Here is a 144179-nt window from a genome sequence, read left to right as displayed (position 1 = left end):
TAAAGTATAATATAACAAATGTTAAAATGACTGCAACAACTAAGTTGAACCTTCCCAAAACAACCCATGGATCATTCTATAGGGCACAAAGGTAAATTACAAGTATATGTCTGTTGCTGTGACATGTTACTGTTTGCATCAGAAGCTCAAAGACAAGGGTTGGTGAGGACTGAGAAAGAACACTGGCAGTGGTTCTGATCTTTAAGTTCATAGGGACACAGGATTTACATGCATGAGGAGAACCTATGCTGAGTAATCAGGAAGGATAGCTCTTCAGGTGAAACATAGATGAGATGCAGAGAGTATATCAACAGGTGCATATGCTGAAGAACTGTTTCAGGAGTTTCAGGTTTTCTTTGAAAATAGAATAGTACAGAGATGGGTTCAGTCATTGGAGTTGTGAGGAAGTTGGTGTTCTGAATTTTCTTTGGAGATTTCTCAGTTGCAACAAGTGGTGTAGCCTGCTCTGGGAGAGTGGAGAGAACAAGCCTGTGTAGTTAGGGAGTCTGGCCCAGAGTACAGAAGATGGTAACAACTGCCATTGGTGTTACCCATAAAACACCATTTGATGGGAAAAGATAAAAGACTTTTCTGAATTATGAGCAGAAGTGATCATTATCAAATTCAGTATTCCTATTAATTAATAATTTTCAATCATAACACTTCAGTTACTTTTTTGTTCCAGAGATTCTTGAGATGTTTTTTCCATGACGAGACTTGGTTGATTAGAGGTTGTTGAAGAAGCTTAAAAAAAAAAAAAAAAAAAAAAAAAAGAGAGAGAAAGACATATTTTAAGAGTAAAGTTGACCAAATGATAAAATGTCAACTATTAAAATGACAAATACTACTTAGTGGTGCTTTTCCAAAAGGCCCAAGATAACAACGTAGAAATCTCTGGTGCTGTAAAACTTCATGTGACAAATAAAATGCATCTGTTCACAGTGGCATGATATATTACTGTAGGTTGCAAAGGCCCAAGACCAAAGGGAGGAGATTAAGAAAGCACACTGGCACTGGCCTTGATCCTCAGGAGGTTCTTAGGGGTGACAGATTTCAGAGCAATCCACAGAATCTCTGGTCCACAATATGAATGGGTAGTTAACTAAGCACAAAAACTAGAAGGCAAAGGATGCTGAGCTTAGTGAGGGGTGCTGGAAGCAGAAGCACAACCTAAAGTCTGCTCAGGATCTCATTGGTAAGGAAAGTATAGAGACAGCTTCACTAGCAGGGCCCGTGGAAAACTCAATGTAGTTAACTGTACTCGAGAATTGTATGCTACTCAAAGCGAACTAGCTCACTCATCAATTTTAAGAGAGTAATACAACTGAGTAATTATGGAGTTGACTCCAATGATCAACAGATTATGTAACATGGTTTATATCACCATTACATGTAATATACCATGTAATGGCTAAAGACCAGACTGACTTGCATTATAAACAACAGATATCATCACCAAATTGAGTATGCCTACAAATTTCTGTTTTGTAATCATCATACTTAAAATAAAAATTTGGCTCCAGGTTTCCCCAGAATGCCTATAGCTCTGCAGCTGTCTTTCGGTCTGTAACAAAACTTAAGAAGTAGAATAGCTGCTTATTCTGCTCTCGTATGAGTTGCCCAGGCAAGCTTTGAACTAATGATCCTCCTGCCTCAGCCCCTAGAGAAATGATTACAGGTGCACTATTTTTCTTTATTGAGAGAATTTGAGGTGACTATCATATATGATGTGTACACAAAATCTTTCTGCTACAAGCAGCCACCAGCAGTCCTGAGCAGAGAGAGCAAAGTCACTAATGTCTAGCCTCTGAGGTAGAAAGCCACACTTCGTCAGTGAACTGTATTAGGAGCTTCTTAATGACTCTTTTGTAAAAAAATTAAACATAAATAAATAAAATTAAAAAGGCATTCCCAAGTCCAGTTTGTGTTGCCCTTTTACTCAGTGGAACATGGTCAAATTCCCCATGGCCAGCCCCTTAAAAAAAGCTGAATGGCCACTGAGTCCATGTCAGAGACAGCCCCTGCTTCCCCCCTTACTAGTATACCCACATGGAGAGTGAGCTGCCTGTGGGCTACCTCAGAGCACGGGTTCTAGGTCTTCTCTAAGCATGGTCCTTGGGTAGAACATCAGTCTCTGCAGGGCCCCTGGGCCCAGAATTTTTCTCTCTGTTGCTCTCCTTGTGAAATACCTGTACTCTCCAGGTGTTTCTTTCTCTCTTTTCTTCCAAAAGATTACGTTCTGCCCAAAGATTCTCTATGAGTCTTGGCTTCTGCTTTGATACCCTGCTGGGTAGTCTTTCAGAGGCACTCTGTGGTAGGTTCCTGCCCTGTTCCCTATCTTCTCCTGCTTCTGATGTCTGTCCTATTTACTCTTCTGAACAGAATTCATCATCTTCCCTAGGGTCTTCCTTATTGATTAGCTTCTTTAAGACCATAGATTTTAGTATGTTTATCCTACATTATATGGCTAATATCTACTTATATTTGAGTATAAGTGGCTTATACACCTTTCCTGTGTGTGGGGGGGGGGGTAAGCCTTGCTGGGCCCTAAAGGAAGACTATGCAGCCAGTCCTAATGAGACCTCATAGGCTAGGGTCAGATATTAGGGTAGAAGGAGCTCTCTTCTCAGTGTAGTATGGGAGGGGCATTTCAGAAGAAGGTGGGAGGTTGGGACTTTGAGCAGATGAAGGAGGGTCCTCCAGCAGGGATAAAAAGTGAATGAATTGTAATATATAATAAAAAAAAAACTGAATGGGAAGCAAGTGTGATTGTGGTGTATTATGGAAAATTACCAAACAATGAAAATATTATGTTCGGGGATAAAATAACATTGCCTGCCTTATTTCATCTTTTCTTCTTTGCTCTATCTTTTCAAACTGCTTTTTGTGTACTAGTACTATTTAAAGAGCTCATCTTTTCCACTTCCTTATAAGACTGGTTCAACTCCCCTTTACTTTTCTCTTGTTCCCTCTTTTCTTTTTCACACTCATTGTCCACTCTTTTCAGCCTCATATTCCTTTCATTATTTCCTTTTTTATAGAACTCATTTTGCTCTTTTCTGGCTTTTATTATAATTTGGAATTACTGACCCTTCTTTGGTTCACATACCATTTTATCTTGTTCTCCTTCTTTCTCTACCCTATTTCATACCTTTTGACTTTCAACAAACCCTCTCTTCTCCAGCTACATGCACACCCTCTATTTTCCTTAATTTCTCCTTCTCTTTTTCCATTTTTACTTCCTCCCTGTCTTCATTACCCACCTTTAAACAAACTCCTTACTTTGAACTTGCTCTATCCTCACTATCCCTATCAGTTTGGGATAACTATGGCATTCAGCTTTTTGAGTTGAGCAGCTACTGTGTTCTCACTCTTAATATATGGATGCTCATTGTTGGATGTTGAAGTTCTTATTGTGGAGTGAATCCATCCATCCATCCATTCATCCATCCATCTATCTATCTCTATCTATTTGTCTGTCTCTCATTCTAGCTCTATTTATTTATCTGTTTATCTATCTTCTATTGGTTATGTACTTTTAGTTACTCTTTTATCAGGCTATTCAACATGCTTTCCTATTACTTACAAAATGTCAAATGGGATATCCATTTATCTTTCTATCTATCTCTCTATATCTATCTATCTATCTATCTATCTATCTATCTATCTATCTATCTATCTATCCCTGTCCTTTATTGATTCTGTTCCTTTATTTACCCTTTCATCAGGCTATTCAACATGCTTTCCTACCACTTCCAAAATGTCAAACAGCTGATGAAACAACAAGAACTTAAACAAAAATCAGATCCTAATAAAAAGTATGGAAAATTTAAATGGAACTTAGAGAGAAAACAAGGGGAAGTAAATAAAAGGGATGAGAGGAATAAGGGGACAGAGAATAGGAAAGAAGTGCAGGGAAGGAGTGACACAATGAAACAGATGAGAAAACGGGAAAGATAGTAGGGAAAAAGTGAAGGTAGAAACAAAATGTTAAAATTATTAAGTCTGGGTGAAAGAGTAAACTTTAAAAAGAGTGTGAGAGTAAGAGAGAGGGCTGTTAGAAGAGCAGGGGTAGAAGAAAGGTAAAAATGCAGATAATGGGAAATTAAGATTACAAAGAATTTAGGCAAATATAAAAAAAAGATGAATGAATATGTGGTAGCTAGATAGGAAAGTGGGAACAAAGAGAAAAAAGAAAAACAAACAAAATAAAACAGAAATGATGAAGGGACAATAGTAAAAGCTTTTTGGAAAGGAAGTGATAAATGGCCAGGTGTGGTGGTTCATGCTTCTAAACCCAGCACTCTGGATGCAGAGGGGGAGGCTGGCCTGGTCTACACAATGAGGTTTAGGCCACCCAAGGCTACATAATCATACCATGCCACAAAAATAGATGATAAACGACAGTTGAGAGATAAATTACAGGAGAGAGGAGGGGCAGGAAGAAACAGAGCTACATTCTGAGCCCATACAGTTTCTTGTTTTAATAGTGACTTCATTTCACTATGAACACGACTGTTCTTGTGTTTCTTATTCGTTATTCCCTCTCAGTGTGACATTTCTTGGTCTAACTTTATTTCTTACATGTGGTATGAAAGTGGGGGATCCTTCTGCTTCAGACCCCTCTGTTCTGGTACCACGGGTATGCATCATCACGCATCATGTTGGGCAATTGTCGCTTTTCCTGCATTATCGCTACCAATACTCTGTTTTCTAGTGGTCCCACCAATCTATTCCAATGATAACTTCTTTCAAGACTCCTCTTGCCTCCTCTTTTCCTCCTTCTTTTATTCCTAATCCATAATCTGGGTGGTTTTAGCTGTTTGTTTCATATGTCTCTCCTTCAATATCTCTTTTTATCCTCATTTCCAAACTCTTCTCACTTTCTCATTTCTATTTGTTTTCTAGTCCCTTTATTCTCTGTCTCTTTTTTAAGATTTATTTATAATTTATAGAGCATTCTGTCTGCATGTGTGCTGTCATGCCAGACGAGAGCAACATTATAGATGGTTATGAGCCACCATGTGTTTGCTGGGAATTGAATGCAGGACCTTTGGAAGAGCAGCCAGTGCTCTTAACCTCTTAGGCATCCCTCCAGCCCCCCACCCCTTTAATCTCTTATTACTTCCTACTGTTTTTTTCTGAACTTGTCACTTCTCAAATTTTTCCCCTTTACCAGGTCTTCATTCCTTCCCAACTTAACTTTTTTTTTTTTTTTCCCATCTCCCCTCTCCCATTTCTCCTCATTTGAGAAAGGGCCTCCTGGAGTCAAGGCTAACCTCAAACTGCATAGCTAAGACCTTGAAATCCTGATTTTCCTTTTTCATCTCCTGAGTGCTGGCATTATAGATGTGTATCACCATGTCTAGCTTGATGATGAGAATTGAAACCAAGGCTTTGTGCAAATGAGGCAAGTACTCTACGAACTGAGCTACATCTATAACCCAAATTTCTCTTCCTCCACTTTCTCTCTTCCTTTTTGCACTTTTCTACTGGTCTGTTCCCATATCTATCATTAGTTGACTTGCATTCCTGGTTGACAGCTGTCTCTTCAGTTTTTAATCATGTGCCTTTTCTCTATCCCCACCCACCTCAATCTGTACTTCAAAATTTGGTTCTGCACTGCATAATTGTCTTTAATTTCTTATTGGCTTTCCCCTCTTACATACCCTGTCTTAGTATCTGTGCCTTACTGTCTCATTTTAAGTTTCTCCCTCCTTTTAGACCTTTTTTCATTCTTACTCTCTTGCTGTCCCTAGTTCATCTATCTATATTTCTCTAATATTTTGCTGACATCTTTAATATGCACAGCTGTTTTATCTTGTTCTCTACAATTTTGCTTTTCTTACTAATCCTGTCTTTTCAACCTTCTTTGTTTTATACACAAATTCTTTTTTAAATATTACTCTTTCCACAGACTTGCAACTTTAAACATCTTTTCTTCATTGTTTTTTTTTAAACTCTCACTTCACCTCATCCTATTTCACATTGTGCTTGCATATCTACTTTTCTCCCTCTATCTCTTCCTTCCTTCTATTTCCTTCTTTTACCTCTTCCTTCAATATTCTGTTTCTCTTCTTTTGGCATAATTTCCATTTTCCTTTTTTTTAAAAAAAAAAAAAAAAGATAAGGTATATATAGACCAGGCTAGCTTCAATCTCATAGATATCCTGTCTCTACTTCCAGAGTGTTGGGAATAAAGGTATGCACTATTATGCCTTGTTTTTATTTGGCATACTTGAAAAAAAAAACTATCATTTGACACATTTTCCTTTGAAATCTCTGTATCTGGATCATATGTATGTCTTTATATTGTATTTCTCATGTTGTATGTCTTCATGTTTCATTACTTTTAAGGCCAAATCTATGTGTCTGTCTGCCTACTTATCTACCCACCTACTTAACCTGATTTTCTATACTCTGTATATGTATCCCTTGAGTGCTTTTTCCTTCTCTTCCTTTTCCCACCCTTTCTCTTTTAATTCGTTACATTTTATTGCATTTTGCACACTTCAAACTTCTTGAGAAAGGAGTCCACCCTCTTCCTCTCCTGCTTTCGTTTTTATAGTAGCATTTTGCTATTGACCTATAATGAGATTTTTTTTCTGGTTCTCTAGCATTTCCTCCCTTCCTTCCTGTGTTTCTCCCTTTCTGTAGCTCCAGGCTGTGTTTGACCTCTATATGTAAACTAGGCTAGCCTGAGACTTGATGTGATCTTCTTGCCTCTGCCTAGAGTGCTATTCTTTCTTCTCAAATGCTATCATCTCTTAGTATTTTATAATCAGCCATTTTCCCTCCATCTTTCTTCAGCCATTTCTCTTAAATAGATTTTATTGGCCCTTCCTTTACAATACTTTCCATTTTTTTCTTTCAAATTTTCGATGCAGATACAGATATCTCATCTTAAAACTTTTCTGTTTTTGATCTTTCTCTTTTCTGCCTTTCTTTTTTCTCATTATCATGTTTGAATAATTTATTTTTCTTTAAAATTTTTATTTTTATTAATTATAGTTCACTTCCTATCCCCCTGTAGCTCCCTCCTTCTTCCCCTCCCAATCCCACTCTCTTTTCCTCTTCTCGACCCATGCCCCTCCCCAAGTCCACTGATAGGGGAGGTCTTCCTCTCCTTCCTTCTGATCATAGTCTGTTAGGTCTCATCAGTAGTGGCTGCATTGTCTTCCCCTGTGGCCTGGTAAGACTGCTCCCCCCGCAGGGGGAGGTGATCAAAGAGCAGACCAATCAGTTCATGTCAGAAACAGTCCCTGTTTCCATTACTATGGAACCCACTTGGACACTGAACTGCTGTGGGCTACCCCTGTATAGGGGTTCTAGGTTATCTCTATGAATGGTCCTTGTTTGGAGTATCAGTCTCAGAAAAGACACCTGGGCCCAGATTTTTTGGGTCTGTTGTTCTCCTTGTGGAGCTCTTGTCCTCTCCAGGTCTTACTATTTCCCACTTATTTCATAAGTTTCCCTGCACTCTGCCCAAAGTTTGGCTAAAAGTCTCAGCATCTGCTTTGATACCCTGCATGGTAGAGCCTTTCAGAGGCCCTCTGTGGTAGGCTCCTGTCCTGTTCCCTGTTTTCTCCCTCTTCTGATGTCCATCCTCTTTGCCTTTCTGAATGGGGATTGAGCATCTTAGCCTGAGTCCTCCTTCTTGAGTAGTTTTGTTAGGTGTACAGATCTTAGTATGTTTATCCTATAGTATATGTCTAATATCCACTTATGAGTGATCACATACCTTGTGTGTCTTTCTGCTTCTGGGATACCTCACTCAGGATGATCTTTTCTAGTTCCCACCATTTACCTGCAAATTTCATGATTTCCTTGTTTTTATTGCTGAGTGATTGAATACTTTATTCTTATCAACTCTCACTCTTTTGTATGCTTCTGCCTCTTGTCCTGCCTTTTTTATCTTGTCTTAGATTCCTTCTTTTATTATTTCTCTGTTTCTGTTGAAGATGGTTTTCATTTCTCTTTCTCATCTTTTTCCAACTGTCATTTACTATTGAATTTTTATTATTTTCTTTTCAAAAATATATTCTGTCTCCTTTATTTTTGTATCTATACTCACTTTCTCTCTTCTCTAGCTGCCATCAAGTCATGTATCTTAATTATGTATCTTAGTCTACGTACTAGTTATTTTGGTTGAATTTGTCCATGCAAACCTCTGTTTTTCTCTGCTATCTTGTTTTATTTATTCATTTTTGGTATGTATTCTGTGTGTTTACATAGGTTTGTGTATGCATGTGTGGGTATATGCACTCTGACCCAGGCATACAGAGGCCAGAGAAGGACATTGGATGTCCTTTCTTATCATTTCAGCTTACTCCCTTGGGACAAGGTCTCTCATGAACTTATGTGGTGCTAGGGATTTTAATACAGGGTCTAATGTTTGGGAGGGAATCACTGTTGTCCACTGAGTCATCTCCCCAGTTTCCTTACTATTGCTTACATCCCGCCCTTCTAAATCCCTGTCTCTTATTCTCATTCTTCTTTTTAAGTTTTACTCTTTCCTATAGATTTATCACTATTAGCTTTATTTTACTCCTTCCTTCGCATGTTTCTGTCCTTTCACACTCCCTTTCATTGCTTCCCTCATCCTGCCTGTCTTCTTTTCTTCCTTGATCCATTTTGTCCTTCTCTCCCCTTCCTTCCCATTTTTCCTGTCATTCTTACATTTCTTTTCCACTTGACTTAAGAAAATACATTTTATTCTTGGCATCTGTGTCACTGTAACTCATTTTATGACTTTTAAATTTCAATAAATTTATTTGTCTACTTACTTACCCACTTATACTTTTATCTAGTCCCTATTTGTCTACCTGCCAGTCTATAATCAAAAATAACTTACATGTCTCCACCCTACCTAGCTGTTACTATATTTTTGTTACTCATTTTATTTTTCAGAAATTTTCTAGTGATTTATACCAGGCTTCCCTGGAACTGGTGGTCTTGCTACTTCCTGAGTTCTGGACACACAGGTATGTGCCACCATGCCTGAGTCTATGTTTTATGTGTCTTACTGCTTTATCCCTACATTCCTTCCTATCCATCTAGCCATCATCATTAATCTGCATTTACTTTCCTCTACTTTTACTATCTCTCTTGTTGCCTCATTGATCTCATATATATAACCTCTGTTTTCCAAATCCTCCTCTCTCTCCTCCCTTCTCTTCTCTGCTTGATCACTCTCCATTCTCTTCTGTTTTTCCTCCTCAGTTCACTTCATCCCTTATTCCTTCCTTTCCATGTCTTGCTTTCTACCGTTTTTACTACTCTACCCACAGTTCCCACTCTCTCACTTTCTCCCTTCATTTATTTGTTTTCACTCAATTCTTCACCTTACATTAATTTTATCTTTCTCTTCCTTCTCCTTCTGAAACTCATACTGATTCCCCATTTTATTCTGGTTTCTCTATAAACACTATTTCTTTTTTTTTTTTTTAGTTTTTATTTATTACAGTTTATTCACTTTATATCCCCTCTGTAGCTCCTTCCCTCTTCCCCTCCCAATCTAACTTTCCCTCCCCCTTCTCCACACATGCCCTTCCCCAAGTCCACTGATAGGGGAGGACTCCCTCTCCTTCCTTCTGATCCTAGTCTATCAGGTCTCATCAGGAGTGGATGCATTGTTTTCCTCTGTGGCCTGGTACGGCTGTTCCCCCGTCAGGGGGAAGGTGATCAAAGAGCAGACCAATCAGTTCATGTCAGAGACAGTCCCTGTTCCCACTTGGACACTAAACTGCCATGGGCTACCTCTGTGCAGGGGTTCTAGGTTGTCTCTATGAATGGTCCTTAGTTGGAGTATCAGTCTCATAAAAGATTCCTGTGCCCACATTTTTTTGGTTCTGTTGTTCTCCTTGTGGAGCTCCTGTCCTCTCCAGGTCTTACTATTTCCCACTTATTTCATAAGCTTCCCTGCTCTCTGCCCAAAGGTTGGCCATAAGTCTCAGCATCTGCATTGATAGTCTGCAGGGCAGAGCCTTTCAGAAAACCTGTCAGAAGAAAAAGTGGGGAAGAGCCTTGAACTCATTGGCACAGGAGACAACTTCCTGAACAGAACATCAACAGCACAGGCTCTAAGAGCAACAATCAATAAATGGGACATCATGAAAAGCTTCTGTAAAGCAAAGGACACTGTCATCAGAACAAAACAACTGCCTACAGATTGGGAAAGGATCTTCTCCAACCCTATATCTGACAGAGGGCTAATATCCTCAATATATAAAGAACTCAAGAAGATAAACAGCAACAAATCAAGTAAACACTATTTCTATCTTGTTACCTTCACACATTCAACTCTGTGAGCTTCTAATCTAGTCTAATCTATCTATCTATCTATCTATCTATCTATCTATCTATCTATCTATTGTTTAACTAATTTGTTTTTGAGACAGAGTCTCACTATGTATCCCTGGCTGGCCTGAACTTGTTATATAGATCAGGATGTCCTAGAATTCAGAGGTATCAGATCTGTTTCCTCAGTAATGGGATTAACACATGCACCACTACACCTTGGCTATTTTTTTTTATTCCCTATCATTCTCTCTAGCTAAGCATGGCCTTGAACCCATACCAATCCTGAGTTAACCGACAGAAGCTGAGGTCACAGATGTGAGACTACATGCCCATTTTAAAATTTATTTTCTTATGGGAACTACCTTTTATACTTCTTTTCTTTTGTTATAGACATCATTGCAAAAGTAAAGTCACATAGGTTCTGACTCTGTAATCCAGGCTGGCCTCAAATTGTTTTGTTATCTATTTACCTTTGAAAAAGTTTCTAATTTTTCCTTTTCTTCTACTTTTTACTGTGTTCTTGTGAAAAACCAGTGAATTTCCTGTTTTTTTCCCATTTATTCTCATTTCCATCCTGTCTAGATGTCACTGATTAACCCTGCACATGTTTGTGTTATTTAGATAATCCTCTTTCATATAGGTCTTTGTAATTCCCTACTATCTACAATTTTATTTTTCTTGTAGCCAAGCCTTTCCAAACTTTATTTCCTACTCACACATTTTAAAATTTGGCTGTTTTCTTTTTTCTTTTTTAATTTGCATTGCATTTCATGCTTTTTCCTGCTTTACTCATCACAGCAAAGGATTGGAATCAACTTAACTGTACAACAACAAATGAATGAATAATGAAAATTTGTCACAGTAAATACATACATTTGTATACAAGAATATTGTTCAACTGTATATAAAAGAGGAGTTACAAAATTTGCAGAAAAAAGGATTAGATTTATGATGTATGATATTAAGCAAGGATAATTGGCTATTATCTACACTTATCACTTCAAACTTTTCTCATCCTCCCTTCTTCCATCCTTTATTACTTTTTTCTTGTCTTTTCTCACATCACTTCATTCTTTTATCTTGTCTGTTTCCTTTCTCTCTTCTTGCACTCCATCTTTTATATTTCTCTCATTTTTTTGAAGTTCCTTTAAATTATTTTCTTTCATTTTTTTGGTGACTTTTATTGAATCCCTTTTCCATGATATATTAGACTTTGAGTAGACATATCTCTTAAATTCTGATTTATGACTCATTGTTTCCCCACTTGCCTGTCCATCTTGTCATATATAGTTTTCCTTTTTCCTGACTCTTCAAATCACTTCTGAATTGACACAATTATATTGCCTCTTTTCTCCTATACTTATATTCTCTATCAAACTATTCTTTACTCAAGCATCCTTCTAAATCTTATTTTCTTTTTACTTTTTATTCCACCTGTCTGTCATCTACTCATCCATCCTAGCTGCTCTCTTCTACCTAAATGTATTCTATTTATGTAGGCATGGGCTCTTTACTTAGCTTTACCCCCATCTTGCACTTTTAAAGTCCTTTTGGGCTCTTTCATTCAGATATTTTTCCTCTTTCCTAGTTTTTGATCCCCCCATAATCTGATCCCTTAAAAATATTCTTGTCTTCCCTCACCTCTTCTTTCTGTTTCCTGCCTTCCTCCTTTGCCTTCCCTCTTAGACTCTTATCTAGAGACTTATATGACTTCTTAAGTCCTCAAACCAAGGTCCTCCAAGGAAAGATGATTTCCTTGGCAAATCCTGATTTGGCTCTCTTTACAGATGTGAGTTCATTCTTAAACATGGGCCTACAGAAAAAGATTTGCTATAGTAATCCTATTGACACCCTTGAAAAGAAAGCCCTCCCTCCAGAGACCACGGTTCAACTGGTACAATTAATAGCCTTAATCAGAGCCTTAAAGTGAAGCAAAAACAAAAGTCACCATCTACACTGATTCTAAGTTATTCCCTTTTGGTTCTCCATGACAATACAGTTTTACAAAAGGATTTCATTTCTTTGTGTCTAGAGACGACAATCTTTGAAAAAACTAAAACAAAGTAATGAGTCCTTCAACAAAACATAATGAAACTGACTGAAGAAGTTAGCCTCTCTTGGACCTCTCTCTACCCATTGTCTCTGGTCCAATAAGAAACTACCCCATGGCTCTGCTGTCAGTCCCTATCAGATGTTATGTGGGAGACCTTTTGTGCTTAATGAGTTGTTAACAACTAAAAACCAAGTAATTATTCAACTACTTTAGTTTATTTTCAAGAATCTCTTCACAGATGCTCAAACACTGCCCTTACTGTCAAGAAGATGGGCCCTCTTCAACCTTCAGGGATACAGTGATGATTTCATCAGTATTTAATGGGTTCTCATTCCTAAAACCCATCTGGGAGGGACAGTATGTCAAATTGTTCTACTCTTTCTGAAGTAAAAGATCCTCAGATTTTCTTCTGAATTCCCATAGCTTCCTTACACCTTGGACTCTGGATCCTATCCATGGGCATTCCAACCCCAGAAGACCCTTACTCTTGTGAATACATAGCTTACAAAAGGCCTAAGGTATCCTAAAGTAAACTGATATTATGTGAATACCTCCAATTTCCTTCCATAAGTACTGACTGTTGTCCCTCTAGCCCTTAAAGTTTCTTTGTTCATTTGTTTCCTCCATTCTTGGGATCTGGCCCCCTCTCTTTTAAAATATGCCCCCTTTGAAATACCCTTAAAACTAGATTGCAACTTGAAACCATAGCCTTCCTTTTCCTGGGTGATATCCTTTGGCCACTCTAAAAATGGATTAAAACTGGGGAAATGATAAACACCTTCCTGGATGCACAGGAGCTTTGGATTGTCCCTTGTCTGAAGCCTCTTCTAATGTTCATTCCTTTCTAAAGCAGTTTCTTCCATAAAACAACTTTCTAAGTGTGACCAACCCTCCAACTCTCCAAGCACTTCCTTGGAACCATCTACAAAGTGTTGATACTCAAAGTCCTTAGAGTTTCTTTGTCCTCCTAGTTTTACCACATTTGAACTCCAATTACATATTCATTATCTCCCTCAAGTTTTACAATCTATTTGGCCTCTACCACCCAGGCCATTAAAGCTCCACAGTAAAGCCTTAATTCAGTGACTTATGTGGTCCTTTAAACTTGGAGGGCCTTAGACTTTGTCACTTCTGAGTATACTTTGTGTTGTGATTGAGATCCATCAGACCCAAGAGAGTTTTGTCCATATAAGTTGAAATAGGCCTTCTACCTTTCACCATAGATTATTCATCAGAAAGACCTCTAAATAGGAACCCTGACAGCTGTCAATTTTCAATACCCTTTCTCAGCCTTAAGTAGCTCTAACTATTTTGGCCCCAGTTCCACCTACACACACCAAAGGCAGTTAGGGCCACCTGTTCTGATGGGGGATTGAAGCAGGAGACACTTAAGCACTTGGCCCCAGTAAGACCCTGGCTCCAACTTCCTCAACAGAATTTCCTGACACCAGTCCCAGCTGCCTAATGTGAAGTCTTATGACCTTCAGATAATTATTTAATTATGAAGCTCTGGGGCCAGGAAAGTAATATACCATCATATGCACCAGAAGACAAGTCACCTTTTAACTCTCTACCCACAATTTTCCAATTTTCCTCTTTGTTCTGTAAACATTTAATAGCACACAGCCACTTAATAGTGTCCTCTCTTGGAACTCCTCATGCATTAAGAATTTCTCTTTTTAACAAATGGCACTAGTTTGGGCACTCAAATTGAGTATAAGGGCTTCCTTCTTTATTGTCCACAAGCCAGGATCCTTAGGTCACAGAAACTTCTAACTATAATCACTAAAGCTTACTGCCTGCTGACATAACTACCTCATTACTTCTATCCTTTATCAGGGTTAGCCTCTAAAACTCTTCCCTTTCTCCAATTCTGTTTTATATACTATTTTACTACACTCTAATTTTCCCTTTTTCTTCCCATCTTTTACCTACTTGCTTACCTTCCTGCTAAACTCTGTCTGTCTGCATATCTTTCTATCCCTCTATCTCTTCATCTCTCCATCTATCTATCTATCTATCTATCTATCTATCTATCTATCTATCTATCTAGATATCTAGATATCTAGATATGTTAGCTATCATGTATCTAACTACTATCAATGAACAATTTTTGGGTTTTTCCTCTTTTTTTTTTCCTGACTCCTACTTGTAAGATTTGACCCCTACAGTAAAAATTACCCTTGTGTTACCAGTCCTTACATTTCAGCCTTACATTCCCTGTCCTTCAAACCTTTACTGATTCATCCTTTATACACTTTCCTTTTTATCATTTTTTCATTTATTTAAACTTTTTCAATTCTTTTTATATTGCTTATATTTCAACACATTTTCTTTTCTTTCTTTTTTTTTTTTTTGTATTTTTGTCCTGTCTTCACAACTAACATAGCATTTTTAACACCAGTATTATCAATGGTACAGTATAAAAATATGGGGAATAGTTAAGAAGGGCAATGGAAGGAGCCCTGTACTTTCATCCATCTGGATTTATCTCAACTCACTTGATGTGATAAGACTTTCAATACAATTCACTGGAGACAGAAAGCACATCTTGAAACTATACTTATTTCCTAAAATTATCACTTATTTTACTAAACCAGTTGCTCTCTTTTTCCCCTTCCTCTCCTCCTTTTCCCATACCAGTATTTTCTTTCACTGTTTTTTCCACTTAAAGTTCTAACTACTAGTATGTCTATTAAAGTAACCAGTTGTCTTCAGAACTGTCAAACATCTTTATGGTGTTTTATAGGCTTTTAAAAAGTAGCTTTCTCCTATTCGTTACCAACTGAGAATGAGCCTGTTTAAAAAGTCTTCCTACCTAAACTTCAGAAGTCCCTCCCTTCTTCTATTCTCCCTTTTCATATTTCTGTAACTCTTATTTTCCTTTTTGGCCTGCTTACAGGCTTCCTTTCTTTTCTGCCTCCTTCCCTGAATTTATTTACCTCCCCAACCCCTTTCCTCTGTCCCTATCTACAATTTTCTTTTCCTGCCTCTTTTTCTGACATGGTTTGTTTATGTTTTCTATTTTCCTCCAGTACTAGAGTCTCTGCATACCCTGGCTTTCGAAGCTCTGGGAGGAAATGCAGCATCTGAGCTTATATCCTTGAGCCCTGATTTTCTCCTTTAACATCTGTCTTCACATCTACATTTCTCCCCACACACATTTGTAGCAAGCACTATTTTACCTTGTTCTAATTCCTTACTTCTCTCCATACTAGCTAACAACCATGGTGATCAAATTCACTTCTGGCTCCTAGCTTTTCCCCTTGCCCATTGGTGCCTTTCCATAGTAAACCCAGTTTGGACAAAAAACAAACAAACAAACGAACAAACAAACAAAACCAGCTTGCATTATAGTTCAAGCCCCACTTTTGACTCCACTCAATGCCCAGCCTAATGTTCCATTTTTCAGGGGATATCCTAGCAACCTTGCTTGTGTTCAGCAAAAGTCTTTAGGTCACTTTGAAGAGATCCTCCCTAGGATTCAAACCTTTCCTCTGAAATTTCCTCCAGAATTTTGCATCTGCCAAGTGCTACCCTCCTCATTGACTAAGTTTCCAAGTAGCCTGAGATCTGTTCAGAGCCTGGCTCCCTTTTCTTGCCATCATCCTGAGAACATGTCATAACTTCTGTCTGGCTCTTGTGTTTGAAATCTCCTTCCTTACAATTTTTCCTGGCTTCTGTTTTTCATTTCTTTTACAGACATCTGTCCTAGGATTACAAGTGTGTGCCACTGCTCCAGGTTTCCTTTAAAGTCTTTTAGTGGCTTTTCAAAACATCTCCTACCATACTGTATTTGCTCTCACTAGTTCCACACCCTTGTTCTTCATTTTGTCTATTTACTTTTTTTTTCCTATTGCTCCATTCCCTGTAAGTTTCAATTTTTTCTCTATCTTTGTTCATTTTGCTTTTTAAAAGTTTTTCTTTCTTCCATCCTTCTCTTCTCTAGACTTTTCCTCATCTCCTCTATTTCCCCTTCCATCTCCTTTTATGAGCCAATATTTTATTAGTTCCTCCTCTTAAACTTTTCTCTCTTCTTCTTTTGCTTCTGATTGTTTTCTCTTTTCCTGTTATGCTCTTTTGTTTCCTAAAATTCAGACCTATTAATCTGTCTACATATCATGTTTTAGTCTTTTAAAAGCTGATACCCTTTCCCCAATAAGACTTGAATTTCTTACTGGCTCCTCCTTTTCACAGATCTCACACTTTTGTTGTTGTTCCTACTTTTTTAAAACTCATTTTCCTTCTTTCTTCCCCTTGTAATTCCTTTTCTTTAATTTCTTTCAGCTTTCTTTGCTTTTTCTTCTTTCTTATCCTTGCTAATTTCCCTTGCTTCTGTACTTTCTCCCTCCCTTTCCTCTTTTTCTCCATTTTCATTTCTTCCTCTTTGTTTCTCCCACGCCTTTACTTCCCTTTCTTTCTCCCCTTTCTTTGTCCTCCTTCCACCTCTCCCCTCTCCCATCTTTGCCTTCCTTCCTCCCATTTTTACTACTTCCTCTCCCCATCTTATTCTTTCCTCCTCCCACCTTTTCATCCTCCTCCTCCCATCTTTGTCCACTCCTCGCGTCTTTACCCTCTTCCCATCTTTTCTTTTCCTTCCTCCTGTCTTTCTCCTCCCTCCCTTCCATTTGTCCCACATTTACCCTTTTCCTGTGCCTATCTTTACCCATTCCTCTTCTCTTTTCCCTCTTGTTACCCTCTTCCTAGCTTTCCCTTCTTTATAATCCTTCCTCCTTTTTCTTCCTCTCTTCTTCCTTTAATTCAATCTTGTCCCTGTATCTACCCTCTTTTCCTTTCTGTTTTATCTTCTTTCCTTCTTTTCCCTTCCTCCTCCCACTTTTATCTTCTCTAAATCTCCTTTCTCTTTCCTTTCTTTTTTCTTTTTGCCTTCCTTTTATCCTCCTTCCTGCCTCTCTCCCTCCTCTTTCCCTACCTCATTTTCTTTTTCTTCCTATTTCAGACAGCATCTTTTGTAATTTATCTCAAGCTTCTTCACCGGTAGGATAACAAGTACGCTGTCTCCTCTCCTTAGCCCCTTTTAAGGATTATTGTCTCCCTTTCTCTCAGGCTCTTTTCCCTTTTGAAATTTACAGGGCCCATTTTCCTCACCTTGCCCTTTTCCTTCTTACTTAAACAACAAACAAAAACAACAACAACAAAACACTGCTTCACTTCCCAAACTTTGTAGGTTTGAAGTCTCTTGAATAAACCCTGCAAACCTTCCCTGAGTGTATTGAAATTTACTAATTATTTCAACCCCCCTCTCTCACAATCACAATCCATTTGCTCTTTTCTTACTAGCTCTTCCTTGTCTGGCTCCCTTTCTTCATCCTCTACCTCCTCCTGCCTTTTTTTTGTCTTCATCTCTCCCCACTCCCACAATCAATTGGGGGATTCTTCTAATTTTTTTCTCACTCCTTGTCTTCATTATTTATTGTATCAACTTTGTCTGCCAGATGCTTTTTCATGTTTTTTTTTTTGTCCTTTTCCTATTCCTTGCTTTGTACATTTTAATTCTCTCTCGATCTTTATATTTATCCCTTTGTCTAATTTCTGTGAATATTTTTGTCTTACTGGCTAGTTTTTTTAACTTTTCACTTGTTAATGTTCTCTTAATGCCTGCTTCAACTTAGTTCTCTCATTTGCTTTCCTGCATTTCTTCCCTGTGTGTACATGCTATCTCCTCTTACTGGCTTTTGTTAAACTTTATGTGTACCTATTTGTAAACCATTTGTGTGTGTGCATATGCTTTCTTTAAGTGGATCTAGAGCTGAGAACTGCCTCACATAGTACCTGGCACAGGCATTGTGGGATCTTAGTACCTTCTTTTCTGAGGGCCATTTTAAAAAAAAGCAAAACAAAACAAAAAAAATGTGAGCATAGATGTGTTTATAAAGACATATTTAACATATCACTGTTTAGCTTCCACTAATCTTTGTCTTTTATTTTCTCTCCTCTCTCTCTCTCACCTGATTCAGAATGTCTTTTTCTTTCAGGGAAACTTGCTTCCAGCTTTTCTTCTTTAGTATCTTTCTTTTGCAGTTTTTCTAAACGGTAGGTGATCCTTTTCTGTAGCATTACCTGTTTCTATAAAATATTAAAAATATATTAAATATGTTCCAAATTTAAATAAAAACTCATCAGGAAAATTCCAATATCACACATATTATTTCAAATGCGATGATGTAGACCTTTGTTCCTATCTGGAGTTATCTAAATTTATAATGAATTTGAAGAAAAGTATTAAGCAGTAGGTTTCCTTTGTGATTCAGCATGAAATTGTGTGTACATGTGCCTGTGCACAAGCTCTTTGGTAACTGGAAGTTAAAGCTAGGGTCTTGTATATGCTAGGCCATACTTTTACTCCTTAGGTCAAGCATATTTTCAGAACTCAATATAATTTAATTTTCTGGGTACGCGTTTTTGAATTACAGATTTGGGCCAAATGGGTCTCTTCATCAATAACTCTCTTCTGAAAATTCATTCTTTAAAATATAAAGATATGGCAAAAGACTTTCTTGAAACAGCCCAAGTTGAGCAAAAGCTGACTACCTTTCTGTTAACTTCGTCTCTGATTTTCCGACGATGTTCATCAATTCTTCTTTCTTTCTTAGCTTCTGCCCCAATCTTTGTCAGAAGTGTCATCTCCTTTAACTGAAATTCCTAAGGGACATGCCATTACAGTTGTCAGCATATATTTAATTTTAAATGTATTTTTTTCTTTCTTCAAACAATATACAAGTTAGATCAAATCAATGGCTTCACATCATTTGGGTTAAAGATAAAGCAAATCTTGCATTGGGTTTTGAATGTGATTATCTGACATTCATTGGCAATGTCTTAGTGGATACAGTGGAATTAAAAATGTCATGAACATGACTCTAAAAGAGAATCTCAAAAGATATTGGCAAAGGCTGTGTTTTGAATTCAGGGAGAATATTACATGTAATCTGATATTCATAAAGGTATTCGGACAGAGAAGCTAAAGATACAGCCATGTCAGAACTCATGCAGAGATAAAAGGACAAGTATAGCATGAGTTCTCTTCTAATTTCACATATGTTCTGGAGCTTGAACTCAGGTCATCAGGCTTGCATAGGAAATGCCTTTACACACAAATCCATCTGACTGACTTGGGCTTCTTCTCTAAATTGAAATGACTACACATGAGATGGTGAACCTGTTAAACCTGTTTACAAATAAAACCACCATACAAGTTTTCCATGCAAAATTTATTGATCCTCACCTCTTCAACTTGTGAGCGTAGATTCAGAACTTTCCTAACATTATCCCAATGTTCTCTGTCTTCTTCCTTCAACTGTAGTGTATTCCGTCTTCCCGAGGTGTTTTCAATTTTGTCTAATTCTTTTTTAATCATGTGTAAATGTCTAAGTAAAAGTGAATTAAAGGCATGTCATTTGGATATTTCCTTCAGGATACTTGCCACTCTGCAACTCTGGTTTATCCACATGCATTCTGGTATAGCATGAGATGAATGCATGGACTTTGTAAGTGAGAAAATGAACAACAGGCTTTGAATTAGGATAGTGTTCGGTTTTTTTTTGTTTTGTTTTTTGTTTTGTTTTGTTTTGTTTTGTTTTTTTACCTCTATAGTTTTGCCCTTTACCTTCTAAGGCCAAGGCTTGATCTCTAAATGGTAATGTGTGCTTAGTAGCTGAAGGAAGAGAGTGGAAGGTAGAGGAAAGTCATGCTTACATTAGCATCCAATAAAGTAGTTGTAATTTGTTCACTATGGCTTTAAAATAAGGTAAACTGATGTTTAAAATGTGTTGAAACACTCTCTCTTCCTCTGGTATCAGAGACCTGGCTTTCACAAGATCACTGATTAATATTTTGGACTTCTATAACACTTTGACTTACCTCGTGGATTCCTGGTGGTTCCAATTTCTCAGGTAGAAACTTACCTTCCTCTTCCCAGCATTGTTATCAAGGCTCTCATTCCCTGTGCCTCTTGATGTACAGACTCACACATACATATGTGTGTAAAATCACGTGTATAGTTGTTTTGCCTGCATGTAAGTCTGTGCCCTGTATGCATGCAGTGTCTCTGGAGGCCAGAAGAAAATTGTAGTTACAGATGGTTATGAACCACCATGTGGATACTGGGAATCAGACCCTAGTCCACTGGAAGAGTAGACAGTACTCATAGCTACTGAGCTGTCTCTTTAGCCTGCCTTGATATACTCTTAGTTCTCCATGTTGAAAACTCTGAAAGACTTAAAACTACCTAGCACTTTCATTCATGCTCATGTTTTTGCTGTTGTGGATGTCTATAACGTGTCCATGAAATATACATAAACTCTGACTCTACCTGAGTCTTATTAATCGAGCTTGATGTGGGCTAGGTTTTTTCCCTTTTAACAGCCACTGCTGAAATCCAGCAATGGCAGCATCGTCGTCACGGGCTTGTCTCTTTTCATTCACTTTTTTAACCTGATTTTCTATAATTTTCTGCAAGAAAAAAATTATTGGATGTTATAAACGTGCCAGAAATAAACATATCTATCCTTTGATATATTTTCTTAAAATTTAAGCTTAAGTAAATGTCCTAAGCTTTAGAAACTGTTATTTCTACTAATATGATTTTAGGTCTTGTGAGGCCCATTCCCACAAGTAAACTTTATATATATAAAAGTCAAATGAGAACTCTGTGTCTTACAATTTTCTTTATATAGACTGCATTCCTGCAATATTTTAAGGAAATATTGTGCAAAGAGCATAGCTTTCAGAGAATTTTCTTATGAGTCCCAAATAAAACAGACTTATGTGTTTAACTTACTTTGTCTCTTACATATTTTCGTTCAAAGTCAATTTTTAAAGCTGTGAGATATTGTCTGTATTTATTCAGCTCTCTTAAGGAACATACAACCTATGAATTTACAAATGAAAAACATTAGTATAAAATTTAAAAAATTACATAATATTTAGAGGAAAGAAAAAGAACATTCATTCTAGTAACAGATTTATAATCAAATGTAATAATGCATTTTGTAGCAATTTTGTAGTCAGAATCTCTACAAAGCTGAACCACCAGAATATTTCTAAATATTTCACTAAGAGTTCCGGTTTAAAATTACTTCTAGAGACACAAGGAAAATAAATGTGTCAATATGTTTACACACCAAAAATGTTTTGTTAATTATTTTTTCTATCATTCAATAATTGTGAAATAGAAAGTTTTTAACAAAGAAAAGACACCTGATATTATATAGACTTCTGTGATATGTTAGTTGTCAACTAGAAGTTAGCATGGGAATCAAAGCACCTAGCAAGTGTTTACATTTTTGCAAATCAGAAGTAGCCCTTAATGTACTTTATTATTGCCTGTGATGTATCCTCCTTTTCTTAGTTTTTTGATAATGTCTTTTCGTTTGAAGTATGCTTTTAAGTGTGGATCATGAAGACTTTTGTAGGTGGTTTCCATGAGTTTACAGTACGGGTCATTAAGGTTAAAATCAAAAGAAGGCTGGAAAAGCTGCAACAAACAAACAAAAACAGATTTGAAATGATTGCAAATGCAAAATTCATGAAATCACACTTTAAAACATTATTTTATTGAAATAATTAAAATGTTCACTTAGAACAAAATATATACGCAGAAACTGAAGTGAGAAAATATATTGGGTTGATCTGGGTAAATACATTCCCTTTCAAATTTCCATTTCTTTTCCCAGTCTAAATTTTACATTGAAGGTGGCACATGGAATACTATTTATGAACTCTATGCCTGATCTACTTACAACCTCAAACTCAGTCTAGTTCCTGTAGACACAGGTTAGGAGAGACTGGCAGAAGAGAGAGGAGAGAACATAGTAGGTTTCAGAGCCAGGCAGACCAAGGCACAGAAGCAGAAATCAACATGCCATATATGAGTAGGCCAGAAACATACCAATTGGTCAAGTTGACACTGTGGTTGGAGAAAGTCTAGACAGAGTGACTGCAGCTCTTTTGGGGGCTTTCTGTCATTAAAGTGAGTTTAAGGGCATAAAAAATAGCAGCTCATTTAATTACATTTGTGTGAAACTGAAGGTGCAGTCATAGCAAAATGTTTCAAATTTAACAGCTACAAAGTGTAAAGCAAACCATTTAAACACTGTTCAAACATAGTTTACCGTTTCACATAAATTTGTTGTGTAGAATATATTAGTACTTCCTGGGATAATGGGCAGTTTGGCCCCAAGGGGTAAATCCAACAGACGAGATGGTCCAATCTTTGGAATGGTAGGTCTCTCTTTCATCTGTGGGAAAGAAAATGGAAATTGTTATCTTTTCAGCTAGGAAGTGTTCATTTAGTTTACATCAGTTGCCTCACACTTCAACCTGATAGTATAGCTCAAGTTGCTAGGCACCCGGGTGAAAGGGCCACACACTTCAACCGGATAGCACAACCCAGTTGCTAGGCACCTGGGTGGAAGGAAGTGCCTGGACGTGAACAAAGACCTTACCTCCACACTTCCTAAGCCACCACCCTAATTCTGGGTCCTGCTCAAGACCCTGTATCAGCAAGTGACACATTGAATTACATATTGCACTGGTCAGAAGATGACCATAGCAAGAATAAGAATCTGCCCTGTTCCAGTCCCTCAGCACAGACTCTATCCCATGATTCCACCTGCTGGCCTGAAACCTGCCCTGGGCAGGAAAGAAGGGACCACCACTCACAGTAATACATGAGTTTTGGTCTGTTTTTTGGTTGCCGGAAGCCCCCTTGGCTACAGCAGCTTCAGCAACCTTTAAACAGTTGCTTAGGTACAAGTCCATGTCTACCCGTCAGCCCCCAAGAGCTGGGGGCTGGGGTAGTGGACTGTCTCCTAAACTCCCTTCCTGCGATCGTCTCCTCCAGTGTCCTGAACAAGACTGACCTAACGTTCTAGACCTTGGGTAACAGGGCCGAAAGGAAGCTCACATCACAATGCTCCTTTGCTTGCGTCTTCAGTAGGCGCCTCAAGGCCACGCCCAATGGGTGTCGCTTCCAAGACACGTCACACCAGCAGAGGTAGTCCCAAGAGAGTTTCCATTATAGATGTGGCTCTAACAGAAGTAGCTCTAATGGATGCTGCTTCAAACATTGTTAGTTTCTAAAGACATTGCAAAGATGTAGCCTTAACAGACACAGCCCCAACAGGCATTCGTGAAGTGTCCCAATAGACATTGTTCCAACAGATATCACCCCAGGACGTCATCCCGGTGGTTGTCACATTGATAGATGTCATCCTTGGTGGTGGTGGTGGTTAGACAAGGGCCCAGTTCCACTCTAGGAGCTCATGTGTATCACCCAAACCTAGTAGCTTGAATAATTTGAGTAGGGAAAGAAGTCGGAAAGGTCCTTAAAGAGTTCCACTGGTGTGGGTGGGTAGGTAGGTGAGAAATGGAGTTCCACAGGTCTCTGAAGTGAATGCCCCTCACCAAAGGCACCAAAGCTATCATTTATTTTTTTTTTTTTTTCAATGCAGTTTATTCAGGAACATTGAACAATCCTCGGACCCCGGGGAAAGCCAGCCCACAGATTAAATAGCCTCTGGGTAGCCAACCCAGGCGTGCCACGGGGGCAATGCAGATAGGTCCACATACATGGAAGCAAGCCAGATCCTCGGCCTTAGCCAAATGTGGAGTTGTTCCTGACAGAGAGCACTCACCATCGGGAAGGTGGAGGGCGGAAACAAGCTCCATCTTTAAGGCATAGCATTCTGCAGCTCTCTACAGTTCCCCCTTTTTGTTTTAGACGCATCAGGCAAGAGTAGAGGTCTGATCTCTGATATTAGAAATAAATTGGGACTTTGTACAGATGTTCATTTAGGTGTCATCCACCCAAAGAGCATCGGACCCGTCCGATACCTTTTTCTCAGAGGCGGGACCTGGGGCATCAACCCGCATGCAATCAGACATGCTCTTCTCTGGGTCCAAAGCGGCTGACCCTGAGTGCAGTGCTTAGCCTCGCATCCTGAGCGTATCATTTTAGCTTTTTATGGTATCCAACCATGCGTGGGGAGAATGCCTTGCTTCAATGGCTGTAAAGGCCTGAATGATCATGGCTGCATCACACTGTTGTGAGACTCTAATCTTGCATATATACCACAGGCAAACCAAGGAGACCAACACCAGAAGGCCTGCTAACACTCCCATGCCCGCCCATTCCTTCAGATGATTCATGGCTGCAGCAATCCATGTTGATAATCCTGTGGCTAGTCCTGCGTCCACTCCGGTAGAATTTACTGTGACAATGGCCACTCTCAGCTGCTCCATCGTAGTATCGAATTCTCCAGTCCAATTACCTAAAATATAGCTCGACAATTGTTTAGACAGATTTGCAGCGCAGGAAAAATTCTCATGTTGTATGCTAGTGACACAAAGTCCAGCATACTTTCATTGACAGCCAGGTTGAGCGATTTGCCATAGGGTATCAATTTGCTCCAGCAAGAGGTCAATCCTCTGATTGAACACCATCAAGCTTCCTTTTAGTTGAGCATTAATTCCTTTATGTACAACTAAGGCATGAGCTACATTGGCTAAATGATTATTCAGGGTCTGAGCAGTCTGCCCAGTATGACTCATGGCTAATGCCCTGGTGGTAGCTCCAACAGCCGTCAATGAGATGGTAGTAACAATGGTGGCTGTAGTTCCAAGATCCCTTTTCTGTCTGAAGAGAGTCATAGCGTGCATTCCTGAACAATTGTGTACTTTTTATTAGGATCATATTCCTAGCTTCCTCTGTCTGTCCCTTACTCCTAGGTATGTGAATATCCAGTCTTATTTGGGACACAAGTTTTGTTAAAACAGACATGTCAGACTAAGAGGTATATGCATCAATTTATTGAACTGTTCTACATGTCAGCCAAGATGAAAGAACCAGTTGTGGGACAAATTCACAAACCTACCAGGAGCATGGTCCAACAGTAGTTGGAAAAATGAAACTATTGGACTGGGGTGTTTAACATATTACAGGAAAAGATAAATAAATTATTGACATTGAACTTACATCAAAACAACAGAAAGGACAAATCTTGGAATAAGTTAGTCCATAAGGAGAACTTTTTGGAGCTAGGATTTCACTCTGTAGCCTAGATTAGCCTTAAAATCACAGATCCTGCTGTCTTATCCTCCCTGAAGGATTGGATTGTAGACACACAACACATTGTTCAGGTTGTTTGTTGTATTTTTTAAAGACTTTGGTCACACTAGGCAAATTCTGCAGCACTGAGCTATCAGGGATACAAGGCACGTACCTCAACACAGTAAAGGCAATATACAGCAAGCCTATAGCCAACATCCAACTAAACAGAGAGAAACTTAAAGCAATCCCACTGAAATCATGGACAAGGCAAAGGTGCACACTCTCTCCATATCTCTTCAACATAGTTCTGGAAGTCCTTGCTAGAGCAATAAGACAGTTGAAGGAGATCAAGGGGATACAAATCGGAAAGGAAGAAGTCAAATTATCACTATTTGCAGATGATATGATAGTATAACTGAGTGACCCCAAAAATTCTACCAGGGAACTCCTACAGCTGATGAACACCTTCAGCAAAGTGGCTGCATACAAAATTAACAAAAAAATCAGTAGCCTTCCTGTATACAAAAGATAAAAAGGCTGAGAAAGAAATTAAGGAAATAATCCCTCCCCCCTCACAATAGCCACAAAGGACATAAAGTACCTTGGTGTGACCCTAAACAAGCAAGTCAATGACTTGTATGAAAAAAATTTCCAGTCTCTGAAGAAAGAATTAGAAGAAGATATGAGAAGATGGAAAGATCTCTCATGCTCATGGCTTGGCAGGATTAACATAGTAAAAATGGCCATCTTACCAAAAGCAATCTACAGATTTATCACCGACCAGCAGTGACACATGGACACCTCCTGAGTGAATGCTGAGGAGAGAGGGACAAGGTGACAAGAAGAGGAACACCAAGTCTATGCTTTGATCAAGGTGTCGGTTTAATGGACATCAGGTTAACACTTAATTAGGCAGATAAGTACTAGCAGTTTCTCAAGTAGGAGCTTTACTTGGCCAAAACATAGGAGAGCTCACTCAAAGTTACACAGATTCTGCTGTCTGGTTACCATGGTAGCAAGGAATTTACTACCTAGTTCTCACAGTCTGAACCTTCTGCTGTGATAATAACTAGGGCCGAAAGGCCGAGTTCTACTACACAGAGGCACATTCCAATTTGCCAATAACGCCAAATGGGCTGCCACACAGATTCAATGCAATTTCCATCAAATTACCAACACAATTCTTTACAAACCTTGAAAGAAAAATTCTCAACTTCATATGGAATAACAAGAAACCCAGAATTGCTAAAACAATCCTCTACAATAAAATATCATCTGAAGGTATCTCCATCCCTGATCTCAAGCTGTACTATAGAGCAACAGTAATAAAAACTGCATGGTACTGGCATAGAAACAGAATGTTGGATCAATGGAACTGAATAGAAGACCCAGAAATAAACCCACACACTTAAAGACACCTGATTTTTGACAAAGATGCCAAAACTATATAATGGAAAAAAGATAGTATCTTCAACAAATGGTGGTGCTCTAACTGGATGTCTACATGTAGAAAAATGCAAATAGATCCATACTTATCACCCTGCAGAAATCTAAAGTCCAAGTGTATCAAAGACCTCAACATAAAACCGGACACTTTAAATCGGTTAGAAGAAAAAGTGGGGAAGAGCCTTGAACTCATTGATACAGGAGACAACTTCCTGAACAGAACACCAACAGCACAGGCTCTAAGACCAACAATCAATAAATGAGACCTCATGAAAATGAAAAGCTTCTGTAAAGCAAAGGACACTGTCATCAAAACCAAACGACTGGGACAGATTGGGAAAGAATCTTCACCAACCCTTTATCCGACAGAGGGCTAATATCCAGTATATATAAAGAACTAAAGAAGTTGAAAAGCAACAAATCAAGTATTACAATTAAAAAAAATGGGGAATAGACCTAAGCAGAGAATTCTTGATAGAGGAATGTAAAATGGCAGGGAAACACTTAAAGAAATGCACAACGTCATTAGCTATTAGGGAAATGCAAATCAAAATGACCCTGAGATTTCACCTTATGCCCATCAGAATGGCCAAGATCAAAAACTCAGCTGACAACACATGCTGGAGAGGTTGTGGAGAAAGGGGAACCCTCCTCCATTGCTGGTGGGAATGTAAACTTGTACAACCACTCTGGAAATCAATCTGGCAGCTTTCTCAGACAACTACAAATAGTGCTTCCTCAAGTTCCAGCTATAACACTCCTAGGCATAGATCCAAAAGAGGCTCAAGTACACAATACGGACATTTGTTCATTCATGTTTGTAGCAACTTTATTTGTAATAGCCAGAAGCTGGAAACAACCCAGATGCCTCTCAACTGAGGAATGGATGCAGAAATTGTGGTACATGTACACATTGGAATACTACTCAGCAATGAAAAACAAGGAAATTATGAAATTTGTAGGTAAATGGTGGGAAGTGGAAGGGATCATCCTGACTGAGCCATCCCAGAAGCAGAAAGACACACACGGTATATACTTACTCACATAGACATATAATATAGGATAAACCTATTAAAATATGTACACCTAAAGAAACTAATCAAGAGGGAGGACACTGGTCTAAATGCTTAATCCCCATACAGAAAGGCAAAGAAGATGGATGTCAAAAGTAGGAGAAAACAGGGAACGAGTTAGGAGCCTGCCACAGAGGGACTCTGAAAGGCTCTTCCCTGCAGACTCTCAAAGCAGATGCTGAGACTTATGGCCAACCCTTGGGCAGATTGCAGGGAATCTTATGAAAGAAGTGGGAAATAGTAAGATCTGAAGAGGACAGGAACTCCACAAGGAGAGTAACAGAAAAAAATTATCTGAGCACAGGTGTCTTTCCTGAGATTGATACTCCAACCAAGTACCATGCATGGAGATATCCTAGAACCTCTGCACAGATGTAGCCCATGGAAGTTCAGTGTCCAAGTGGGTTCCATAGTAATGCTAACAGGAACTGTCTCTGACATGAACTGATTGGCCTGCTTTTTTATCACCTCCCCCTGAGAAGGGAGCAGCCTTACCAGGCCACAGAGGAAGATAATGCAGCCAATCCTGATGAGACCTAGGATCAGAAGAAAGGAAAAGAAGACCTCCCCTATTAGTGGACTTGGGGAAGGGCAAGGGTAGAGATGGGGGAGGAAGGGAGGGTTTGGGAGGGGAAGAAGGTGGGAGCTATACGGAGGATGCAAAGTGATTAAAGTGCAATTATTAAAAAAATATATAAATAAAAAGGAAATAAAAGAAAAAAACTAGAAGGAGGAACCGCCAGGAAGGTTGAAAGGGGAAAAAAAAAGGAGGTAAGGGAAAGAGGATAAGCAAAATAATAGAGGTGAATATGATCAAAGTACAACGTATGCATACGTGAAAATATAATTGAATATCATCATATTATTAAAATACATTATTAAAAATTTCAGGTAAAAAATACAGGCCAGAGAATTATTTTGCATTAAATATTCTTTTTCTAACTTTGTGTGTGCAGAGAAGAGATGGTTAAAATACTGATAAAAGTTTCAAGCAAAAACAGCAGGTAACCAAGAATAGTGGAGCAGAGGTCTCTGAGGTTGATTAAACATTGACTTGGGATCATGTTCTACAGTTCAGTCATCCATATCTGTACCTGGAAATTTATATACCCAAATATTAAGACTATGCATTAAAAGTTAATGAATATTTGAGAGCCAAGAGAGAAATGAGCATTTCAGAATTGAGAAGGTTTTGCATCTGGTTCAATTATCTTAGGACAAAGAAAATTTCATTCATGTCTAAGCCCATAAAATTCCCCATATTTGGGACTGAAAAACAATATGCCTATCAATATACTCCCCAGCTTGAAGACTTCATCTAATCAGTTGGAAAATAATGATAAGTAAAATATGCTCCCAGGTTTATGCTTAAGTTTTTAAGCTACAGGCTTCAATTCTAATACAAAAGTACCATCAAGGGAAGAGTCCTTTGGTATAAATGAGAATATTGTGTCAAAGAGTTGCAAGTCCTTCTTTGGGAAAAGTCTTTTGACGTGATATTGAAATAAAATGAGTGAAATCTCAGGAGCTTGCAATCCACTGATAAATGCTTTTGAGAGAAAAAAACATCAGAACTATTGTAGAACCTTAAGTTTGTGAGTTTAAATGCATAATTCAGGCAAAGTAAGTTGATAAAACTGACACGTTTACATCTCTGTAGTCATGATGAGTTAATAAAAAAGATGTTAGAATTGTAAAGACTGCCAAACGGACTCAAGTGTCATTTTCTGCCCAGATTATTTCCTTGCATTCGTATTTTAAAGAAATGGTAGGTCAGTGTGACTGCTAATGTAAACTATCTTGATACATTTATACTGAGTCATAGAGCTAATGAAATACTCTCCAGCAAGGCAGAAGGTTAGACTGCATGAATAAGGACTATTCAATTCCACTGGGCTGGGACAAATTAACCTTATTTTACAAATGCACTTTACAGACTTCTCTGAAGAGCCAAGTCACAGAAGAGCAGCCAGGTCTCACTGGCTATTCATTTCATTTCCCCAGCGCTTCTCACATCCATCTGTAGTGGTTTTACAATAAGTTGTCCAGCTTTGTCCATTGTGATTTGTTGTGTCTTTTTCTTTATTGCTGTGAATGAGTCTGTGAAACAATAATTTTCACTTATGATGTTCTTTTCAGAGATTTCATGTTTTGTACTGTTGTAGATATATGGAACATTTGGAATTCTTCAAGAGACTGTGTTTTTACAAAAATCATTTCTAAGTGTTCGATTCAATATCTGGGTAAATACTGATTGGTCATTTCTCATGGTTGAGGAATTATTTTAATTTGGAAGTTCATCTTCAGTTGAATCTTGATTTAACTCATCCTTTATAACCCAGGGTTCATTTTGACAGCATATTCATGCGCCTTGTCAACAATTCCTGCACATTTCAGCTCACTGAAGAGATTATTATGCAGATCCCCTGACTTAACTGTTTCTAGTGGACAATTAAAAACAAAGCTTCCTTACCAGGAAAGCAACTTTGAATTCTCATGTCATGATGAAGTTCTTTATGGTTTCCACATTTTTAGAGTATGTGACTATATACAGAATGAGTAATCTGAGAGAAAATTTCTCTACTTTTTCTTTTAAGATGTTTGTCAAGATTAGGAGCTAAAATACCAATATTTTTGTCCATCACAGATTTTGTCGGGTGAGATGTGATTCTGTTTAAGTAAGTCTCATAGTTTTTTTATATCTTTGCTTCAGGCACATTGTAATTTAACTAGTTTGGCCAAAACATGGCCACATTTCCTGTAAAAATGTGGTATGCAACAGAATATTTTTTTTCCAGGTGAAAACCTTTTCTTTTTAAAGCTTTTCCAAACTTTGCACATTTTCAACAACTTCTAAAACTAATTTCATACATGGCGATTCTTTCTTCGCAGGAATTATATATTCCTTTCATTGTTAAAAATCCTATAATGTGATTTTTTGAAATGTATTCTTCCAAGTCTGGACAGGTGGCTAATTATTTTAAGGAGTTCTTTGTTCTTTCAGAGGACCTGAATTTGGTTCCCAGTACCCATGCTCATTGGCCAAAAACCAGCTGTAACTCTACCTCCAGGAGATCTGACACCTCTCCTGGCCTCTGTAGGTACTCACTCATGCATGGAAGACAGACACACATAAATTAAATAATCATCTTTTTAAAAAAAAACTTATGAAAAAAACATATTCTCAGAATGAATTTAACTTTTTGTTTTGCGTTGTTGAGATATGTTTTCACTCTGAAGCCCAGCCTGGTCTAGAAGTCACTCTTTAGCTCAGGCTTATATGAAACTCATGTAATGATATTGTTCATATTGTGAGTATGAACCCTGAAATTATGAATTTTGCAGGTAAATGGACAAAGTTAGAAGAACCCATCTTGAATGAGGTAACTCAGACAAAAAAGGCAAATATTGCATTTTTTTTAAATATTAGTATAGGTGGATGTTAGATTTTAAGCCTTCAGTAGGTGTACTACAATCTATATAACCAGAGGTTAGGTATTCAAGAAGGGACTTGGAGAGGGGAGAATTCTCCCAAGAAAAAGGAAATAGAATTTATAGTTATGGAGGGACTGGGGGTGGGGACTGGAAAAGGTGGATTAAATGGGGAAAGTTAAGGGCAAGAGAAGTAAGAGAAGGGATATGGGGAGGAGTATGTAACAATAAAGGACATGTGAAGGGTCATATAAAAGCCAACAATCATAGAAACATCCCAAAATATATACATATCTGAGAAACATCTAACTGAAGTCACCACTTAAAGTGGGAGACAGTGCCCCAGACAGACATCCTTCACCATCATGTGAAAACTCCAGTGCCAGGAATTGGTCAAAGGAGCTCTATGGAAATCCTCAAACATTTCAGGTTATTGTCAAGGCTATTGGTTGCTCTCTACAAACTGATCTTGATAAGATATAACAAGCAACATTTATGAATATGAATATAGAGAAGTTGAACTAGTTCCACACTAGAGCCTTCACCTCTCCTGACTGGCACTCATGGAACTGAAAGGTCCTCTGTATGTTACCAGTCGAGAAAGTGAAACATCAACTTAGCTAAAAACCCTGTGATCTACAATGGTGACCTGCCTGCATGATATGGTGGTGTAATAGGAGCACAAATGTTAGATGAATAACCAACCATTATCTTATAGGATTGAAGGGCACTCTGTGAGACAGAACCTATGTCTAAAATGTTGTTATGGTGGCCAAAAACCTGACATTAGGTAGACCATGGGAGAAGGGGAAAGCCAAATACCATTGTTCTGCTAGGGGAATATAACAAACAAAAACAAAAGGTGTCCTAAGGACATTTTGCAGTACTCATAGATCAGTGCTTTGTTTATCCGTCATCAGAGAAACTTCCTCTCTCAGTAGATGGGAACAAATATAGAGACCCACAACTGAATAATATGCAAACAGCAAGAGATTTTGAAGCACGCTGTAGGTGCTATTTTTTCTATGATTATAATTTATTTTATTTTATTAATTATGCTTTATTTACTTTGTATCCCCCCATAAGCCCCTCCCTCATCCCCTCCCGATCCCACCCTCCCTCCCCCTTCTTCACGAATGCCCCTCCCCAAGTCCACTGATAGGGGAGGTCCCCCTCTCCTTCCTTCTGATCATAGGTGCTATTTTTTTTAAAAAAAATACTTTCTTTTTTATTTTCATTTTACTTTTTAGTGCTTCTTCTTCTTCTTCTTCTTCTTCTTCTTCTTCTTCTTCTTCTTCTTCTTCTTCTTCTTCTTCTTCTTCTTTTCATACTTATCCTTCTGGCTTGAACTCACAGTGATCTGCCTGCCTCTGCTTCCCTCAGTGCTGGGATTAAAGACTTGTGCCACCATGCCCGTCTATGTAGGTCCTATTTTTAATCTCATTTGGGGTTCCTTATGTCTCTAACTCGTAAACACTTGGCCCTAGGTAGGAGAGAAAGAAGGCTAGAAAGGAGACAAGGAGGAGTTCTCTTTAACTTCTTCTGGCTGTTGAGGGTCATAAGGCTCTTTGGGAAAATAACAGTCTTGTCTTCAGGATGTCCAGCAGTCCAGCAGTCCAGCGGTCCAGCAAACCAGCAAACAACAAAACCACCAGCAGCCTTGTTTCCTCTGAGAGAGTCCCTTGAAGCTTCCTCTCTTAGAGCATTCCTTGAGTTATTTTTCTTTGTCTGTCTGTCTGTCTCTGTCTCTGTCTTTCTCTGAGTTTTCACAATTCCACTAATGGTAGCTGGCAAAGACCACACTCTCTGAGCTGTATGAGTCTGTTATCAGCTGTGGACAAACTAAAAGCAACTCCATATCCCACTCTTAGGAATAAAATAAAATCCTATTTCCAAAATATAACTGAGTTATTAAAGAAACGAAATATTCCACTACAGAACTCAGTTCCAAATGGTATGTCTTCATCAAACCCTGCCTCCCACTGCTCAGGGAGCTATGTAGAAGAGGAGGGGGAAAGACTGTAAGAGCCAGAGGGGATGTATGTCTCTAAGGAAGTACTGTCTTATAGACACAATACCACTGATGCACACATGAAATCACAGAGTGTGTGGCAACATGCACAGGGTCTACACAAGTCAAATCTTGATGGGTTCCCAGTGCTGAGAGGAGGAAGTAGACACAGGTTCCCGCCTCCAATCGAACCCCACTTGAAAAGGACAAATTAGTTTTCTCCAAGGCTGTCCCACTGGGTATATAAACCATACTTAAGTGTAGGCCCAGCAGTAAATGACCAAAACAAAATGAACTTATTGGTACTTTGTAGACTTTTTGCCTCGTATGGCTTTATTTAGGCCTTTTTCCCCCCATCTTATTGGTCTTTTGATTTTATATTGTGATTTTTGATTGTGAGTATGTTTACTTTTTTTTTAAATAAAATATAATAAAACAAAAACTATCACATCAAAGTTGGATAAAGCAAATCAACAAAAGGAAAAGAGCCCCAAAGGATCGACTGTTTTTAATGTATGATTTATTTATTTTTTTTTAGGGTGCTAGAGCTTTCTGGTGTTCTATTAAGTTACTAGTATGAAATGTCTCCAGTTTTTTAATGTACACATTTAATGCTGTGACCTTTTCTCTTACAACCACATTCTTTGTGTGTCAGAAGTTTGGAGATACTGTCTATTCATTTCGTTCAATTCTAGAAGGTCTTTAATTTCTTTGATTGTGTCTTGACGCATTTTCTTTCAGTAGTCTGTTGTTCAGTTTCTATAAATTTGTAAGCATTCTGTTGTTGTTCATATCCAGCTTTAATCCATGGTGATCTGATAGGATGAATGAAATTATTTCAATTTTCTTTTTTATTTTAATTTTTTATATTAATTACAGTTTATTCCCTTTGTATCCCAGCTGTGGCCCCCTTTCATTCCCTTTCACATATACCCCTCCCTCATATCCTCCCATGCCCCTCTCGAAGTCCACTGATAAGGGAGGTCCTTCTCTCCTTCCATCTAACCCCAACCTATCAGGTCTCATCAGGACTGGCTGCATTGTCTTCCTCTGTGGCCTGGTAAGGCTGCTCACCCAAAAGAGGGAGGTGATCAAGGAGCCAGCCACTGAGTTCATGTCAGAGACAGTCTCTGTTCCTCTTACTATGGAACCCACTTGGAGACTGAGCTGCCATGGGCTACATCTGAGCAGGAGTTCTAGGTTATCTCAATGAAGGGTCCTTGTTTGGAGTATCAGTCTCAGAAAAGACCCCTGTGCACAGAATTTTTGGTTCTGTTGCTCTCCTTGTGGAACTCCTGTCCCTTCCAGGTCTTTCTATTTTCAATCTGTTAAGACTTGCTTTGTGTGGTCAATTTTGGAGGATGTTTCATGATGTGCTGAGAAAAAAAGGTATATTCTTTTCTGTTTGGTTGGAATGTTCTGAGATATCTGTTAGGTCCATTTGATTTGTAATGTCAGTCAGTCAGCTGCAATATAACACTGGTTTTTGTCTGTTTGAACTGTGCATTGGCAAGAATGGGGTACTAAAGTCTTCTATAATCAGCGTATAATATGTAATTTAAGCTTTAGTGGTATTTCTTTTGCAAATTTGTGTCATTGTGTTTGGGGCATAGGCATTAAGAATTAAAGTGTCCTCTTGGTGGGTTTTTCTTTTGATGAGTATATAGTGTCCTTCTCTAACTCTTCTGATTAGTTTTGGTATGAAGTCTATTTTCTCAGATACTAAAATAGCTTCACCAGCTTGCTTCTCATATCCATTTAATTGGAATATCCTTTTCATCATTTTCTTTCTTTCTTTTTCTTTTTTATTTATATTTTTATTGATTATAATTTATTCACTTTGTTTCTCACCTGTAGCTCCCTTCCTCCTCCCTTCCCAATCCCACCCTCTCTCCCTCTTCTCCACTCATGGCCCTCCCCCAGTTCACTGATAGATGATGTTTTCTCCCATTTTCTCTGATCCTAGTCTGTTAGGTCTCATCAGGAGTGGATGCATTATCTTCCTCTGTGGCCTGGTAAGGCTGCTCCCCCCCTCAGGGGTAGGTGATCAAAGAGCAGGCCAATCAGTTCATGTCAGAGACAGTCTCTATCCCCATTACTGTTGAACCCACTTGGTCACTGAACTGCCATGTGCTACATATGTACACGAGTTCTAGGTTATCTCAAAGAATGGTCCTTGGTTAGAGTATCAGTCTCAGAAAAGACCCCTTTGCCCAAATTTTTGGTTCTCTTGCTCTCCTCTCCTCTCCAGGTCTTACCTACTTCTATCATAAGATTCCCTGCGTTCTGCCTAAAGTTTGGATTTAAGTCTCAGCATAAATATAGTCCATTAAAGTGAAAGCACAAGTTTTCTATATGATTTAGTATATGAAAAGTTTATAGCTTATAAAAGTCTAAGGCTATACTATAGATTAATAATAATAATAAGTCTAAGGCTATACTATAGATTAATAATAATACCATTTTTAAAAAGCAAGACCAAGCATGTCTTAACCTTTTGATAGTAAAAATATAGCACAATGACCAAGTTTTAACACAACTACCTCTAAAATTAATAGATCTTAATTTAGAATACTGGTAAAAAAAACCTACGTAGTAACCCCTGAGTTATGAGTTTTAAAACCAACAATATAGTAGAAGAGTATACAGCAATTTTAAAATTACATTTGTATTTATTATAGCAAACCCATTAGCTAGAAAGCCTAGTGGTGAATCTGAATCATAAGCAGCATATGGCAGGAGAAATAGCATTTATTAATTTAGGAATTGATACAGATATAGGCAGTTAGACATACATTTTAAATTAACTTAATTTGAGTAGACATTTATAACCTTGAAATTTTCTAAAAACTCATACCAATTTAAAATGAGGCTTGTTGGCTTCCTAGTTTAAAAGGAGATAAACTGAGAATTAGTTATGATTAAGGAAGTCTTATAAGTGTAAATGAATGAGAAAATTATATAACTCGTTAGATAAGAATTTAAAATGCATATATATATATATATATATAAGCAGGGTGTACAGAAACAGGAAGAAAAAGATTTTTTTAAAGCTTGCAGGTAGGGCCAGTCAGCCCAGCTCCCCTCCCCTGCCCTGCGAGGTGGTCTAGCTGCCCTGACGATTCGGGGAGGGGAGGGCTGGACCCAAAGGCGGCCAAGCAGCTGTGCTGGACTTCTGCTCTGCCACCAACTGCACTCGGAAGAGCACGAAGTCCAACCTGGCCTTCTTCAGGTTCCCGCGGGACCCGGCCAGATGCCAGAAGTAGGTTGAGAATTGTAGGAGAGCAGACTTAAAAGATAAAACACCTCTTGCATCAGTTCTAGAACTAGCAGTGGTGGTGTCTGAGGTCTGAGTAGGTTCAGGAGACCATTGCCCCCAGGGACAATGGTGCTCCATGTAAATTGACTAACTCCATGTTTTCCTCCACTTTTGAAAGTCATTTAAGGTTCTTAAATTATCTTTTCTTTTTTTTTTTTAATTTTTCATCAATTACACTTTATTCATTCTGCATCCCCCATTAGCCCCTCCCTCCTCCCCTCCCGATCCCACCCTCCCTCCCCCCTCTGCATTCATGCCACTCCCCAAGTCCACCGACAGGGGAGGTCCTCCTCTCCCCTCTGATCTCAGTCCACCAGTTCACACCAAACGTGGCTGCACCGTCCTCCACTATGGCCTGGCAAGGCTGCTCCCCCCCAGGGGGAGGCAATCAAAGAGCAGGTCAATCAGATTATGTCAGAGGCAATCCCTCTTCACATCACCATGCAACCCACCTGGAGACTGAGCCGCCATGGGCTACATCTGTGCAGGGGTTCTAGGTTATCTCCATGAATAGTCCGTGGTTGGAGCACGAGTCTCTGGGAAGTTCCCTGTCTCCAAATTCTCTTGCTCTGCTGCTCTCCCTGTGGAGGCCCTGCCCTCTCCAGCTCTTACTACCTACCAGTTCTTACATAAAATTCAATTCACTCTGCCCAACAGTTGCCCATCAGGCTCAGCATCCGCTTCGATAGTCTGCAGGGCAGAGGCCCCCAGAGGCCCCCTGTGGGAGGTTCCGTTAAGGCTTCTCATAATATTTCCTATAAGTCCACACCTGTTTGTTTATATCCCCCATTTTTATTCATTGTTAGCCAGATAGAGCCAAGTAATTGTGGTAATGATACTTGCTTTTTTGCCCAATGCTGGAATGCTAGTGAATTTAGGTATGCCCTGGTTACTCGCATGCCTCGCTGGGTGCCTGTGCCCGTTGATGCCCCTCACACTATGACTCTCTTCAGACAGAAAAGGGATCTTGGAATTACAGCCACCATTGTTACTGCCATCTCATTGGCGGCTGTTGGAGCTACCACCGCGGCATTAGCCATGAGTCATACTATGCAGACTGCTCAGACCCTAAATAATCTTTTAGCCAATGTAGTTCATGCTTTAGATGTACAAAAAGGAATTAATGCTCAACTAAAAGGAGACTTGATGGTGTTCAATCAGAGGATTTACCTCATGCAGGAGCAAATTGATACCCTATGGCAAATCGCTCAACTTGGCTGTCAATGGAAGTATGCTGGACTTTGTATCACTAGCATACAATATGAGAATTTTTCCTGTGCTGCAAATATGTCTAAACAATTGTCTAGCTATATTTTAGGTAATTGGACTGAAGAATTCGATACTATGATGGAGTAGCTGAGAGTGGCCATTGTTACGGCAAATTCTACCAGAGTGGACACAGGACTAGCCACAGGATTATCATCATGGATTGCTGCAGCCATGAATCATCTGAAGGAATGGGCGGGCATGGGAGCATTAGCAGGCCTTCTGGTGTTGGTCTCCTTGGTTTGCCTGTGGTGTATATGCAAGATTAGAGTCTCACAACAGTGTAATGCAGCCATGATCATTCAGGCCTTTACAGCCATTGAAGCAGGACAGTCTCCCCAAGCATGGTTGGCGACCATAAAAAGCTAAAATGTTACGTTCAAGATGCGAGGCTAAGCACTGCACTCAGGGTCAGCCGCTTTCGACCCAGAGAAGAGCATGTCTGATTGCATGCGGGTTGATGCCCCAGGTCCTGCCTCTGAGAAAAAGGTATCGGACGGGTCTAATGCTCTTTGGGTGGATGACACCTAAATGAACATTGGTACAAAGTCCCAATTTATTTCTAATATCAGAGATCAGACCTCTACTCTTGCCTGATGCGTCTAAAACAAAAAGGGGGAACTGTAGAGAGCTGCGTAATGCCGCGCCTTAAAATGGAGCTGGTTTCTGCCTTCCACCTTCCCGATGGTGAGTGCTCTCTGTCACAAACAACTCCATATTTGGCTAAGGCTGAGGATCTGGCTTGCTTCCCTGTATGTGGACCTATGTGCATTATCCACGAGGCACACTGGGGTTGGCTACCCAGAGGCTATTTTAAGCTGTGGGCTGGCTTTCCCCAGGGTCAGAAGATTGTTCAAGGTTCCTGAATAAACTGCATTGAGAAGAAGAAGAAGAAAAAAAAAAAAAGATCAGAAAGAAGGAGAGGAGGACCTCCCCTATCAGTAGACTTGGAGAGAGGCATGCATGCAGAAAGGGGGGGAGGGTGGGACTGGGAGGGGAGGAGGGAGGGGCTTATGGGGGGATACAAAAGGAATAAAGTGTAATTAATAAAAGTTAAATAAAAAATTAAAAAAATAAGAAAAAAAAACAAAAAAACACCAGAACAAAACAACAACAACAAAAAAAACAAACACAAAACAACACGTGACCAACTAAATAAGCATTATCGACTATGTGCCAAACACATTGAGACCTCTATGATCTGTAAAACTAATTCTTTTTTTAATCTTTTTTTTATTTTTTTATATATTTTTTTTATTTTTTTCCCATCAATTACACTTTATTCATTCCCCCCATAAGCCCCTCCCTCCTCCCCTCCCAATCCCACCCTCTCTCCTCCCTCTGCTTGCATGCCACTCCCCAAGTCCACTAATAGGGGAGGTTCTCCTCTCCTTTCTGATCTTAGTCTGTCAGTTCACATCAAAAGTGGCTGCATTGTCCTCTACTATGGCCTGGTAAGGCTGCTCCCCCCCAGAGGGAGGTGATCAAAGAGCAGGCCAATCAGATTATGTCAGAGGCAGTCCCTCTTCACATTATTATGTAACCCAATTGGACTCTGAACTGCCCTGGGCTACATCTGTGCAGGGGTTCTGGGTTATCTCCATGAATAGTCCTTGGCTGGAATATGAGTCTCTGGGAAGTTCCCTGTGTTCAAATTTTCTTGTTCTGTTGCTCTCCTTGCCATACCACTACTGGGCATATATCCAAAAGAGGCTCAAGTACACAAAAAGGACATTTGCTCAACCATGTTTGTAGCAGCTTTATTTGTAATAGCCAGAAGCTGGAAACAACCCAGATGCCCCTCAACTGAAGAATGGATGCAGAAATTGTGGTACATCTACACAATGGAATATTACTCAGCAATGAAAAATAAGGAAATCATGAAATTTGCAGGTAAATGGTGGGATCTGGAAAGGATCATCCTGAGTGAGTTGTCCCAGAAGCAAAAAGACACACATGGTATATACTCACTCATATAGACATACAACATAGGACAAACCCACTAAAACCTGTGCATCTAAAGAAACTAAGCAAGAGAGAGGACCCTAACTAAAATGTCCAATCCCCATCCGGAAAGGCAAAAAGGATGGACATCAGAAGAAGAAGAAAACAGGAAACAACCTAGGAACCTACCACAGAGGGCCTCTGAAAGCCTCTGCCCTTCAGACTATCAAAGCAGATGCTGAGCCTGATGGGCAACTGTTGGGCAGAGTGAATGGAATTGTAAAACTAATTCTTATCAGACAGTTCTTTGAGATAATGCAAAACCAACAATATTTACTCTTACCAGTCATTTGAACAATCCACATAGCAGATACAGAAAACGAATAAAAGAATTGAGTGAAGGGCTGGAGAGATGGCTCAGAGGTTAAGAGCATCGGCTATACATCCAAAGGTCCTGAGTTCAATTCCCAGCAACCACATGGTAGCTCTTAGCCATCTATAATGAGATTTGGTGTCCTCTTCTGGCCTGCAGGCCTACATGCAGGCAGAATACTGTATAAATAATAAATTAAAAAAAAAAAAAGGAATTGAGTGAAGATGAAATCAGGTCACTGGAACAAAGACAGGAAACTAACAGGAATGCTCAGAGACCCAGTGCAGAAGGGGGGAACCAGCAGGATGTTAACCCTTAAAGAAAAGGAGAACAAAGAGTACCTCAAACCATTATTTGAGATTCTCATGGTAAAGCAGAACATACACTTGGATGGGCATAAGGCCATTGAGATCCCAGAAAGCCTCTTTGTTCCAGATAACTTCCAGACACTCGTGGAGTGCTGCATCAGTTCAGAAGAAGAGGTCCTAAGGAAGTGAGAGACTCACACTTCTTTCCAATTATCACAGATGATGTGTTAGACATAGCAGGAGAAGAGCACCTGCCCGTGCTAGTGAGGTTTGTTGATGAAGCACATAACTTGAAAGAAGAGGTTGTGGGTTTCCTGCCATATGAAGCTGATGCAGAGATCTCTTCTGTGAAATTTCACACTACAATAACAGAAATCGGGATTGAGTATGGAGTATTGTTGTGGTCAAGCTTACATTGTGTCCAGTGGATTTTCTGCCAAAATGAAAGTTGTTGCTTTAAGTCTTTTAGAAAAATATCCCCAGGCTGTCTACACACTCTGCTCCTCCTGTGCCTTAAATGTGTGGTTGGTAAAGTCTGTCCCAGTTGTTGGGTGTGTCTGTGGCTCTAGGAATGATTGAGGAAGTCTGTTCTTTTTTCCATTGGTCACCACAGCTGCTTTTAGATTTTGACAATGTAATTTCTGTTCTTTTCCAGAACAGTGAAGAATGGGGTAAAGAACTGAAGGAAATTTGCCATTCCCACTGGACAGGCAGGCACAATGCATTTGAGATTTTAGTGGATCTCCTACAAGCACTTGTTTTATGTTTAGATGGTATAAATAGTGACAGAAATATTAGGTGGAATAACTGTATAGCTGAATGAGCATTTGTAATCTGTAGTGCAGTGACAGATTTTGATTTGATTTGTTACCATTGTTGTTCTTAAAATATGTTATCTTTTACAAGGGCCTTTGGGAAGAATCTCCAGGGACAAACCTCTGACATATTTTTTGCAGCCAGCAGCTTAACTGCAGTACTGCATTCACTTAATGAGGTGATGGAAAATATTGAAGTTTATCATGAGTTTGAGCTTGAGGAAGCCACAGATTTAGTTGGCATTGGGAGTACCAAAATGCTTGTGTGCTAGTGGCATTCTGGAATTGTTTTCAGTTAAAAGTCATTTTAGATTTAACATTATCATTGTGGATCCAGTTATCAGTTACTAAGTTATCCAGCCTTTGGAAAATGAATTTTGTGAGAGAACTATATTTTATAATGTGTTACAATGAAGTACACTATTGATCTTTGACTTGTAGGAGTTATAGGTGGAAAATATGTGGTAGCAGCACTTGGAAGTCAGGGGTATGAGAATCACAAGTTTTAGGCCAGCCTGGGCCACATAGTGAGATCCGGTCTCAAAAAAAAAAAAAAAAAAAAAAAAAAAAGATTGAGGACTGTGGTGGAGCTCTTGCCTAGAACATACAAGCCCTAGGCTCATGCCTCAGTACAGCAAAGCAAAAGACAAAATCCAGCTGCGTAATGGACAGTCACAGGAATTACGAGAAGTTTGTGAGCTCAGCAACCAACATTCATGTAGATTCTGAAAGGATGGAAGAACCTCAAAGGAACAAGTTATGGCACTGTTCTCCACATTTGGTTGTCACTGTTTACACTTCTTTGTTGAGCCCACATTTTCACAGGCTTTTTTGCAGGTAAACTCACTTCTGCTTCATGGGGAAGACAGACCCAGAGGCTATCTGTACAGGCAGTGGAATTATCTGTTTTCTTGTGCCTTTTTACATGATTATGTCTACTGCCTCATCTTGATTTATAAGCAAAACCTACAAAAATAAATGTTTTGTGGTTTATCTAAAAATAATACAGAAAACTGTTATTATTTTTGGTGAATGACATCAATTTTGTGTAGTTTATTTTAATCTTAAAAAAAAAAAAGCTTGGAAGTAGCACCTGAGGTCAGAAATATTGAGAGCCAGTGTTTGAATGTGCATGGCTTAGAGTTTTGCAGGAGCAGGGGAGGGGCAAGTGCATGGAGTGGCTTTTCTATTTAAAAATCAACATGGCGCTCACCATGTGCTGTGTGTGGCTGTGACAGCATAGTGAAACCAGGTGCTTGCGGGTAGTTAGGGCTGTCATGGCCCGGTTTTAAGCCTACCTTATCAATGGAGTTGGAGAGGGCCTTGGGAGGAAATGAGGAAGGGAGGGTAGAAGTGGGAGGGAGTGAGGAAGGGGGTACAGTTGGGATACAAAGTGAATAAACTATAATTAATATAAAAAATAAAATTAAATAACCCCCCCTCCAAAAAAAACCCTCTGTGTGTGCATAGCATGGATGCTTGCTCATGACATAGATGTCTGCACAACTGAAAATCCTTGTCTGTAAGCCAGCCTTGAGTGTCAGGCATCCCTCAGGAAATTCAAAATATCACCCATGGAGCCTGAGGCAGTGTTGCAATCTAACATATTTTGTGTGTGCACAGGGTATCCAGTAATTGCTTACCTACAAGCGAGCTGTGTGTGTCTGAAGTGGCACGTTTTTAGTTTTGCCAAGCCTATTTTGGTGCCATGTGAGTCCCCAGGGCTTAGTGCATTTTCTAGGAAGCAAGTCCAAGCTGCAGCTACCACAGGCAGCCACCGTGGGCAGTGGGACAGATGTGCTGTGCATGGTAAAGTCAGAGCAGCTGAAAGGAAGTAAAGATTTTCAGGCAAAGGTGGTTAGGGATAGATAGAGCAGAAAAAAAAATCTGTTTTAGGCATTCATAGTCCTATTAAGATTAAAGGGGTCCGAAAGGGGTCTTGGCAAAATCAGGAGAGACCCTCCCTGGCCAAAAGCACCAATGCTGGACCAAATTGATGATGAGGAGCACAGCAGATTTTATATGAAAGAGGTTTATTAGATGGAGATGAAGAGAGAAAGAGAAGGATAGAGAGAGACATGATAGGGGGAAGAGAAGGAGGTGCCCGGACAGAGAAAGGGGAGAGGACAAGAGAGACACAAAGTAGTGGGTTGATCCTTTTAAGGAGCAAAGTAACCACACCTGCCAGGTGTTGCCACCTGGCCGACAACACATGATGATATCATAGGTTGCTAGGCAACTCAGAAGCAGGTGCCTAAATCTAACTCTATTGATACTGAGAAATACCAATGACCAATGATTGCTGAGTCTTGTTTTTGTTTTTGGCTGTGGTAGTGGTGGTGGTAGAATGTTTGTGTGTTTCCTTTGTTTTGGTTTTGCTGGTGTGTGATTTTTTTATTCCCTGTGTTTTCATGGTTGGAATTAAGATCTGTAGGTTGGAGCTTTCTTTCTAGCACCTTCTGCAGGGCTGGATTTGTAGATAAATATTGCTTAAATTTGTTTTTATCTTGGAAAATCTTATTTTCTCATAAATGGAGACTGAAAAATTTTCAGTGTGTAGGATCCAGGATGGTCAGTGCTAAACAGAGAAACTCTGTCTCAAAAAACAAAAAACCAAAAAAGAAAGAAAGAAAGAAAGAAAGAAAGAAAGAAAGAAAGAAAGAAAGAAAGAAAGAAAGAAATTTTCTGGTCTTTTGACCTGAGTTCTTCGTTGATTCCCGTTATTCTTAGATTTGGTCTTTCCATAGTGTCCCAGATTTCTGGATGTTTTATGGCAGGATTTATTTTGATTTAGTATTTTCCTTTACCCACGTATCAATTTCTTTTGTCATGTCTTCAACATCTGAGAGTTTCTCTTCCATCTCTTGCATTCTTTTGGTGAAACTTGTCTTTGTAGTTCCTGTTTGAATTCCTAAATTTTTCATTTCCATATTTCCTCAATTTTTGGTTTTCTTTATTGATTTATTTCCATTTTCAGGTCTTAGACAGTTTTATTCATTTGCTCCTACTTTTCGTATTTTCCTAGTTTTCTTTAAGGGATTAATTCCTTTCCTCTTTTAGGAAGACTATCATCTTCATAAAGGCTGTTTTAATTCCTTTTACCTGACTTTCAGTTGTGTAAGAATATTTAGTGCCTACTGGGCTCCAGTGGAGACATATTATCCTGGTCTTTATTGATTGTTTTTTTTTTTTTTTTTTTTGTCCTGACATTAAGCACCTGGTATTGGAATGATTACACATTTAGGTGCTGATATCTGGCTATGTCTTTGTTGGATGGGTGTTTTGTTCCTGGTTTCTGTTTCCTTTCTCAATTTTAGGAGAGTGTGATGGTTGTGTGTGGCCTGGTGGAAAATTTTCTGTGGGCCAGTTTCTCTTATCTGTTTAGCTGGTGTGTTCCCAGGAAATGTCTGCTGCTTTGTAGGCTGGGATGCTGAGGCTAGTGGAAGGAAGTTTGGAGAAGATCTTTGTGATTCATTGGGAATGGAGTCAGAGAAGAAAGAAAGACCACAGAAGGTGTTCTGCGTCCCAGATGGGGATGAGACTAGAGGAGGATAAAGAGAGGTGACTATGTGCACTTAGCCTACCAGCTTCTTTTAAAGATGTGTGTATGTGTGTGTGTGTGTGTGTGTGTGTCAGGTACGGCCTTGGTTTTTATTTTATATTCTGTTTTTGTCTGTGAGAGAGAGAGACAGACAGAGACAGGGGAGAGTGAGCAGTCACCATTATTGAAGGTAAGAAAGCAAAGGTAAGTGTTAAGAATCATATTTCACCTGCTTACAATATATAAGGAATGAAACATCTTGCTAATTATGAATCTGAAATAGTAACAGCTTTCCTGTGAAAAATAAATTGGCTTTAATAGTTGTGAATTTAGTCCCTTTGACCTGTGGGATGGATCCAAGATGGTTTTCTGAGGCTTATGAGAATTTGTAAGTTTACAAAGAAATAGAAATTTTAGTTAGGTCAGTATTACCATTGTCTGCAACCTGTAATCAATTCTGGTCTAAAAGCATGAACTACTAGGGAAAAAGAGTATTGAAACATGTTTTCAGGAAACCCAGGTTCTGGTGGCTCCACCTCTGGTGGTCCCTAGAATGATGGAGGCAAAGGGGCATGAGGGGGTTCAGAGAGGGGTTCGGGATTCCTGTGGTCACCTGGGCACAGGGGTCTTTTCTGAGTCTGATACTCCACCAAGGACCATGTATGGATATAACCTAGAACCTCTGCTCGGATGAAGCCTGTGGTAGCTCAGTAACCAATTGGTTTCCCATAGTAAGGGGAACAGAGACTACTTCTGACAGGAACATAATGGCAGGCTCTTTGACCTCCCCACCCCCCCAAGGGAGGAGCAGTTCTTCTAGGCCACAGAGGAGGACTTTGCAGCCAGTCCTGAAGATACCTGATAAAACAGGATCAGATGAAAGGGGAGGAGGCCCTCCCCAATCATGGACTTGGAAAGGGGCAGGGAGGAGATGAGGGAGGGAGGGAGCATTCGGGAGGGAAAGAGGGAGTGGGATACATCAGTGATACAAAGTTAACAAACTGTAACTAATATTAAAAAATAAAAATTAATAAAAAATAAAAATAAAAGAATTAAAATAAAAGAAAACTTCTCAACTTCATATGGAATAACAAGAAACCCAGAATCCCTACAAAGTTCTATACAATAAAATGTCTTCTTGGAGGTGTCTTTATCCCTGATCTCAAGCTCTACTATAGAGCAACAGTAATAAAAACTGCATGGTATTGGCGTATAAACCGGCTGGTGGATCAATGGAATTGAATAGAAGACCCAGAAAAACACACACACACTTATGGACACCTGATTTTTGACAAAGATGCCAAAACCATTCAATGGATTAAAAAAAAGATAACATCTTCAACAAGTGGTACTTGTCTAACTGGATACCTCCATGTAGAAAATGCAAATAGATCCATACTTATCATCTGGCACAATACTAAAGTCCAAGTAGATCAAAGACCTCAACATATAAAAAGACACGCTAAACCTGTTAGAAGAAAAAGTGAGGAAGAGCCTAGAACTCATTGGCACAGGAGATTACTTCTGAACAGAACACCAACAGCACAGGCTCTAAGAGCAACAATCAATAAATGAGACCTCATGAAACTGAAAAGCTTCTGTAAAGCAAAGGACTCTGTCATCAGAACAAAACAACAGCCTACGGATTGGGAAATGATCTTCACCAATCCTATATCTGACAGAGGGCTAATATACAGAGTACATAAAGAACTAAAGAAGTTAAAATGTGAAAAATCAAGTAATCCAATTTAAAAAATGGGGTACAGAGCTAAACAGAATTCTCAATAGCGGAGAAACACTTAAAGAAATGCTCAACATCCTTACTCATCAGTGACATGCAAATCAAAATGACCCTGAGATTTCACCAAATACTTATCAGAATGACTAAGATCAAGAACTCAAGTGACAATTCATGCTGGACAGGATTTGGACAGAGAGGAACCCTTCTCCATTACTGGTGGGAATGTACACTCATACAACCACTTTGGAAATCAATCTGGCAATTTCTCAGACAATCTGGAATAGTGCCAACTCTATATACAGCTATGCCACTCCTAGGCTTTTTTCCAAAAGATGCTCAAGTATACAACAAGGACATTTGCTCAACCATGTTTGTAGTAGCTTTATTCGTAATAGCCAAAACCTGGAAACAACCCAGATGTCCGTCAATTGAGGAATGGATTCAGAAACTGTGGTACATTTACACAATGGAATCCTACTCAGCAATTAAAAACAAGGAAATCATGAAATTCCCATGCAAATGGTGAGACTAGAAATGATCTCCTGAGTGAGCTATCTGAGAATCAGAAAGACACAGATGGTCTATACTCACTTATAAGTGAATATTAGACTTATAATATAGGATAATAATACTAAAATCTGTACACCTAAAGAAGGTAAGCAAGAAAGAGGACCCTGGGTAGATGCTCAATCTTCATTCAGAAAGGCAAATGGGATAGACATCAGAAGAATGTGAAAACAAAGAACAAGACAGGAGCCTACCACATAGGACCTCTGAAACACTATATGCAGCAGGGTACTAAAGCAGATGCTAAGACTCATAGCCAAACTTAGGGCAGAATACAGGGAATCTTATGAAAGAAGGGGGAAATAGAAAGACCTGGAAGGGTCTGAAGCTCTACAGGGAGAACTACAGAGCCAAAAAATCTGGGCCTAGGGGTCTTTTCTGAGACTGATACTCCAACCAAGGACCATTCATGGAGATAACATACAACCTCCACACAGAGGTATCCCATGGCAGCTCAGTCTCCTAATGGGCTGCCTTGTAAGGGGGACAGGGGTTGTCTTTGACATTACCTCAGTGGCTGGCTCTTTGATCATCTCTCCTTGAGGGGAAACAGCCTTACCAGGCCAGAGAGGAAGACTATGAAAGACAGTCCTGATTAGGCATGATAGGCTAGGGTCAGATGGAAGGAGAAGAGGTCCTCCACTATCAGTGGCCTTGGTAAGGGGCATGGCAGGAGATGGGAGAGGGAAGGAAGGAGGGAAAGAATGACTGTAGGGCTACAGCTGGGATAAAAAGTGAATAAATTGTAATAAATTAAACAAATAAATAAAAAAAGAAGTAGGCTTCTCACTGTAGAAAGAATGGGTTTGATAAGGAGTGAAAATATCTTGCTAATTTTGGGGCATATTTAAAGTGGCAATCCAGCTCTGTAAGAGAGATTTTGTCCAATGTCCATGGATGCCATCCTATCTTCCCTACTGCCTGCCTGAGCCCTTTTAAATCTGCAACTTGGTATGTAAAATAGAGTGGTGGCCTAACTGGGAATGCTTGGCATTCCTGAAACTCTGGATCCTAATTGGTGTCATAAGTAAAAGATGCAAAGTTCACCAGGGTTTTAATTTGAGGGCTTTGTTTGTTTTGTTTTGTTTTTGCAACAGCATCATGGAGATTGCAAAGCTGTTGGGTGATAGAGGGTGGGAGCTGAGAGTCCATGGAGTTTCTTGGCTTCTCTTAATTTTTTGTAGGGCTTCAGAAGGGTAAGGCTTTATTGCCTAGGAGAAGGAGAAGCAGGAACCACTCTCTCCACTTTGGGAGGGCTAGGGGAGGGTGAAGGTGACCAGTTATCTACTTTTATCATGGAGTTCATTGAACAGCTAGGTTGTTAGGTTAGGGGAAGAGGTGTGGGGAGGCCAATGGTTTGAGGCCCTCCCAGAAGTTATAAGGGGTTAAGGGTTAAGTTATACTGGGTACATGTTTTTCATTTCTCTTATGAATTTGGTGAGGCCTTCAATATCCGAGGTAGGGCAGCCTTTAGGGCTCTGATTCTCAGACTCAGATGGCTGGGAAGAAGTGGTAGTTTGTGATGTGGTTGTTGGCTTCCAAACAAAAACAGAGAAACCCCAAGATCAAGGTTTTCCTTTCTCTCAGGAATGGCTAGAGCACTTTAGGCAGAGACCCGTGCAATAGGCCAGGGTGTGGCAAGAGTTTCCCACTGAGTATTACAATTAAAATAAAATTACTGATGTCAGAGAGCAATGGAAGCTCAGGTGTTCCAAAGCCAATAATGATACCGAAGTGTTTTATTTCCTTGGTTATGCTGCTGTGCTAAGCATGGCAGAGGATACAGATGGACACCTTAAACAGGCTAGAAGAGAGATCTGGTGAGGGTCCGGGCCAGGAGAGTGCTTCCCTGGTACTCAGTGTGCTCATGATACTTGGCCAGGCTACAACCAACCTATCCAGCAGCCACTCCCCTGGAGCCCTCCCTCCCCTAGAATCAATGACAATTCTCAGGCAGCCAAGGTGGAAAGGTGATAGTATCATAAAGCACCTTTATTTCCTGAGAAATTAGGGATTTACAAACCTTGGGCAATAGGAGGGGTTTCAAGAGTGAATGTCACAGGGGTATAGTGCTACTGTACCTCATTTACATGCAGTAGCATGGTCCTATCACAAGAAGGAGAACACAGTATTTAATTATCCTATGGATGGGCGGAAATCTCCAGGTACAATTGAATGTCATTTGCTTAAAACTAAGATCTCCTTAGCATAAGAGTGAGGTATTTCCTTAAATCCCCAGGTGCATGCTGAGTAGGCTTCTTTCATGAAAGGGTTGGATCTTCCCTGATGGCTATATAATGCTCCTTTCAGGTTTTAGGGTTCAGGTAGTACCTTGCTGATAAAAGGAGTGCACCATTATAGACCAAGTTCAGAGACTATGCAGAAAGGTCAGACTTGGATCTTAACCAGCAGAGTCCCACAGGAAGGATCTGGAAGGAGTTGGGAGTGGGCAAACTGTGATAAAAATATATTGTCTGAAAATTTTTAATAAAATATTTTACAATAATTTCTTCTACCATGTTAAAAGATAATTTGTAAAGTTGTGATGAATTTAAGATTCTTCATTGGTCTATAAAATGCCTTTAAATGTATTTCCACATCACTAATTTCTAACATTAATATAGAGTTAAACACATATTCGCAACTGATTTCTGGCTATTTCTTCATCACACACATGAATTTTAGCTATGATTCCAGAAAGGAACTGTGACCACTACAGTTTTCAAATATTCTGTTTTCTCTTGTTATCTAAATTGTGAGGGCAGGTCTGAACAACTAATACAATAATTGCATTATCATGTGCATACAAGTATTCTACACATTATATGATCATATATTCATCTTTGCAGATTTCTGCCATAATCTTATTTATTGAATTTATTTGAAAGAAACGTACTTCTTTTTAATTACATTTTTGTTTTTTATATATGTATTATAGTTTATTCATTTTGTAACCCAGCTGTAGCCCTCTCCCTCATTCCCTCCCTATCCCACCCTCCCTCCTTCATCTCCACCCATGTCCCTCTTCAAGTCCACTGATAGAGGAGGTCCTCCTCCCCTTCCCTCTGACCCTAGCTTATCAGGTCTGATCAGGACTGTTTGCATTCTCCTCTTTTGTGGCCTGGCATGGCTGCTCCCCCTTTCAGGGGAGGTGATCAAATAGCCAGCCACTGAGTTCATGTCAGAGACAGTCCCTGTTCCCCTTACTAGGGTAATACACTTGGATACTGAGTTGCTATATGGGCTACATCTGAGCACAGGTTATCCATGAATGGTCCTGGTTGTAGAGTCTCAGAAAAGGCACCTGTGCCCAGTTTTTTTTTCTTTTTGGTTATGTTGCTTTCCTGTGGAGTTCCTGTCCTCTCAAAGTCTTACTATCTCTCCATTCTTTCTTAAAAATGGCTGCACTCTGACCAAAGTTTGGTTATGAGTCTCAGCACCTGCTTTGATACACTGCTGGGTAGAGTCTTTCAGAGGACCTCTGTGGTAGGCTCCTGTCCGGTTTCCTGTTTTTACCTTCTTTCAATGTCCATCCCGTTTGTCTTTCTGAGGGAGGATTGATCATCTTACCCAGGATCCTCCTTCTTGCTTAGCTTCTTTAGGTGTACAGATATATTTTTAAATGACACTGAAGTTTTAACTTACACCCATCAGAATGGCCAAGATCAAAGGGTCAAGTTTCATACATGCTGGAGAAGATGTAAAGAAAGGGGAACCCTACTCCATTGCTGGTGGGAATGTAATCTTGTACAACCACGTGGGAAATCAATCTGGTGCTTTCTCAGACAATTAAGAATAGTGCTACCTCTGGATCCAGCTATACCACTCCTAGGCATATATCCAAAATATGCTCAAATACTCAACAAGGATATTTGTTCAACCATATTCATAGCAGCTTTATTCATAATATCCAGAACCTGGAAACAACCCAGATGCCCCATAACTGAGGGATGGATACAGAAATTGTGCTATATTTACACAATGGAATACTACTCAGCAATTAAAAACAAGGAAATCATGAAGTATGAAGGCAAACGGTGGGAACTAGAAAAGCTCATCCTGAGTGAAGTATCCCAGAAGCAGAAAGACACACATGGTATATACTCACTTATAAATGCTAACTACTTCTTATACATGCTAACCTACTTCTGGGTACATGTTATCCTTTTGTTTCAGTGTCGAGAAAATTATTTAATGAAGAATAAATGTTCTGAAACTTCATGGCCCATGATGATGGCATGTGATCAAAATTATGGGCAGCCTTTACATGTATTTCGGGAGCAGTGTTTGGATATTTCTTAACTATTCCTTTGATTCTGGAGGGAAACATACCAAATATGGAGCCTCAAAACAAAAGAGAAAGTTTAGATGATATTGTTAAATTTTCACCATTATTATCTATATGATAAAAAAGTTAAAAGTTAAAAAATGTGTCCTTGGGATCTGTTATGCCCAGTTCGTAAGTCCCCCAAAGACCACCAGGAATTGACTCTGCTGCAAATATATGAGGGTTATTGTACACTGCTTGAGCCACAGGTTTCAAAAACTTTCTGCAGAAGAAGGAAAAGAATGTAGTCCTTTGTTCTAGGGGAACAAGGTTTTTAGAGGGGAAAAAGTTGGCAGGGAATTACATGATTACATGCCTTGGCATTGCATGATTGGGTAAGGGGACTAGACTTTTGAAATGATTGTTTGACTTTAGGCGCCAAGACCATAAAGTCTTCTGGCCTGGTCATTTGGGCTATTTTCCTAGCAACTGTATCTCTAGTGAGCAGGAAAAAATGCAGTAACGCTGGTTCCATCCCACCACTTACTACACAGGTGGCTGGACATGTCTCCACCTGGCTAGTCTATAGTCAGGCTTGTGCTTTAAACTTTAAACCAATACCCAAAATTCTTTTGTCTCTCATTCTCCTTTCCCATGATCATTTGAAGATCCAATCTTTGGTCTTCCAGATATGGCCCCTGGTATCCTCCAGATTTACCTTTCCACAATGGGATCTGAGTACCACTAACTGTATTGCTCTCAGACATTCCTTCAGGAAAGCCATCAAACGATTTAAAATACAAGACCCAAAGGTAAAAATCAAAATGAGTATGGGTGGATATAAGGGTAGTAAACCAAGGAGAACTGCTAAACTAGGATTTAAACTCTTCTCTGGAATCTTTTCTCTTTAACATCTCTCCAGGATTTTTGACATTCTTGCTAAGGATTCCTAATCATTCCTGGCTGGTTTACATAAAAACATTTCTCTCTAAGGAATGCACATAACCCATCCTGCTGTAAAAACAATAGATCTAAGCCCCTTTTATTTTGCAACACTATTTATACCAGGGAATCATCATACTTTTCTAAATGGGTGATTGAGTTCTCAAGGCATTGAATATCTTTATCAATATCTGCCTTTAAGTTGTTATAATTCTGGCTTTGTTCATCCATTGCTACAACACCAGTTCCTACTCCAGCTAAGCGGGTCCCCAAGCTAATGTCAGGGAAACAGCTTTGACTAGCATTTTAGCCTGATAGGTGGGATTATGGATTGAGTATCTCTTCTTCTGAAACTGTTTCAGTACTGACAACAGGACTGTTGGCATGAGGGGCTAAGAAGGCTGAAATGCCATCCAAAAGCTGGGCAATGGGGCAGTCCTCAGAATCATCTCGTTAGTTGATCAATCTGAAGAGGCAGGGAGCAATCATATCAGCTTCCAGCAAGTCCAGATTTCAGCTTAGAGTCCATAGTTGAATCCTGAATAGAGTCAACCAGGTGAAAATCTGCTGAGACAAATTCAAAGTAGAGACAGAAGTTAAAATTTGTCTATTAAGTGGGAAAAGTGAGGAATTCCAAATCCAAGTGAAAAACTCATCTGGGGTTTGTTTGAACTATGCCAGATCCATGTCTCATGACTTTTTGATTTCCTGAAAATCATGAATTTTTAGTTTACAAAAGGAAATATGTTTTAAAAAATCTCAGAAAAGTAACATATCAACAAATCTAATATAAACAACATTCTGAGAGTATCAGGTAAAACTGCATCCAACTGAATGAGTATCAGTTCTTCTTAGCTGTTTGTTTTATAAGCTTTATAAACAATTTAAGTGTGTTCATGTTCTGAAACAATAACACTTTTCCTGTGGGCACAGCTGTTGGTAATCAGCCACAAATGGAACTCAGCCACTTTTTGTACACTCAGCATCTACTTTTAGCCGCCATCTCCATGCCACACTGGAAAGTTAAGCAGAAATACATTAATGGCTTTAGTGCTAAACCTGGGTGCTTGGACTTTCCTTAAGAAAGCAACTAGAAGAAATAGGTTTAAGATATTCCTAAATCCTGTATCAAAGTCTACCTCAGAAATGGCAGATATTAAAATAGCATAGTAAAAGCTGTGGCTTTTGGGTCAGATATACACATTGGACAAAGGATTTTAGCATTATGAGAAGCAACATTAAGTCTATTTACAGAAGACAATCAAAAGGAAATTAAAATCTCAGGCTTGTAACTGAATAATAAGCAGTCATTGCTCCATCAGCTTATCAGAACTCTACCAATCAATGTCAAAACTCAGAACTTCTGAAATCTTGTACAACATAAGCACAACAATAGCAGAGAGGGGTGAAATCTAAAATATCTTCCGTTTTCAATATGCCTTAAATCACTTTCCTATATCATTAAAACTCGCATTCACATACTTTAAAACACCTACTTAGACCCTCCGATCTTTCTTGCTTTTATCAACCTGAAACATTTTCCCAGATCCTCAAACAATACTCTCTAGATTCTCACAACTTAAACTCCTATATCCTCTGATCCTATATAAACTCCAGCCATTCACCATAAGACACAGGCAACTAACATGAAGCCTGTGAGCAAGGCAAGCAGGTTTGTCTTTGTAAATAAGAGATCTAATACCTACTAGTTATAACTAGCTAATGAATTGACCAATGAACTAACAGTGGATCTAATTGCCTGCTCTTTAGCTGCAAAGCTACCATTAGCTTAGCTTAGCCATCAATGTGATCAGAGACCTGAGAAGGATAAATTATGAGCTAAATAAATGTACCAATTCATATGCCAGTCAAACTGACAGAAATGACTGGTCAGTCCGTCTCCTAGGAAGTGTCCCTGTTTCCTGTGGTTTCACGGCATCATGAGTAGAGACAGTCCAGTCATCAGGCTCAGAAAATGAGAAACTATTTCTGTGGAAAAAAGAACTTGAGAGAATGGCCTCACCTCACCTTCAGCAATATAAAACAATTACTTTCCAAGTGTCCACAGCATTGTACACAGTTTAGGCTGGGCCCTAGCAGTGGGACAGTTGGGATACTGTTGCCAAGTGGTTTGCATACCACAATCCACAGTTGTGTTGTGCCCAAATATTCTCAGAGACCTTGGGAGCTAATGCCAGGATTTGGGACTCTGTCATAATAAGCTTAAACATTTTAAAATGCCATATTCATCAGATTTCTGACAAGTTTGAAATCCAGCATATGAGTTACTCTTTGTCTCTATCATCTTCTCTAAACTGCATCCTATAAAATAGAATGCTATAATCTCTAATTCTGCCACATTCATTAGATGCGTGTTTTAAGACTATACCTATTGCTGATCTACACAGGCAAACTTCATAGTTACGCATCCTGGGCTTAACCTTAAAAACCTAAACAAAGGGACTAGGTAAAGCTCAATCTTGTAACCAACTGCAGTCCTCAGCATAAATTTATTTATTTATTTATTTATTTAGAAACTTTGTTTATTATTTATTTATTTATTTATTTTATTGTTAGTTACATTTTATTATCTCTGTATCCCAGCTGTATCCCGCTCCTTCATTCCCTCCCAAACCCATCCTCCTTCCCTCATCTTCTCCCTGCCCCTTTCCAAGTCCATGATTGGGGAGGATCTCTTCCCCTTTCATCTGACCCTGGTTTATCAGGTATCATCAGGACTGGCTGCAAAGTCCTCCTCTGTGGCCTAGCAGGACTGCTCTTCCCTTGGGAGATGGGAGGTCAAAGAGCCTGCCATTGAGTTCCTGTCAGAAATAGTCCCTGTTCCCCTTACTATGGGAAACCAATTGGTTACTGAGCTACCATGGGCTACAACAGAGCAGAGGTTCTAGGTTATATACATACATGGTCCTTGGTGTAGTGTCAGTCTCAGAAAAGACCCCTGTGCCCAGATATATTTGGTCCTTGTGGAGCTCCTATCCTTTCCACATCATACTAACTCCCCTTTCTTTCATATAATTTCCTGTACTCTGCCGAGGTTTGGTTATGAGTCTTAGTATCTGCTTTAAAACTCTAGGTATAGCCTTTCAGAGGCCCTCTGTGGTAGGCTCCTGTCCTGTTACTTGTTTTCTCCTATGCCCAATGCATATCCCATTTGTCTTTCTAAGTAAGGATTGATCATCTTATCCTGGGTACTCTTTCTTCTTTATCTTCTTTAGGTGTATAGATTTCATTATGTTTATCCTATCTTATAGGTCTATATAAGTGAGTGTATACCATGTGTGTCTTTCTCCTTCTGTGATACTTCACTCAGAATGATCTTTTCTAGATTCCACCATTTGCCTGCAAATTTCATGATTCCCTCGTTTTTGATTGCTGAGTAGTATTCCATTGCATAAAAATATCACAATTTCTGTATCCATTGCTATGTTGATGGACATCTGGGATGTTTCCAGGCTCTGGCTATTACAAATAAATCTGCTACAAACATGGTTGAGCAAATGTCCTTATTGTGTACTTGAGCAAATTTTGGGTACATGCCTAGCAGTGATATAGCTGGATCTTGAAGAAGCACTATTCCTAATTGTCTGAGAAAGCGCCAGATTGACTTACAAAGTAGTTGTACCAGTTTACATTCTCACCAGCAATGGAGGAGGGTTCCCCTTACTCCACAACCTCTCCAGCATGTGTTGTCACTTGAGGTATTCATCTCAGCAATTCTAATGGGTGTAAGGTGAAATCTCAGGGTCATTTTGATTTGCATATCCTTGATGACTGAGGATGTTGAGCATGTCTTTAAGTGTTTCTCTGCCATTCTATATTTCTCTACGGAGAATTCTGTTTAGCTCCGTACCACATTTTTTAATTGGATTACTTGATTTATTGATTTTAACTTCTTTAGTTCTTTATAAATGCTGGTTATCAGCCTTCTGTCAGACATAGGGTTGGTGAAGATCCTTTCCCAGTCTGTAGGCTGTCATTTTCTTCTGATGACAGTGTCCTTTGCTTTACAGAAGCTTTTCAGTTTCGTGAGGTCCCAAGTATTGATTGTTGCTCTTAGAGCATGTGCTGTTGGTGTTCTGTTCAGGAAGTTGTCTCCTGTGCCAATGAGTTCTAGGGTCTTCCCCAATTTTTCTACTAATCAATTTAGAGTATCTGGTTTTAAGTTGAGGATTTTTGATCCACTTGGACTTTAGTTTTGTGCAGGGTGATAAATATGGATCTATTTTCATTTTTCTGCATGTAGACATCCAGTTGGACCAACACCATTTGTTGAAGATGCTGTCTTATTTCCATTGAATGATTTTGGCTTCTTTGACGAAAATAAAGTGTTCATGGGTGTATGGATTTATTTCTGGGTCTACTATTCAGTTCCATTGATCCTCCTTTCTGTTTCTATGCCAATACTATGCAGTTTTTGTTATTATTGCTCTGTAGTACAGCTTGAGATTGGGGATGGAGATACCTCTAGATGATCTGTTGTTTTACAGGATCGTTTTGAAGATTCTGGGTTTTTTGTTTCTCCATAGGAAGGTGTGTATCTTTCTTTCCAGGTATGCAAAGAACTGAGTTGGTATTTTGATGGGAATTGCATTGAATCTGTATAATGATTTTGGCAGGATGGCCATTTTCACAATGTTAATCCTACCAATCTATGAGCACAGGAGATCTTTCCATCTTCTGATATCTTCTTCAATTTCTTTCTTCAGAGACTTAAAGATTTTTTCAATCAGGTCTTTCACTTGCTTGGTTAGAGTCATCCCAAGGTACTTTATGTCATTAATGGCAATTGTGAAGGATGTTGTTTCCCTGATTTCTTTCTAGGCACTTTTTTCTTGGGTATACAGGAGGGCTTCTGATTTTTTTGAGTTGATTTTGTATCCTGCCACTTTGCTGAATGTGTTTATCAGCTGGAGGAGTTCTCTGGTTGAATTTTTGGGGTCGCTCATGTAGACTACCATGTCATCTGTTAATAGTGAAACTTTGACCTCTTCCTTTCCAATTTATATCCCGTTGATCTCCTTTAGTTTTCTTATTGCTTTAGCTAGGACTTCAAGTACTATGTTGAAGAGATATGGAGAGAGTGTCCCTGATTTCAGTGGGATTGCTTTAAGTTTCTCTCCATTGAGTTTGATGTTGGCTATAGGCTTGCTGTATATTGTCTTTGCTGTGTTTAGGTATGTGCCTTGTATCCTTGCTCTCTCCAAGACGTTAAACATGAATGGGTGTTTGATTTTGTCAAATGTTTTTCAGCATCTAAGGAGATGATCATGTGGTTTTTCTCCTTCAGTTTGTTTATGTGGCGGATTACATTCACAGATTTCCATATTTTGAGCCACCCTTGCATGCCTGGGATGAAGCCTACTTGATCATGGTGGATGATATCTTTGATTTGTTCTTGGATTCGGTTTGCAAGTATTTTATTGAGTATTTTTGCATCAATGTTCATAAGAGAGATAGGTCTGAAGTTCCCTTTTTTGGTCGGTCTTTGTGTGGTTTAGGTATCAAGGTAACTGTGGCTTCATAGTTTGTGTTTGGTAATGTTCCTTTTCTATTTTGTGGAATAGTTTGGAGAGAATTGGAGTTAGCACTTCTTTGAAAGTCTGGTAGAATTCTGCACTGAAACTGTCTGGCCCAGTTTTTTGAAGGGAGACTGTTGATGACTGCTTCTATTTCCTTGGGGGATAAAGAACTATTCAATCTTTCTACCTGATCTTGACTTAATTTTGGTAGATGGAATTTATCAAGAAAATTGTCCATTTCTTTTAGATTTTCAAATTCCATGGCATATAGGCTTTTGTAGTATAACCTAATTATTGTTTGGATTTCCTCACTGTCAGTAGTTATGTCCCCCTTTTCATTTCTGATTTTGCTAATTTGAATACTTTCTCTCTGCTTTTTAGTTAGTTTGGCTAAAGGTTTGTCTATCTTGTTGATTTTCTCAAGGAACCAGCTCTTGGTTTCATTGATAGTTTGAACAGTTTTATTTGTTTCTAATTGATTGATATTACCCTGAGTTTGATTATTTCCAGCAGTCTGCTCCTCTTGGGTGTATTTGCTTCATTTTTTTTGTAGGCCTTTCAGTTAGGCCATTAAGTTTCTTGTATTAGATGTCACAATTTTTTTCTTGAAGGCACTAGTGCTATGAATTTTTCTCTGAGCACTGCTTTCATTTGTCCCATAAATTAGGGTATGTTGTACCTTCATTTTCATTGAATTCTAGGAAGTCTTTGATTTCTTTCTTTATTTCTTTCTTAACCCAGCTGTTATTGAGCAGCATGTTTTTCAGTTTCCATGTGCTTGTAGTCTCCTTTTTAATTCTATTGTTGATGAGATCCATCTTTAGTCCATGGTGGTTAGATAGAATACAGGGGATTATTTCAATCTTCTTGTATCTCTTGAGGCTTGCTTTGTGACCAACTATATGGTCTATTTTGCAGAAGGCTCTATGAGGTGCTGAAAAAAGGTATACTCTTTTGAGTTTGGTTGGAAAGTTCTGGAGACATCTATTAGGTCCATTTGATTTAGGACCTCTGTAAGTGCCTTTATTTCCTTATTAGGCTTCTGTCTAGATGATCTGTCCCTTGGTGAAAGTGGGGTGTTAAAGTTTCCCACTATTAAAGTGTTGAGATCCATGTGTGCTTTAAGTTTTAATAATGTTTCATTTATGAATGTAGGTGCTCTTGTATTTGGGCCATAGATGTTCAAAATTGTGATGTCCTCTTGGTGGATTTTTCCTTTGATGAGAATGTAGTGTCCCTCCTTGTCTTTTTTGATTAATTTTGGTTGAAAGTCTATTTTATTAGATATTAGGATACCTACCCATGCTTGTTTTCTGGGTCCATTTGCTTGAAAGACATTTTTTCTAGCTGTTTACTCTGAGGTAGTGTTTATCTTTGTTGCAGAGGTGCGTTTCTTGGATGCAGCAGAATGTTGGATCCTGTTTCCGCATGCATTCTGTTAGTCTGCGTCTTTTTATTGGAGAGTTGGGCCCATTAATGTTGATTGATAATAATAACTGATGAACATTAGCTCCTTTTATATTGGAGTTGGTGGTCTTACTGTGTTTCATTGCTTGTTTTCTTTTTATTTTGTTGTGATATTATCTGTGTGCTATGTTTTCTTGGGTGAAGTTGTTTTCATTGAATTGGAGTTTTCCTTCTAGTATCTTCTGCAGGGCTGGTTTGCTATGTAGATATTGCATAAATTTAGTTTTGTCATGGAATGTTTTGTTTTCCCCATCTAAGTTGATTGAAAGCTTTGCAGGGTATAATAGTCTGGGTTGGCATCTGTGGTCTCTTAGAGTCTGCATGACACCTCCCCAGGCCCTTCTGGCTTTCATAGTTTTTAAAGAGAAGTCTGGTGTGATTCTGATAAATCTTTTTCTTTCCTCCCCCAAAGGGTTGGAAAATTGTTCCAAGTTCTTTGTTAGAGTGCCTAAGGTCATTATTTAAATGCCTGATAAACTTTAAAATATTTAATAGCTTTAAACATTTAAACAGTCTCCAAAATCTGACTTTGCAATATCAAAATAAAGTACAGATATATTTAAATAGCGTTCATGTGGCTTGCCATGCCATGTGATTTGACTCTGCCATCTTGAAATTGACATGTGGTATGGGGCAAAACAAAGGAAAAACAAAGCATAACCATACTTTTAAAAGTCAAAACCACATTTTAAAGCCAAATTTTACCAGTGGAAACAATTCAATCTCTAAAATCAATACCAACTTAAAATGAGATTTGTCTTCTTCGTCTAAAAGGAAATAGGATGATAAACAAAATTCATTATGGCTAAGAGGTTCTGTAAAAATTGTTTTTCCTTTGTTTTGCCCCATACCACATGTCAATTTCAAGATGGCAGAGTCAAATCACATGGCATGGCAAGCCACATGAACGCTATTTAAATATATCTGTGCTTTTATAGATCTTATAAACACAGAGGCACATATATATGTTCTAAACAAGAGTTTGCATTTAACCTTTATACATATCCAATAACTCTTTTTCTATAACCAAGAATTTCAGAGCATATTAAGCATTTAAGATTAGGCAAAAACAAACATATAATGGTCATACATACATTTAAACATACAGACAAAATTTCTTACTCAATCGATTTATAATTTCAAGCACATTGTTCTTACACAGTGGTAGCTGCTAGCTGGCCAGGAGCAGTCCCAGACAATTTCTTCCTGTCTTCACCCTAACATTCTTTCCCATCCCAGATCACACACAGGTTGGCTATTGGCGGAAGTGGGGAAATAGGAGCATCCCAAAGGTGGAGGGGTTCGGGGAAAAAAGGGAAAGTGAATCCAAAAGCTAAATTCACAGACACCCACCATGGTTTCCTGGCTATGGAAGCCAAAACTCAAAAGCGGCCCGCCATGGTTTCCCTGCCACGGAAGCCTAAACAACCCACTGCTTCTGCCATCATGGGCAGCTGCCTAACCCTAACCTTAACTGCAGCCAGAGCCAATTCTGACCCAGTGGGACACAGGGAGGGGAAGGGTGAAAACAGACAGACAAATGCTGACGGAAGTAGGTTCCTTCAACGGGAAAGGCACAACATCTGACAAGAAGAGGTTTCTTCAGATTCCTGCTTTTGTTTCCCTGCCACAAAAGCTCCAGTGCAGTGGGTGGTTCTGGACCACCTCCCAACAGCAGTACTCTAATTGTCAAAAAATTGATGAAGCCAGGATAGTCCCCATGACTCCATGGCTGTGATTCCTAGAAGTGGACGGCATCCACTCCTAGCCACGTCTTGCTATTTGTACAAATACCTTGAGGCTTTTCAGAGAGTAAATACAAACAGACAATGCACAAAGTCCCGCCACAACACTTAGACAAGACACTTACCCCAATAAGACTCTCTGGGTAAGGGTCCTAGAGTCTTGAGGATCTCGGATGAGCCCCCAAATGTTATGCCCAGTTTGTGAGACCACCAAAGACACGAGGAATCAACTCTGGTACAAATACCTGATGGTTTATTATATAGGTGTTCGAGCCATGGGTCACAAAAACTTTCTGCAGAAGCAGGAAAGAAATGTGGCTCCACGGTCTAGGGGGACAAGGTTTTTAAAGGGAAAAAACAAGAGCAAGAAGTTACATGCCTTGGTGTTATATGATTGGGTAAGGGAACTAGATTTTTGAAGTGATTGTTTTACTTTAGGCACCAAGATCACAAATTATTCTGGTCTGGCCATCTGGACCGGTTTCCTAGCAACTGTGTCTCTAGTGAGCAGGAAAAGAATGGAGTAAAGCTGCTTAACGCCCCCCCCCCCCCACACACACAGGCGGCTGGACATGTCTCCACCTGACAAGCCTTCGGTCATGCTTGTGCTTTAAGCTTTAAACCAACACCCAAAATTCTTTTGTCTTTCAGATCCATATCCTGCAAAATATTGCATACAGAGTTGAAATTTAACAACCTTATTGACCACTGCTTTGTCACCTGATGATGTTTGAGTAGTTAAAAAAAAATCTCATCTAAAGGTATGTTGGCCACAGGTAGTTCCTGAGGCAGAGATAAGATTTTATCCACACCTAATTGACTAGGATCAGAAGGAAGGAAAACAGTCCTCCCCTATCAGTGGACTTGGGGAGGAGCATGCATGCAAAGGGTGGAGCAAGGGAGGGATTGGGACCAGAGGAGGGAGAGAACCACAGGGGGGATACAAAGTGAATAAAGTGTAATTAATAAAGAAAAAAAAAACATCATAACCAAGAAAAAAATATTTTATCCACAATCTTTCTTTTTCATCTCATATGGTGCTTAATCCACAGATAGTTGTTTCTGCTTCAGAAGTATTTTATGAACTGATGAAAATTTATATTCACACAAGGAAGAATAATCTTCACAGTATGTGGTCAGTGTTTTCGGTACCTGAAAACTACCTAACAGGGGATCAAACCATTTTTCAACAGCGCCCAATAGCTTCTTTTGGTTTATTATATCACCATTTACATTTTGACATGTACCATCTGTGTGACTAGAGAAACTAAAATCTCAACTATTTCTGAGATTTTTCTTCCTAGATAGTTAAACAATGTCTTGGAGATTGATTGGCTTGCTAGGTTAACTTTTAATCTGTATCATAGTTTTTGTTCTCTTCTTTGAGGACAAAGCATTTTGATAATTAGAATTTGAAAGCTAGCTGTACCATATGTAGCTTTAACATCTATGGGACTCTTGTAATTTGAAACATCTATTGATCCTTAAAAAACATTTATATAAAGTTGCTGTCATTTCTTTCAGTGATATTTTAGAAATGTTTATGATGCAAGAATCTTTTTTTGTCACATGTAACTTTGTAAATTGGAGAATGTATTTTTATTTCACCTTGGTCTTCCAAGGTTGCTAATTCCAAAGGTACATCTTTTTCTAATGAACTTTTGCTGTCTTTGTCACTTGCTTTGTTTTTGATTTATAATCTCATTCTAGTAAAATGTTATCTGTCATGCCAGACATACCTGATGAAAAATGGGATACCTCATTATCATGTCCTTACTCATCATTTCCAGGTAAACTCCCTTTGTCCTTGATTTTATTTTCTGAAAACCCTGGCTCCTGTGTGTCTTTCCTTTTTATGCTGGTTTTTGAGAGGTCATTTTGACACCTTCTTCGTTATCCACAATATTTGAATTTTCCTTGATATTTTCATTCTCTTTCATGTTACCTGCCATTTCTCTAGTTAATCCATATGTAAAGACATTGACTTACTTACTTTGCTATTGATATGAAGAGACACCATGACCAAGGAAACATATGAAAGGAAACATGGCAGCCAGCAGGCATGTGGTTGAGCAGTAGCTGAGTATTAACTCAGAGGAGGAGAAAGAAAAAGAAAGGCTGAGAGATTAAGAGAGAGAGACAGAGAAAGGGAAAGAGAGAGAGAGGAGAGACAGGGTTTGGCCTAGGCTTTTGAAACCTCAAAGCCCAACTCCAGTGATACACCTCCTCCAGCAAAACCACAGCTTCTCTGACAAGGCAACACCTCAATCTTTCTTTCCAAAGCACTTACACCAACTAGATGTATGAGCTTATGGGAGCCATTCTCATTCAAACTGCTATAGATAGTTATTTTGGGCTTCATAATATTATTTAAATATTGTTTTATTTTATATGTACACATGTTTTACCTGCACTTCAGATCTTTATGTCACTTGTGTGCATGATGCCTATGGAAGCCAGAAGAGGGCTCCAGATCCTCTGGAACTCTTGTTATGGTGGCTGTGAGCTTCCAAGTGGGTGGTAGGCCCTCTGGAAGAGCAACCAGTGCTCTGAACCACTGAGCAATCTCTCCATTCCCTTTATTGCTGGGTTTTGTTTACGCATCCATTCTGTTAATCTGTGTCTTTTTATTGGAGAGTTGAGTCCATTGATGTTGAGAGAGATTAATGACCAGTGGCTGTTAGATCCCTTGATTTTGATGTTGGCTATGGTCATCAGGTTGTGTGCTTGGTTGCTTTTTGTTTTACTGAAGTGAGGTTATTTATTTCCTGTGTTTTCTTGAAAGTAGCTAGCTTTCTTGGGTTGTATTTTCCCTTCCAGTGTCTTCTGTAATGCTGGATTTGTTTGTAGGTATTGTTGAAATTTGTTTTTGTCATTGAATATCTTGTTTTCTCCGTCTATGAGGACTGAGAGTTTTGCTGGGTATAGTAGCCTGGGCTGACATCTGTGTTCTCTTAGGGTCTGCATGATATCCATCCAGGTCCTTCTGGCTTTCATAGTCTCTGTTGAAAAGTCAGGTGTGATTCTAATGGGTTTGCCATTATATGTTACTTGGCCTTTTTCCCTTGCAGCTTTTAGTATTTTTTCTTTGTTCTGTATACTTACTGTTTTGATTATTATGTGGCGGGAGGATTTTCTTTTCTGGTCTAATTTGTTGGGTGTTCTGTAGGCCTCATGTATTCTAATTGGTCTCTCCTTTAACTTGGGGAAATTTTCTTCAATGATTTTGTTGAAAATATTTTCTGGGCCTTGGAGAAGGGAGTCTTCTTTTTCCTCTATACCTATTATTCTTAGCTTTTGTCTTTTCATATTGTCTTGCATTTCTTGGACGGTCTGTGTCAGGAATTTTTCAGATTTAACATTTTCTTTGACAGATACATCGATTTCTTCCATTGTATCTTCTACACCTGAGATTCTTTCTTCCATCTCTTGTAGTCTGTTGGTTATGCTTACCTCTGTAGTTCCTGTTTTCTTCCCTAGATTCTTCCTTTCCATTATTTCTTCCATTTGTGTTTTCTTTAATTTTTCCAATTCTATCTTCAGGTCTTGAGTTGTTTTGTTTACTTCCTTCACCTGTCTGATTGTATTTTCCTGTTTTTCTTTTAGTTCCTTCAACTCTGTTTCTTTCATTTCACTCAGTGTTTTAAGCATTTCCTTTCTAAAGGCCATAAACTGTTTGGCTGCAGCTTCCTCTATTTCTTTACAAATGGCAATATTCTGTTTGAGTTTATCTTCCTGTATGTCTTTACGAATCTTATTTGTTTCCTCTGTTATCATCTTCATGAGCATACTTGATAGGTCATCTTCTTGGATTTCAGTTATGGTGGGGTGTCCAGGGCTACTTGCCCCTGGGTAACTGGGTTCTGGAGATACCATATTGCTCTGCCTTTTGTTGCTTGAGCTTTTACGCTGGCCTCTACCCATTGTGCTATCTTAGGTGTTTGGGGTTATTTTCTGGTGGTTCCTGGGGATCCTGTAGTGTAGAGAATCCCCTTTGCAGAAAGCTGGTTTTTCCTGAAGGATGTCTTCTCAGATTTTGGGTATAGTCCCTGGATGGCTGGTGTTTTTTCAGGAGTTGCTCACCTCAGGGATATAGACCTGAGTGGTAACTGTGGTCTTTGTTAGTCGAGAGGGTTCTCCTCTCACCCAGGGAAGTCCTGAGGGCAGCTGCCCTGTTTCTGGGTTTCTTGTTGTAAATTTAATGATCAGCTCCTGTGACCCAGTTGGACATCAGGCACGCATCAACTGTTTGTGCCTGTGTCTGGAGCACAGCTGAGTGCTGGCGCCTCGGCCCCACTAGTCTGCTAGACTTTTTCTAGGGAAGGATTGGGTGATTTAGGTCAGTACAGTTTCCTTCCTTCCCTGTGGATTCTCTGGAGACACGGACTCCCAGTGTCTTTTTTTTGCCCTGGTGCACACTGCTCAGTGTCTGCCAGCTGGCTGGCCGCAGAAACTGCCTGTGCCTGGAGCACAGCTGTGTGATGGTGGCTCAGTCTCTGCCATCTGTCTGGTGCACAGAAACTGCCTGTGTCTGCCTTTGCGGCCTTTGGGAACCTGGGTGCCTCCCTAAGCTGAGTAATTTTCCGGGGACCTTTTCAGGTTGGGGGTGTTGGCTGAGTGCTCTGAGATCAGACCATCCGTTTCCCTCCCTGTGTGTTTGCACCGGACAGTGAAACTCATTCGCTGGTGCCCAGGTGCCCACAGTTCTATCTCAGGCGGCGAGTCAAGCGCGCAGGCAGGCAGGGCTCAGTGCCAGAACCTGGGTCCCTGGCTCTGGCTCTGGGCTGGCTCCTGGGGTGCCCGTGGACCCCGAGTCTTTTCCAGGGGATGTCTGGGTGACCTAATGCCGGTCCCAGTCGTTTCCTGTACCCTGGGGTTATGTCTCGATTGAAAATTGCAGTCTCTGATAGTGTGGTGCACACGGTTCAGTCTGGGATCGTGACCAGAGACACTGGCTTGTGGCTCTGGGCTGGGGCTGGCGGCCGGCAGCCAAGCATCTGGCGGAACCGGGATCTCTTCCGTGGTTTAGCCGGGTGAGTTAAAAGCTCATTGAATCCCCCACTGTGGGGTATCCTCTCACCTGGGAAACACAATGACTGTGTTTTATGGCCAGTTCTGATTACTGGTCACTGTGTTGATCCTGCTGCTGCTGCTCAGAATGAGAGTCCTCCCGGCGCCGCCATCTTGCCCATCCTCCTCAGCTAGCTCTCCATTCCCTTTATAATACTATTAATAGTTATGTCTGCTAGGAATGGTGAAGATCTTCTTTAATCCACCCACTGAGTAGGCAGAATATTCCTTTGAATTTGAGGCCAGCATGATTTACACAGAGTTACATACAAGTCAGCTGGACTGAGATCGTGTCTCAAAAAACAAAACAAGCCCCCAAACCAAAACCAAACCAAACCAAACCAAACCAAATTAAACTGCCAAACCAAACAAATACCTTATAGCAGCATATACTGTTTTACAGATGTTGCATAATTTTCTTTTTTCATTTAGTTATTTATTTATTCATTTATTCATTTTACAGACTGTTCACAGTACCCTCCCTCATCTCCTTCCTGTTCTACCCTCACACTGCCCTTCCCTATTTCCCCTCTGCTTCAACTCAGAGAAGGTGAGACCCCCCAAGGGTACCAACCCATTCTGACACCTCAATTTGTAGCAGTACTAAGTGCTTTCTCTCCCACTGAGGCAAGACAAGGCAGCCCAGCTAAGGGAAAGGGATCCAAAGGCAGGCAACAGACTCAGAGAGCCCCTGTTCTAATTGTTAGGGAAGCAACAGACTCAGAGAGCCCCTGTTCTAATTGTTAGGGAGGCTACATTAAGATCAAGCTGCACATCTGCTACATATATGTAGAGGAGCTAGGTCAAACCCATACATACTCATTGATTGGTGGTTTAAGCTTTGTGAGCCCCCATGTGTCCAGGTTAGTTTACTCTGTAGATCTTCTTCTGGTGTCCTTGACCCCTCCTGTTCCCTCAAACCTTTTGTCCACCCTTCCACAAGACTCCCTGAGCTCTGCCTATTGTTTGGCTGTGGGTCTCTGCATCTGTTTTCATCATCTTCTAAATGAGGACAGTTATGCTGGGCTACTGTGTGCAAGCATAGCACAGTGTCATTCATAGTATCAAGTGTTGGCTCTCTCCCATGGGATGGATCTCAAATTGGGGCAGTCTTTGGTTGGCCATTCTCTCAAGCTTTGCTCCATCTTTTCCCTACCCTTCTTGTAGGCACGAAAAATTTTGGCTGTCCTCTCCCTCCACTAGAAGTCCAGATTAGCTATAGGAGGTGGCCACCGCTGGCTTTACATCCCCTGCTGCTAGGAGTCTCAGCTAGAGCCATCTCCTTAGACTCCTCCTCAGTGTTTCTCATATCCCAGAAATTCCCACACTGATTTACATTCTTGTTTCCAGCCCTCTCCCCCCATACTCTCTTCACATCTGATTCCCACTCATGCTGGCCTCCCCACTCCTCTCGCACCCATTTTCCTCCCTCCATCCACTCTGGATGTGAATGTCTATTTTATTCCCTTCTGAATGTGCCTTAAGCATCCTCCCTGTGTCCTTCGTGTTACTTAGCTTCTTTAGCTCTGGAGAGAGTAACATAGTTTTCCTTTATGGCTAATATCCACTTTAAGTGAGTATGTACCATATGTTTCTTTCTGAGTCTATTACCTCACTCAGAAAGATCTTTCCTAGTTATACTCATTTGCCTCTAGATTTTATGATGTCCTTGTTTTTAATATCTGAGTAGTGTCTCACTGTTGAAAAATGTACCTTGTAAAAAATATCTATTCTTCGGTTGAGGGACGTCTAGGTTGTTTTCAGTTTCTGCTTATTATGAATAAAGCTATGAACATAGTTGAGCAAGTGTCCTTGTGGTATAGTGGAGCGTCATTTGGGTATATGCCCAGTAGTGGCAGAGCTGGGTACTGAGGTAGAACTATTTTTATTTTTCTGAGAAATTTGCCAGATTGATTTCCAAAGAGTTTGTACAAGTTTACACTCCAAACAACAACAGAGGAGGGTTCCCCTTTCTCCACATTCTCTCCAGCATGTTCTGTTACTTGAATTTTTGATCTTAGCTATTCTGATAGGTGTAAGATGAAATCACAGAGTCATTTTGATTTGCAGTTTCCTGATGACTAATGATGTTGAACATTTATTTGTTTCACAGCATTAGAGATGCCTCTTTTGAAAATTCTCCGTTTAGCTTTCTGTCATATTTTTCAATTGGGTTATTTGTTTTGGTGGTTTTTAATTTCTTGAGTACTTTATTTATATTTTGGATATTAAACCTCTGCTGGATGTATGGTTGAAGAAGATCTTTTATCATTCTGTAGGTTGGCATTTTGTTCCATTGACAGTGTCTTTTGCCTTACAAAATGTTATCAGTTTCATGAGATCCCACTTATTTATTTTTGATCTAAGTGCCTGAGCTGTTGATGTTCTGTTCAGGAAGTTGTCTCTTGTGCCAATGAGTTCAAGGTTCTTCCCCACTTTCTCTTCTATTAGATTTAGTGTACCTGGCATTATGTTGAGGTTCATGATCCACTTGGACTTGAGTTTTGTGCAGGGTGATAAATATGGATCTATTTGCATTCTTCTATATGCAGACATCCAGTTGGACCAGTACCATTTGTTGAAGATGCTTGGTGTAACTCTAACCAAGCAAATGAAAGACTTGTATGACAAAAAACTTCAAGTCTCTGAAGGAAGAAATTGAAGATTTCAGAAGATAGATTTCTCATGGTCACGAACCCTTAGGATTAACAGAATAAAAATGTCCATCTTACCAAAAGAAATCTAGAGATTCAATGCAATCCACATCAAAATTCCAACACAATTACTTACAGAACTTGAAAGAGGAATCTTCAACCTCATATGGAAAAAAATCTCAGAATAACTAAAACAATTCTGTACATTACAAGAACTTCAGGAAGCATCATCATCCCTCATTTCAAATTATACTAAAGAGAAATAGTAATAAAGACCTCATGGGGTTGGCATAAAAAAAGACTAGTGGATCAATGGAATCAAACAGAAGACTCAGAAATAAACCCACACAACTACAGACACTACGTTTTTGACAAAGAAGCCAAAGCCATACAATGAAAAAAAGATAGCATATTTTCATTATTCTCTTTATATTTCATGCTCTTTTAGGGGTATTTTCCGAGTGTATATTATGTTTTCCAGGCTTAGGGTTAGAGGAATTTTCTGGATAAAAACATGGGCTTCTCAGTAGGCTTCTGCTTATCATTACTGAGGTTTTACATGTCAGGGTTTAGACTTCTAGGATGGTGTTATTGACATCTAGAATACTTCTAGAATACCCTCTAGGATACCAGAGTCCTGGAAGAAATAGATGAATCTTAAAAGCTGAGATAGCATTTATAACTCAGGCAGCAGTCATGTGGACAACACTGTTACTTATATCATTTTTTCTGAATATGATTAGGTCCAGATATTGCTATAGCTTTTTAAATTTCAGAAAAAGTCACTTTGTCAACTGGATATCTGTTGATGGAAGAGAAAACAGTTCTTTAGCATTTGAGAGAATGTTAGTGTCACCTTTTCCAAATCCTCTATCAGGCATTTGCAAAATTTATAGCCATGCCCATGAATCTTCTGATATACCTTTAGCTATAGAATTTTCAGGAGTACTTGGTGAAGTATGAACCTGTGAACAGCTCAATAGTCACATCTTCTAAAAATAAAGACACATACACAGAAGCCTGTGGTAAGGATTTTTTTAGTGGGATTTCAGAAGTAAATGACATAGCCATTTGAAGAGATGAGTCTTCTCTAAGTAGACTGAGGTGCATATCTACAATTTCTACACTAATGAAAGAAAGCTACTCTTTCAAGGAACACACGTCTCTTTAGTAAACATCTTTGTGCACTTTGGCCTAGAGATGGCTCGGTGGTTGTGAACACGCGCTGCTCTTCTGGGTCCCAGCACACACAACCATCTGTAATTACAGGTACCAGGTCTCTTCTGGCCTCCTCAAGCATCAGATGTACATGCGGTACACAAATGTATATTCATGCAACACAGTCACACACATAAAATAATGTTTTTTAAATACCATATTGTTATATAAGAAGCTGGCAAAGCTCTTGGTTGCCCATATTACATACTTTCTACACACTCCTATGTAGCAGCAAACTTCACGTTTTGAAATAGGTGTTAGGTGTTTATCAACCAGTTTTCAAATTTGCAACTTCTCTTTCACTTCAGTTCTATTTGCCAGATGAATAGAATACATATGAGAGAACTTTGAAAGTATTGTCTTCTGAAGTGGACAGAGGCAATGCAGCCATGCATGATGGCGAGATATGGCCATCATCACTGATGATGTAAAGCCAATTTCTGATGAAGTTTTCATCTTGTAGAGAGGTGTAAGATGCTGTTGATTCCACTCACTTTAATGACTGTGTCTGCTAACCACAAACCTCTCCTAAAAGAAAATAATACATATCACCCCAAACTGTTTTGAGATCAAGTAGTATTGACCCGTAGATGAGGCAGAGATTCATATTCATCTAATGTTTTTCATAAATTAAATGGGCAGTGTTTTCTGTCTGCAGTACCTACAAAGGCCAGAAGAGGGCATCAGATCCCATGGGTCTGGATAGTTGTGAGACTGTGGTGCCTGGTCTTCTGTGAGAACAAAGGGTCTTAACCTCTGATTCAACTCTCAAAGCCCTAATAATCGTTTTTGTTTGTTTGTTTGTTTGTTATTATTTTATTTCTTAAACATAAATTTTTATTCCTTGTAAAATCTGCTTAGTTGCTTATACCTGACTTAGACCCAGTTATAAGAGGTATTGAGGTCTTTCTTGACTTGTGATCCACCATGCAAAAGAATTATTCACTACAACACAAATCTTTTATCTGATAATTATGGCTGGATTAAGACAGTAGCACCCTGATTCAGTCATTGAAACTTTGAACTGATAACTGTAGTAGCTACTTTTCTCATGAGTATAACAAAATACCTCACAAAACTTATGGAATAAAGGGTTTGTTTTGGCTTACCATTCTAACGGATAAAGTTCATCATGGCAGAACAATAGGAGGTGTGTGATCACAGTGCATTCATAGTCAGGAAGCACAGGCTGTTGATTGCCCATGCACATCCAAATGTCTTTCTTTTTTCATGCCCTCTGAGACCCAACCTATGGAATGGTGGCTCCCAAAGTTGTGGTGGATCTTCCCACTTTAGTTAAGATAGTGTAGACAACCTCTCACAGACATGACCAGAATATTGTTTCCAATGTAAATCTAGATCTTGTCCAGTTGACAACCAATAAAAACCATCATCATAATGGTTAATATTTTTGTGTTAGAAGTAACAAACACTTCTAATTTGTTAATACTGACTATATAATATTACACCTATGTTTTACTATTTCCTTATTATTCACTACAGGATGAGATGTACATAGATATTTGAATGATAGACTAAGCAAAGGATTTTCCTCTGATAGTGTGTTCTGTAAAGGAGATATTTTCTGCAGTGGTGTTAATCTCTGTGATAACTAGAAAGTTAATATATTTTCTTATCATTTGACAGATTAGAAATGCAGTGGGCAAGTGAGAGATGGGGCCAGCTATCCTGCATCCCAGGTGCTGTAGCCATTCAAATGCCATCTAAGGGGAGGGGTCAGCCATCCTATGAGGGGTGGGACCAGTTCTCCTGGCATGGACATTAACAGGGTTTTAGGCAACAGCCCTAACCCCAGGCATCCCCATGAGCTTCAGTGGTAACAGGGGCTGCAAACATGAACAGGGATCCTGGCTGTATTAGGACCACTGACCTGCCCTGACCACGAGTCTCAGTCTGAGGACATCATTGAGATGTGGTCCAGACTACATATGCTGCCATGGATCTCAGGCTTCATCGTAGTGTGGGCCAGCAGAATGGACTACTGACACCAAAATGTTATCTGGTGGAACACAGTGGTTCTTCAGGGAGCTCGAATCCAGAAAGTGAACCTTTCCTTATCTTGGGCCCAGAGGCAAGAGAATCCCTTGGCTAGGCAGTAGGTTTTGGAGGATGAGTCTACATCTGAATAAGCCTCAGGTTTGTTATACACTATCTCTCTGACCCTGTCCATCACGTTTCTTGGTTGTTATGGGACCTGCTCATCTGGGGCTGTGGGCCTGGGCAGTGGCTGCTTGGTTGTCTTCCAGCTATCCCAGGAACATGGGGTCTATGTTTTTCATTTTGACTGAAATTGCAGATGTCTTAATGTAGACATGAGTGTTCCTTAAAAGACATTTTTTTAAAGGCTAAAATGTTTGTATTTAATTTAACCTCCATTTTTCAAAAATTGCATTTGTGTGTGTTTGTGTGTATGCGTATGTGTGTACACGCTACAGTGCATGTCAGAAGACCATGTTGAGAGTTAGTGCCTTTTCTTAGGTTGTCAGGCTTGGTAACAAGTCTGGAGTCATCTCAATGACCATTATCCTCAATTCCTGAAATACTACTTTGCCTGTGTAAACAGATGTTGGAGGTAGTTGATACTTTTATGTAAGATCAGCATGTATGTTTGTCAGTGATCCAAAACCTCTTGCAATTCTGGGGGTTGGGCAATAGATGACATCAGTATGATTTAGTGGTCTTATCTTAGGGTACCAATTATGTTTATGTTCAACAGTTATAGGTTTTTTTCCCCTATTCTTTCCGCTATATGTATAAACCAGTGGTTCAGTTCCTCATGCTGTGGTGACTCTTGGTCATAAATTTTTGTTGCTACTTCTTAACTGTAATTTTTCTACTGTTATGAATTGGAATGCAAATATCCTATACACTACCTGTGAAAGGGTTGAGACCCATGAGTGGTAGACAGTCTTGGTGATGCAGCAGATGGCTCCTATGATTTCATGGATGCTTTTGTATGAGACTGCCTGAACTTTCAGTGTTGGCTTATGTATTAGTGTTTCATTGCATGAAATATAGAGTCCTGAACTGACTGAGAAGATGACAGAGCCAGAAGCCATTGGGTATCAATAATTTCACTTTTTTTTTTTATTTTGTGATGATTTGGTATAATATGCAGGTCAGAGAAGCCACATCCCATGTAATTGTATCAAATATTATACTTCTCATTTCTACAGAAGTTATTGGGAAAAGGTGAGTACAAGCTAAATCAAACCTAAATATGTACTGCTAATCATTAATATATTTTAAACAAAGTTAAAATAATCATGGTGTACAGAAAGAATATAGGTGTCTTAGGGTTACAACTGCTGTGATGAAACACCATGACCAAAGCAACTTGGGGAGGAAAGAGTTTATTTGGTTTATACTTCTACATTACTGCATATCATGGAAAGAAGTCAGGGCAGAAACTCAAACAGGGTAGGAACCTGGAGGCAGGGGTTGATGCAGAGGACATGGAGGAGTGCTGCTAACTGTCTTGCTCCTCATGGCTTGTTCAATCTGCTTTCTTACTGAACCCAGACCACCATTCCAGAGTTGACACCACACACAATAAACTGGACCCTCCTCCATCAATAACTAATGAAGAAAATGACCACAGGCTTGCCTGAAGCCTGATATAAAGGAGGCATTTTTTTAATTGAGGCTCTCTCCTCTCTGATGACTGTAGCTGGTGTCTGGTTGACATAAAAACATCCAGCACAGTAGGAAAATATTTCTTTAGAGCATCAGGTTAAAGCTTGATTTTTCTCCAGGGCTATGACTTACTTTTGGATAAATCTCCCTTTGATTCAAAAGTACTTGGAAACTTTCTTTCATCACTGATTACTGGGGGTACACAACTTTAAGGTTAAAAGAAATATGCTGTTACTCTACTTTAGGTTCTTACAAAAGTATTTTGACATTAAATAAAACTATATTATTAAGAGAATGTTGTTGTGTTTTAAATATCTGTCATCATCATTAATACATTACTCTGAGTATATGACACATTTCTGGGGGTGCCCTCAGAAGCCAGAGAGTATCAGATTCTTTGGAGCTTGAATTACAGGTGGTTATGAGCTGTGTTACATGGTTGTTGTGTTGTTGTAAATTAAAAAAAAAATGAATGTTGGCCTATATGTTTATTATTAGTCCTATAATTATGTAACCCACTATCACAAATAATAAGGCAATGCTCTCTCAATAGCCTCACTGTCCACCTCTTATCCCCCCATCCAATGCCATCCATCGTAATCATCCTCACCTGGTCTACCTTCCATTCATAATGTTATACTTGCTTACACTTTCATCTTGGTATTTTCTTCACCCATGCCATCCTCAGAGTTCTTCCTCCTTGCCCATGTGGCTCTTTCTCCATGTTAACCCATCATGGTGTCTGTCCTCCTTCTTTCTCTCTTCCTGTCTGTCTGCCTTTCTCTCATGATTCTCCTGTCCTTTCCCAGCCTGAGAACCTTAGCCACGCCTACCCCATTCTGCTCTGCCTGGTTGTTTAACCAACTGATCAGGTATTTCTTAGGCAGGTTTACAAAACAAGGATAGGTGTAACCAGATCCTGAGTGCACAAATCAGACCAACTTTCAACAGTGTTCTCTGGGAAGAGAAGAGATGGGAAAAAAAACAGGAGAGGAGGAGGGAAGGAGGAAGGGAGAGTGTAGGAGAGAGAGAGAGAGAGAGAGAGAGAGAGAGAGAGAGAGAGAGAGAGAATGCATGCACAAGAGAGACTAGCTTGCTCCTTCTGCCTGCTCCTTCTGATCCCTATCTATCCATCTCCTCAAACCCCCTAGTCACTTCTAACAACAGGAAATTGTCTGAAGATGATGACTTGATAACAATGGATTAATATATTTCTGTTAATAATTGATACCTAGTTAAATATAACTTTCTAGGTGTCACTATACTTTGCTCCATAGCCTAGACAGAACTATGAAAACATACACGAAAACAGACAGACATGAAAAAAGAAAGCCAGTTTACTAACTTTTAATAAGGAAAAAATATTGTAACAATGTAAATTATAGGCTAAGAAGTTTTTTTAAAAATAGGTCTCAGCCTGCAATTCTGACTTATTGTCATATTTTTCTGCTAACATGGATCTCCTGCCTTTCTTCTTTGAGTTACCTAAAGAAAAACTGGCAGTTTGTCTTCATTTTTACTTTGCATGCACTTTATATTATTGAATTTACCTTTTCTCTCAAGTCCTACAATTCAATTTTCAGAAGTACAAACAGAGTGAGAAATTACAACCTAACTGCTGTTCAGGAAAGAAAGTCTCTCAAATTTTGGCTATGTAACATGTTTAGGTAGAAATAACCCACCCTCAGATTAGTGCCCTTTTGTAGTGTAGGACCACGAGTGGAAATGCTGATGCTGTTTCATCCTGGTTTCCTTTTCTAAGATCCTTTCTTTTACTTTTTAATTTTTTACTTCCTTTTACTTTTCTCAGGGCAATTCTGGCACAAATTTCTTTCTATATAGATCCCCTGCAGTTTAATGCTCCCAGGTACTTTCATATCTCTCTCCCTCCTCTATCTCTGTCTCTCTTTCTCTCTCACTTAAAGACTCTCCCTCTCTAGACTGACACAATGTTCTAGTCTAATCAGTTTCTTCCTTATGGTATTGTTGAATGCCATAAAAACACACACAATTAATGCAAACTGATGTTTGTGAGTCCTTAGCTCCAACTCCTCTAGGAAACTTGGTTTGAATGTCAATTCTGCTTATTGCACAGATACTCCTTTACTTTGACTGTACATTTGCATCATAGTTTAACACTTATGAAGCTCTTCTCATACCTCATTTTTTTGGGGTATGTGAAAAGTGATGGTGCTGTGTTTGTTGCATGGGGAGTTATTTTACACATGTGAATTATTACTCAACGTTGCAGAGAACAGAACATTATAAAAATTTATAGCTACCAATGGTTGAGGGCTGCGAGGCCCATAGATGAAAAATTAAAATCTCTGTAGCCTTTAATTTCCACCACTAGAGAAAATATCCTTAAGGTTGAGTAATAGAAGTTAATGCTATAGAGTAAAATAATTTATTTTCATTAGGAAATTATAATCTCACAAGATGTAAGTAGAGGTGCAACTTTGACAAGTGGGGTGGAAGAGCAGTTTGTTCAGATTCACAGAAGCTACATAGAGAAGAGAGGTGGTAGTTGGAATACACTTGAAAGGGGAGTGAAGGCCTTGGGTATGAAGGGAGCATAGAAACAGATGAGACAGAGAAATAGGTGGGAAAATGGAAGGACTAACTTTGCTTACTTTATTTGTTCTTTTAACTTAGACCTGAGAGGTTACAAGAGATGGCAGTGTTCTTACGTGGAAGTAAACTAGGAAGAAGAATAAGATCTATTTTTAACAGCATTCCTATATAATTATCAAATGACCCATCTCATTTTCATAGCTAAATTCTTGCTGATATTGCTCTATTTTGGTCCTCAAAAGACTCCTGGGGAGGCCTTTCTTATCTCATCTCAGGGTGTTTTTTTCCCCAACAGTATTTCCCTTTTCTGAGACCCTAAATTTCCTTTTGGAACTCTTATCATTTCAGGATTTGTTTAGACCATGGCATCCTCTCCATAGACACTTTCTTGAAATTAGCCAAGGTATCTTATGTCAGTACTCCTGAAGAACCATACACACCTGCGTGGTGTAGGACTTGATGTGCTGTGTGTAGTTACTCCTTTACAATATCTGATATGTAGAGGAAATCTAATAACATTTGTAGAATGAATGCTTTATGTGTTTGTTCACTTGCCTGACAACATTAATTTCTTACCATTCAGACACCATTTAACATGATTTTCCTTCATCTAGTTTCACAAGTAAATTTTATAAAATATTTCTGGGTATTGATATTAAAGTGAGTTCTCATTGAGATAATGTTCATGGCACTCCTGGGATGACATATGTCAATTATACACAAACATGAATAAATTCAAGTCTTAAACTGAATGCCCTGAAAAACAAAGAACAGCACTGGTTGGAACCAAAGTCACACTCAAAGTATTTTGGTATTTTTCTCCCAATAAATGCAAAGTATACTGTAAAGAACCAATATGTTCTGATTAGGAGTGGAGGTGTAGCTTAATGGAAAAAAAATTTTTTTTTCTAGCCTTTGCAGAGCCCTGAGCTCAAAATCCACGGCACCACACAAAATTTCAGTGATCTATTTTGAATGTCTTATTAAAATTACATTTGTTTGTGTGTGTGTGTTTCTCTGTGAGTATGCTGTGTGTGTTTCTGTGTGTGTGTTTGTGTGTATATGCATACATGAGTGTGTGTGTTTGGTTTCAAAAAGGTAAGATATGGAATGAACAGCATACATGTTAAAAAGATAAATAAGTTTGAAGATATTACAGCTGCTATTTAGAAGATGCCCACAAATTCTTTGATATGCTTTGTTCCAATACAACTTTTCCTCAGGTGTGGACTAGACTTCATGGCATGGTTCTAATGAATAGTTTATGATGGAAGAAATAATGTACTTCCTAGATTGGTTCAGAAAATATTGTGGCTTTAGCTCCTCTCTCTCAGGCCTCTTCTAGGAAAAAAAACAAAAAAACAAAAACAAAAAAACAAAAAAAACAAGATGTTGTATCATGAGGATACCCAGGTAGCCCTATGGAAAAATCCACATGGTGTGGTACTGAGACCACCTGCCTGTTGGAGGCAAAGAATAAAGGCCTCTTCCCAACATACTTGTAACTGCCCTTAGATATAAGTAGTCAAAGTCAAATTTTCCGATAACTCTAGCATATCTGATGATCTTTAAGTAAATATTAATATACAGCCAGGCTATTGCTACACAATCCTTTAATCCCAGCACCTGGGAGGCAGAGACAGATGGATCTCTGTGAGTCTGAGGTCAGCCTTGTATACTGAGCAAATTTCAGGACAGCCAAGGCTACACAAAGTAACCTTGTCTTGAAAACACATTCTTGCTAATTTGTAAAATAGGTAAAATATTTCTGTCACTTGATATGTTCATGTTGTCCAATATAGCTCAAAGATTTTTTTCCCTTTATTTTTTTTTATTTTTTATTTTTTTTCCATAATTTTATTTTTCTCATTAGTTACATTTTGTTAATTCTGTATCACAGCTGTATCCCTCATTCCCTCCCCAGTTCCACCCTCCCTCCCTCATCTCCTCCCTGCCCCTTTCCAAGTCCATTAATAGGGGAGGACCTCCTCCCCTTTCATATGACTCCCTTTTGTCAGATTTTTTAAAAAGTGATCTAACACTAGACCTCCTGCTCAGATGCAGCCCATAGACAGCTCAGTCTCTATGTGGGTTCCCTAGTACGGGGAGAAGAGACATTCTCTTACATGAACTCAGTTGCCTGCTCCTTGATCACTTCTCCCTGGTGGGGTAACCCTGGCAGCCCACAGAGAAAAAGGATTTAACCAGTCCTGATGGGATCTGATAGGCTAGGGTCAAACAGTAGGGGAGGACCACTTCCTTTATCACCGGACTAGGGGAGAGTTATAGCAGAGGAAGAGAGAGGAAGGGTGGGATTGTGAGGAGACAACGGAGGGAGCTAAAACCAGGATACAAAATGAAAAAAATTGTAATAAATTTGAATACAATATGAATAAATTTGTAATAAATAATAAGAAAATAAAAAATGAGTTAGAAGGTTATAAATAATATGGGTAGTAAGACTTCTAAAAAATAAATAAATTTAGTTAAAATAATTTGCATTTTTGCAGATTATTTTGTTGTATAATTTTTTTGGTAGATCCTATCATAAATGAGCTGTAGCTACTGGAATGCTCTTGTGGTATATCAATTCCTGTGGTGTTTTTAATTTGTTTTGTGAACACATTTGAGTTGAGGTTGTCTCCTTCTTTGTTAAGATCAGTTAGGCTGAGCTGTAAACAGTTTTATATTTCCTTCTTTGTCAATAACCAGTCGCTTCATTTATCTACCCCCTACTTTTATATAAATAATTATCTTTGGAATAAACTTAGACTCTCCCCAACCCCCTGCAAGTGGTCCAAACTAGTTTATTGACCTTGTGGGTAAACTGCATGTAATATTGCTTGTTATCCAAGTTGTACCAGGGTAGTCACTTTATTTCTGGCTCCATATCAAGGCTAATAAAAAAAGCTGACAGAGGAACACTAAATTATGACTAAGCATAACTAAACAGTTATGTTTCTTTCTTCAGATACTGAACATACTGTCTGTGAATGTTGACATAGTAGAAGAGCTCTCTACAAATTGCAAGTGTATCAAAATATTTTATACAGAATTTTTTTTTGTGTGTTTTATTTGTGACACTGCTGCCATTAGAGATGAATCTATCATTCACTGTGCAGCTACTTTCTACTCTAGTTATGCAGAATCCATTTGGGGAAACCTCAGAAAGATTTCTCCTTGATAAAAGTGTCCTTAAACCGTATTGGCTTTTTAGAACAGCAAGAAGTGGTTAACATAGTACCTGTAAAGACACATGTCTGATGTGGATTTGACTGTTGTCAGAGCAAGCTGACATCACTTAGAGTAGTGGTTCTCAACCTGTGGATCATGACCTCTCTGGAGTCTCATATCAGAGATTTACAGTACAATTCATAGCAGTACCAAAATTACAGTTATGAAGTACCGATAAAAGTAATTTTACATTTTGGGTCACCAAAACATGAAGAACTGCATTACCAGTAGGAAAATTAAAATCCACTGCTCTAGAGTCAATCTGTTGCCACCAGAGGTTTCACTGTGAATATCTGCTCCCAATTTCCCAAGATGGCTGAGAACCATCTTGCAAAAGGGGACAGATGAGACAATATAGCTGTCCCTGCACTCTGTAAGCAGTAGAAGAAATGCAATTCACAGTTCATTGGATGTTTCTTCTGCAGGATACAGCATGCGTCTTAAATTTCTTATTCCCACCTGTGAGGAACCCTATAACCTAATGGTTATTGAGGTGAACACTCAAGTTCCTTCAGGTGATCACTATTAAGAATCCTGGCAAGTGGGGTCTAGGGGTTCAGGCTTAGAATCCCAGCTACTTTGGGGAGGCTGAGCCTGCTTAAGCTATAAGTGATGGTTGAGGCCAGTTTGAAGAACTTAATAAGACCATGACTCAAAATAAAAAGTAAAACCAGGGTTGTGTAGATCAGTGCTTTCCTTGTGTACACAAGTCCCTAGGGTCAATCTTCAGCACAACCAAAAGCAAAAGGAAAAGAAAGGCAAATGCAGTGTCCAAGTTCAGATCTTCCCAACAAAGCTAAAACCAAGGCTCACTGCTTATGTCAGCTCACAGACTGTTAGTGGTAATCCTCACTGTTCAGTTTGAACACAGGAATACTAGTAGAGGTGAGTGTCAGCACACAGAAGTAACACAGCAATATTACTGGAATTCACAAATGTCAGGAAAAGAACTTTTAAAAAGCATCATTTATTGAATGACATTTTTCCATTAAATATGACCATAATTTAATAAATCATTTGTTCTGTTTATCATTCGTGTTTTTCAAAAGGGAATATCTGCCTCTTATTGGAGCATCTTGAAGACATTGTCTGGAAACTTCTGTTGTTTTCGGAGAGTGAGAGGAAACAAGAATTGAGATCATTTTGTTGCATGGGGAGAAGAAAAGGTACCATTTATTATAGAAATAGCAAACAGTCCTTTATTGCTGGGAATCTAGAATGTCTACACTATCAGATATAAGGAGGTTTTATTTATAGAACATAAGGCAAAAACCTCCAAAGACAACTCCATGACTTTCTAAATTCTTCTTCTTAAATTCTAATGGCCCACTGCTGCCCAAAGACTCCCTAATCTCTACTCCTAACTTTACTTGGAAGTGTCAGTTTCCCTCACTGTCTCTGTAGCCCACCAGAATTGGTAACTTCACAATTTTCTCAGTAGGCAAGGGAAATGACTGGGGGACTTTCCAGGGAAATTGTATGTTCAAATGTTCAAAGCTGCCTTTCAGAAAGATTATATCCAGAGTGACATACAGAATCAAGTTAGACAAGGACGTGGAGAATAGGGGCTAATTATTGCAAGGGTGGAGAGCATGGTGACACAAACAGCAAAGAACTGATATTGTGAGAGTTTAAGATCAGAATTTAAAAATGTAGAATGTGAAATAAAAGCAAGAGGGACATCTGGGTTGTTTCCAGATTCTTGATTTTACAAATAAAGCTGAAATGAACAAGGTTGAGCACATGTCCTTGTTGTATACATGAGAATATTTTGGATATATGTCTAGGAGTGGGTACAGCTGGATCCTGAGGAAGCACTATTCCTAATTGTCTAAGAAAGCACCAGATTGATTTGCAAAGAAGTTTTACAAGTTTACATTCCTACCAGCAATGGAGGAGCATGTCTGTCTACATCCTCTACAGCATGTATTGTCAACCTGAGCTTTTGATCGTAGTTTCTGATGGATATGAGGTGAAATCTCAGGGTAATTTTTTGCATTTTTCTGAAGGCTAAGGACAATGAACATTTCTTTAAGTGTTTCTCTGCCATTTGATATTCCTCTAGAGAAATCTCTGTTTAGCTCTTTATCTCATGTTTTAATTGGGTTAATTGATTTGTTGCTTTTTTTGGCAATATTCTTAATTTTTAAAAATTATTAATTACACTTTATTCACTTTGTATCACCTCTGTGGTTCCCTTCCTCCTCCCATCCCATTCCCTCACTTCCTCCCCCCTCTGCATGCATGCCCCTCCCCAAGTTCACTGATAGGGGAGGTCTTCTTTTCCTTCCTTCTGATCCTAGTCAATTAGGTCTCAACAGGAGTGGCTGCATTGTCTTCCTCTGTGGCCTGGTAATGCTGCTCCCCCCTCACGGAGAGGTAATTAAAGAGCAGGCCAATCAGTTCACGTCAGAGACAGTCCCTGTTTCTATTACTATGGAACCCACTTGGATACTGAACTGCCATGGGCTATATTTGTGCAGGGGTTCTAGGTTATCTCCATGCATGGTCCTTGGTTGAAGTATCAGTCTCAGGAAAGACCCCTGTGCTCAGATTTTTTGTTCTGTTGCTCTCCTTGTGGAATTCCTGTACTCTCTAGATCTTACTGTTTCCCACTTCTTTCATAAGATTCCCTGCACTCTGCCCAAAGGTTGGTTATAAGTCTTAGAATCTGCTTTGATAGTTTGCAGGGCAGAGCCTTTCAGATGTCCTCTGTGTCAGGCTCCTGACTTGTTCCCTCTTTTCTCCTTCCTCTGATGTCCATCCTCTTTGCCTTTCTGAATAGGGATTGAGCATTTTATCAAGAATACTTCCTCTTGATTAGTTTCTTTAGGTGTGCAGATTTTAGTAGGTTTATCCTCTATTATATATCTATATGAATCAGTATATATGGTGTGGGTCTTTCTGCTTCTGGGATAGCTCACTCAGGATGATCTTTTCCAGCTCCCACCATTTACACCTGCAAATTTCATTATTTCCTTGAGTTTATTGCTGAATGATATTCCATTGTGTAGATGTACCACAATTTCCGTATCCATTCCTCCACTGAGGGACATCTGGGCTGTTTCCAGCTTCTGGCTATTATAAATAAAGCTGCTACAAACATGGTTGAGCAAATATCCTTATTGTGTACTTGAGCCTCATTTGGGTATATGCCTAAGAGTGGTATAGCTGAATCTTGAGGAAGCACTATTCCTAGTTTTCTGAGGAATCACCAGATTGATTTCCAGAGTGGTTGTACAAGTTTACATTCCCACCAGCAGTGGAGGAGGGTTCCCCTTTCTCCACAACCTTTCCAGCATGATTTGTTGCTTTTTATCTTTTTGAGTTCTTTACATATTCTGGATATTAGCCCTCTGTCAGATATAGGGTCGATGAAGATCCTTTCCCAGTCTGTAGACTGTTGCCCCAAATCTGGAAACAATCTAGATGTCCCTCAGTGGAAGAATGGATACAGAAATTGTGGTACATTTATAAAATGGAATAATACTCAACATATAAAAACAAGGAAATCTTAAAATTTATAGGCAAATGGTGGAAACTACAAAAAGTTTACCCTGAGTGATTTATCCCTGAAGCAGAAAGACACACATGGTATATACTCACTTATATGTGGATATTAGACATATAATATAGGATAAAAATACTAAAATATGTTCTCCTGAATAAGCTAAGAAAGAAGGATGTCCCTGGATAAGATGATCAATCCTCATTCAGAAAGGAAATCAGGACAGACATTTGAAGAAGGAGAAAACAGGGAACAGGACAGGAGCCTACCACAGAGGGCCTCTGAAAGAGTCTACCCAGCAGGGTATTGAATCAGAGGCTGAGACTCATAGCCGAACTTTGGGCAGAGTGCAGGGAATCTTATGAAAGGATGGGGAGATGACAGTCCTGGAGTGGACAGGGCCTCCACAAGAAGAGCAAAAGAATAAAAAAATCTGTGCACAAGGGTCTTTTCTGAGACTGATACTCCAACCAAGGACCATGCATAGAGATAACCTAGAACCCCTGCACAGATATAACCCATGGTATCTCATTGTCCAAGTAAGTTCCCTAGTAAGGGGAACTGGGGCTGTCTGGCATGAACTCAGTAGCTGGTTCTTTGATCACCTCCCTCTAATGGGAGTGCAGCCTCACCAGGCCACAGAAGAAAATAATGCAGCCAGTCCGGATGAGTATGATAAGCTAGGGGCTAAGGGAAGGGGCGGAAAACCACCCCTATCAGTGGACTGGGGGAGGGGCAAGGGAATAGAGGAGGGAGGGATGATGGGATTGGGAGAGTATGAGGGAGGGGGCTACAGCTGGGATACAAAGTGAATAAATTGTAACTAAAAAAAAAAGAAATATAAGCATTAGAGTAAAAAATCTATTAGGCTTTATGCCTGGGCAAAAATGAAGGAATAGAAAAACAAGTTTTGAGTTCATTGGAAGGTGATACATTTGGATTTGGCATACTAGATTTTAGGGACCTGATATCCATCCAGGTGGTGATTTCTTTCCTAGTGTTCTTTGAGTGTGTGTGTGTTTATGTGTGTGTGTGTGTGTGTGTGTGTGTGTGTGTGTGTAGTATGCTTAGGAAAGTTCTGTAGAAACTAGGAGAGGCCTGTCCAACCTCTAGTCCAGCCCTCATATGACAGAAGAAGCATCATTTATGTTAATTTTGTGAAAAAAGTAGAGAAGTAGAGGGTGCTAACTTTGTGGGAGAAATTTCTCCATCAAAACTCCCAGAAACACAGTGTAATATGTAAGAAACTTGGCATATCTGCAGAGATCTTCAATTCATTATACTTTACAAATCCCAAAGGGCCTATTCACTTAATCACTGCACAGAAATATGAGTGACATTAATACCACTGAATTTTAAGATTCTTGTAGAAAAGAAAACAGGGAATTTGTAATCATAAAAAAATACAAAAGTAGCTATTTAACGGAAAAAAAATGTTATGAATATTGTTCATTTACTTACCTCTGTCATATGAATCATATCTCTGCTGTTTCTTAATCATACTGCATGGCAAAAAAATAAAGAGAAAACATTAGTAATTAGGCTTCTAAAAGGGACTGTTAACTTATCCTACAGCAATCTAACACAGTACCCTTAGTTCTCATTTCTTTATATAGCACTGTTCTCAATGCTAATAAATAATACCAACATTCTTCTGAGTGTCTCACACAGGTATCTAAATCTAACTAGATCAAAATGAAGCCTTATATATGTGAGTTCCCTATCTTTCCAAATTTGCTTCTTTTCTATATTCTATATTTTGGCTAAGACACATGGCTGGTACTCAATGCCAAAAAAAATAAAATAATAAAATAAATAAAATAAAATAAATAACAGTTGCTTCCTTTGTTTCAGAAGAAGCTACTCTAATGCAATTTAGTGCTTACTGAGAATACTTCTTGGGCCTAAAATAGACAATTTCTGTCCTCAAAAAAGTGCAGCTACTAGAACACATAAAAACAGCCCAATATCCTGATTTCTAGTATGGACGTAAGCCTGAGCACTAATGAGAGGAAACGTGTGTGAAAACCTACACACAAAACTATCACCATCACCTTTTTCATCTACCTCAGGAGTCATCTATTAGTAGCCAAGTTCTGAAACTAACTCTGAGATACCTTCAATTTGGCCTCCAGTTCAACTTCATCGCTACTGCCTTAGTTTCATCCCTTGCACTGTTTTTATTTTTCACTTAGTGACTGAACTCAGGTCCTTTTACATGCTACACAAGCACTCTGCTACTGAACTACCTTCCCAGTCTCCAGACTCTTTTTTGTCACAATTGTCCCAGAAGACTTGAAACTAACTTTCCCTTAATCTTTTTTCCTTATTATCCTTTCCACAAACTGCAGCTGTATTATCATTTTAGAATCCAAATTATTCTCTTTTCCTCAATAACTTAGAGGATAAATTTATACTTCAGCAAGGTTCTGGCTTCAATCTAAGCTTATAGGATAATCTCCCTCATTTCCTTGGCTCATGTTCCCACACTTTCTCTCAGTCTGCTATATTGCTTCAATATGTCCTCACATCTATCAGTGTGGAAAATCTCTACTTACATCTCAAGGTTTAAATAAACTAAACCTTATTCAGAACATCTCAAGGCAGGACTAGTCTCCATATCTTCTGTACTCATACTGAAGTTTATACAAATAAAATCTTTTGCTCATTGTGAGGAATTTTGTTTATGTGTGCTTTACATTCAGATGGTAACTATCTCCTCTCTTGGTATCCTAGTTTACCCACATTCCTTCTTCTTTCCTTCTTGCTTAGCCCACGACCTAGACCACAGTAGACTCAGTAAATGTTAGCTATTTGTCATTATCGTCATGATCATGACCATCATCCAATACGTAAGCTCATGAATGTTCAAGTTTATGGTATACTAAGCATGAAGCTGACTTAGCATACCTTGTGATGGAGAGTGTTAAGACCTGCCTAGAACTCAATAATTTCTGACTACACAGTATCAAGTTAAGGAGGGGGCTAGCCCATACAAACAAAAACTAGATAAATTAACCATCAATGTGAAACATATGTGACACAACTTTCTACCTTTTGCTCTGTTGTATTATATACATTTCTCTGTTGAGTTGGTAAAGTTGTTGTCTTAGTAAAAAACTTGATAGTATTTTGAGAATGATGGCTTGATTCTAAAGTAGAACAAAAAAAATTATATACTTTTGGAAATTTATTGAATTATAATTGAAGTAGACTAAAGTACACATAATCAAAATGCACAATTTCTTCAGTTTTATATATTAAACTCATGAAACAATCACCAGAACCAACAAGTGTTTCCATCACAAAAATAGTTTTCTTACGCTCCTGGAACTAAGACCACTCCCTACCCAGCATTCTCACAAACTAATTTTGAAACATAAAATTTCAATTACCTTTGGCTTTTATAAGTTCTTGAGATGATTTCTGGTCAGTGATACGTGTCTTCCTTTTACGATGTGCTTTAAAAAAGACATTTCTTTTTTAATAATGGCCATGGCAAAAGATAAAATGATAAATATTTAAAATGGCAACTGCTTGGTACTCAGTTTTTAGAATAAGATCAAGGGAATAAGAACAGAGACTAGGCTACATGTTTGCTCTGTTGCTGAGCAGGCTTGAATGGTTGGTGTGCTGTGATCTGAACACAGCTGCTGTGTGCTGTGAGGGTATTTCACACGAGTTCCAAAGTTGTAACATGATGGTAAGACTTCAGTTTTGTTTTGGATAATGTTTTTAAATACTTAACATTGAGGATCCAAGATGGCAGCAACCAGTGTGCACCATATCTGAGAAGCAGAGGATCTGAAACTCTCAGTTTGGTGAGTGGAGGGGCAGTTGAAGCCAGAACATCCACATGAGGCTTCCTTAGCTAGAGGGAACAACATGTGAGCTGAGACCATTTAGATCAAGGTCACCTGTGGGCTTTTCTGGAGATAGAGAGTGGTGAACATTTGATACTCCTGCACTTCCCCTTGTTGGGTCTCCTCCTTCTCGGTGGAGCTGGCCCACAGTGCCCGAAGTTCATAGCACAGAATTCCCTGCCCGGAGACTGAAACAGCAAAGGTGGCCCTCCTAGTTCCTCAGTGGAAGCTGCCATCTGTACCAGCTTTCCTGATCTTGGGTTGTGGTACCAACCTTCCGGGTTCCAGGTCCACAAGCAGCTCTATGGTTCTGCAGGGCCTGACAGCCAGTCACTGTACTGGTCACCTAGTCCCTCAGTGGCGGGAGCCAACAGTAGAGGACACCCAGATCCATTAGGCTCATCGGGCCACCCAGGTCTGTGGACCACTGTAAGGGCTCCTCAGGACTTCCCAACAGGAATCTATACCAGCCTCCCAGTTCTGCTGCTGTGTCTGGACTCCCAGTGGACCTCTTTAACAGCATAAGTTCTGCAGCTGCAGCACCACTGAACTGATTACACTTGCATCTGCCCCAGCAGGTCCAAATCTGAGAGCAGAGAAAAGGGGGAACCCCTGTACTTTTTGATTAGACCTGCTAGAGAGTGAGTGCTTCTTCAAATGAGTGCTTGCAGAGCCCCAGATCCAAGGTGCCTCTAAGCTAGCAGCCAGACATCGGATTCCTTACACCCAAACACCCACTGTGGACAACTTAGGGATTCTTGGGACAGCGTTCTCAATATTGAAGCCCTTGTTCTGTGGGTCTACCCGTGGAATCCAGGCAAAAAACTCCTGGAGCCCAGACAGCAGAATACCAGGGGTCTGTAAGTCACTGAAGTATTCAGGGAATCTGTGAATGAACATTGCACCCATGAACACCACCAGTGTCCTCAACCCCTCTTGCACCTGCACCAACCCCTACCCCACATTCCAGGCATCTACACTCTCTTGTACCCTTTTCTTCAAGGCACACATACAAGCACACACTTGTTTGCCCTCATTCGTTCTTCTGTTGCTGCGAACCTTCCTCCTTTAGGTACATCTAAAACACCAACGCACACTCTCAAACCAGTGGACCTCTCTCTACTTTCTGAAGAATACTCCAGATAACAAGAAAGATGGACACAGTCTGAACTACAGAATCCAGGAACAAACAGAGAAGGTTACAGATAAGCAGATGGCCAGAGGTCGGTGTAAGAACACACCCAACAAAAATCAAGACATCATGGCTTCACCAGCAATGGATAATCCAATTCATCAGAAACATGGGAAAATTATTTTAAAGCTATGCTTATCCAGTTATTAGAGGCACATAAAAAGAAAACAAACAAATCTCTCAAAAATACAGCTACAAAAGTAGAGGCAAACAAAGAGGAAATGAACAAAGATCTCAAAGAAATACAGGCAAATATACCCAAACAGACACACAAGTAGAGGCACAATTAATGGCATAAAGAGAAGAAAAGAACAAAAAAAAAAAAAAAAAAAAAAAGAGAGAGAGAGAGAGACCATACTAGAAAAAGAGGAATCCACATTCAAACAGTTGAAGGAAATGGTGCAAGGGATGAAAACAAAATTAAAATTAATAAAGAAAACACAGAGAAAACCCTGGAGCTGGAGAACTTAAAGAAAAGATCAGAAACCACAAAGGTAAGCATCACCAATAGAATAAAAGAGACGGGAAAGAGAATCTCAGGTGCTGAAGATACATTTGCAGAAATTGATTTTTTTTCCTCAAAAAAGTAAAATTGGAGAAGTCCCAAACACAAAACATCCAAGAAATCAAGCACAACATGAAAAGACAAAATCTAAGAATAATCGGAGTAGATAAAAAGAAGATTCCAGGCTCCAATGTTCAGAAAATGCTTTCAAGTAAATCACAGAAGAAAATTTTCCCAACTTAAGACATGCCCATAAACATACAAGAGGCCTATAGAACACCAAATAGACTAGACCAGAAAAGAAATTCCTCATGTCACTTCATAGTCAAAACACTAAATCTACAGAAGAAAAAAAATATTAAAGGCAGAAAAGGAAAAAGGCCAAGTAATACATAAAGGCAGACCAATCAGAATCACACCAGACTTCTCAGCAGAAACTATGAAAGCTAGAAGAACCTGAGCAAATGTCATGCAGACTTTAAGGGACCACAGATGCCAACCCTGACTACTAAATCCAGCAAAGTTTTCGGGACATAGATGGAGAAAACAACATATTACATGAAAAAAATAAATTTAATCAATATTACACAGCAATAAAGCACTACAGAAGATACTAGAAGGAAAACTCCAATCCAATGAAACAACTGCACCCAAGAAAACACAGGATACAGATAACTTCACAACAAAAAATTAAAAGAAAACAAGCAATGAATCCCAGTAAGACCACCAACTCCACAATAAAATGAACTAACATTCATTGGTCACTATTACCTCTCAACATGAATGGACTCAACTCTCCAATAGAAAGAAACAGACTAAGAGAATGGTTCCAGAAACAGTTTCCAACATTCTATTGCATGCAAGAAACATACCTCTGCAACAAAGATAAAAAACTACCTCAGAGTAAAGGACTGGAAAAATGTTTTTCAAGCAAATGGACCCAAAAAACAAGCAGGAGTGGCTATCCTAATATCTAATAAAATAGATTTTCAACCAAATTTAATCAAAAAAGATGAGGAGGGGCACTTCATTCTCATCAAAGGAAAAATCCACCAGGATGACATCACAATCTTGAACATCTATGCCTCAAATAGAAGAGCACCTACATTTGTAAATGAAACATTATTAAAGCTAAAATCACATATCTATCTGCCACCTTAGTACTGGGAGACTTCAACACTCCACTCTCACCAAGGGACAGATCATCTAGACAGAATCTAGATAAGGAAATAAAGACATTTACAGAAGTCCTAAATCAAATGGACCCAATAGATGTCTACAGAACATCTCACCCAAAATCGAAAGAGTACAACTTTCCAGCACCTCACACAACCTTCTCCAAACTAGAGCATATAATTGACACAAACCAAGCCTCAACAGATACCAGAGGATTGAAATATTCCCTTGTATCCTATGGACTAAAGCTGAACCTCAACAACACAAATTAAAAAAAGAAATCTTACACACACATGGAAACTGAGGAACTACCTACTCGATGACAGCTGGGTTAGGAAAGAAATAAAGAAAGAAATCAAAGACTTCCTAGAATTCAATGAAAATAAAGGCACAACATACCCAAACTTATGGGACACATTGAAAGCAGTGCTAGGAGGACTAAGTGCCTTCAAGAAGAAACTTGAAACATCTCATACAAACAACTTAATGGCTCACCTGAAAGCCCTAGAAAAAACAGAAGCAAACACACCCAAGAGGAGTAGACAGCAGGAAATATTCAAGCTCAGGACTGAAATCAATAAATTAGAAACAAATAAAACAATTCAAAGAATCAATGAAACCAAGAGCTGGTTCTTCGAGAAAATCAACAAGATAGACAAACCTTTAGCCAAACGAACTAAAAGGAAGAAAAAAAAAAAAACTATCCAAATCAGCAAAATCAGAAATGAAAAGGGGGACGTAACGGCAGACACTTAGGAAATCCAAACAATCATTAGGACTTACATCAAAAGCCTATATGCCACAAAATTTGAAAATCTAAAGGAAATGGACAATTTTCTTGTTAGATTACCAAAATTAAATCAAGATCAGATAGAATAGTCTTACATCCCCCAAGGAAATATAAGCAGTCATCAAAAGTCTCCCTTCCAAAAAAGCCCAGAGCCTGACGGATTCAGGGCAGAATTCTACCAGACATTCAAAAAACAGCTAATTCCAATTCCCCCAATTCTCTTCAAATTATTCCACAAAAAAAAAAAAAACCAAACAAACAAACAAACAAACAAACAAAAAAAAAACAGAAGGATCATTACCAAACTCATTCTATGAAGCCACAATCTGGATACCTTAACCACACAGGTATGCAGGGGTGGTTCAATATACAGAAATCTATCAATGGAATCCACAGTATAAACAAACTGAAAGAGAAAAAGCACAGTGATCATTTCCTTAAATACTGAAAAAGCATTAGACAAAATCCAACACCAATTCATGTTTAATGTGTTGGAGAGATCGGGGATACAAGGCACATACCAAAACATAGTAAAGACAATATACAGCAAGCCTATAGCCAATATGAAACTAAACTGAGAGAAAATTAAATCAATCCCACTGAAATCAGGGACAAGGCAAGACTGCCCACTCTCTCCTTATCTCTTCAAAATAGTACCTGCAGTCCTAGCTAGTGAAATAAGACAACTAAAGGAGATAAAGGGGATAAAAATCAGCAAAGAATAAGTCAAAGTATCACTATTTGAGATGAGCAACCCCAAAATTTCAACCAGAGAACGTCCTCAGCTGATAAACACCTTCAGCAAAGTAGCTGGATACAAAATTAACTTAAAAAAAAAAAAAAACTCAGAAGCCCTCCTATATACCAAAGACACAAGGGCCACGAAAGAAATTAGGGAAATACCCTTCACAATAGCCATTAATGACATAAAGTACCTTGGTGTGACTCTAACCAAGCAAGTGAAAGAACTGTTTGAAAAAAAACTTCAAGTCTCTGAAGAAAGAAATTGAAGAAGATATCAGAAGACGGAAAAAATCTCCCATGCTCATGGATAGGTAGGATTAACATAGTGAAAATGGCCATCCTGTCAAAATCAATCTACAGATTCAAAATGCCAACACAATTTTTTACAGACCTTGAAAGAAAAATTCTTAACTTCATATAGAAAAACAAAAAACCCAGAATTGCCAAAACAATCCTGTGCAACAGAAACAATAGATGTGGAGTTATCTCCATCTCTAATATCAAGCTGTACTGCATTGCAATCGTAATAACAACTGCATGGTATTGGCATAGAAACAGAATAGTGGATCAATGGAACCAAACAGAAGACCCAGAAATAAATCCACACACCTATGGATAATTAATTTTTTTTTGGGGGGGATACTTGATTTTTGACAAAGAAACCAAAACCATGCAATGGAACAAAAACAGTATCTTCAACAAATGGTGCGGCTCTAACTGGATTTCTACATGCAGAAAAATGAAAATAGATCCATATTTATCACCCTGCACAAAAATAAAGTCCAATTGGATGAAAGACCTCAACATAAAACCAGACACACTAAATCAGTTAGAAAAAAAATTGGCACAGGAGACAACTTCAGGAACACCACCAACAGCACAGGCTCTAAGATCAACAATCAATAAATGGGACCCTATGAAAATGAAAAGCTTCTGTAAAACAGGACACTGTCATCAGATCAAAACAACAGCTTACAAACTGGGAAGGGATCTTCACCAACCCTGTATCTGACAGAGGTTTAATATCCAAACTATGTAAAGAACTCAAAAAGTTTAAAATGCAACAAATCAATTAATCCAATTTAAAAATGGGGTACAGAGCTAAACAGAGAATTCTTTGTAGAGGAATATAGAATGATAGAGAAACTGTTAAAGAAATGCTCAACATCCTCAGTCACTAGGGAGATGTAAATCAAAACAACCCTGAGATTTCACCTTGCACACATCAAAATGGCTAAGATCAAAAACTCAAGTGACAATGCATGCTGGAGAGGATGTGGAGAAAGGGGAACACTCTTCCACTGATGGTGGGATTGTAAACTTTTAGAACCACTTTGGAAATCAATCTGGTGCTTTCTCATGATCTAGCTATACCACTCCTAGGAATATATCCAAAATATGTTATAGTACACAACAAGGACATTTGTTGAACCATGTTCATAGCAGCTTTATTCTTAATAGCCAGAACCTGGAAACCTAGATATCCCTCAACAGTGGAATGGGTACAGAAATTGTGGTATATTTACACAATAGAATACTGCTTAGCAATTAAAACAAGGAAATCATGAAATTTGCAGGCAAATGGTGGGACCTAGAAAAGATCATGCTGAGTTAGATATCCTAGAACCAGAAAGACACACACGGTCTATACTCACCTATAAGTGAATACTAGACCTATATTATAGGATAAACATACTAAAATCTGTACACTTAAAGAAGCTAAGCATGATGGAGGTCCCTGGGTAAGATGATCAATTATCACGCTGAAAGAGAAACAGCACAGACATTGGAAAGAGAAAACAGGAAATACAACAGGAGCCTACCACAAAAGGACTCTGAAATACTCTATCCAGCAGTGTATCAAAGTAGATGCTGAGTCCCATAGCCAAACTTTGAGCATAGTTCAGGGAATCTTATAAAAGAAGGAGAAAATAGAAAGACTTGCAGGGTATAGGAGCTCCACAAGGAGAGCAACAGAACCAAAAAATCTGGGCACAGGGGTCTTTTCTGAGACTGATACTCCAACTAAGGACCATTCATGGATTTAACCTAGAACCCCCTGCTCAGATTTTGCCCATGGAAGCTCAGGACCCAATTGGTTTCCCTAGTAAGGAGAACAGAGACTGTCTCTGACATCAACTCAGTGGCAAGCTCTTGGAACACCCATCTCCCCCTACCCCCTTTGGGGACTCAGACTTGACAGGCCACAGAGCAGGATAATGCAGCTAGTCCTCATGAGACCTGATAAGCTAGGGTCAGATGGAAGAGATGGAAGGGGAGGAGAAACTCCCCTATCAGTGGACTTGGAGAGGGACTTGGAGAGGGGCATGGGAGGTTGGGTGGGATTGAGAGAGAATGAGGGAGGGTTCTACAGATGGGACACAAAGTGAATAAAATGTAATTAATATAAAAAATAAATATTTAATTAAAAAAGAAAAGGGAAAATATTTAGCATTTTAATACATCTGCTTCTTTATGTTTAGCATATCATAAAATAAACATAGCTGTACTGGACAGCATTTCATGTTTATTTATATATTAACAGTTATTCAAACACTTGCTTTCCTTAGAAAGGAACAAGAATATTCTTTTGGAACAAAATGTGCAGGAACTTCTGTAATTCCACAATAAAAACTAGTGAAAGATAACACTAGAAAAAAAAAAAAAAGAAACAGAGACTAGACCTCAGCTTCAGAAATATATGTGTATAAAGCATTTCTTCTGCCAGTGATATGACTCCCTACTGTATGTTTCAAAAGCTCTAAGCCAAAGGAAGTAAAAGGTGCAGAAAGCACATTGGTAGCACTCTTGATCCTCCTTAGGTTCACAGGGGCAGAGGCCTCAAAGACTTTAGTAGATTCTTCATTCATTACTAAGGAAGGATAGTTTCATTAGTGGAACAAAGGACATAGAGTTTACCCCTCTTCCATGTAGATACAGCTATGGAAGAGCATCTTGGTGGGTAGCAGCATCATAGATTGTAGCCCCAGAAGCATAGACTGGAAAACTACCTCTGGATCTTATTAGGAATAGAAAGGTACAGAGGTATGTTAGGAGTCAAGGACTTGGGAAAATCATTGTTCTGATTTGCACTTAGAGGGCTTTGTGAGCTGCAAAAAGTGATCTAGTCCACTTAGGGAGTGTGAAGAGAGCAACACCAACTGAAGATTAGGGCAGTCAATCCAGGGGGCTCAAGGATTTTGACACTGTTCAAAAGCATTACCAAAATTAAATCAGCCAATTGAATTAGATAGATTCTTTTTGTACTATAAGCAGAAGAGAACTTTATCAATTCCATCATTTGATGAAAGAGGGTGGAGGCCTTTTCCACGATTTTAGCAGAAGAGCTCACCAAACCCAGCATACCCAATAATTACTAATTTGTAATAATGAAAGTTCAATTACATTTTAGTTTGACTGGTTCATAAAACAGTTTCTGGTCCGAAACACTTTCCTTCCTTATGTCCATTGAAATCACTAAAAGAAAAGACAATTGAGTTAACAGAATTGCCAACATCAGAAAACATAATATATTAAAATGGCCACTGATTGCTACTGAGTTGGGCTTTCCTAAAATGACTAGTGGAGTAAGACTGAGGAACACTACGTTGTTGAAAAATGTATATAGTAAATAAACATCACTATTTCTAGTGATGAACCTGCCACTATAGTTAAAGGAGGAGAAAGGTTAAGAAAGCACATTGCTGCTGGCCAGTGTTGGTGCATGCCTGTAATCTCAGCACTCAGGAGGCAGAGGCCAGCCTGGTCTACAAAAGTGAGTTCCAGGGTAGCCAGGGCTGTTACACAAAGAAACACTGTATCAAAATACAAACAAAAAAGAAAAAAGAAAACAAATGAAGCATATTGGTAGTTGTCTTGATTCTTCTTGACTCCAGGGCCATAGCTTCACTGACATCAGTAGAACCCCTGTTCAGCAATATGGTATGATAGACTTCCATATGAAACAAAGACTCAGGGTGAACTTTCCATGAAAGGTCCAGATGCTGAGAAACAGATGTCAGCAGAGTCTGACACTTAAGATCTGACCCTGGATCTTCTTGGAGACAGAAAAGAACAGAGACAAATCCATAGTAATGGGAGCTCTGCTTTGAGATAGGCTTAGAAAGTTGTCATCTGAAAAAAAAATCGGGCTATCATCTGTAGCAGTGTGAAGAGAACAGCACCAATTGACTAATATAGAGGACCACAAAAGGGGTGATTCAAAAGCACTATAGCGGATAAGTCATTTTAAGCAGTAGAGATCATTACTGAATATGACTTAATGAATTTATAACAAGGTAAATAAATTGAATAAGGCAATTATTTAAAAAAAATCATATTTCAATTACATTTTGGGTCTAGATTTTCTTCCTTCCGTTTCCAGTCAGCGAAACTTGTTCTCTTAGTATTTGGATAATGATCTTAAAGAAAAAAAAAAAAAGACATCAATTTAAAACACAGAAATGATAAATTGACCAATATTAAAATAACAGAATGGCTACTCATCACTTGGGCTTTAACAAAAAGACTAGGGAACATGAGTGGATATAAACATAAAACAAAATGTTTTTTTCTGTGAGGAATGTTGTGACATGTTAATGTAGGTGGCAAAAACATAAAGCCAAAGGAAGGGCAGGACTGAGAAAGGACACTGGTTGGGGTCTAAGCTCATATTAGGTTTCAAGGGTCCCAGACTTCAAAGGTATTCTTAGACCTTCTGTCAGCAACTTAGCAGCTGAGTTCACCCCTGAGAAAAAATAAGTTAGACGTAATCTCTTTATGCTAAGCAGAGCTTCTGAACATTGGGTAACAGTAGCCTCACTTCCCAGTAGAGGTGAAAATGCATAGAGGCAAGTTCAGAAGCAAGGAGTACAGGGAAGACAGGAGATTATTGTTCCCAATTGATTTGGAGAGTTGTGTTCAAGAAATGTAAGTCTACCCCACTCTGAGAATGTGGAAAGAGCAATGCTGATTTAGGGTAATTAGGGAATGTAGCCCAGAGAATGACAGAGAGGGTAGCAGAGTTAGTAACTATTTCCCCCAAATACACCATTGCTAGATGATGGAGGATTTCCTGCATTGTATGTAGTAGAGATCAATAGCAAATCCAGTGGTCCCATAAATTACTAATTTCTAAGCAGAAAATTGCAATTACATTTTGCTTCTAGAAGGTCGTGAATGAATTTCTCAGTAACAAAATTTGTTCTTTTTCTCCTTGATAGACGACCTTGAAAAAAAAAAGACATTTCTTTTTAACAATAGAATTGACAAACAGATACAATGACATATAAACATAGCAACTGATTACTTGTCAACTGGGGTTTTCATAGACACTCAGAGTCTGGGAACACTCTCTTGCTACAGAAACTGGTGTGATGAATAACAATTCTATGTTCTTAAAAATAACAGATAGATACAGTAGGTCTCAAAATCTCAGAGCCAGAGGAAGACAGAATTGACAAAGTCCATTAGCAGGATACTTGATCCTCTATGGTTCCCAGAGCACAGGTTTCATAAACGTTAGCAGAGCCTTCACCTGAGGATCTGGAAGGGGAATTCTCAAGATAAAATAAAATATTTGGAGGCAAAACTGAGAAGGAGGCAGAGCTGGTGATCAAGGAGTGGCAGCATCAGAATTGGGCTGTAGGTCTATCTTGAGAATGTCATTGGTAAAGCACAAAGATGGTTTAAGTAGCAAGAGATGCAGGAAACTTAGGGTTTTGAACTGGGCTTAGAAAGGCAAAAAAAAAAAAAAAAAGAGCGCTTCCCTGCTTTGGGAGTGTGGAAAGAGTAACATTTATTGAGGAATTAGGGCATCTACCACATAGGGTTGAGTAGCTGGTAACATCATAATTCATAAGCTTTGCCAAAACTACATCATCTGACAGAGAAGGAGAGAGGATTTTTTTTTCATTTAACAGAATAAATCCCCAAACTCTCTATTCCCACTAATGACTAACTTCCAATCATAACATTTCATTTACATTTTTGTTCACTAGATTCAGGGGAAGACTGCTCAGCAAAACTTATTTTATTCCCACTGGAATGATGACAATCTTTAAAAGAAAGAACAGACATTTATTTTTCATAGTGGGCATGACAGAATAAAATCAAGTTTACTACTCAGTTAGGATTTTCTGAAAAGACAAGGTAAGTAAGAGTAGGGAACACTTTACTGCTGCACAAACACATGTTGCAATGAAACCATTTCTATTGCATGTGATGTCATGTGACAAGTTGGTAAGGGGACAGTTTCAACGAGTATCAGGAATTAGAAAGGAGTTTTCCAGGCAGGTGGGACAAACCTTCTAATAGGTCATATTGCTGTCATCTGCAAAATTCATACTTAAGAAATGTGGAATTGTGTTACAAATAATAACACAAAAATATTTTAACGTTTTAAGGACGCTTATAGGTTTGGATTGAGCAGTGTTTGGAGCTATCCTTGGCCACAGCTGGATACTTCTGAGTAGAAAAATGGAGTTGGAGGTAAAGCCTTCTTGGGATGCGGAGCTGTTAAGGAAGGCATGGCTGCTGGAGAGTCACAGGCTTAAGATCTGCCTCTGAATCACACTGGCAGTAGAGAAGTAAAGAGACAGTTCAGAAGCAAGGACTGTTAGGGTTATGAATAAGGCTTGGAGAGTAGTCATCCACAAGATAAGACCTATTTCACTCTGTAGCACAGTGGGGTCAACACCAAGTGATTAGGGTAGTCTAAATCAGAAAGCAACAGAGATGGTGACACTATCACCCCAAAAACCTCATTTTGCAAGAGGATAGAGGACTCCATGCATTATACTCAGAAAAGATCACTACATTATTAAATCCAGAGTTCCCACAAATAACTAACTTCTAGTGATAAAATCGCAATTACGTTTATATTCCAAATTTTCTTGACTTGACTGATCCTCAGGCAAACTCGATCTCCTTGAATCTGTTGAAGAAGCTTAGGGGAGGTATTTTTAAAATTAACAATGGAGAGGGTAAATGATAAAAAAAAAAAATGTTCAAATGACAGCAACTACTAAATTGGGCCTTACCAAAACAACCAGGGAAACATTATACAGGAAAGGTAAATGACAAATATATGCGTGTTGCTGTGACATGTTGCTATGTGCATCAGAGGCTCAAAGTCAAGGGTTGGTGAGGACTGAGAAAGAACACTGGCAGTGGTTCTCATCTTTGAGTTCACAGGGACAGAGGCATGCATGAGGAGAACCTGTGCTGAGTAACCAGAAAGGATAGCTCTTCAGGTGAAACATGGATGAGATGCAGTGTGTATCAACAGGTGCATATGCGAAAGAGCTGTTTCAGGTTTTCTTTGGAAATAGGATAATATAGAGATGGGTTCAGTCATGGGAGTTGTGAAAGAGTTGGTATTCTGAATTGTGTTTGGAGATTTCTCAGTTGCAACAAGTGGTGTAGCCTGCTCTGGGAGTGTGGAGAAATCATGCCGGTGAAGTTAGGGAGTCTAGCCTAGAGTACAGAAGATGGTAACAAGTGTCCATGGGTGTTACCCAGAAAACACCATTTGATGGGAAAGGATATAGGACTATTCTGCATTATATACTGAAGTGATCATTACCAAATCCAGTATTCCTACTAATTAATAATTTCCAATCATTACACTTCAGTTACATTTTTGTTCCAGAGAATCTTGAGATGATTTTTCCATGATGAGACTTGATTGACTAGAGGTTACTGAAGAAGCTTAAAAATAAAAATGAGAAAGACATTTATTTTTAACTGTATAATTAACAAAATCATAAAATGTCAACTATTAATATGACCACTACTACTGAGTGGTGATTTTCCAAAAGACCCAAGGAAACAACAAGGTAGAAATCTCTGATGCTGTAAAACTTCAGGTGGCCAATAAAATGTATCTCTTCACAATGGTGTGATAAATGAGTTTAAGTCACAAAGGCCCAAGACCAAAGGGAGGAGATTAAGAAAGCACACTGGCACTGGCTTTGATACTCAGGAGGTTCTTAGGGGTGACAGGTTTCAGAGGAATCCACAGAACCTCTGGTCCACAACCTGAATGGGTGGTACACTAAGCACGAAATCTAGAAGTTGAGTTGAGTGAGAGGTGCTGGAAGCCAAGGCACAGCCTAAAGTCTGCTCAGGATCTCACTGGTAAGGAAATTATAGAGACAGCTTCACTACCATGGCCTATAGTAAAGTCAGTGTAGTGAACTGCACTTGAGAGTTGTATGCTACACAAAGCGAGCTAGCTCACTCATCAATGTTAGGAGAGTAATACAACTGAGTAATTACAGAGTTGACTCCAATGATCAGATTATGTAACATGGTTTGTGATGGCTAAAGGCCAGACTGATTTGCATTAAAAGCACCAGATATCATGACCAAATTGAGTATGCCTACAAATTTCTATTTTGTAGCCATCATACTTAAAGTTAAAATTTGGCTCAAGGCTTCCTTGGAATGCCTATAGCTCTGCAGTTGTCTTTGGGTTAGTAACAGAAGCTTGAGAAGTAGAAGAACTGCTTGTTCTCGTCTTGTCTTGTGTTGCCCAGGCAAGCTTTGAACTAATGTTCCTCCTGCCTCAGCCCCTAGAGAAATGATTACAGGTGCACTATTTGTATTCTTTTGAGAGGATTTGAGGTGACTATCACATACGATGTGTACACAAAATCTTTGCTACAAGCAGCCACCAGCAGTTCTGAACAGAGGGAGCAATGTCACTAATGACTAGCATCTGAGGTGGAAAGCCTCATTTTGTCACTGAACTGTATTAGGAGATTCTTAATGACTCTTTTGTAAAAAAAAAAAAAAAAAAAAATCAATTCTTAAGTCCAATTTCTGTTGCCCTTATACTCAATGGAACAAGGTCAAATTCCTAGTGACCAGGCCTTCAAGAAAAGCTGAATGGCCACTGAGTCCATGTCAGAGACAGCCCCTGCTCCACCCTTACTATTGAAACCACATGGAGACTGAGCTGCCTGCAGGCTACATGTGAGCAGTGGGTCTATTTCTTCTCCATGCGTGGTCCTTGTGTGGAACATTGCAATGTCTCTGCATGGACCCCTGGGCCCAGAGTTTTTCTCTCTGTTGGTCTCCTTGTGGAGATGCTGTACTCTCGAGTTCTTTCTTTCTCCCCCTTCTTTCATAAGATTGCCTTCACTCTGCCTAAAGATTGGCTGAGTCTCAGCATCTGCTTTGATACCCTGCTGGGTAGAGTCTTTCAGAGGCACTCTGTGGTAGGTTCCTGCCCTGTTCCTTGTTTTCTCCTGCTTCTGATGTCTATCCTGTTTACTCTTCTGAAGAGAATTCATCATCTTCCCTAGGGTCCTCCTTATTGATTAGCTTCTTTAGGACCATAGATTTTAGTATGTTTATCCTATATTATATGGCTAATATCCACTTATAAGTGAATGTAACTGGCAGGTTCTTTGATCACCTTCACCTCTACCTGCGGGGTCAGCCTTACCAGGCCACAAGGAATACAATGTAACCAGTCCTAATGATACTTGATAGCCTAGGGTCAGATAGTAAGGAAGGAGGATCTCCTGTTTCAGTGGACTAGGGGAGGGGCATAGGCAAAGAAGAAGGGCTGGTGAGACTGGGAAGAGATGAGGGAGGAGCCTCCAGGCAGGTTAAAAAGTGAATAAATTGTAATATATAATAAAGAACAGAAAACTGATTTGGAACTGAGTCTGTTTGTGGTGCATTGTGCAAAATTCCCAAATAATTAATGAAAACACTACGCTAAGGAGAAAACAACACTCCTTGCCTCACTTCATCTTTTCTTGTTTTCTCTGTCTCTTCAAACTACTTTTTGTGTACTGTTACTATTTAAAGAGCTCACCCTTTCCACTTTCCTTAAAAATCTGGTTCAACTCCCCCTTACTTTTTCTTGCTCCCTTTCTTCTTTTACATTCACTTTCCTTCTTTATAGAAATAACTAATTTTGATCTTACTAGCTTTTATTATAATTTGGAATTCTTGACCCTACTTTGGTACATACACAATTGTAACTATTTCTCCTTCTTTCTCTACCCATTTTATACCTTCCGTCTTCCAACATCCTTTCTTTTCACCCGATTGTCTTTTTATTCCTCCTGCCACATGCACAACCTCTCTTTATTTTCCTAAATTTCCCCTCTCTTCTTCTATTTTTACTTCCTCTCTCTCTTCATTATGCCTTTAAATAGACTCCTTATTTTCAAATGGCCCTACCCTTACTCTCCATCTCAGATTGGGATAACTATGGCATCCAGCTTTTTGAGTTGAGCAGCTACTGGGTTCGCACTCTCTCTAATACATGGATGCTCATTGTTGGATTTCCCAGTCCCTATTTTGTGAGCCAATTGAGTGAATCCATCCATGCATCCATCCATCCATCCATCCATCCATCCATCCATCCATCCATCCATCTCTATCATATATCTGCTTGACAGTCTCTCTCACCCTATCTATCTATCTATCTATCTATCTATCTATCTATCTATCTATCTAACTACCTACATATCTATCATCTATTAATGTATCTATCATTTGTCTGTCTAGCTTCTTTTTATCTATCTATCTATCTATCTATCTATCTCTATCTACCTATTTATCTATCTATCTTCTATTGGTTCTATTCCTTTAGATACTCTTTCATCAGGCTATTCAACATGATTTCTTATTACTTCCAAAATACCAAACAGCTAATAAACAACGACAACTTAAACAAAAATCAGATCCTAATAAAAATAATGGAAAATTTAAAAGGCAATTAGCAGAAGCCAAAAAAAAAAATAAAAAATGAATGAGAGGACTAAGGGGACAGATGATAGGAAAGAAGACTTACAGAGAAGGACAGACACAATGAAACAGAAAAGAAAACAAGAAAGATAGCAGTGAAAGAAGTGAAGGCAGAAATAAAAAGTTAAAATGATAAGTTTGGGGGAAAAAGTAAACTTTAAAAAATATGAGAGTAAGAGAGACAGTTGTTAGAAAAGCAAGGGTAGGAGGAAAGTATGAACACAGATAGTGGGAAATTCAGAATACGAAGGATTTGGCAATATTACAAAGTGGGAACAAACAGAAAAACAGAAAACAAATTGACTTTTTCAAAGTACCTGAAGTGATGAAGGGTCAGTAGTAAAAGCTTGTTAGAAAGGAAATGATAAATGGCCAAGTGTGATGGTTCATGGCTCTAATCCCATCACTCTGGATGCAGAGGTGCAGGCTGGCCTGATCTACATGATGAGTTTTAGGCCACCCAAGGCTACATAATCATACCATGCCACAAAAATAGATGATAAATAACAGTTGAGAGATAAATGACAGGAGAAGAGGAGGGTAAGAAACAGAGGTACAATCTGAGCCCAAAAATTTTCTTGTTTTAATAGTGACTTCTTCATTTCACCATGAACACGACAAAACCATGTGTTTCTTATTCGTTATTCCACTCAGTGTGACATTTCTTTGTCAAACTTTGTTTCTCACATGTGGTATGAAAGTGGGGGATCCTTCTGCTTCAGACCCCTCTGTTCTGGTACCATGGGTGTGCCTCATCACACATCATGTTGGGCAATTGTCCCTTTTCCTGCATTATCTCTACCAATTCTCAGTTTTCTAGTGGTCCCATCAATCTATTCCAATGATAACTTCTTTCAAGACTCCTCCTTTCCTTCTTCCTTTATTCCTAATCCATAACCTGGGTGTCTTTATCTGTTTGTTTCTTATGTCTCTCCCTTAATAATATCTCTTTTTATCCTCATTTCCAAACTCGATTCTGACTTTCTGAATTCTATTTCTTTTCTGGTCCCTTTAATCTCTTATTCCTTCTTACTGCTTTTTTATTTTTCAACTTGTCACTTCTCAACTCCCCCCCCCCCAATCTGATCTTCCTTCCTCCACAACTTAACTATTTATACTGTTTTTTTCCCCTCTACCATTTCTCCTCATTTGAGAAAGGGCCTCATGGAGCCAAGGCTAACCTCAAACTCATTGCACAGCTAAGAAAGACCTTGAATTCTTGATTTTCCTTTCCTCACCTCCTGAGTGTTGGCATTATAGATGTGTACCACCATAGCTAGCTGTGATGATCAGAATTTAACCCAAGGCTTTGTGCAAGCTAGGCAAGTACTCTACCAACTGAGCTACATCCACAGCTCAAGTTCTTTGTTGCTTCCTCCACTTTCTTTCTCTCCTGCTTTTTGTAGTCTAACTCAGAAAGCAACAGAGATGGTGACACTATCACCCCAAACACCTCATTTTGCAAGAGGATAGAGGATTCCATGCATTATACTCAGAAAAGATCACTACATTATCAAATCCAGAATTCCCACAAATAACTAATTTCTACTGATAAAATTGCAATTACGTGTAGGTTCCAAAAGCTCTTGAAATGTCTGCTCCTCAGGCAAATTCGGTCTCCTTGTATCTGTTGGAGAAAATTAGAGAGGGTGATGGCATTTTCAGAATTAATGGTTGATAAGGATAAAGGATCACATAATGAATGAGAGCAAACTACTAAGTTGTGCCTTCCCAAAACATCCAGGGGAATATTTTACAGGGCAGAAAGGAAAATGACAAATGTATATCTGCAGCTGTGATATGTTGCTGTTTGCACCAGAGGCTCAAAGACAAGGGTTGGTGAGGACTGAGAAAGAACACTGGCAGTGGTTCTGATCCTTAAGTTCACAGGGACACAGGCCTCGTATGCATGAGGAGAACCTGTGCTAAGTAATCAGGATAGATAGCTCTTCAGGTGAAACATGGATGAGATGCAGAGTGTGTATCAGCAGGTGCATATGCAAAAGAGCTGTTTCAGGTTTTCTTTGGAAATAGAACAATACAGAGATGGGTTCAGTCATGGGAGTTGTGAGGAAGTTGGTGTTCTGAATTGTGTTTGGAGATTTCTCAGTTGCAACAAGTGGTAGCCTGCTCTGGAAGTGTGGAGAGAATATACCTGGGTAGTTAGGGAGTCTGGCTTAGAGTACAGAAGTTGGTACCCACTGTCCATGTGTATTACCCATAAGACACCATTGTATGGGAAAGGATACAGGAGTATTCTGCATTATAAGCAGAAATGATCATTACCAAATCCAGTATTCCTACTAACTAATAATTTCTCATCATAACAATTCAGTTACATTTTTGTTCCAGAGATTCTTGAGATGTTTTTTCAATGACGAGACTTGGTTGATTGGAGGTTGCTGAAGAAGCTTTAAAAATAGGAGAAAGACATTTATTTTTAAGAGTTGTCAAAATGATAAAATGTCAATTATTAATATTACAAGTACTACTTAGTGGTACTTTTCCAAAAGGCCCAAGATAACAAAAATGTAAAAAATGCTGGTGTTATAGAAATTTATGTGGCCAATAAAATATATCTCTTCACAGTGGCATGATATATTAATGTAGGTCACAAAGGCACAAGACCAAAGGGAGGAGATTAAGAAAGCACACTGGCATTGGCTTTGATATTCAGGAGGTTCTTAGGGGTGACAGGTTTCAGAGCAATCCACAGAACCTCTGGTCCACAATATGAATGGGTAGTTAACTAAGCACAAAAACTAGAAGGCAAAGGATGCTGAGCTGAGTGAGATGTGCTGGAAGCCAAGGCACAGCCTAAAGTCTACTCAGGATCTTACTGGTAAGGAAAGTATGGAGACAGCTTCACTAGCATTGCCTATAGTAAAGTCAGTGTAGTGAACTGCACTTGAGAGTTGTATGCTACACAAATTGAGCTAGCTCACTCATCAATGTTAGGAGAGTAATACAACTGAGTAATCACGGAGTTGATTCCAATGATCAACAGATTATGTAACATGGTTTGTATCAGCATTAAATGTAATACACCATGTGATGGCTAAAGGCCAGACTGATTTGCATTATAAGCACCAGATATCATGACCAAATTGAGTATGCCTACAAATTTCTACTTTCTAGTCATCATACTTAAAATAAATTTTGGCTCAAGGCTTCCTTGGAATGCCTACAGCTCTGCAGCTGTCTTCGGGTTTGTAATAGCAGCTTAAGAAGTAGAACAGCTGCTTATTCTGGTCTTGTATGGGTTGCCCAGGCAAGCTTTGAACTAATGATCCTCCTGCCTCAGCCCCTAGAGAAATGATTACAGGTGCACTATTTGTCTTTATTGAGAGGATTTGAGGTGACTATCATATATGATGTGTACACAAATCTTTCTGCTACAAGCAACCACCAGCAGTTATGAACAGAGGGAGGAATGTCAGTAATGTCTAACATCTGTGGTGGAAAGGCCCACTTGATCATTGAACTGTATTAGGACCTTCTTAATAACTCTCTCTCTCTTTTTTTAAAATGTGTTCTTAAGTCCAATTTATGTTACCCCTATACTCAATGGAACAAGGTCAAATTCCCAGTGGCCTGCTCTTAAAGGAAGCTGAATGGCCAGAGTCCAAGTCAGAGACAGCCTCTGCTCCACCCTTACTATTGAAACCACATGGAGACCGAGCTGCCTGTGGGCTACATCTGAGCAATGGGTCTAGTTCCTCTCTATGCATGGTCCTTGGGTGGAACATCACAATGTCTCTGCATGGACCCCTGGGCCCAGAGTTTTTCTCTCTGTTGGTCTCCTTGTGGAGATCCTGTACTCTCCAGGTCTTTCTTTTTCCCCCTTCTTCCATAAGATTGCCTTCACTCTGCCTAAAGATTGGCTATGAGTCTCAGCATCTGCTTTGACACCCTGCTGAGTAGAGTCTTTCAGAGGCACTCTGTGGTAGGTTCCTGCCCTGTTTTCTGCTTCTGGTGTCTATCCTGTTTGCTCTTCTGAAGAGAATTCATCATCTTCCTTAGGGTCCTCCTTATTGATTAGCTTTTTTAGGACCATAGATTTTAGTATGTTTATCCTATATTATATGGCTAATATCCACTTATATGTGAATGTAACTGGCAGGTTCTTTGATCACCTCTACCTGCGGGGTCAGCCTTACCAGGCCACAAGGAAGACAATGTAACCAGTCCTAATGATACTTGATAGCATAGGGTCAGATAGTAGGGGAAGAGGATCTCCCCTTTCAGTGGAATAGAGGAAGGGCAAAGAGGGAGAAGAAAGGAGGGTGAGACTGGGAGATGAGGGAGAGTCCTCCAGACAAGATACAAAGTGAATAAATAATAATAAAGAATAAAGAAAAAAAAAACAGAAATCTGAATTGGAAGTGGGTGTGTTTGAGGTGCAGTGTGCAAAGTTACGAAGTAATTAATGAAAATATTATGTTGAGGGAGAAAATGGCATTTCTTGTCTCATTTCATCTTTTCTAGTTTGTTCTGTCTCTTCAAACTACTTTTTGTTTACTATTACTATTTTAAAGAGGTCTTCTTTTCCACTTTCCTTATTATGCTAGTTCAACTTACCCTTACTTTTCTCTTGGTCGAGCTTCCTTTTTTATTGCTCCCTCTTTCTTTTTTACTCTCACTATCCCCTCTTTTCAGCCGTATTTTAATTTCATTGTTTACTTTTTTATACAACTAACTTATTTGATCTTTTCTGGCTTTTATCATAATTTGCAATTCTTGACCTTTTCTTGGTTCACATATCATTTTATCCAGTTCCACTTCTTTCTCTGCCCCATTTCATACCTTCTGTTGTTCAATATACATTCTTTTCACCTGATTGTCTTGTTATTCCTCCTGCCACATGCACAACCTCTCTTTATTTTCTTTCTCTTCTTACATTTTTACTTCTTCTCTCTCTTCATTAAAACTTTAAACAAACTCCTTATTTTGAAATGGCCCTACCCTCACTATCCATCTCAGATTGGGATAACTATGGCATCCAGCTTTTTGAGTTGAGCAGCTACTGGGTTTGCACTCTCTCTATTACATGGACGTTCATTGTTGGATTTCCAGGTCCCTATTGTGTGAGCCAATGGAGTGAATCCATCTATCTATCTATGCATTCATCTATCTATCTCTATCATCTATCTATCTGTCTCTCTCACCCTATCTATCTATCTATCTATCTATCTATCTATCTATCTATCTATCTTCTATTGGTTCTGTTCCTTTAGTTACAGTTCCATTAAGCTATTCAACATGATTTCCTTTTACTTGCAAAATATCAAACAGCTGATGAAACAACAACCTAAACAAAAATCATACCCCCCAAAAAAGAATGGAAAATTTAAAAGGCAATTAAAGAGAAAACAAATGGAAGAAGATAAAGGATATGAGAGGAGTAACAGGACAGATATCAGGAAAGAAGACTTGCAGGGAAAGGGAACACAGTGTAACAGATAAAAAAACAGGAAGATAGTAAGGAAAGGAGTGAAGGAAGAAATAACATGTTAAAATGATAAGCCTAGGGGAAATAGTAAACTTTAAAAAGAATGTGAGAGTAAGAGAGAAGGCTGTTAGAAGAGCAGGGGTAGGAGGAAAGTATGAACACAGATAGTGGGAAATTCAGATTTCAAAGAATTTAGGCAAATATTTCAAAATGATGAATGCATGTATGTGGCTAGATCAGAAAGTGGAAACCAACAAAAAAAAATCAAACTGATTTTCCAAAAAGAAAAAAACAACAGAAATAATGAAGGGTCAGTAGTATAAGCTTCTTGGAAGGGAAGTGATAAATGGCCAAGTGTGGTAGTTCATGGCTCTAATCCCAGCCCTCTGGATGCAGGGGTGGAGGCTGGCCTGGTCTACATGAGTTTTAGCCCACCCAAGGCTACATAATGAGACCATGCCACAAAAATAGATGATAAATAACAGTTGAGAGATAAATGATAGGAGAGAGGAGGGGCGGGAAGAAACAGAGCTACATTCCGAGCCCATAAATTTTCTTGTTTTAATAGTGACTTCTTCATTTCACCATGAACATAACTGTTCTTCTGTTTCTTATTCATTACTCTGTCTCAGTGTGACATTTCTTTGTCAAACTTTGTTTCTCACATGTGGTATGAAAGTGGGGGATCCTTCTGCTTCAGACCCCTCTGTTCTGGTACCATGGGTGTGCATCATCATGCATCATGTTGGGTAATTGTCTCTTTTTCTGCATTATCTCTACCAATTCCAGTTTTCTAGTGGTCCCACCAATCTATTCCAATGATAACTTCTTTCAAGAGTCCTCCTGTCCTCCTTTCCTTTATTCCTAATCCATAACCTGGGTGTGTTTAATTGTTTCTTATGTCTCTCCCTCAGTATCTCTTTTTACCTCATTTCCAAACTCGATTCTCATTTTCTCACTTCTATTTCTTTTCTGGTCCCTTTAATCTCTTATTCCATCTTACTGCTTTTTTTCTCAACTTGTCATTTCTCAACTTCCCCCCCACCCAAATCTGGTCTTCCTTCCTATACAACTTAAATATTTATACTGTTTTTTTTCCCCTCTACCATTTCTCCTCATTTGAGAAAGGGCCTCATGGAGCCAAGGCTAACCTCAAACTCATTGCACAGCTAAGAAAGACCTTGAATTCTTGATTTTCCTTTCCTCACCTCCTGAGTTTTGACATTATAGATGTGTACCACCATAGCTAGCTGTGATGATCAGAATTTAACCCAAGGCTTTGTGCAAGCTAGGTAAGTACTCTACCAACTGAGCTACATCCACAGCTCAAGTTCTTCTTTGTTGCTTCCTCCACTTTCTTTCTCTCCTGCTTTTTGTAGTCTAACTCAGAAAGCAACAGAGATGGTGACACTATCACCCCAAACACCTCATTTTGCAAGAGGATAGAGGATTCCATGCATTATACTCAGAAAAGATCACTACATTATCAAATCCAGAATTCCCACAAATAACTAATTTCTACTGATAAAATTGCAATTACATGTAGGTTCCAAAACTTCTTGAAGTATCTGCTTCTCAGGCAAGTTCGGTCTCCTTGTATCTGTTGGAGAAAATTAGAGAGGGTGATAGCATTTTCAAAATTAATGGTTGAGAAGGATAAAGGATCACATAATGAATGAGAGCAAACTACTAAGTTGTGCCTTCCCAAAACATCCAGGGGAATATTTTACAGGGCAGAAAGGAAAATGACAAATGTATATCTGCAGCTGTGATATGTTGCTGTTTGCACCAGAGGCTCAAAGACAAGGGTTGGTGAGGACTGAGAAAGAACACTGGCAGTGGTTCTGATCCTTAAGTTCACAGGGACACAGGCCTCGTATGCATGAGGAGAACCTGTGCTAAGTAATCAGGATGGATAGCTCTTCCGGTGAAACATGGATGAGATGCAGAGTGTGTATCAACAGGTGCATATGCAAAAGAGCTGTTTCAGGTTTTCTTTGGAAATAGAACAATACAGAGATGGGTTCAGTCATGGGAGTTGTGAGGAAGTTGGTGTTCTGAATTGTGTTTGGAGATTTCTCAGTTGCAACAAGTGGTAGCCTGCTCTGGAAGTGTGGAGAGAATATACCTGGGTAGTTAGGGAGTCTGGCTTAGAGTACAGAAGTTGGTACCCACTGTCCATGTGTATTACCCATAAGACACCATTGTATGGGAAAGGATACAGGAGTATTCTGCATTATAAGCAGAAATGATCATTACCAAATCCAGTATTCCTACTAATTAATAATTTCCAATCATTACACTTCAGTTACATTTTTGTTCCAGAGATTCTTGAGATGTTTTTTCCTTGAGGAGACTTGGTTGATTAGAGGTTGTTGAAGAAGCTTTAAAAAAAGAAAGACATTTATTTTTAACAGTAGAGTTGACAAAATGATAAATTGACATAATTTTATCATTTTACTTAGTGTTGCTTTTCCAAAAGGACAAAGATAACAACCATGTAGAAAACGCTGGCGATATAGAAATTTATGTGGCCAATAAAATGTATCTCTTCACAGTGGCGTGATATATGAGTTTAAGTCACAAAGGCCCAAGACCAAAGGGAGGAGATTAAGAAAGCACACTGGCACTGGCTTTGATACTCAGGAGGTTCTTAGGGGTGACAGGTTTCAGAGCAATCCACAGAACCTCTGGTCCACAACCTGAATGGGTATGTCACCAAGCACAAAAACTAGAAGGCAAAAGATGCTGAGCTGAATGAGGGGTGCTGGAAGCCAAGGCACAGCCTAAAGTCTGCTCAGGATCTCACTGGTAAGGAAAGTATAGAGACAGCTTCACTAGCAGGGCCCGTAGAAAACTCAGTGTAGTGAACTGGACTTGAGAGTTGTATGCTACACAAAGTGAGCTAGCTCACTCATCAGTGTTAGGAAAGTAATACCACTGAGTAATCACGGAGTTGACTCCAATGATCAACAGATTATGTAACATGATTTGTGTCAGTATTATAAGAAATACACCATGTGATGTCTAAAGACAGAAGAACTATTTGCCTTATGAGCAACAAGATATCACCAATATGCATATGCCTACAATTTTCTAGTCATCATACTTAAAATAAAAATTTGGCTCAAGGCTTCCTTGGAATGCCTATAGCTCTGCAGCTGTCTTTGGGTTAGTAACAGAAGCTTAAGAAGTAGAAGAGCTGCTTGTTCTCATCTTGTCTTGTGTTGCCCAGGCAATCTTTGAACTAATGTTCCTCCTGCCTCAGCCCCTAGAGAAATGATTACAGGTGCACTATTTGTATTCTTTTGAGAGGATTTGAGGTGACTATCATATATGATGTGTACACAAAACCTTTCTGCTACAAGCAGCCACCAGCAGTTCTGAACAGAGGGAGCAATGTCACTAATGTCTAACATCTGAGGTGGAAAGCCTCATTTTGTCACTGAACTGTATTAAGAGCTTCTTAATGACTCGATTGTAAAAAAAAAAAAATTGCTTTCCTAAGTTCAATTTGTGTTGCCCTTTTACTCAATGGAACATGGTGAAATGCCCAGTAGCCAGCCCTTAAAGAAAAGCTGAATAGCCATTGAGTCCATGTCAGAGACAGCCCTTGCACCACCCGTACTATTGAACCCACATGTAGACCGAGCTGCCTGCGGGCTACATGTGAGCAGTGGGTCTAGTTCCTCTCTATGCATGGTCTTTGTGTGGAACATCGCAATGTCTCTGCATGGACCCCTGGGCCCAGAGTTTTTCTCTCTGTTGGTCTCCTTGTGGAGATCCTGTACTCTCCAGGTCTTTCTTTCTCCCCTTTCTTTCCTAAGATTGCCTTCACTCTGCCTAAAGATTGGCTATGAGTCTCAGCATCTGCTTTGATACCCTGCTGGGTAGAGTCTTTCAGAGGCACTCTGTGGTAGGTTCCTGCCCTGTTCCCTGTCTTCTCCTGCTTCTGGTGTCTATCCTGTTTACTCTTCTGAAGAGAATTCATCATCTTCCCTAGGGTCTTCCTTATTGATTAGCTTTTTTGGGACTATAGATTTTAGTATGTTTATCCTATATTATATGGCTAATATCCACTTATAAGTGAATGTAACTGGCAGGTTCTTTGATCTCCTCTCCCTGTGGCATCAGCCTTACCAGGCCACAAGGGAAGGCTATGTAGCCAGGCCTGATGAGATCTGATAGGTAGGCTTGGGTAAGATAATAAGGGAGAAGGATCTCCTGTTTCAGTGGAATAGAGGAGGGGCATAGGGAGGAGAATGAGACTGGGAGGAGATAATGTTGGGGTCTCCAGCCAGAATACAAAGTAAATAAATAGTAATAAAGAATAATAAAAACAAAGAAGTCTGAATTTGAAGTGAGTGCGGTTCATTATGCAATATTACCAAGTCATTTATGAAACATAATGGCATTCCTTGTCTCATTTTGTCCTATTTGTTCTATCTCTTCAAACTATTTTTTGTATACTATTACTATTTTAAAGAGCTCTTCTTTTCCACTTTCCTTATAAAGTTAGTTCAACTCCCCCTTACTTTTCTCTTGGTCCCTTTCTTTTTTACTGCTTTCTCTTTCTTTTTTACTCTCATTTTCTCCTCTTTTCAGCTGTATATTAATTTCATTGTTTACTTTTTTACAGAACTAACTTATTGTGATCCTTTCTGGAGTTTATTATAATTTGCAGTTCTTCACCTTTTCTTGGTACACATATCTTTTTACCTAGTTCTCCTTCTTTCTCTGCCCCATTCCATACCTTCTGTCCTTCAATGTACCTGCTTTTTACCTGATTGTCTTTTTATTTCTCCAGCCACATGCACACCCCCTCTTTATTTTCCTTAATTTCTCCTTTTCTTCTTCCATTTTTACTTTTTCTCTCTCTCTTCATTACACCTTTAAACAGACTCCTTATTTTGAACTGGCCATACCCTTACTATCCATCTCAGATTGGGATAACTATGGCATCCAGCTTTGGAAATTGAGCAACTACTGGGTTCTCACTCTCTCTCATACGTGGATGCTCATTGTTAGATTTCCCAGTCCCTATTGTGTGAGCCAAAAGAGTGAATCATCCATCCATCCATCCATCCTTCCATCCATCCATCCTTCCATCCATCCATCCTTCCATCCTTCCATCCATCCATCCTTCCATCCATCCATCCTTCCATCCATCCATCCTTCCATCCATCCATCCTTCCATCCATCTATCCGTTTATCTATCTATCTATCTATCTATCTATCTATCTATCTATCTATCTATCTATCATGTATCTAATCATCTATCTCTCTGTATATATGTGTGTGTGTATCTTCTATTGATTATGTTCCTTTAGTTACTCTTTCATCGGGCTATTCAACATGATTCCTATTACTCCCAAAGTGTCAAACAACTGATGAAACAACAACAACCTAAACAAAAATCAGATCCAAATAAAAAGAATGGAAAATTTAAAGCGAAACTAAAGAGAAAAAGGGGGAAGAAGATAAAGGGAAAAAGAGGAATAAGGAGACAGATGATAGAAAATAAGACTTGCAGGGAAGGAGAGACACAATGAATCAGATGAGAAAAGAGGAAAGATAGTGAAAGAAGTGAAGGTAGAAATAAAATGTAAAAATGATAAGTCTAGGGGAAAGAGTAAACTTTAAAAAGAATATGAGGGTAAGAGAGAGGGCTGTTAGAAGAGCAAGGGTAGGAGGAAAGTATGAACACAGATAGTGGGAAATTCAGAATATGAAGAATTTGGACAAATATTACAAACTGGGAACAAACGGAAAAAAGAAAAACAAATTGACTTTTTCAAAGTACCTGAAGTGATGAAGGGTCAGTAGTAAAAGCTTGTTGGAAAAGAAGTGATAAATGGCCAAGTGTGGTGGTTCATGGCTCTTAACCCAGCACTCTGGATGCAGAGGTGCGGGCTGGCCTGGTCGACATAACGAGTTTTAGGCCACCCAAGGGTACATAATCATACCATGCCACAAAAATAGGTGATAAAAGACAGTTGAGAGATAATTGACAGGAGAAGAGGAGGGGTCGGAAGAAACAGAGCTACAGTCTAAGCCCATACAGATTCTTTTTTTAATAGTGACTTCTTTAAAAAAAATTCACCATGAACATAATTGTTCTTGTGTTTCTTATTCGTTATTCCCTCTCAGTGTGACATTTCTTTGTCAAACTTTGTTTCTCACATGTGGTATGAAAGTGGGGGATCCTTCTGCTTCAGACCCCTCTGTTCTGGTACCATGGGTGTGCCTCATCACGCATCATGTTGGGCAATTGTCTCTTCTCCTGCATTATCTCTACCAATTCTCAGTTTTCTAGTGGTCCCACCAATCTATTCCAATGATAACTTCTTTCAAGATTCCTCCTTTCCTCCTTCCTTTATTCCTAATCCATAACCTGGGTGTCTTTATCTGTTTGTTTCTTATGTCTCTCCCTCAATATCTCTTTTTATCCTCATTTCCAAACTTGATTCTCATTTTCTCACTTCTATTTCTTTTCTGGTCCCTTTATTCTCTTATTACTTCCTGCTGCCTTTTTTCTTTTTTTCTCAACTTGTCACTTCTCTACTTTTTTTTTTTTCCTCTCTCCCATTTCTCCTCATTTGAGAAAGGGCCTCATGGAGCCAAGGATAACCTCAAACTCATTGCATAGGTAAGAAAGACCTTGAATTCCTGATGTTACTTTCCTCACCTCTTGAGTGCTGGCATTACTTATATGTACCACCATGGCTAGCTGTGATGATGATTGAACCCAAGGATTTGTGCAAGCTAGGCAAGTACTCTACCAACTGAGCCACATCCATAGCCCAAGTTCCTCTTTGTCTCTTCCTCTACTTTTTCTCTCTCTTGTTTTTTCAACTTTTCTATTGGTTTGTTCCCATACATATCATTAGTTGATTTGCTTTCCTGGGTGCAGGCTGTCTCTTCAGTTATTAATCATGTGCCTCCCCCTACCTTAACACCTAATTCAAAATTTTGTTCTGCACTGAATAATTTTCCTTGATATTTTTTATTGGCTTTCCCCTCTTACATCCCCTGTCTTAGTTTCTGTGCCTTACTGTCTCATTTTAAGTTTCTCCCTCCTTTAAAACTTTTGTCATTCTTACTCTCTTCCTGTCCCCAGTTCTTCTATCTATATTTCCCTAATGCTTTGCTGTATTATCTTGCTCTCTACAATTTTACTTTTCTTACTAATCCTGTCTTTCCAACCTTCTTTGTCTTATACACAAATTCTTTTTTAAGTATTACTCTTCCCACAGACTTGCATATTTAAACATTTGTGTCTTCCTTTTCTTCATTTTCCCCTATAATCTTACTTCACCTCATCCTACTTCACATTGTGCTTGCATATCTACTTTTCTCCCTGTACCTCATCCTCCTTCTATTTCCTTCTTTTACCTCTTTCACTATTCTGTTTCTCTTCTTTTGGCATAATTTTACTTTTTGTTTTTCCTAAAGATGGGATCTATATAGAGCAGGCTAGCTTCAAACTCACAGATGTCCTATCTCACCTCTAGAGTGTTGGGATTAAAGGTGTGAGCTATCATGCCTGGATTTTATTTGGCATACTTTAAAAAAATGCTTTATCATTTAACATGTACATTTTTCTTTGAAATTCTCTGGATCTGGATCATATGTCTTTATATTGTATTTCTCGTGTTGTATGCCTTCATATTTCATGACACTTAAGGTCAAATCTGTGTGTCTGTCTACCTACTTACCTACCTATCACTTTAGCTGATTTTCTATATTCTTTACAGGCATCCCTTGAATCATTTTTCCTTCTCTTCTTTTACCCTCGCTTACTCTTTCAATTTGATGTGTTTTGTCACATTTTGTACACTTAAAACTTCTTGAGATAAATGGGACCTCATGAAACTAGAAAGTTTGTATAAAGCAAAGGACACTGTCATCAGAACAAAATGACAACCCATAGATTGGGAGGGGATCTTCACCAACCGTATATCTGACAGACTGCTACTATCCAGAATATATAAAGAACTCAAGAATTTATACAGCAAAAATGAAATATTCCAAATAAAAATGGGGTACATAGCTAACAGAGAGTTCTCAATAGAGGAATAATGAATGGCAGAGAAACACTTAAAGAAATGGTCAACATCCCTAGTCATCCCTGATATTTCACCATACACCCATCAGAATGGCTAAGATCAAAAACTCAATGAGAACACATACTAGAGAGGATGTGGAGAAAAGAGAACGCTCCTCCATTGCTGGTGGAAATGTCAACTTGTACAACCACTTAGGGAATCAGTCTGGTGCTTTCTCAGAGAATTAGAAATAGTGCTTCCTCGATATCCAGCTATACCATTCCTAGGCATATATCCAAAACATGCTCAAGTATTCAACAAGGGCATTTGCTCAAGCACATTCATAGCAGGTTTATTTGTCATATCCAAAATCTGGAAAAATCCCAGATGTCCCTCAACTGAGGAATGGATACAGAAATTGTGGTACATTTACACAACGGAATACTACTCAGCAATTAAAAACAAGGAAATCATGAAGTTTGTAAGTAACTAGTGGGAACTAGAAATGCTCATCCTGAGTGACGTATCCCGGACACAGAAAGACACACAGAGTATATATTCACTTATAAGTGGATATTAGACATATATTATAGGATAAGCATACTGAAATCTGTACACCTAAAGAACTAAGCAAAAAAGAATACCCTCAGTAAGATGATCAATCCTTAATCAAAGAGGCAAACTGGATGGACATTACAAGAGGGAGAAAACAGGCAATAGAACAGGAGTCTACCACAGAGGGCAGCTGAAAGACTCTACCTAGCAAGATATCAAAGGAGATGCTGAGACTTATTACCAAACTTGGGGAGAGTGCAGGGAATCTTATGAAAGAAGGAGGAGATAGGAAGACCTGGAGTGGCCAGGAGCTCTGAAAGGAGAGCAACAAATCTGAAAAGGGCACAGAGGTCTTTTCTGAGACAGATACTTCAAACAAGGACTCTGCATGGAGATAATCTAGACCCCCTGCACAGATGTAGCCCATGGCAGCTCAGTCTCTAAGTGGGTTTCCTCATAAGTGGAACAGGGACTGTCTCTGACAGGAATTCAGTGGCTGGCTCAGTGATCACCTCCTCCTGATGGGTGAGCAGCCTTATAGGCCAGATAGGAAGAAAATGCAGCCACTCTTGATGAAACTTGATAGGATAGGTTCAGAGGTCAAAGCAGGAGGACCTCCCTTTTCAGTGGACTTGGGGAGGGGCTGGGGAGGAGATAAGGGAGGGAGGGTAGCACTGGGAGGGCATGAGAAAGAAGGTTACATTGGGGAATTGGGGATACAAAGTGAATTAACTGTAATTACAAAGAAATAAAGAAATAAATTTAAAAAAATCTTGAGAAAGCATCCATTCGTTTCCTCTCCTGCTTGTTTGATAGTTGCATTTTCTATCGACCTACAATGAGATTTTTTTTCTGGTTCTCTAGCATTTCCTCCCTTCCTTCCTGTGTTTCTCCCTTTCTGTAGCTCCAGGCTGTATTTGACCTCTATATGTAAACTAGGCTAGCCTGAGACTTGATGTGATCCTCTTGCCTCTGCCTAGAGTACTATTCTTTCTTCTCAAATGCTATCATCTCTCAGTCTTTTACAATCAGTCATTTTCCCTCCATCTTTCTTCAGCCATTGCTCTTAAATAGATTTTATTGGCCCTTCCTTCACATTATTTTGTTTTTGTTTTTGTTTTTGTCCAAAAGTGTCGATACTGATACATATATACGATTGTAAAACTTTTCTGGTTTTGATCTTTCTCTTTTCTGCTTTTTTTCCTCATTATCTGGTTTGAATAATTTATTATTTTTTATTTTTAATTAATTTTTTTCTTTTTTTTAATATTAGTTACAGTTTATTACCTTTGTATCCCAGTTGTAGCATGCTCCCTCATTCTCATCCAATCCCACCCTTCATCCCTAATCTCCTCCTTGCACCTTTCCAAGTCCACAGATAGGGGAGGACAGGCAGAGGGCAAAGAATCATATGAAAGAAGGGAGAGTTAATATTACCTGGAGAGGACAGGAGCTCCACAAGGACCAAATATATCTGAGCACAGGGGTCTTTGATGAGACTCTATCTCCAACCAAGGAACATGTATGGATATAAACTATAAGCCCTGCTCAGATTGTAGCCTATGACAGCTCACTATCCAAGTTGGGGCCCTAGTAAGAGGAACAAGGACTATTTCTGACATGAACTCAGTGGCTGGCTCTTTGACCCCTCACCCCCCCCCCGGGGGGAGGAGCTGCCTTGCTAGGCCACAGAGGAGGACACTGCAGCCAGTCCTGAAAGATACCTGATAAAACAGGGTCAGATGAAAGGGGAGGAGGTCCTCCCCTCTCAGTGTACTGGGAAAGGAGCAGGGAGGAGATGAGGAAGGGAGGATGGGATTGGGAGGGAATGAGGGAGCAGGATACAGCTGGGATACAGAGTTAATAAAATGTAACCAGTAGTAAAAATTAAAAAAAAAAAAAGACATACATTTCTATACAGGAATATTATTCAGCTGTCTATAAAAATGAAGTTATAAAATTTGCAGAACACTGAATAGATTTAGATGTATGATACTAAGCAGGGATAACGTGGCTGTTTTCTACACTTATCACTTCAAACTTTTCTCGTCCTCCCTTCCTTCTTCCATCCTTTATTACTTTTTTCTTGTCTTTTCTCACAGCATTTCATTCTTTTATTCTTGTCTATTTCCTTTCTTTCTTCTTGCACTCCATCCTTTATATTCCTCTGACTTATTTTATTCAATTTTTTGAAGTTCCTTTAAAATATATTCTTTCATTTATCCGTATCCTTTGTTGAATCCATTCTGCATGTTATTTTAGACTTTAAGGAGACATATCTTTTAAATTCTGATTTATGTTCATTGTTTCCCCACTTGCCTGTCCATCGTGTCATATATAGTTTTCCTTTCCTGACTCTTCAAATCACTTCTGAACTGACACAATTATATTGCCTCTTTTCTCCTATATTTATATTCTCTATCAAACTATTCTGTACTCAAGCATCCTTCTAAATCTTATTTTCTTTTTATTTTTTATTCCACCTGTCTGTCATCTACTCATCCATCTTAGCTGTTCTCTTCTATCTAAATGTATTCTATTTATGTAGGCATAGGCTCTTAGCTTTACCCCCATCTTGTACTTTTAAAGTTTTCTTGGGCTCTTTCATTCTCATATTCTCCCTCTTTCCTAGTTTTTGATCCCTTATAATCTGATCAAAAACTAGGAAAGAGGGAGAATATGAGAATATTCCTAGTTTATAATCCCTTAAAAATATTCTTGTCTTCCCTCACATCCTCTTTCTGCTTCCTGCCTTCCTCCTTTGCCTTCCCTCATAAACACTTATCTAGAGACTTGCATGACTTCTTAAGTCCTCAAACCAAGGTCCTCCAAGGAAAGATGATTTCCTTGGCAAATCCTGATTTGGCTCTCTTTACAGATGGGAGTTCCTTTCTTAAATATGGGCCTACATAACAAGATTTGCTATAGTAAACCTATTGACACTCTTGAAAAGAAAGCCCTCCCTCCAGAGACCAGGGTTCAACTGGTACAATTAATAGCCTTAACCAGAGCCTTAAAGTAAATCAAAAACAAAAGTCACCATCTACACTGATTCTAAGTTATTCCCTTTTGGTCCTCCATGCCAACACAGTCTTATAAAAGGATTTCATACCACTGTGTCTAGAGACCTCAGTCTTTGAAAAAAGTAAAACAAAGTAATGAACTCTTCAATAAAATGTAATGAAACTGACTGAAGAAGTTATCCACTCCTGACCTCTCTACCCCTTGCCTCTGCTCCAATAAGAAACTACCCCAAGGCTCTGCTGTCAGTCCCTATTAGATGTTATGTGAGAGACCTTTTCTCTTTAATGAGTTGTTAGCAACTAAAGACCAAGTAATCATTCAACTTCTTTAGTTCACTTTCAAGAATCTCTTCACAGAAGCTCAAAAACTGCCTTTACTATAAAGAAGATGGGCCCTCTTCAACCTTCAGAAATACAGTGATGACCTCATCAGTATTTAATGGGTTCCATTCCTAAAACATATCTGGGAGGGACAGTATAACAAGGTGTTCTACATTTTCAGCAGTAAATCTGGGCTTAACACTGGGGGAATGGGCTTCACATGTTAAAAACCTTTGCATATTCACAGGAGCTTTGGATTGTCCCTTGTCTGAAGCCTCTTCTAATGTTCTTTCCTTTCTAAAGCAATTTCTTTTTCCATAAAACAACTTTCTAAGTAAGACCAACCCTCCAACTCTCCAAGCACTTCCTTGGAACCATCCACAAAGTGTTGATACACAAAGTCCTTAGAGTTTCTTTGTCCTCCTAGTTTTACCACATTTGAACTCCAATTACATATTCATTATCTCCCTCAAGTTTTACAATCTATTTGGCCTCTACCACCCAGGCCATTAAAGCTCCACAGTAAAGCCTTAACTCGGTGACTTATGTGGTCCTTTAAACTTGGAGGGCCTTAGACTTTCTCACTTCTGAGTATACTTTGTGTTGTGATTGATATCCATCAGACCCAAGAGAGTTTTGTCCATATAAGTTGAAATGGGCCTTCTACCTTTCACCATAGATCATTCATCAGAAAGACCTCTAAATAGGAACCCTGACAGCTGTCAATTTTCAATACCCTTTCTCAGCCTTACGTAGCTCTAACTGTCTTGGCACCAATTCCACCCACACACACCAAAGGCAGTTAGGGCCACCTGTTCTGATGGAGGATTGAAGCAGGAGACACTTAGGCACTTAGCCCCAGTAAGACCCTGACTTTTCCTCATCTCCTCCATTTCTCCTTCCATCTCCTTTTATGAGCCAATATTTTATTAGTTCCTCCTCTTAAACTTTTCTCTCTTCTTGTTTTGTTTCTGATTGTTTTCTCTTTTCCTGCTATGCTGTTTAGTTTCCTAAAATTCAGACCTATCAATATGTCTACATATCATGTTTTAGTCTTTTAAAAGCTGATACCCAATCCCCCAATAAGGCTTGAATTTCTTACTGGCTCCTCCTCTTCACATCTCTCACACTTTTGTTGTTGTTGTTTCTACTTTTTTTTAAAACTCATTTTCCTCCTTTCTTCCCCTTGTTATTTATTCCTTTTCTTTAATTTCTTTCAGCTTTGCTTTTTCTTCTTTCTTTTCCTTGCTAATTTCCCTTGCTTCTGAACTTTCTCCCTCCCTTTCCTCTTTTTCTCCATTTTCCTTTCTTCCTCTTTGTTTCTCCCATGTCTTTACTTCCCTTTCTTTCTCCCTTTCTTTGTCCTCCTTCCACCTCTCCCCTCTCCCATCTTTGCCCTCCTTCCTCCCATTTTTACTACTTCCTCTCCCCATCTTACTCTTTCCTCCTCACACCTTTTCATCTTCGACCTCCCATCTTTGTCCAATCCTCCCATTTTTACCCTCTTCCCATCTTTACTTTTCATTCCTCCTGCCTTTCCCCTTCCTCCTTTCCACTTGCTCCAACTTTACCCTTTCTTGTGCATATCTTTACCCCTCCCTCCTTTCTCTGTTCCCTCTTGTTACCCTCTTCCCAGTCCCTTCTTCCCTCCCTTTCTTTCTTTGTAATGCTCCCTCATCTTTCTTCCTCTCTTTCCTTTTTCACCCTTGTCCCTGTATCTACCCTACTTTCCTTTCTCTGTTTTATCTTCTTTCCTTCTTTTCCCTACCTCCTCCCACTTTTTATCTTCTCTAAATCTCCTTTCCCTTTTCATTCTCTTTTTTCTTTTTACCTTCCTTTTATTCTCCTTCCTGCTTCTCTCCCTCCTCTTTCCCTACCTCATTTTCTTTTTCTTCCTATTTCAGACAACATCTTTTGTAATTTATCTCAAGCTTCTCCACAGATAGGATAAAAAGCATGCTGTCTCTTCTCCTTAGCCCTTTTTAAGGATTATTGTCTCCCTTTCTCCCAGGCTCTTTTCCCTTCTGTAACTTACAGGCCCCATTTTCTTCACCTTGGCTTTTTCCTTCTTATTTAAACAACAAAGAAAAACAACAATAACAACAACAACAAAAAAAAACACTGCTTCACTTCTTAAAATTTGTAGGGTTGAAGTCTCTTCGATAAACCCTGCAAACCTTCCCTGAGTGTGTTGAAATTTACTAATTATTTCACACCCGCTCTCTCACAATCACAATCCTTTTACTCTTTTCTTACTATCTCTTTCTTCCTTGCCTGCCTCCTTTTCTTCATTCTCTACCCCTCCTACCTTTTTCTTGTCTTCATCTCTCCCTACTCCAACAATCAAATCTATTAATGCTGGATTCTTCTGATTTTCTTCACTCTCGTCTTCATTATTTATTGTATCACCTTTGTCTGCCAGATGCTTTCTCTTTTTCATATTTTTTTATCCTTTTCCTATTCCTTGCTTTGTACATTTTAATTCTCTCTCGATCTTTGTATTTATCCCTTTGTCAAATTTCTGTGACTATGTTTGTCTTAGTGGCTCGTTTTTTTAAAATTTTCACTTGTTAATGTTCTCTTAATGCCTGCTTCAACTTAGTTCTCTCATTTGCTTTCCTGCATTTCTTCCTTGTGTGTACATGCTATCTCCTCTTACTGGCTTTTGTTAAACTTTATATGTACCTATTTGTAAACCATTTGTGTGTGTGCATATGCTTTCTTTAACTGTATCTAGAGTTGAAAACTGCCTCACATAGTACCTGGCACAGGCACTGTGGGATCTTAGTACTTCCTTTTGTGAGGGCCGTTTTTAAAAAAAAAAAAAAAAGTGAGCATAAGATGTGTTTATAAAGACATATTTAACATATCACTGTTTAGCTTCCACTAATCTTTGCCTTTTATTTTCTCTCCTCTCTCTCTCACCTGATTCAGAATGTCTTTTTCTTTCAGGGAAACTTGCTTCCAGCTTTTCTTCTTTACTATCTTTCTTTTGCAGTTTTTCTAAATGGTAGGCAATCCTTTTCTGTAGCATTACTTGTTTCTATAAAATATTAAATATATGTTAAATATGTTTTAAATATAAATAAACATGTGTTAAGAAAATTACAACACAGATTATTTCAAATGTGATGATGTAAACCTTTGTTCCCATCTGGCGTTATCTAAATTTATAATGAATTTGAAGAAAAGTATTAAGCAGTAGGTTTCCTTTGTGATTCAGCATGAAATTGTGTGTACATGTGCCTGTGCACAAGCTCTTTGGTAACTGGAAGTTAAAGCTAGGGTTTTGTACATGCTAGGCCATCCTTTTAAACCTTAGGTCAAGCATATTTTCAGAACTCAATCTAATTTAATTTTCTGGGTACTCATTTTTGAATTACAGATTTGGGCCAAATGGGTCTCTTCATCAATAACTCTCTTCTGAAAATTCATACTTTAAAATATAAAAATATGGCAAAAGACTTTCTTGAAACAGCCCAAGTCAAGCAAAAGCTGACTACCTTTCTGTTAATTTCATCTCTGATTTTCTGACGATGTTCTTCAACTCTTCTCTCTTTCTTAGCTTCTTCCCCGATCTTTGTCAGAAGTGTCATCTCTTTTAACTGAATTTCCTAAGGGACATGCCATTACAGTTATCAGCATATATTTAATTTTGAATTTATTTTCCTTTCTTCAACTAATACACAAATTAGGTCATATCAATGGCATCACATCAATTGGGTTAAAGATAAAGCAAATCTTGCATTGGGTTTTAAATGTGCTAATTTGACATTCTTTGGGAATGTCCTAGTGGATACAGTGAAATGAAAAATGTCACGAACACCTGATAAAGGAGGATCAGATGAATAGGGAGGAGATTCCCCCCCTATCAGTGGACTTGGAAAGGGGCACGGTGGAGATGAGGGAGGGAGGGAGGGTCTGGGAGGGAATAAGGGAGCGGGACATGGCTGGGTATTGATACAGAGTTAATAAAATGTAACTGATAAGAAAAAAATAAAATTCAAAAAAAATAAAATAAAGTTGAACAGAAGTGAAAATATTTTCAAATGGGACCAAATATAATGGCTAGCTGTCAATTTATTGTTGATTAAAAAAAATTTCTTTTGTAAAAAAAAAAAAAGTCACGAACATGACTCTAAAGGTTAATCTCAAAAGATATTGGCAAAGGCTGTTTTTTTTTAATTTTTTAATTCAGGGAGCATAAAACATGTAACCTGATGCTCATGAAGGTATTTTAAAAAAGAAACTAAAGATATAGCCGTGTCAGAACCCATGCAGAGATAAAAGGACAAGTATAGCATGAGTTCTCTTCTAATTTCACATGTGTTCTGAGTCTTGAACTCAGGTCATCAGGCTTGTATAGGAAGTGCCTTTACCCACAAATCCATCTGACTGACTTGGGCTTCTCTAAATTGAAATGACTACACATGAGATGGTGAACCTGTAAAACTATGTACAAATAGAACCACCGTACAAATTTTCCATGCAAAATTAATTGATCCTCACCTCTTCAACTTGTGAGCGTAGATTCAGAACTTTCCTAACATTATCCCAATGTTCTCTGTCTTCTTCCTTCAACTGTAGTGTATTCCGTCTTCCCGAGGTGTTTTCAATTTTGTCTAGTTCTTTTTTAATCATGTGTAAATGTCTAAGTAAAAGTGAATTAAAGACATGTCACTTGGATATTTCCTTCAGAATACCGGCCACTCTGCAACTCTGGTTTATCCACATGCATTCTGGTATAAGATGAATTCATGGACTTTCCAATGGGTTTTCAATTAGGATAATGTTCGTGTTCTTGTTTTTGTTTGTTTGTTTGTTTGTTTTTGTTTTACCTCTATAGTTTTGTCCTTTACCTTCTAAGGCCAAGGCTTGATCTCTAAATGGTAATATGTGCTTAGTAGCTGAAGGAAGAGTGGAAGGTAGAGGAAAGTCATGCTTATAGTTACAGCCAATAAAGTAGTTGTAATTTTTCACTATGGATTTAAAATAAGTTATTTGAATTGATGTTTAAAATGTGTTAAAACACTCTCTTCCTCTGGTATCAGAGACCTGGCTTTCACAAGGTCACTGATTAATATTTTGGACTTCTATAACACTTTGACTTACCTCTGGGATTCCTGGTAGATCCAATCTCTCAGGTAGAAACTTACCTTCCTCTTCCCAGCATAGTTATCAAGCCTCTCAATCCCTGTGCCTCTTGATGTACAGACTCACACATACATATGTGTGTAAAATCACATGTATAGGTGTTTTGCCTGCATGTAAGTCTGTGCCCTGTATGCATGCAGTGTCTCTGGAGGCCAGAAGAAAACTGGAGTAACAGATGGTTATGAACCACCATGTGGATACAGGGAATCAAACCCTAGTCCACTGGAAGAGTAGACAGTACTCTTAGCTGCTGAGCTGTCTCTTTAGCCTGCCTTGATATACTCTTAGTTCTCCATGTTGAAAACTCTGAAAGACTTAAAACTACCTAGCACTTTCATTCATGCTCATGTTTTTGCTGTTGTGGATGTCTATAACGTGTCCATGAAATATACATAAACTCTGACTCTACCTGAGTCTTATTAATCTAACTTGATGTGGGCTAGGATTTTTCCCTTCTAACAGCCACTGCTGAAATCCAGCAGTGGCAGCATCATCGTCACGGGCTTGTCTCTCTTCATTCAGCTTTTTTACTTGATTTTCTATAATTTTCTGCAAAAAAAAAATATTAAAGAATATTATATACTTGTCAGAAATAAGCATATCTACCATTTGATATATTTTCTTAAAATTTAAGCTTAAGTAAATGTCCTAAGTTTTAGAAGCTGCTAATTCTGCTAACATGATTTTAGGTCTTGTGAGGCCCATTCCCACAAGTAAACTTTATATATGTAAAAGTGAAATGAGAACTCTATGTCTTATAAATTCTTTATATAGACTGCATTCCTGAAATATTGTGCAAAGAGCCTAGCTTTTCAGAGAATTTTCTTATGGGTCCCAAATAAAACAGACTTAAGTGTTTAACTTACTTGTTCTCTTATATAGTTTCGTTCAAAGTCAGTTTTTAAAGCTGTGAGATATTGTCTGTATTTATTCAGCTCTTTTAAGGAACATACAACCTATGAATTCACAAATGAAAAACATTAGTATAAAATTTAAAAAAATTACATAATGTTTAGAGGAAAGAAAAAGAACATTCATTCTAGTAACAGATTTATAATCAAATGTAATAATGCATTATGTAGCAATTTTGTAGTCAGAATCTCTAGAAAGCTGAACCATCAGAATATTTCTAAATATTTCACTAAGAGTTCCATGTTAAATTACTTCTAGAGACACAAGGAAAATAAATGTGTCAATGTGTTTACATACCAAAAATGTTTTGTTAATTATTTTTACTATCATCCAATAATTGTAAAATAGAAAGTTGTTTTTAACAAAGAAAAGACACCTGATACTAAACATAATATAGACTTTCCTCTGTGAGAGCTGTTAGTTGTCAACTAGAAGTTAGCATGGGAATCAAAGCACCTAGCAAGTGTTTACATTTTTTCAAATCAGAAGTAGCCCTTAACGTACTTTATTATTGCCTGTGATGTAGCCTCCTTTTCTTAGTTTCTCAATAATGTCTTTTCGTTTGAAGTATGCTTTTAAGTGTGGATCATGAAGACTTTTGTAGGTGGTTTCCATGAGTTTACAGTACGGGTCATTAAGGTTAAAATCAAAAGAAGGCTGGAAAAGCTGCAACAAACAAACAAAAACAGATTTGAAATGATTGCAAATGTAAAATTCATGAAATCACACTTTAAAACATTAGTTCATTGAAATAATTAAAATGTTCACTTAAAATATATATATATATATATATATATATATATATATATATATATATATAAGCAGAAACTGAAGTGAGAATATGTATTGGGTTGATCTGGGTAAATACATTCCCTTTCAAATTTCCATTTCTTTTCCCAGTCTAAATTTTACATTGAAGGTGGCACATGGAATACTATTTATGAACTCTGTGCCTGATCTACTTACAACCTCAACCTCAGTCTAGTTCCTGTAGACACAGGTTAGGAGAGACTGGCAGAAGAGAGAGGAGAGAACATAGTAGGTTTCAGAGCCAGGCAGACCAAGGCACAGAAGCAGAAATCAACATGCCATATATGAGTAGACCAGAAACATACCAATTTGTCAAGTTGACCCTGTGGTTGGAGAAGTCTAGACAGAGTGACTGCAGCTCTTTGGGGGGCTTTCTGTCATTAAAGTGAGTTTAAGGACATAAAAAAATAGCTCATTTAATTACATTTGTGTGAAACTGAAGGTGATACACAAAGTGCAGTCATAGCAAAATGTTTCAAATTTAACAGCTACAAAGTGTAAAGCAAACCATTTAAACACCGTTCAAACAAGTTTACCGTTTCACATAAATTTGTTGTGTAGAATATATTAGTACTTCCTGGGATAATGGGCAGTTTGGCCCCAAGGGGTAAATCCAACAGACGAGATGGTCCAATCTTTGGAATGGTAGGTCTCTCTTTCATCTGTGGGAAAGAAAATGGAAATTGTTATCTTTTCAGCTAGGAAGTGTTCATTTGGTTTACATCAGTTGCCTCACACTTCAACCTGATAGTACAGCTCAAGTTGCTAGGCACCCGGGTGGAAGGGCCACACATTTCAACCGGATAGCACAACCCAGTTGCTAGGCACCTGGGTGGGAGGAAGTGCCTGGACATGAAAAAAGATGACCTTACCTCCACACTTCCTAAGCCACCACCCTACTTCTGGGTCTTGCTCAAGAGTATCAGCCAGTCACACGTTGAATCACAACTTACACTCGTCAGTAGATGACCATAGCAAGAATAAAAATCTGCCCTGGGCAAGAAAGAAAGGACCACTACTCACGGCACTACATGTGTAATTGTCTGCTTTTTGGTTGCCAGAAAGCCCCTTGGCTACAGCAGCTTCAGCAACCTTTAAACAGTTGCTTAGGTACAAGTCCATGTCTACCCGTCAGCCCCCAAAGGCTGGGGGCTGGGGTAGTGGACTGTCTCCTAAACTCCGCTCCTGCGACCGTCTCCTCCAGTGTCCTGAGCAAGACTGAGCCAAGGCTCTAGACCCTTGGTAACAGGGCAGCAAGGACGCTCACATCACAATGCTGCTTTGCTTGCGTCCTCAGTGGGCGCCTCATGGCCACGCCCAATGGGTGTCGCTTCCAAAACACGTCACACCAGCAGAGGTGGCCCCAATTGAAGTTTCCACAATAGATGTGGCTCTAACAGAAGTAGCTCTAATGGATGCTGCTGCAAACATTGTTAGTTTCTAAAGACATTGCAAAGAAAGTCGTAGCCTTAACAGATACTGTCCCAACAGACATTCGTGAAATGTCCCAACAGACATTGTTCCAATGGATGTCGCCCCAGTGGACGTCATCCAAATGGATGTCGCATTAATAGACGTCATCACTGGTGGTGGTGGTGGTGGTGGTGGTGGTGGTGGTGGTAGTTAGACAAGGGCCCAGTTCCTCTCTGGGAGCACATGTGCATCACCAAAGCCTAGTAGTTTGAATGATTTAAGTAGGGAAAGAAGCCTGAAAGGCCCTTAAATAGTTCCACTTGAGTGGGTGGGTGGGTGGGTGGGGAATGGGATTCCACAGTTCTCCCTCACCAAAGGCACCAAAGCTATCATTTATTTTCAACTAGCATCCAGAATCCTGAACAATTTTGTGTTTTTTATTAGGGTCATATCCCTAGCTTTCTCTGTCTGTCCCTATACCCCTAGGTATGTGAATATTAAGTCCTATTTGGAACACAAGTTTTGTTAAAACAGCCATTTCAGACTAAGAGGTATATGGATCAATTTATTGAACTGTTTTACATGCCAGTCAAGATGAAAAAACCAGTTGTGGCACAAATTCACAAACCTACCAGCATCATGGCCAGATAGCAGTTGGAAAAATGAAACTATTGGACTGGGGTGTTTAACAAATAACAGGTTAAGATAAATAAATTATTGACATTGAACTTACATCAAGACAACAGAAAGGACAAGTCTTGGGATAAGTTAGTCCATAAAGAGAACTTCTGTGGAGATAGGGTTTCACTCCATAGCCTAGATTGGTCTCAAATTCAAAGATCCTCCTGCCTTAGCCTCCTGAAGGATTGGATTACAGAAATACAACACAATGCCCATATTGTTTGTTGTGTTTTTAAGAGACTTTGGTCACACTAGGCAAATTCTGCAACACTGAGCTACATTCTTAGCAATACACACTTTTCTACTTCCTGTTTGGTGACAAAAGCAAAAAACAAAGTTGACTGATAGCACACCTATATAATCCCAGTAATTGAGAGGTGGGGGGCAGAAGATTATTAAAAATTTGAGTTCAGTCTGTGCCTACCATAGTAAGACCCTACCTCAAAAACAAATGAAAAGGTAATGGACAATGGGAATAAAAATTTTCAGCTCACAGTAAATAATCATGGAACAGTTTCCCCCACAATAACTTGTTGGTTAGCTTGAAGATTTGAGTTTAAGTAACCACATGTCCTAGTTTGCTTTCTGTTGCTGTGATAAAACAAAAAAAAAAAACAAAAAACAAACAAACAAACAAAAACCTTGGAGAGGAAGAGACTTATTTCAGCTTATAGGTTTCAGTCTGTCAATCAAGTGAAACCAGGGCAGGAATTTGGAGGCAGGAACTGAAGCAAAGACCAGAGGAATGGTGATTACTAACCAAAACCACATGCCTGGTGGGAATGTTTACAGTGGCATGGCCCTCCAACATCAACCATTAAACAAGTAAACGTGTCTCACAGAATTCCAGGTCAATCTGATGGAGTCTATTTCTCAGTTAAGTTTGTCCCTTCCCATATTATCTGAGTTTGTGTCAAGTTGACAAAAACTCAGCCTTGCACTTCTTAATATCTTTATTTCTCACATTAGTTACTCATGCCTGTAACATAAGCACCTGGGCTGAAAGCACAGGAGACCTACCATAAGCTTAAGGCCAGCCTAAATTACTTAAGAAGTTACAGGGTATCCTGGCTACAGAGTGAAACCCTGACCATAAACAACAAAACAAAAATGAAACAAAACCCTCAAAACTGTCAGATACCAATCCCAAAAGCCTTTATGTGATTTGTAAATACTATAGCAATCAATAAAATCTATATGATAGGGTAATTCAAAATATCATCAAAAATTAAGATGGTACTCTAAGAGTGTTTGAGAAACTTACAGCAATATGAGAGAGAGACCAAAAAGAAATTAAGAAGACAGAGAGGAATGAATAATGAATAGAAGACTTAATCTCTCACATGTCAATAACTACTTTACATCTAAAATGTCTGAACCTAACGATTAAGGGACAGAGATAGGCAAAATAAATGAAAAAACATAATAACACTGTATATTTTCTATAAAAGATGTTCATAAATGCAGTGACATAAGTAAACTGAATATAGGACAGGAAAGTATATTCAAAACAAATTGCAATAAAAATTGGGTTTGGTAATATATTAAAGTACATGTTAATTGTTAAAGACAGAGAAAAACATTATGTGACTACAAAAAGATCATTCTACCAGGAAAATATAATTCTAAGTGTCTAGTATGATAGATGATAGAGCTTCCCAAAATGGTAAACAGAAAGCAATAGAAATAAAAGGAGAAATAGACAAATTTAGTTATAGAGATACATTAAACACCTGCCATCAGAGCATTATATAAATATAAATAAAATTTAAGTTATATTGATGTCTATTTAACAGTTTAAAATATTTGTACCTGCATAATATAATATTTTCCTCAGGAAAACAAATAGCACTGAGTGAAAACAACAAACACAAAAAAATACACTTGACATTTAAACCGTGCTTATGGATAGACATTATGAAATAATTAGGTAAGATTGTGCTCCAATGGACATGTACCAATGGCTTGGCTTCCAGCCTTGTGTGTTACTGGGGATGGTGGAAATGTCAGGGTTTAGTAAGAGGAAGAAAGTCACTGAGGCCATACCTACACACTTTGCTTCCTGGCCACAATGCCAGAGGAGAACAGCTCTTCTCTTCTACATGCCCTGACATAACATACTACTTCACTACAGCCCCCAAAAGACACACTGCCAAATGAGTATGAACTGAAGTCTTTGAAACTATAATCTAAAATAACCTTTGTCTTTTTTTAAATTGATGTATGTCAGATATATTGTCACAATTATAGCTAACGCAAAAATAACTAACACCAATAGTAATAATATAAAACAGTAGTACCCCTCAGGAATAAAGTGAAATGAATGAAATCATTAAGAGGATGTGGAAAATTTGACTTCATTTTTTTTATTTTTTTTATTTTTTTATTTTTTTTTATCAGTTACATTTTATTAACTCTGTATCCCAGCCGTGTCCCGATCCCTCATTCCCTCCCTGTCCCTCCCTCCCTCCCTCATCTCCACCGTGCCCCTTTCCAAGTCCACTGATAGGGGGGACCTCCTCCCCATTCATCTGATCCTGTTTTATCAGGTATCTTCAGGACTGGCTGCAAAGCCCTCCTCTGTGGCCTAACAGGACTGCTCCTCCCTTCGGGGGTGGGGAGACCAAAGAGCCAGTTGACTTCATTTTTTTAATATTCATCCTTTAAAAAAAGATATGCTTATGTGTATCTCTCTCTGTGTGTGTGCTTATGTGCATGCAAACATGCACTCATATGTGCATGTGTATACCATACATGTATGGGTGCCAAAGTAGGCCAGGCGAGTGTGTTGGATCCCCTGAAGCTGAAGTTATAGACAGTTGTGAGCCACACAGTGTGAGTACTTGGGACCCAACTTGGGTCCTTTGGAAGATCAGGGAGTGTCTTAACTGCTGAGCCAGCCCTCCAGCCCCTACATTTTATTCTTTAAAATCAAATCTGTATATGAAAGGAGAAGCAGGACCATTTATGACTATTTATGTGGAGGATGAGGACAATATGGAGGGGGAGGAAAGGACATCAGAGAGTTCTGATGAGCAAAGTACAACTATATAGACACATAAGTATTTACATACATATATGAACATGTAAAAATGAAAGATATTCATAGTAAATAAATAAATAGTTGAGTTTCTTAGTTCCTTCATATTATATCTTACTGTATTTTCTAGAAAAGCTCAGCACTGATGTCAGTTATGATATATAATATATACATAAACAATGAATGTATGGAGAATATTGGACTGTCAGAGCTTCTGTGGTAGCTTCTATATTGCCACAAAACTAAATGGACCACAAGCTAGATGCTTTACAAAATAATAAAATTTATCACCTCATTGTAGGAATATAGATATCTTAAAGCAGTGGCAGTACCAGTGCCCCTTCTTCTAGAATTGGGTCTTGGTCTTGTTATCTACACAGCTTCCTATGTAAGAATGGATGATATTTTCCTCTGTAATGACTTTCCTTTATTAGAGTGTTTACACTTCCCAGAATACAACCACAGCCCCTTTGATTGTAAGGGTTTTTATCAAAAGTGTAAGACTATTTTAGAGGTATTGTCACTTGTTTCTGTAAGACCTGTATAATTCAGGAGAGATGGAAACAAATGTCAAAATCGTGTCTGTCCTCTTAGTTACTCTGTCCTCCTTGGCGTCGGCCAATTGGCTTTGTTTATTACATGCTCACATCAGTTACATCAGTGCTAGAGGAAAAGGCAGGCAGATGTGTGTGAGTTTGAGGCCATTCAAGGTTCCTTAGTGAGACCCTGTATCAAAAGCAAGACACCCTCCCATCAAACAGACAAAAACACCATCCAACCTACCAATCAAACAAAAAAATCATGTCTATTTTTTCAACCAGAAATGCATTTACATACCTATATCTCTTTATAAATCATTTTCATTTATATGTGTTGCTTTAATTTTTTCAAACCATAAAAGCCTGGACACATCTGATTCCTTTTTTAAAATAAAGTTTGATAGTCTCACACATGTCTTTATACAATTTTGATCATTTTCACTCCTATTCTGTTGAAACCCTACCTCCCAGCAAGTCATACTCACAATTCCATGCCTTCTTGCTGTGGGATCCACAGACTTAAAATAGAGTTGCTTGCTTAAGCGTGGGTAGGAGGCTAGTTACTGGACTGTGAGCAACTGATGAGTGACTCTAGAAACTGACATCGTGTCCCAGTAACCATCAACTGTCAGTAGACCATGAGAGAGGATTGAGAACTCATGGGACCCTCCTCCATCAGTGATTAAATGTTGAGGCACAGTCTTGTGAAGATAAACATAGCTGAGGAGAGTTCATTACTACAAGAACTATATCACATCTTCTTTTTTCTGCCCTCATTCATGATGCTCCCTGAGCCATGGATAGGATGATATGCATGTTCCATTTAAAACAGAGCACTCCACCAACACTTATTCTCCTTTTGGGCACTTATGAGTTTCTGCATTAACTGCCAACTGCGGTAGTAATAAGGCTCTCTGATAAGGTCTAAGGAAAGACCAAACTCAAATGGCAACTGAAAGCTGAACATCAACAATTTTTAATCTTTTGCAAAAGAAATCTACCTGAATGGATATTAAAACTTAAACTGTCAATTCTTAGTAATATATTTTTAATTTATTTTTTATTTAAATTTATTTAGTTTTTTTATTCACTTTCTATCAGAGCTATAACCCCTTCCCTAGTTCCCTCCCAAACTCACCCCCCTGCCTTATGTCCTCCCATGACCCTCCCAAGTCCATTGAAAGGGTAGGTCATCTCTCTGATCCTAGTCTACGAGTTCTCATCAGGATTGGATGCATTGTCTTCATCTGTGGCCTGGAAAGTCTGCACCCCTCTGAGCTACCATGGGATACCTCTGTGCAGGGGTTCTAGATTATCTTCATGAATGGCCCTTAGTTGGAGTATCCATCTCAGGAAGGACCCCTGTGTCCAGATTATTTTTGCTCTCTTGTGAAGCTCCTGGCCCCTCCAGATCTTTGTATCTCCCCCTTCTTTCATAAGATTCCCTGCACTCTGCCCTAAGTTTGGCTAAGAGTCTAAGCCTCTGCTTTGATACCCTGCAGGGTAGTGTCTTTCAGAGGCCTTCCATGTTAAGGTCCCGTCCTGTTCCCTGTTTTCTTCCTCTTCTGATATCCATCCCATTTGCCTTTCTGAACGAAGATTGAGCATAATTTAACCCAGAGTCCTCTTTCTTGATTACCTTCTTTAGGTGTACAAATTTTAGTATGATTATCCTATATTGTATGTCTAATATCCACTTATAAGTGAATATATGCCATGTGTGTCTTTCTGCATCTGGATACCTCACTCAGGATGATCTTTTCTAGTTCCCACTATTTGCCTGCAAATTTCATGTTCCTTGTTTTTAATTGCTGAGTAGTATTCGAATGTGTAAATGTACCACAATTTCTGTATCCATTCCTCAACTGATGCACATATGGGTTCTTTTTAGCTTCTTGCTATTACAAATAAAAAATCTACTAAAAACATGGTTGAGCAAATGTCTTTGTTGCATACTTAAGCATCTTTTGGACATATGTCTAAGAGTGGTAGAGCTGGATCTTGAAGTAGCACTATTTCTAATTGTCTGAGAAATCACCAGATTGATTTCCAAGGTGGTTGTACAAGTTGACATTCCCACCAGCAGTGGAGGAGGGTTCCCCTTTCTCCACATCCTTTCCAGGATGTGTTGTCACTTGAGTTTTTGATCTTATTCATTCTGAAGGATGTAAGGTGAAATCTCGGGTGGTTTTGATTTGCATTTTCAGGATAGCTAAGGATGTTGAGCATTTCTTTCAGTCTTTCTTTGTCTTTTGATATTCTGTTGAGAATTCTCTGTTTAGCTATGTACACCATTTTTAAATTTGATTACTTGATTTGTTGCTATTTAACTTCTTGATTTCTTTATATGTTCTGGATATTAGCCCTTTGTCAGGTATAGAATTGGTGAAGATCATTTCCTAATCTGTAAGCTGTCATTTTATTCTGAAAACAGTATCCTTTGCTTTACAGAAGCTTTTCAGTTTCATGAGGTTCCATTTATTGATTGTTGCTCTTAGAGCCTGTGCTGTTGGTGTTCTGTTCAGGATGTTGTTGCCTCCTGTGCCAATGAGTTCAAGGCTCTTCCCCACTTTTTCTTCTAACGGGCTTAGTGTCTCTGGTTTTATATTGAGTTATTTGATCCACTTGAACATTAGATTTGTACACAGTGATAGGGATAGATCTATTTGAATTTTTCTATATGTAGATACCCAATTAGAAGAGCACCATTTATTGAAGATGCTATCTTATTTTCCATTGTATGGTTTTGTCATCTGTGTCAAAAATCAGGTGTCCATAAGTGTGTGGGCTTATTTCTGGGTCTTCTATTCGGTTCCATTGATCCACCATCTGGTTTCTATGCCAATACCATGCAGCTGTTTTACCTTTTCTCTATAGTACCGCTTGAGATCAGTGATGGAGATACTTCCAGAAGATCTTTTATTATAGGGGATTCTTTTAGCAATTCTGGGTTTCTTGTTATTCCATATGAAGTTGAGAATTTTTCTTTCAAGGTCTGTAAAGAATTGTGTTGGTATTTTGATGGGAATAGCATTGAATCTGTAGATTGCTTTTGACAGGATGGCTATTTTTACTGTATTAATCCCACCAAGCCATGAGTTTGGGAAGTCTTTCCATCTTCTTATACCTTCTTCTATTTCTTCCTTCAGAGACTGGAAGTTTTTCATACAAGTCTTTGACTTGCCTGTTAGATTCACAACAAGGTACTTTATGTCCATTGTGGCTATTGTGAAGGGTGTTATTTCCCCAATTTCTTTCTCTGCCCAATTTTCTTTTGCATATAGGAGGGCTACTGATATTTTGAGTTAATTTTCTATCCAGCCACTTTGCTGAAGGTGTTTATCAGATGTAGGAGTTCCTTGGTAGAGTTTTTGGAGTCACTCACCTATATAATCATATCATCTGCAAATAGTGATACTTTGACTCCTTTGTTTCCAAACTGAATCCCTTTGATCTCCTTTAATTGTCTTATTGCTCTAGCAAGGACTTCAAGAACTATGTCGAAGAGATATGGAGAGAGTGAGCAGCCTAACCTTGGCCCTGATTTCAGTGGGATTGATTTAAGTTCCTCTCTGTGTAGATTGATGTTGGCTATATGTTGCTGTATATTGCCTTCACTATGTTTAGATAAGTGCCTTGTATCCCTGATCTTTCCAGGACTTTTCACATAAACAAATGTTGGATTTTATCAAATGCTTTTTCAGCATTTAAGGAGATTACATTTTTTCAGTTTGTTTATATGGTGGATTACATTGTTGGATTTCCGTATATTGAAACATACCTCCATACCTGGAATGAAGCTTACTTGGTCATAGTGGATGATATCATTGATCTGTTCTTGGATTCAGTTTGTATTTTTGTTGAGTATTTTTGCATCAAAGTTCATAAGGGAGATTGGCCTGATAATTGGTTTCTTTTATGGGTCTTTGTGAGGTTTAGGTTTCAAGGTGACTGGGGCTTCAAAGAATGAGTTTGGTAATGTTCATTCTGTTACTATTTTGTGGAATAGTTTGGAGAGAATTGGAGTTAGCACTTCTTTGAAGGTCTGGTAGAATTCTTTGCTGAAACCATCTGGCCCTGAGCTTTTTTTTTTTTTTTTTTTTGTATGGGAGACTTTTGGTGACAGCTTCTATTTCCTTAGGTGATATAGGACTATTTAATTGATTTACCTGGTCTTGATTCAGTTTTGGTAAGTGGAATCAATCAAGAAAATAGTACATTTCATTCATGTTTTCAAATTTTGTGGCCTATAGGCTTTTGAAGTGAGACCTAATGATTGTTTGGGTTTCCTCAGTGTCTGTTGTTATGTCCCCCTTTTCATTTCTGATTTTGATGATTTGGATAGTTTCTCTTTGCCTTTTAGTTATTTTGGCTAAGGATTTGTCTATGTTGTTGATTTTCTCAAAGAACCAGCTCTTGGTTTCATTGATTCGTTGTATTGCTTTATTTATTTCTAATATATTGATTTCAGCCCTGAGTTTGATTATTTCCAGCCATCTACTCCTCTTGCGAGTGTCTGCTTCTTTTTTTCTTAGAGCTTTCTGGTGAGCTATTAAGTTACTTGTATGAGATGTTTCGAATTACTTCTTTTTTACATAATTATTATTTTTTAATATTAATCTCAGGTTATTTACTTTGTAGCCCAGCTGTAGCCCCCTCTCTCATTCCCTCCCAATCCTGCCTTCCCTCCCTCATCTCCTTCCTGCCCCTTTCCATGTCCACTGATAGGGAAGTTCTTCTTTCCCTTTCATCTGACCCTAGCTTATCAGGTATCTTCAGTGTGGCTGCAATGTCCTACTCTGTGGCCTAGGAAGGCTGCTCCTCCCTTGGGGTGGGGGGCACGAGATGTCAAAGAGCCAGCCATTGAATTCATTTCAGAAATAGTCCCTGTTCCCCTTACTAAGGAAGCCCACTTGGATACTGAGCTACTGTGGGTTACTTCTGAGCAGGGGTTCTAGGTTATAGCCATACATGGTTCTTAGTTGGAGAGACAGTCTCATTGAAGACCCTTGTGCCCTGATATATTTGGTCCTTGTGTAGCTCCTGTCCTCTCCAAGTCATACTAACTCCCCCTTCTTTCATATGATTTCCTGCACTCTGCTGAAGGATTTGGTTTTTGCTCTCATCATCTGTTTTAGAATAAACATTTTAAAATCTGTACACCTAAAGAAGATAAAAAAGAAAGAGGACCCGGGGTAAGATGATCAATTCTCACTTAGAAAGACAAATGGGATGGACATTGGAAATAGGAGAAAACAAGTAACAGGACAGGAGTCTACCACAGAGGGCCTTTGAAAGACTATCTAGCAGTGTATCAAATTACTTCCTGAAGCCACTTAGTGCTATGAATTTTCCTCTTAACACTGCTTTCATTGTGTCCCATAAGTTTAGGTATGTTGTACCTTTATTTTCATTGAAAGCTAGAAAGTCTTTAAGTTTTTTCTTTATTTCATCCCTGACCAAGCTGTCATTGAGTAGTGAGTTGTTCAGTTTCCATGTGAGTGTAGGCTTTTTTTTTATTTCTGTTGTTGTAGAGGTCCAGCTTTAGTCCATGGTGATCAGATAGGATACAAGGGAATATTTCAATCTTCTTGTATCTATTGAGGCTTGCTTTGTGGCCAACTATATGGTCTATATTGGAGAAGGATCCATGAGGTGCTGAGAAGAAGGTAAATTATGGGACATACATTCCAAGATATGTGCTCACTCCTGAAGAATTTCCAGTGTAGTTGCTTCCAATGTGAGAGAACATGTGACATTTGTCTTTCTGTGTTTCTTTCTGTTACCTTATTCAATATTATCTTCTATAGTTCCATTTATTTACCAGGCTAGAAACTGAAGAAGGAAATTTCTATGAATATTAAAAGAATAAAAATAAATTAATTTTATTTAATTAATTTTTGTTTAGGTTTATTTTGAAATTATGATATAATTACATTTCTTCTCTTTTGTTTTTGTATCTTTTTTCCCTCTCTCTTTTTTTTCATTTGTTTTAGGTTTTTCTATGTAGCCTTGGCTCTCTTCGACTCACATTGTAGACCAGGCTGGCCTTGAACTCACAGAGATCCTCCTGCATCTGCCTCTTTGAGTGCTGAGATTACAGGCAGGCATCATAGCACCTGGCTATCCTAGTTAGGGTTTCCATTGCTGTGATGAACCATGATCAAAAATCAAGTTGGGGAGGAGTGAGTTTATTTGGCTTAGACATGTACAGCATGGTTCTTTGTGGAAGGGAGTGAGTCATGAACTCAAACAAGACAAGAAACCTGGGGACAGGAGCTGATGCAGAGGCTATTGCTTACACAGCTTGCTCAGCCTGCTTTCTTATATACCCCAAGACCACTATTCCAGGGATAGCACCATCCATAATTGGCTTGACTGTGGAGAGCTCTTATTACTGAAATATGGCAGGGCCCTGACCCTTATTAATATGGGGAAGAAGGCATGTTTGTGTTTTTGTACAGGATGCTGAAGTAGCCCAATGGATCTCAGAAACATCGATAAGATGCTAGGAGTTGTTCCCTGAAAGGAGGGTGCTCCTACTGCTGATGATAATGAATTCTGTCCTCGCTGTAAACAGAGAGCTATATTGGGCTTATGCCCCTGACCCACCTTAATTACATTCTGCTACCGGCAGAAGATGTTATGTAGAGAAACCTTTAGATAGACTATGACTGGACTTCATTGGTCTGGAAATCAGGACTATTCTCAACAAAATCAGGAAGAATGGGAAAGAGGATGACAATGGGACTTTGGTGATCTGATTCTGGTTTTCAGCATACCTATATTTGAAAGCTAGCTGCAGAAACTCTCTGAAGGTCCTGTAACTGCCTGTGTAAATCCTCCTTGTGTTTTGATGTTTAGAACTGTTAATATTTATATACATGACTCAAACTTTAATGTTTCTTGAAATCAATGTAAGCTAACAAACAGTATTTCAAGGATTTTAAATGGACAACATGTTCTGGTTGCTGTACAGCCATCTTTCATTGTGGTTCTTGTTTCTCAGGCTTGGTATTCTCATAAGGGGTCATCTTTTACATCACTTTTATGGAGTATTATAGGCCTTTGCTTATTACTCTTATTAAGAGCATGTCTCCTACTAGTGGTAATTAAAACTTTCATCAAGGCCTTTTAGATTGTGAAAGCTGATCTTCATGAGATTAAACTCCAGCGCCTACCCTAGTGGAGATTAATAGTCAGAGATGAGTAAGAGCTCTCAGAGGAATATTCAACCTAAGACAGGACATGAATGATGGAATTCATGTACCAATGCTGAGTAAGAATGTATCTTTCATGAGAGACAACCTAAGACAGGCACAATCTTGTGCTCCATAGCTCTTAATCTATGGTTCTTTTAAAAAACATGAAAAAGGGAGACCTGTGGAGAGCTGCTAATTTGTCAGGCTGCTTTGTTATTCAGTTTTCAAAGAAAATCCTGTTTTCACCCTCGCCTTAACCTTGAGACAGAGATAAACAGGATGTTTATCAAGCTCCTTCCTTTTGTTTGTGTGAGGATCACAGCTAGGTGGTCAAGGTAAACAAGTTTGACTTCTCAATGAACCCATTCATTGTATTGAGGTGCTTTGCTCTGACTAAAGAAAAGGAATTGTGGAATAAACCAGGCTGCACATTTTTTACTGATAGCCCTCTCAAACTGATCATGTTTTTTGTTTGTTTGTTTGTGTGTATGTGTGTGTGTTTGTTTTTGTTTTAATATTCACTCCCCACTCAGGAACTGTTCACCTCTGCCAGTGGGCTCTGGGATTTGACCCTCCTCTGTCAATCACTAATGAAGAAAATGTTCTACAGGCTTAGATACAACCATATCTTGTGGAGGGGTTTTCTTTTTTAATTAAATTCTTATACTTTTATATAAATTACAGTTTATTCACTTTGTATCCCAATTGTAGTCCCCTCCCTTCATCCTTCCCAATCCCACCCTCACTTCCTCTAATTCTCCTATGCGCCTCTCCAAGTCCAAGGATAGGGGAGGTCCTCCTCCACTTCCATCTGACCCTAGCCTATCCAGTCTCATCAGAACTGGCATTGTCCTCCTTTGTGGCCTAGCAAGGATGCGTCTCCCTTGTGGGGGGTGTCAAAGAGCCATCCACTGAGTTCTTATCAGAGACAATCCCTATTCCTCTCACTAGGGGAACTCAATTGGAGACTGAACTGCCATGGGCTATATCTGAGCAGGGGTTCTAGGTTATATCCAATAGTCCTTGGTTGGAGTATCAGTCTCAGAAAAGACCTCTGTGCCCACATATTTTAATCTGTTGCTGTCCTTGTGGAGGAGATCCTGTCCCCTCCAGGTCTTTCATCTTCCCACTTCTTTCTTAAGATTCCCTGCATTCTGGCCCAAAGTTTGTTCATGAGTCTCAGTATCTGCTTTGATACAATGCTGGATAGAGTCTTTCAGAGGCCCTCCATGTTACGCTCCTGTCCTTTTTCCTGTTTCCTCCTTCTTCCAATGTCCATCCCTTTTGCCTTTCTGAGTGAGGACTGAACATCTTACCCAGGGTCCTCCTTCTGTCTCAGCTTCTTTAAGTGTATGGATTTTTGTATGTTTATCCTATATTATAGGTCTAGTATCCACTTATAAGAAAGTATATACCATGTGTGTTTTTCTGCTTCTGGATAGCTTACTCAAGATGATCTTTTCCAGATCCCACCATTTACCTGCAAATTTCATGATTTCCTTGTTTTTGATTTGCTGAGAAGTATTCCATTGTGTAAATGTACCACAATTTCTATATCCATTTCTCAGTTAAGGGACATCTGGGTTGTTTCCAGGTTCTGGATATTACAAATAAAGCTTCTACGAACATGATTGAACAAATGTCCTTGTTGTGTACTTGAGCATATTTTGGACATATTCTTAGGAGTGGTATAGCTGGATCTTGAGGAAGTGCTATTCCTAATTGTCTGAGAAAGCATCTGATTGATTTCCAAAGTGGTTGTACAAGTTTACATTCCCACCAGCAATGGAGGAATGATCCCCTTTCTCCACATCTTCTCCAGCATGTATTGTCACTTGAGGTTTTTGTTTTTGTTTTTTTGTTTTGTTTTGTTTTGTTTTTTATTTTACCCATTCTGATGGGTGTAAGGTGAAATCTCAGGGTCATTTTGATTTGCATCTCCCTGATGACTGAGGACATTGAAAATTTCTTTAAGTGTTTCTCTGCTATTCTATATTCCTCCACAGAGAATTCTCTGTTTAGCTCTGTACCCCCTATTTTAATAGGATTATTTGATTTGTTGTTCTTTAACTTCTTTATTTCTTTATATATTCAGAATATTTGCCCTATGTTAGATATAGGATTAGTGAAGATCCTTTCCCAGTCTGTAGGCTATTGTTTTGTTCTGTTGAAAATATTCTTTGCTTTACAGAAGGTTTTCAATTTCATCAGGTCTTATTTATTGTTGATCTTAGAGCCTGTGCTATTGGTGTTCTGTTTAGGAATTTGTCTTCTATGCTTGAGTTCTAAGCTTCTCCCTAATTTTTCTTCTACTCGATTAAGTGTGTCTGGTTTTTTGTCGAGGTCTTTGATCCACTTGGACTTTAGTTTTGTGCAAGGTGATAAATATGGATCTATGCATGTTTGTACATGTAGACATCCAGTTAGACCAGCACCATTTGTTGAAGAGGGTATCTGTTTTCCATTGTATGGTTTTGGCTTCTTTGTCAAAAATCAATTATCCATAGGTGTAAGGGTTTATTTCTGGGTCTTTAATTTGCTTCTGTTGACCCACCATTCTGTTTCTTTGCCAGTACCATGCAGTTTTTATTACTATTTCACAGTATCCAGCTTGAGATCAGGGATGGAGTTACCTCCAGACAAGCGATTGTTGTACAGGATCATTTTGATAATTCTGTTTTTTTTTTTTTTTTTTCTTTTTCTCCTTATGAAGTTGAGTATTTTTCTTTCAAATTAAGTAAAGAATTGTGTTGGTATTTTGATGGAATTGCACTGAATCTGTAAATTGCTTTTGAAAGGATGACAATTTTCACTATGTTAATCCTACTGATTCATGAAATCTTTTCATTTTCTGATATCTTCTTTAATTTCTTTCTTCAGAGACTTGAAGTTTTTTTCAAACAGGTCTTTCACTTGCTTGGTTAGGGTCACACCAAGGTACTTTATGTTATTAGTTGCTGTTGTGATTGGTGTTGTTTCCACATCTTCTTTCTCAGAATTATTGTCTTTGGTATACAGGAGGGCTTCTGTTTTTTTGAGATAATTTTGTATCCAGCCATTTTGCTGAAGGAGTTTATCAGCTGAAGGAGCTCTCTGGATGAATTTTTGCTGTCGCTCATGAAAACTATCATATCATCTGCAAATTTTGATACTTTGAATTCTTCCTTTCCAATTTGTATCCCCTTTATCTCCTTCAGCTGTCTTATTGCTCTAGTTAGGACTTCAAGTACAGTATTGAAGAGATACAGAGACAGTGGGTAGCCTTGCTTTGTCCCAGATTTCATTGGGATTGATTTAAGTTTCTCTCCATTTAGTTTGATGTTGGTTATAAGCTTGCTGTATATTGTCTTTACTATGTTTAGGTATGTAACTTGTATCCCTCATCTCTCTAAGACTTTAAATATGAATGGGTGTTGGATTTTGTCATTTGCTTTTTCAGCATCTAAGGAAATGATCATGTGGTTTTTCTCCTTCAGTTTGTTTATATGGTAGATTACATTGATGGATTTCCATTTATTGAACCACTCTTTCATGCCTGGGATGAAGTATACTTGGTTATTGTGGATGATATCTTTTATATATTCTTGGATTAGGTTTGCGAGTATTTTATTGAGTATTTTTGCATCAATGTTTGTAAGAGAGATAGGCCTGAAGTTCTCTTTTTTGTTTGGGTCTTTGTGTGGTTTAGGTATCAGGGTGGCTGTGGCTTCATAGAATGAGTTTGGTAATGTTCCTTCTGTTTCTATTTTGTGGAATAATAATTTGAAGAGAATTGGAGTTAGCAGTTCTTTGAAAGTCTGGAAGAATTCGGGGCTGAAATCATTTGTCCCTGGTCTTTTTTTGGAAAGGAGACTTTTGATGACTGCTTCTATTTCCTTGAGGGATATAGAACTATTCAATCTTTCATTTTATCTTGATTTAATTTTGGTAAATGGAATCTATCAATAAAATTGTCTATTTCCTTTAGATTTTCAAATTTTGTGGCATATAGGCTTTTGTAGTTAGCCTGAATGATTGTTTGGATTTCCTCAGTGTCTGTTGTTATGTCCCCCTTTTCATTTCTGATTTTGCTAATTTGGATAGTTTTTTTTTCCTGCGTTTTAGTTAATTTGGTTAAGGGTTTGTCTATCTTGTTAATTTTCTCAAAGAACCAGTTCTTAGTTTCATTAATTCTTTGAATAGCTTTATTAGATTTTAATTTATTGATTTCAGTCCTGAGCTTGAATATTTCCAACCCTCTAACCCTCTTGGGTGTGTCTGCTTCTGTTTCTTTTCTAGGAATTTCAGGTGGGCCATTAAGTTGCTTGTATGAGATGTTTCAAATTTTTTCTTGAAAGCACTTAGTGCAATGAATTTTCCCCTTAGCATTGCTTTCATTGTGTCCCATAAGTTTGGGTATGTTGTCCCTTCATTTTCATTTATTTCTAGGAAATCTTTAATTTCTTTCTTTATTTCTTCCCTAACCCAGCTGTCATTGTGTAGCATGTTGTTTAGTTTCCATGTGCTTGTAGACTTTTTGTTATTTCTGTTGTTGTTGAAGTCCAGCTTTAGTCCATGGTGGTCAGACAGAATAAAAGGGATTATTTTAGTCTTCTCGTATCTGCTGAGGCTTGCTTTGTCATCAACTATATGGTCTATTTTGGAGAAGGTTCCATGAGGTGCTGAAAAGAAGATACACTCTTTTGAGTTTGGGTGAAGAGTTTTGTAGACATGTATTAGGTCCATTTGATTTAGGATCTCTGTAAGTGCCTGTATTTCCCTATTTAGGGAATATTTAGGTTCTGTCTAGTTGATCTGTCCCTTGGTGATAGTGGAACATTGAGGTCTCCCACTATTAAGGTGTTGGG

General features: G+C 38.9%; 2 protein-coding genes across 2 annotated transcripts; both read right to left on the bottom strand.

The window, feature by feature from the left end:
- Positions 1-18331: 18331 nt before the first annotated feature.
- On the bottom strand, positions 18332-23137 carry LOC110543776 (fibrous sheath-interacting protein 2-like; the record flags this gene model as incomplete). The annotated part of the gene is made up of 8 exons (XM_060374943.1): positions 23039-23137; positions 22489-22614; positions 21690-21851; positions 21156-21245; positions 20688-20827; positions 19602-19743; positions 18908-19018; positions 18332-18442 (listed from the first exon to the last, which is right to left on the bottom strand). Coding segments are annotated over exons 1-8 (981 nt in total), but the record flags the coding sequence as incomplete, so codon positions are not given.
- A 13358-nt stretch (positions 23138-36495) lies between these two features.
- LOC132649958 (fibrous sheath-interacting protein 2-like) lies at positions 36496-127579 on the bottom strand. Its single transcript, XM_060374729.1, has 17 exons — positions 127481-127579; positions 126994-127119; positions 126152-126313; positions 125602-125691; positions 125145-125284; positions 124091-124232; positions 123085-123195; positions 122513-122624; positions 118806-118898; positions 98284-98355; positions 97394-97465; positions 95759-95830; positions 91000-91109; positions 87375-87588; positions 86535-86600; positions 86194-86291; positions 36496-36678 (listed from the first exon to the last, which is right to left on the bottom strand). The coding sequence occupies exons 1-17, from the start codon at positions 127577-127579 to the stop codon at positions 36496-36498; spliced, it is 1962 nt and encodes a 653-aa protein (XP_060230712.1).
- Positions 127580-144179: the final 16600 nt, after the last annotated feature.

Source organism: Meriones unguiculatus, chromosome X (assembly GCF_030254825.1).
Source record: "Meriones unguiculatus strain TT.TT164.6M chromosome X, Bangor_MerUng_6.1, whole genome shotgun sequence".
In the NCBI taxonomy this organism is placed as follows: domain Eukaryota; kingdom Metazoa; phylum Chordata; class Mammalia; order Rodentia; family Muridae; genus Meriones; species Meriones unguiculatus.
This window is presented reverse-complemented; position numbering and strand designations above follow the sequence as displayed.

Coding starts and splice junctions, on each gene's coding strand:
- LOC132649958 (XM_060374729.1), bottom strand. CDS start 127,579: ATGGACTTGTACCTAAGCAACTGTTTAAAGGTTGCTGAAGCTGCTGTA. Junction 125,285..125,601: donor GAAACTATATAAGAGAACAA/GTAAGTTAAACA, acceptor TTTTTTTTGCAG/AAAATTATAGAAAATCAAGT. Junction 95,831..97,393: donor TGAATCTAGTGAACAAAAAT/GTAAATGAAATG, acceptor TTTTTCTTTAAG/ATCATTATCCAAATACTAAG.